The sequence below is a fragment of the Eleutherodactylus coqui genome, chromosome 2 (assembly GCF_035609145.1).
Source record: "Eleutherodactylus coqui strain aEleCoq1 chromosome 2, aEleCoq1.hap1, whole genome shotgun sequence".
Classification (NCBI taxonomy): Eukaryota; Metazoa; Chordata; class Amphibia; order Anura; family Eleutherodactylidae; genus Eleutherodactylus; species Eleutherodactylus coqui.
The window spans coordinates 99,696,712-99,823,157 of NC_089838.1; the positions used below are offsets into that span (position 1 = coordinate 99,696,712).

At 43.8% G+C, this 126,446-nt stretch overlaps 1 protein-coding gene across 1 annotated transcript; it reads right to left on the reverse strand.

The window, feature by feature from the left end:
• Positions 1-10,242: 10,242 nt before the first annotated feature.
• JAKMIP2 (janus kinase and microtubule interacting protein 2) lies at positions 10,243-121,474 on the reverse strand. The gene is made up of 22 exons (XM_066591266.1): positions 121,320-121,474; positions 62,128-62,177; positions 54,287-54,537; positions 52,467-52,964; positions 49,976-50,185; positions 47,382-47,480; positions 45,643-45,789; positions 45,382-45,522; positions 38,624-38,680; positions 37,685-37,804; positions 36,668-36,796; positions 35,384-35,467; positions 35,251-35,313; positions 33,598-33,696; positions 31,473-31,571; positions 31,313-31,366; positions 31,168-31,233; positions 27,621-27,689; positions 25,431-25,508; positions 23,601-23,804; positions 21,508-21,573; positions 10,243-10,963 (listed from the first exon to the last, which is right to left on the reverse strand). The coding sequence occupies exons 3-22, from the start codon at positions 54,413-54,415 to the stop codon at positions 10,943-10,945; spliced, it is 2,433 nt and encodes an 810-aa protein (XP_066447363.1). The 5' UTR covers positions 54,416-54,537; positions 62,128-62,177; positions 121,320-121,474; the 3' UTR covers positions 10,243-10,942.
• Positions 121,475-126,446: the final 4,972 nt, after the last annotated feature.

Sequence of the window (126,446 nt, forward strand, 5' to 3'; positions counted from 1 at the left end):
CGTTTCTCTGCTTCAAAAACAGGACAGAGAAACGGAAATGCAAAACTGAGAAAGTAGGAAGCGTGAAGAAGCCCTAACATGGTTTATACTCTTTTTCTACCAAAAGGATATTCCTACAATCCACTTTTATCCCATGTCCAAAGTATAGATGGAAAAAGTCTTATTGGTACCGCTGAGACCTCTACTGATCCCAAGAATGGGGGTCCCCTTTCCCCTTCATGCACAGTGCAGCTTCATTCATTTCAGTGGGACTGCTGGAGATGGGCAAGAACAAGTGCTTGCCTATCTTCAGCAGTCCCATAAAGTTGAATGGCGCTGCAGCGTATATACGCAGTCACTGCTCCAATTCAAGTTCCTCTTTACTGTGGCCTGCAGCCTGCACAGGTTGTCATGCACTGTGTGCCCGACTTGTGCTGTGAGGAGAGAAAAGCAGATGAAAGTTGCAATGTGATGGGGGCCTGTAGGCCCCCCCAGGCTTAGGGGCTTGGTCACAATTGCAACCCCTGTAGCTACAGCACTGTTTAGCACTATAATTTTTGCTAAATGAAATCAATGAAATGATCCTCAATTACACAAAATTTACATTTTGGCCAACATGATTTCTTTTATGTATGCAGAACTATGATCTGTTCGCTGAGGCTCTGTTCACATCTGCATAAGCTGGATAAAACAGTGTAGCATGCTGTGCTATACTGCAAAATGTTGAGTGGCATGATGGGAACTCAACCGACCCCATTATTGTCAACAGGGTCCATTGAGTGTCATTTGCATCTGTCTTGTGATGGATCCAGCACTTCCGTCATGTTTATTATCCAACTGCTATGAAGGAGATGAACAACGGAAACGAGCACAAATCTAACCCAATTCCAGGCTTTGAACTTATTGTTTCTGGAAATGTCTTTTTTAAGTCTTTAACTAACAACATAAAATATTCCTTAAAGGGGTTGTCCCGCGCCGAAATGTTTTTTTGTTTTTTTTTTCAATAGCCCCCCCGTTCGGCGCGAGACAAACCCGATGCATGTGTTGAAAAAAAAAACCGGATAGTACTTACCCGAATCCCCGCGCTCCGGTGACTTCTTACTTACCTTGCGAAGATGGCCGCCGGGATCTTCACCCTCGGTGGACCGCAGGTCTACTGTGCGGTCCATTGCCGATTCCAGCCTCCTGATTGGCTGGAATCGGCACACGTGACGGGGCGGAGCTACGACGAGCAGCTCTCCAGCACGAGCGGCCCCATTCAGAAAAGAAGAAGACCGGATTGCGCAAGCGCGTCTAATCGGGCGATTAGACGCTGAAAATTAGACGGCACCATGGCGACGGGGACGCTAGCAACGGAACAGGTAAGTGAATAACTTCTGTATGGCTCATAATTAATGCACAATGTACATTACAAAGTGCATTAATATGGCCATACAGAAGTGTATACCCCAACTTTGTTTCGCGGGACAACCCCTTTAAGTAAAGCTTGGTCAGCAGTCAGACCCCAACTGATCAAGATAGGCCAGTATTACAATCCCGGAAACCCCCATAAAGTTTGTTCTTTTCAGTGTTAGTCTTACTCATTATTTGCTATAAAAATGATGCTACAAGTATTAAAGGGGTTGTCCCGCGCCGAAACGGGTTTTTTTTTTTTTTTAACCTCCCCCCCGTTCGGCGCGAGACAACCCCGATGCAGGGGTTAAAAAAACAAACCGCTCAGCGCTTACCTGAATCCCGGCGGTCCGGCGTCTTCATACTTACCTGCTGAAGATGGCTGCCGGGGTCTGCTTCCTCCGTGGACCGCAGCTCTTCTGTGCGGTCCATTGCCGATTCCAGCCTCCTGATTGGCTGGAATCGGCACGTGACGGGGCAGAGCTACACGGAGCCGGCATTCTGCACGAGCGGCTCCATTGAAGAGAGCAGAAGACCCGGACTGCGCAAGCGCGGCTAATTTGGCCATCGGAGGGCGAAAATTAGTCGGCTCCATGGGAACGAGGACGCTAGCAACGGAGCAGGTAAGTAAAAAACTTTTTATAACTTCTGTATGGCTCATAATTAATGCACAATGTACATTACAAAGTGCATTATTATGGCCATACAGAAGTGTATAGACCCACTTGCTGCCGCGGGACAACCCCTTTAAGCTGTAACTATTACTTTAATGTTTCCAAACTCTAGACACACTTCACAGTTGAAAATGGTGGCGATTTGCATGGGACTTGCTGATTTTGTAGATTTCACAAAGAGTGGTATTTGTTCAGGAACATGCTCCAAAAATTATTCTTAAATAGGATGGTGATTCTGGAGTGGTTCATGCACATCAGGTCTGTAATACATCTCCCATAGACTTCTCTCGGTTCATACTGTACTCCTGCATGCCTCTAGGTTTTTCCTTGCATCGTGTCCATCATCTGATGCATCATGTGGGGATTCTCCTCTACAAGTATTGCTTCTAGAGGGAGAATATGTTGCCTTTTGGAGGAACCATACTGGGACACTTGGAGTGTCTACACATCTGTAATGTGCTGTGTAATCAGTGAGACCTGTAATGCCGCCATTCATACAGTATTCCATATACAGTGGTGAATATACCCGGACCCTTTATTTGAAAATCCTGCATTCTTTTGTATGGCTGCTCACATGTAGTTTCTACGCCAGGGTGATGAAGAGTGAAACATACCAGGGCAACAGGAGCAGACAAGTACTAAGGGTACATTGTGTAGACGTGTCTGGGTCCCCTATATTTAATGTAAATAAAGTCTTTTGACCTATTTGACATGCCAGAAATGAGTATATGAGTTAGAGACATTGTAAATGTATGCAGCTCTCTCCATTGTAGTTTAGAGGACTGGCATCCATCAGGACATGGGAGTCCTGGATGTGGGACTTACTTTGATTTATTATAACACTAGCTGACATACCCGGCTTCGCCCGAGTTAATTTGGTACTGGTGTTTATCTGATGTTCACACGGAAAATCTTATGAAGTCGTGGTTACTTTAGAGATACTGAGGAAAAACATATGTTCACCATTTTGCATAGTTCTCTGCGTTACCCAGGAAACACCACGTGGAGGTAACCATGCGACGTTTCCTTCATATAAAATAACATCAGGAAGTGAGAGAATTTGATTACGTACATAAAATTTGGACACTAATTCTTTTGCGCTTAGAATTGAATAATCGAGTTGGGACCCATTAGCTTTTCCTATTTATGACATAATCAATGCTCCTGCCAAATTTCCCGTTTCTATGACACCGGAAAGTGAAAAAATTACATTCTGCACGTAAAATTTGGACGCTAATTCTTTTGCGCATAGAATTGAATAATCGAGTTGAGACCCATTAGCTTTTCCTATTTATGACATAATCAATGCTCCTGCCAAATTTCCCGTTTCTATGACACCGGAAAGTGAAAAAATTACATTCCGCACGTAAAATTTCGACGCCAATTCTTTTGCGCTAGAATTGAATAATCGAGTTGGGACCTACGAACTTTTCCTACTTATGACATAATCAATGCTCGTGCCAAATTTCACGTTTCTATGACACCGGAAAGTGAGATAATTAGATTCCGTACGTAAAATTTGGACGCTAATTCTTTTGCGCATAGAATTGAATAATCATGTTGGGACCCATTAACTTTTCCCATTTATGACATAATCAATGCTCGGGCCAAATTTTAAGTTTCTATGACATTGGAAAGTGACAGATTTAGATTATGTACGTAAAATTTTGATGCCAATTCTTTTGCGCTAGAATTGAATAATCGAGTTGGGACCCAATTACTTTTCCTATTTTGGAGATAATCTATGCGTGTGCCAAATTTCATGTTTCTACAACATCGGGAAGTTGGAGAACTTTTGGCGAGTGAGTCAGTGAGTCAGTGAGGGCTTTCGTCTTTATATATATAGATATACCTAGGAAACACCATAAATGTCTCAGATGGGAACACCGTTGTTGCCCTTGGAGATGGTTCAGTATGGTAATATGGTCCTCAGATCAGAAAATGTTGTGCACCCCTGATGAAGAGGCTCAGTTACAGCAATATGCCACAGGATACCATACAGAACCTGCATGCCTCTATGCCCACCCGTATCACATCTTGTATCCAAGCTAGAGGTGCCCCAACAGGGTACGAGAACCTCCATGCCGCCCATATCACATCTTGTATCCAAGCTAGAGGCGGTACAACAGGGTACTAGAGCCTCCATGCCTGCCCGTATCACATCTTGTATCCAAGCTAGAGGCGGTACAACAGGGTACTAGAGCCTCCATGCCTGCCCATATCATATCTTGCATCCAAGCTAGTGACGACCCAACAGGGTACTAGAGCCTCCATTCCCCAACCGTATCATATCTTGCATCCAATCTAGAGGCGGTACAACAGGGTAATAGAGCTTCCATTCCCCCTGTATCACATCTAGTATCCAGGCTAGAGGTGGTACAACAGGGTATTAGAGCATCCATGCCCGCCTGTACCATATCTTGCATCCAAGCCAGTGATGGCCCAACTGGGTAATATAGCCTCCATGCTCGCCTGTATCACATCTTGTATCCAAGCTAGAGGCAGTAATCAAGTGTTCAGTTTTCCACAATAAATTATCCTTTTGCTCTGAGATTGTAATCACTTATATCAATGATACAATCATACTGAGAAAGTTTCATTCCATTCCGACAACTTCTTCTGGGGATGGATTTTACAATTATATTTGCAAGTATATTTTTGTATATACATACTGTATGTGGATGAATACTTAGTATAGGTGGCTGCAGGGCTGGCCACTTAGATTGGTGGTTCCTTATATGGTACCTTATGTTGATACCCCCCCTTCCATATTGCATGATGCTTTGCCATATAGTGTATGAATAACCATAGTACCAGCATATATAAAACCAGCGCTATATACAGTACTGTGCAAAGGTTTTAGGCAAGTTTGGAAAAAATGCTGCAAAGTAAGAATGCTTTCAAAAATAGAAGTGTTAATATTGTAGTTTATTTTTGCAAATTAACAAAATGCAATGTGAATAAACAAGGGAGAAATCTAAATCAAAATTAATATTTGCTTTTACCTCCAAAACAGCATTAAGTTATGTAAAGAGCATCTCAACGGGTCTCCTGTGGTGTAAAGTAACAAAACAGCTGATACTCACTTCTCATCGCTCCCTGCTCATTCCCCGCCAGCAGATCCGGGTCTCCCTGCTGACATCATCTTTACAGGCAGCAGTCAGCCTGAGCTGTCTCCAAACAAGCTGCCGCAGCCAATGCTGATGCTGACTCTCCGGCTGACTGCAGCCTGTAAACATACAGCACAGCAAAGACTCTGAGCAGCCAGTGGCGGACGAGCAAGGAGAGCTGAGTATCAGCTGCTTTGTTATTTTACACAATGGGAGATCCGTTGAGATGTCTTTTACATAACTTGGTCAACTCGTTTCATTCTTCTAGGTACACTTACAGAAATTCAAGGATTTTGTAGGATTACAGTCAGGTGTATGACTAACTTATTATACCCAACAGGTGATAGTCAACATTTTCATATGTAGGTTGAAACATAGTCATTAACTGAAACAGAAACAGCTGTGTAGGAGACTTAAGACTGAGCAAGGAACAGTCTGACTCTGCTAAAAAGGTGAGATTGTGGAAGACAGTTCCATGTCACAGGTCATACACAATGACAAGACTGAGCATAGCAACAAGACACAAGGTAGTTATACTAGAGCAGCAAGGTGTCTCCCATGCAAAGATATCAAAGCAGGCTGGGGTTTCATGATGTGCTGTTCAAGCTCTTTTAAAGAATCACAAAGAAAAGGCCAATGTTGAGGACCGTAGACACAGTGGTCGGCCAAGGAAACATAGGGCAGCAGATCTAAGACACATCATGCTTACTTCTCTTCAAAACTGAAAAATGCCCAGCAGTGACATCAGCTCAGAACTGGCAGAAACCAGTGGGACCCACGTACACCATCTACTGTTCGGAAATGTCGGACCAGAAGTTGTCTTTAGGAAAGAATTGCAGCCAAAAAGCCATGCCTTCAATGTAGAAACAAGGCCAAGTGACCCAACTATGCATGAAAATATAGAAACTGGGGTGCAGATATATTAGAGTAGCTGTTCTGGACTGAATTAAAATGTGAAATATTTGGCTGTAACAGGCAGCAGTAAGGCATGGGGGAGGGTAGTACAATAAAGAGTGTCTGCAGACAACAGTGACGCATGGTGAAGTTTGCTGGCAACTATGGATTTGCATTTTATCAAATGGATTTGGGAATTGGGTGAGGATTACTGGTGTCCTCATGGCTGAGAAATACAGGCAGATACTTACCCATCATGCGGTACTATCAGAGAGGCATCTGATTGACTCCAGATTTATTCTACAGCAGAACAACAACCCCAAACATACAGCCAATGTTATTAATAAATATACTTAGTATAAAGAAGAACAAGGAGTCCTGGAAGTGATGATATGGCCCCACAGAGCCCTGATCTCAACATCACTTCCCGCCGAGTTCCTTCAAAAACTGTGCTGTTTTTAAGGCAAAGCGTAGTCCCACCAAATGGATGTGATTTAGATTTCTCTTTTGTCCAGTCACTTTGCATTTTGTTAATTGACAAAAATAAACTATTAACACATCTATTTTTAAAAGCATTCCTACTTTCCAGCATTTTTTCAGCACCTGCCTAAAACCTTTGTACAGTACTGTATGCAGTACAGCATTACAATGTCTAAATGATGCCATACAAGTAATAGTGTGACTCACAGTGCTAGCAAACCTTGGGTGCCAAGCTATGTGTGGCATCCGCTCTGTAGGACCAGCTACTGCACACCCCTATGGCCAATCCTGGTGGGAAAGGTAAAATATCTGGGCCCATCTTGGCTCCCATTTTGGTCACATAAAAAAATGTATATAATACTTCAGGTACAAATCCGATAACACAAACCCTCCAATTCAATAAAAGAGTGTGCTGACAATCAGAAGGTTTAGTGTACAAAACGTAAATCATAAAAAGACAGAATATATCATTGTTGTCCGAGTTGTATGGTAGAAAACAAAACTTTACAGTTTAATATGCAGGACAAACCCATTCAGTCATCTCCTTAATAACAGGAAGTACACTTGTATAGGCTACAGTAACGTATCCTACTATATACACCAGTTATAGAACTCTGTACATTCTTATTTTTGTCACAAATACAACATGTGGACCGGCCGGCAGTATAATTACTGTGGTTTCAGTTCTGTGAACATTGACTGGATGCTTGTATAGACTTGAGAGCTTCCATGGATAACGATGTCTACTCATTGGAAAACCCAATGGTCATCGTGGATTGGTTAATGTCCCACAACTATCAATGCTTTACAAATAAAATGTCCAGCTTCCATGAAATCTTCCAGTGGCTTATTATTTTACAAGCTTGCAAATATGGACACCATGGTCCATGAACTATTCATTAGCATTCTACACTTCATGCTTTTTTTCTTCTAGACCCCTTCCTCAGTGAGTACACCGGCATGCTTACTTCACCTTGATTCTTAAGTGGACTTCACTTTCATTGGAAGAGTCACGAGTGCAACAAAAAAAGTGCATGAATGCTTTATATACAGCTTGTACAAGAATGAACGGACTTCCACAAACTTCAGCAGTCCCTTTACAAAATGTTGTTCCCAGCCTCATGGAGGACACAAGAACAGTGATAGGGGATTGTGAGTCTCACTAGACAATCTAGTATTGCACAAAGCATGAATAGCATCAGTCTTTTTTGGGGCCATCACCCCTAATACTGGGCTGGTTGAGTTTACTGGTTTTCTTTTCTGGAAGATTTTGGTTTTTTTTGTAGTTCTAAGTAGAAATTGTGGTCGTCTGTACAAGTTTTGTTCTATAAAATCTAAAAAAAACCTAAAATGTAGTCAAGGTTTGTCTACCCTGAATGGTATGTGACACATCATGGCTGTCATGGACATTTCCGCCAGATGAGTTGTATATTACTTGGTTTGTAGGTTGTGACTGAGTTCATTTTTCATATAATAAATGATATTTTACAAAGTGTAGAATATTTAGCAGTATTAAGTCTACTAAATGTGAAGGTAATGGTATTTCTCGAAGCACATTGATGTTTCCAGGATTTTTCTATATACAGTATGTAAGTTAACTCTAGGAATAGTCAAAGTTTCTGAGCACAGTTTAAATGAATGGCCATTTACAATTAATAACATGTATTGCTATATGTAAGAAGCATTTGCTTTCAGAATTGTCTATGTACAATGCCCCTTCCTAAAGCAAAAGGAACAGGCTCCCCACAATAACCCTCCCTGCTATCAGGACTATGTATGCATTCATGGGTATACATTGCGTGTCTCCAGCACAGTATATGGAGTATACAGTAGGCTCTGAGATTTTAGGCATAAGGCACTGCAAATTGCCATTTCGAACTTACGCTGACCATACACTAAATAGCCGTTGTCTGAAGCATATAACAGCTACCTCCCCGAATTTCCACATAAACATGCATGCTCAGATTAGCAAATGTGCATATTTATTGCCATAGGGAGAGGTGGCAGGTACCTCTGCTGCTGATTACCTCCTGGGGAACAAAGGGTTGGCATGTTAAAATTCAACAGGACCGATCCATGTTTACCCATACAGTAGACATCAAACAACAGTCGGGCTACTCCAATACACCTTCTATTATCATATGATTTGCCAAAATTACTGTATTTTTCGGACTATAAGATGCACCAGAGTATAAGACGCGCCTGGGGGCCTAACAAAGTAGAGGGTTACTGTCATTAAATTTAGTGCTCTAGTATAGAAAAGGGGGTTAACAGTGAAAAGTCAGCTCCTATTGAAATTAGTGTGTCCTTTCAAATAATGGTGCAATCACATGAGTTCACATGATACACACACACAGCACTGCTGCACACCCATTGTACACACATAGCTCTGGGGCATACACACCTCTGCTTCATACACACACACAGCTTTGCAGCATTCACATACAGCTCTGCTTCATACATACACACACACAGCTCTGCTGCATGCACACAAACACACATATATGCAGCTGGCATGTAATGCTGCGTTTAGATGGAACGAATATTGTTCAAAAATTTGTGAGCAAAAGTGAATGATATCATTCAATCCAAACACGAGCAATGACTGAACGACAGATGAAAATTGGTCGCTTCTCGTTCATCGTTCAGTTTCTGCAGGAATAAAAAATCATCATTGGCTCGTCCACTTACCATTTGGTTTAAACAGCAATTGTTCAGGTCCCGTATTGGACCTGAGTGCTATTGAGTAAGTGGTGACATCGCTCGCTCGTTCAAAGAAGAATTGGCTCATCTAAAAGGACCCTTAAACACTGATTTTATTAACACTAAACCCCCATGTACATGACCCCCTCTAGCTGCTTCCTGGTCACAAAGCTCATGGTCACATGGTTATAACATCATCAAAAGTCCTACCACTACTGCAAGATCTTCAATATTTGCTCTTGTCTGCCCCAGTGTTTACAGAAAGTGTTCAAGGGGGTGTAATATCTCTCATTAGGGAGAGCACCAAGAAGGTGAGTGAGGAGACTTGTAAGGCCATCCGTGCTCCTCTGGGTAATATGCAAATAAGGAAGATGGAACAATACCTCTGCAGTGCCACCTATTGGAAGGCAACATTCCTTCAAATCAATGCTTGACCCATTATACACGTCTGTAGAGCAACGATTGGGAATTGAAAACCAAACCAGAATCCATACACAGACAGCTGTTTCGGGGGTTTTGACCCTCATCAGTGTGCAGTAGGATCTTGGCTTGGCTAGTGAGAGGCCTGTGACGTGGGTCGGGGTAAAATAGGGGGACCTGCACCCCTGGGGAGATATGTGAGTGTTATCTGCTGGAGAGGACTGCTCCTGTCCTGATCAGGTAGCAAGAGGAAGGACTGTGCAGCTGCTGTATCAGCGCACTGCCGGATCATTATAGAAGCGGTCAGGGGTCTCTGGAGCTATCAGACCCCCCTGCCCCTGGATGATAAAGCGCAGACACTTTTCAGCAAGTTTTTTTTTAGCTGAAAACTGCATCTTTAAGTCAGAAAAATACGGTAACTTATTTTGATAACTAACTTTACTCAACATGTCAAATTCCAAATGTAGGTTAATTTTTCTACACAGTACCATAAGGCCATATGTACACATTGATCCACCACATGATAATATAGTTGTATCATCACAGATGCATAGTTGATCATTACCATTTGTATACAGTTTGATTTTGTTTTTGACACATCAATACACAGTCATATCACTATGCCTATTGACAAACAATCCAAAGCCTTCAATACAACCTAATATAGATTGCCCACACAATGCTGACAGGTATACGCCTTTGTTCCTTATGCTTAACATGCTGGGATAAAAAAAAGGATGCCCAACAAGTCTTCAGTGTTATACAGGTTAATCCTCCCGCTCACCCTCCGTGCTATAGTTACATTTTACTTGTCACTATTCCTGAGTTGAGACGGACAGCATCCCCGTATTAAGTAAACCAGACGGTAATCAATGAATATTTTATTGTAAATAACCTGGGAGGGATGGGGACACGTCTCCAGCTTTGTCCATTTGCAGCTTATGTTTTCCTAATTCTTTCATTGGATATATGGTGTTACATTAATATAGTTCCCCTGCACAGCAGGGAGTAGATTGTTTCTCATTAGCTTTGGTTCTGTGCCCAAGATGCGTTCTTCTATTGACTTGTTGTTCCTCTTCAGGACATATGTTCTCTTTCAGAATAAGCACTTCCATTTCCACTAAGTGCAGCATGTATACTGTGACGTCACACCGGTCACACCGCAACATAACACGGCGGATAAGGAACAATGGCTTTGAATTCCAAGGCCTTGTGTCTGTCACTGCAGTACAGGTGTAAGCAGCAATCTCATCTCTGCAAATATGGAAGCATTGATCTTTTTGCAAGGGTTCATCCATATTTCCTACAATTCTGAAACCAAAGCAGACAAAGAGATGTATTATTAGCTGTCCATATAGTGTTTAAAAGAAATGGAGCAGTGCAATGCAAAGAAGGCACTAAAACTAAACACTATAAACTAATAGGCATAGCGTTTGTCTGGTGTTAGAGCATGTGCGCTGTATAGGATTCTCTTCAGGATTCCTGTCTGGTCTACTGACAGGTTTCATGATGTATTCCCTCTGGGTTTTCTCCATGCATGCTCGTTCTCATGGGAGGAAAGGGACTTAATGAGTATCTCCAGCAGTCCCATTGAAGATGAATGGAGCAACACTGCGCATGCAAAACTGCTGCTCCATTCAAGCTACTCATCATTGTGAGGGAGGGTGCAGTGAGCTCACAATGAGGAGGAAAGGGGGAGATTAGTGTACCATGTCTCCACAGGAAGTATGGGTGGAAACATGGGTTGACCAGCTTCATTTCTAGGAAATGCCCATGTGATGGCCAAAGCTGGCGATTGGCTGCCGCAGACACACCTTCCCGGCGAAACGTGAAGAGTAGCGGCAGCGGCTTTCCGGTGGGGTACAGCCTCCATCATCCTCCTCATTCATGCCTTCTCCTCGTGGTGTACAGCCTCCATCATGGTCCCAGTGGCAGCAGCAGTTGAGCCCCTGCTGTGTATCACCCAGTGGGCCACAGGAGCGGGGATGCAAGCATGTCTCGCTGAGGAGGAGGCCGGTGGCGAGGACACAACACTACAGGCTGGAGAGGCCGGCATTGGTGCTGACACCAGGGGAACGGATACAGGGGTGACATGGAGGCTGACACCAGGTCCAGCAATGGCTGCAGGGGACGTCAGCTGTGAGATGGATGCTGTGGGTGTCACCTGGAACTCAGGGCCGCCAACCCATGTCTTCACCCATAATTCCGGTGTAGACATAGTACACCAACACCGGAAAGGGGGACAAGGGAACCATGTTCTCAGAATCAGTAGGAGTCTCAGTGGTTAGACCCCTACCGATCAGAGTTATCGCAATCGAGTGAAAAGTCAATTTTGGGATAACCCCTCTAACTGCTACCTCAAGCAGAAAATGTTCCCTAGAGTTTTTTAACTTTTCAAGGGTCTTGAGCCACTAAAATTGAAAAAGCTAATTGAACATATGACCAACTGATATATTGTAGCTATTACTCTGCCAGTGACATGGTTGTTACTTTGATACCAAGCTCTAGTAATGTTATGACATTCCTGGTACCAAAAGTACACAACAGGTTGGGACAAACATGCAGGGGACACAAAGTCACATGTGTCTCAACTTTGTTTAGTTTTAAGTTACATACGTCAATGTTAGCAGCATAAAGAGAATCTGTCAGGTTGAACGTGCGGTTATAGAGCAGAAGAGAACTGAACAGATTTATATATAGTTTTGTAGGAAAAGATTCAGTAAAACTTGTGTTTAAATAATTTAAATCCCTTGTCATTGTGGATTTAGGAGTCCAGTGGGCAATCCATTAAGAGATAATCAGCCTTCCCCACATGGTTCTGCATATACAACTAGTTGACAATCACTGAGTGAGACTGCCCAATGGACTCTTAAGCCCAGAAGGAATTGAAATGTTAGACTGAATCATTTCCTACAAAACTACACTCATTGTCAAAATAAATCCCTCTCCTGGAAGGAGTTGTCAGGATGGAATGAAACTTTCTCTGTGTGATTGTAACATTGATATAGGTAAGCAATTACAATATCAGAGCAAAAGGATAATTTACTATGGAAAATTGAAGATGTGAAGGAAGGCTCTAGTACCCTGTTGTACCACCTTTAGCTTGGATACAAGATGTGATACGGGGGGCATAGAGGCTCTAGTACCCTGTTGTACCATCTCTAGTTTGGATACAAAATGTGATACGGGAGAGCATGGAGTCTCTAATACCCTGTTGTACCGCCTCTAGCTTCAATACAAGATCTGATATGGGCATGCATGGAGGCTCTAGTACCTTGTTGTACCGCCTCTATCTTGGATGCAAGAGGTGATACGGGTGGGCATGGAGGCTCTAGCACCCTGTTGTACTGCCTCTAGCTTGGATACAAGATGTGATACGGGAGGCGTGGAGGCTCTAGTACCCTGTTGTATTGCCTCTAGCTTGGATGCAAGATGTGATACAGGGGGCATGTAGGCATACAGGTTCTGTATGGTATTGTGTGGCATATCACTCCACATTTGTTGTAACTGAGCCTCTAGATTGTGCAAACTTGTAGACTGTTGAAATTAGAGTTCCAGATGGCCCCATACATGTTCTATTGGCAATAAATCTCACAAACGGGCAGCCACGGAAGTGTGAAGACATTCCTATGACACCCTTGTTGTGTGCAGCCGAGCCTTTTCCTCCTGGAAAACGCCTCTTGAAAGCAGCCATAAGAGGAACACATGTGGCTGCAGGATGTCCTGAACACATCACTGAGCTGTCATTGTCCCTTGTACCACTACTACAGTAGGTTATGACTAGAGATGAGCGAACGTACTCGTCCGAGCTTGATACTCGTTCGAGTATTAGCGTGTTCGAGATGCTCGTTACTCATAACGAGTACCACGCGATGTTCGGGTTACTTTCACTTTCATCTCTGAGACGTTAGCGCGCTTTTCTGGCCAATTGAAAGACAGGGAAGGCATTACAACTTCCCCCTGCGACGTTCAAGCCCTATACCACCCCCCTGCAGTGAGTGGCTGGGGAGATCAGGTGTCACCCGAGTATAAAAATCAGCCCCTCCCGCGGCTCGCCACAGATGCGTTCTGACATAGCTCAGGGAAAGTGCTATCTTGTTGGAGCTGCTATAGGGAGAGCGTTAGGAGTATTTTAGGCTTCAAGAACCCCAACGGTCCTTCTTAGGGCCACATCTAACCGTGTGCAGTACTGTGGAGGCTGCTTTTAGGAGTGTTGCACATTTTTTTTTTTTTGGTATATCGGCCGTGCAGAGCATTGCGCCCTGCAGTAATACTCCAGGGCCAGAAGCGCTTAGGCAGGGACAGAAGACATATTATTGATTGAATATAGGCAGTGGGCCTTTGCAAAAAAATTTGTGGAAAAAAGTCTATTTGGGCTGCCTGTGACTGTCCTCAGTGTTCTGGGTCTGTGCTGGGTGTAGTAGTTCTCCAAATTCATACGCAGCCAGCTAAGTGTTACAGCAGGCTTGCGCAAAATTATTTCCTGGCTCTGTCTGGGCTGTGAAATCACCGCTGTATTGCAGTTCACAGTGCAACACTCTGCAGTTCTGTGACATACTCCAGGGCCAGAAGCGCTTAGGCAGGGACAGAAGACATATTGATTGAATATAGGCAGTGGGCCTTTGCAAAAAAATTTGGGGAAAAAAATCTATTTGGGCTGCCTGTGAGTGTCCTCAGTGTTCTGGGTCTGTGCTGGGTGTAGTAGTTCTCCAAATTCATACGCAGCCAGCTAAGTGTTACAGCAGGCTTGCGCAAAATTATTTCCTGGCGTTCCGTAAGCGAAGTCAGCCTCCAACCACAGGCCAATAAGCGGCACATTTAATTACAGCGTTCTGTTTCTGCACTACTGGTAATACACCATGCTGAGGGGTAGGGGTAGGCCTAGAGGACGTGGACGCGGGCTAGGACGCGGAGGCCCAAGTCAGGGTGTGGGAACAGGCCGAGCCAGTGCGGTGGCCAGGGGTAGAGGCAGGGCCAGACCGAATAATCCACCAATTGTTTCCCAAAGCGCCCCCTCGCGCAATGTCACCCTGCAGAGGTCAAGGTGCTCTACTGTGTGGCAGTTTTGCACAGAGACGCCTGACGACCGACGAACAGTGGTGTGCAACCTTTGTCGCGCCAAGATCAGCTGGGGAGGCACCACCACCAGCATGCGCAGGCATATGATGGCCAAGCACCCCACAAGGTGGGACGATGCCCGTTCACCGCCTCCGGTTTGCACCACTGCCTCTCCCCCTGTGCCCCAACCTGCCACTGAGATCCAACCCCCCTCTGAGGACACAGGCACTACCGTCTCCTGGCCTGCACCCACACCCTCATCTCCGCTGTCCTCGGCCCCATCCAGCAATGTCTCTCAGCGCAGCGTCCAGACGTCGTTAGCGCCACTGTTTGAGCGCAAGCGCAAGTACGCCGGCACGCACCCGCACGCTCAAGCGTTAAACGTGCACATTGCCAAATTGATCAGCCTGGAGATGCTGCCGTATAGGCTTGTGGAAACGGAGGCTTTCAAAAGCATGATGGCGGCGGCGGCCCCGCTCTACTCGGTTCCCAGTCGACACTACTTTTCCCGATGTGCCGTCCCAGGCCTGCACGACCACGTCTCCCGCAACATTGTACGCGCCCTCACCAACGCGGTTACTGCCAAGGTCCACTTAACAACCGACACGTGGACAAGCACAGGCGGGCAGGGCCACTATATCTCCCTGACGGCACATTGGGTGAATTTAGTGGAGGCTGGGACAGAGTCAGAGCCTGGGACCGCTCACGTCCTACCCACCCCCCGAATTGCGTGCCCCAGCTCGGTGGTGGTATCTGCGGCAGTGTATGCTTCCTCCACTAAACCACCCTCCTCCTCCTCCTACGCAACCTCTGTCTCGCAATCAAGATGTGTCAGCAGCAGCACGTCGCCAGCAGTCGATGTCGCGCAGCGTGGCAGCACAGCGGTGGGCAAGCGTCAGCAGGCCGTGCTGATACTACTCAGCTTAGGAAAGAAGAGTCAGACGGCCCACGAACTGCTGCAGGGTCTGACAGAGCAGACCGACCGCTGGCTTGCGCCGCTGAGCCTCCAACCGGGCATGGTCGTGTGTGACAACGGCCGTAACCTGGTGGCGGCTCTGCAGCTCGGCAGCCTCACGCACGTGCCATGCCTGGCCCATGTCTTTAATTTGGTGGTTCAGCGCTTTCTGAAAAGCTACCCACACTTGTCATGCCTGCTCGGAAAGGTGCGCCGGGTCAGCGCACATTTCCGCAACTCCAAGACGGACGCTGCCACCCTACGGACCCTGCAACATCGGTTTAATCTGCCAGTGCACCGATTGCTGTGCGACGTGCCCACACAGTGGAACTCTACGCTCCACATGTTGGCCAGGCTTTATGAGCAGCGTAGAGCTATTGCGGAATACCAACTCCAACATGGGCGGCATAGTGGGAGTCAGCCTCCTCAATTATTTACAGAAGAGTGGGCCTGGTTGGCAGCCATCTGCCAGGTCCTTGGAAACTTTGAGGAGTCTACCCAGATGGTGAGCGGCGATGCTGCAATCATTAGCGTCACCATTCCTCTGCTATGCCTCTTGAGAAGTTCCCTGCAAAGCATAAAGGCAGACGCTTTGCACTCGGAAACGGAGGCGGGGGAAGACAGTATGTCGCTGGATAGTCAGAGCACCCTCCTGTCTATATCTCAGCGCGTTGAGGAGGAGGAGCAGGGGGAGGAGCATGAGGAGGAGGGGGAAGAGACAGCTTGGCCCACTGATGAGGATACAGATGCTGCTTGCCTGTCATCCTTTCAGCGTGTATGGCCAGAGGAGGAGGAGGAGGAGGAGGAGGAGGGGGAGGAGCATGAGGAGGAGGGGGAAGAGACAGCTTGGCCCACTGATGAGGGTACAGATGCTGCTTGCCTGTCATCCTTTCAGCGTGTATGGCCAGAGGAGGAGGAGGAGGAGGAGGAGGAGGAGGAGGAGGGGGAGGAGCATGAGGAGGAGGGGGAAGAGACAGCTTGGCCCACTGCTGAGGGTACACATGCTGCTTGCCTGTCATCCTTTCAGCGTGTATGGCCAGAGGAGGAGGAGGAGGATCCTGAAAGTGATCTTCCGAGTGAGGACAGCCATGTGTTGCGTACAGGTACCCTGGCACACATGGCTGACTTCATGTTAGGATGCCTTTCTCGTGACCCTCGCGTTACACGCATTCTGGCCACTACGGATTACTGGGTGTACATACTGCTCGACCCACGGTATAAGGAGAGCCTTTCCACTCTCATTCCCGAAGAGGAAAGGGGTTCGAGAATGATGCTATACCACAGGGCGCTGGTGGACAAACTGATGGTAAACTTCCCATCCGACAGCGCTAGTGGCCGAAGGCGCATTTCCGCGGCCCAGGTAGCAGGGGAGGCGCAGAGATCAGGCAGCATGTACAGCGCAGGCAGGGGACCATTATCCAAGGCCTTTGCCAGCTTTCTGGCTCCCCAGCAAGACTGTGTCACCGGTCCCCAATCAAGGCTGAGTTGGCGGGAGCACTGCAAAAGGATGGTGAGGGAGTACGTAGCCGATCGCACGACCGTCCTCGGTGACGCCTTTGCCCCCTACAACTACTGGGTGTGGAAGCTGGACACGTGGCCTGAACTCGCGCTGTATGCCCTGGAGGTGCTTGCTTGTCCTGCGGCTAGCGTCTTGTCAGAGAGTGTGTTTAGTGTGGCTGGGGGAATCATCACGGATAAGCGTACCCACCTGTCAACCGACAGTGCCGACAGGCTTACACTCATCAAGATGAACAAAGCCTGGATTTCCCCAGACTTCTCTTCTCCACCAGCGGACAGCAGCGATACCTAAACAATACGTAGGCTGCACCCACGGATGGAAGCATCGTTCTCTATCACCATCCAAAACGGGGACCTTTTTGCTTCATCAATCTGTGTATAATATTCCTCCTCCTCCTCCTGCTCCTCCTCCTGAAACCTCACATAATCACGCCGAACGGGCAATTTTTCTTAGGCCCACAAGGCTCAGTCATATAATTTTTCTAAACAATTTTTATACGTTTCAATGCTCATTAAAGCGTTGAAACTTTCACCTCAACCAATTTTTAGTTTTACTGCGTTGCCTCCAGGCCTAGTTACCAATTAAGCCACATTATTACATTAACCAAAGCGATTAATGGGTTTCACCTGCCCTCTTGGTTGGGCATGGGCAATTTTTCTCAGGTACATTAGTACTGTTGGTACACCAATTTTTGGGGGCCCTCGCCTACAGTGTAATCCAATTAATTGTTAGCCCACCTGCATTACAGCTGACGTTACATCAGCTGTGTTGGGCAATGCAATGGGATATATTTATGTACCGCCGGTGGGTTCCAGGGAGCCACCCATGCTGTGGGTCCACAGGGAGTTGTAACTGCATGTGTCCACTTCTAAAGAACCCCAGTCTGACTGGGGCATGCAGTGTGGGCCGAAGCCCACCTGCATTAAACATGACATTACCTCAGCTGTGATGGGCAATGCAATGGGATATATTTATGTACCGCCGGTGGCTTCCTGGCACCCACCCATGCTGTGGGTCCACAGGGAGTTGTAACTACATGTGTCCACTTTTAAAGAACCCCAGTCTGACTAGGGCATGCAGTGTGGGCCGAAGCCTACCTGCATTAAACATGACATTACCTCAGCTGTGATGGGCAATGCAATGGGATATATTTATGTACCGCCGGTGGCTTCCTGGCACCCACCCATGCTGTCGGTCCACAGGGACTTCACAATAGGGAGTTGTACCTGCCTGTGTCTATGAATTAAAAACCCTGGTCAGGTTGGGGCATGCAGTGTGGGCCGAAGCCCACATGCATTTAATCTGACGTTAGCTCTGCTGTCCAGGGCACTGCAATGGGATACATTTATGTACAGCTTGTGGGTTCCAGGGAGCCACCCATGCTGTGGGTGCACACGGAATTCCCATGGCGGAGTTGTACCTGCCTGTGACTATTTATAAAAAACCGCGGTCTGACTGGGGCATGCAGACACCTTGACAGAATGAATAGTGTGTGGCACATAGGTTCCCCATTGCTATGCCCACGTGTGCAGCTCCAGATGGAGGTGGCACAGGATTGGATTTCTCATTGCTTCTGTACAGCATTGTGGACTATCGCCCCGCCCCTTTTAAAGAGGGTCGCTGCCTAGCCGTGCCAACCCTCTGTGGCTGTGTCGTTCCCATCACTTTCTTGAATTGCCCAGATTTTCACAAACGAAAACCTTAGCGAGCATCGGCGATATACAAAAATGCTCGGGTCGCCCATTGACTTCAATGGGGTTCGTTATTCGAAACGAACCCTCAAGCATCGCGAAAAGTTCGTCTCGAGTAACGAGCACCCGAGCATTTTGGTGCTCGCTCATCTCTAGTTATGACTGACTGACATATGCAATGGCCCCCAGACCTTCACACCAGCAGTGGGGGCAGTGTGTCGCTTCACAGCAAAGGCAGGATTGAGGCTCTCACCCCTAGGTCTCGAGACATGAACACAGCTGTTGTTGGTGCCCAAACTAAACCTGGATTTGTCACTGAAGACACCCTGTAACAGTCCAGTTTTGTCTTTCACAACACTATTGAAAGTGAAGGCAACGGTGGGTGTCAGAGGCAGTATACATAATGGGCACCGTTAGACCAAATGTCCTTCAGCCAAGTGCCTGAAAATGGTTCTGACAGACGCAGGGATCTGTAACGATGGTGCCACCTGTCTCTGGATAATGGACAATGAAAGAGTTGGAGTTGTTGGTCTGTCGAGGGTGTCCTGAGCCCGGTCACCACATTGTGTGTGCTGTCAGGCATCCACTGGTCCCAACACCTTCTAACAGTCTGGTCAGAACGGTCCAGGTAAGACATCTAGTTGTAGAGGCGTCTAGTGGTCAACAAGCTCTGCATGAGCGGAAAATGAGGTCCACTACACACAAGGAGCCTTCAAGAGCCTTTTTATAGGTCAAGGGTGGCAAGACCGTTCATCTAAACATGTCACAACTCTAATCATTTGTATGTCTGCCTGAGATGTAACTGCATGCTGAGTTTTGCAGCAAAACGTCAACTCCTTCTAGGGGTGGGATTTCTTTTTTTTTTTTACAAAGAGTGTATATATCATTCTGCTCAACTCCCTCTCTTCTACCAGTATGCTACCTGCAGGGTGGAGTATTGAGTGAGTGTTAGGAAAGACGAAAGAATAGCTCTTACCTGATCAAGAGGTAACATTAATATCAAGGCCAAAGAATGAAGGCGAGAGAAAAGAACAAGAATAGAAAAAGGAACTGCAGAGGAAAAAGCAAAATAGTAAAAATGTGACATAGAAATGAGAATAATTTTAACACATAAGAGTTACTATTCACAAGTCACTGACTAATCCATTGCTACCTGTTAATAAGTTCATTTTGGCAATGTTGTCTAATGTAGATATCTAGAATGCTTAAAAGTATAACACCTACAATACATGAGATGCTGCTGAGAATGTGGCTATATAGGAACCTCCAGGCATGAGAACAAAACAGAGTTGGATCTGTCTAGCAAGTGTAGCTATAGGAGTAGCGGCAGTTGTGGTCGCATTTGGGCTCTGGTGCTTGAGAGGGCCCAAATACCTCTCTACCACATAAGAAGACACCAATAATAACAGAATGCCACGTGGTGGTGTGGGCCCTGTTACAGATTTTGCATTTGGGTCCAGGAGTTTAAAAGGGTTTTCCCACTATCTAAAATTGCTTCACAGCCCCATCTGTCCTTCTTGCTTCCAGCTGAACAGGACATGTGACTGCTGCAGCCAATCACTGACCATAGCTGTGACTTTCTATAGTCAGTCATTGGCTGCAGCAGTCACATGGCCTGGTCAGCTGCAACCAGGAAGTACAGAGTGGGTGTGGAGCAAGTTTAGGTAGTGGGAAAACCCCTTTAAAGTTTTACCTTTGCTGTCTCCTTAGCTATATAAAGAAATACTCTATATGATGGATCATGTGATATCAACCTTTCCTAGTCATGATTTGGTGGGAGCAGGGCAGGAGAATTCCCTTAAATTTCTGCGTCTTTGGATGATCTGCCGGTGATCTGCCTGTTCCTGTGGCTTTACTCGGTTAATTCATTGTACATTGGTAGTCAAATATAGTATACGCTGTTCTGATTGGACGATCTGAAGGAAGCATGCTGTAGCTGATTACCAATGAACAGTGTGGTGGGAATAAGGTGGGAATAAAGAAGGGCACCAAATAATATAACCCCTCTTTGGGTCCCAGGACTAAATTTTATGCTGGGACCAGAGGGTTGCTTTAAGTTTAGTGAATTAAAGGGATTATTTGGTTTAGGAAAACTATAATCAAATATCCTGTTAGAGAATTTAGAGTTAACAGAAGGGGGTTCTACATTCAAGGCCCTCATCTATTAGCCAGGTTGGTGCTGCTACAAAGATCATACACTATCACGCTCTAAAGGACCCAGCAAGTCCTTAGACAGCTCACTGATTTGTTACGAACTATGAAACTGACCACTTGTAATTAGGTTTCTCCATAGATTGTAGCAGATAGATGTGGATCCAAACTATAGTTTATTGTCGAGGGTCCTTGTACATCATCTTCAATCTCATAAATCAGTTTTATGTAGTATATTTTGCTGTGATTTGGAGTTGGGTTTATTATTATTCTACAAGTTCAACCACCAATTGGCATGCTATGTTGATGACTGGTGGCAGGTCCTGCGTACAGCCTTGCTCATCAAGCATTGTTTTAGACTTCATGCTTCTTTATGTTTAGAGCCCTGACCCTATAAGCTCCTTAGTCATAACCACAAGTATCCTTAAGGGTAAGAAAAATAATTTTATTGAGAACAAAGATATAAAATTTTACAACCAACCTTTTCCTCTAAGTCTTTAATCTGTCTCTTCTGAATATCTGTCTTACTCTCCAGGTCTCGTATTCTCTGAAATCAAAGGGAAAATCGGAATTCAATGCAGCTATATATAGCTTACCAACCCTTTGAAGGCTTGACCTTATATGTACTTACTGGTTTTGCATTGACTAAATATGAGAGAAAACCATGTGTGCGTGCTTTTATTTCTGTTGCTTTCAATAATACAATATCTCTTCATAGAGGGAAACTGTCACCTTCTATAAGCACCATAAACTAAGTTATAGTGCTTATAGAACAGTTCTTGCTGAGTGCAGGGGCGATAACATGTAATTTTGCAATATAATGTTAGAACTTTTCTGCAGAGCTGCAGAGATCTTACTTTACCGGTGGTATCTCAGGGACTTTATCTTGTATTTTGGGAAGACTGATTTGAAAATTGAACTGGTCATGGGAAAACCACTTTAACATATTAAATACAGCATAGCAGCCAAGGGTGGACATAATGTGTGTACAGCCGGTTCAGCTGCACAGGGGCTCAGAAGGATGCCCCCCCACCACAGTAGATGCCATGACGGTTGCCCCCAGGCCTAAACTTCTGACCGACAAATCTAACTTCCTCATCATTAATGCTACTGCCTAAGAGTCATATCACACAACACCATGTGGAGTGTAGCCCATCTTGATCTGACTGCCCGCTAGAAGTTTGAAGGCAGGGGCCCAGGGGTCTATTACTATACAGTGGTACAGAGAGGTCTCTATCACTATAAGAGGGTACAGGAGGCTTCTACTACTGTAAGGGAGCATGAAGGGACTTTATAAAGGGGCACGGAATGGGCTCTTGTATTATTAAGGGACACAAAGGGGACTTTATTACAATTTATTACTGTATTGCTACAAGGGGAGGTTCAATAACTATAAGGGGGCACAGAGGGGGTTCTATTACTTTGTGAAGCCACAGAGAGGGAAATACTACTTTTACAGTACATTCACACATTGCTGATTTGCTGCAGATTTTGTTGCGAATTTTGGCGTAGATCTGCAGCAGATTCCACCCTTTCAAATTGAATCCAATTAAAAGGATGAAATCTGCAGCAAAACCTGTGATAAAATCTGCAGCAAATCCTCAACACTTGAATGCACCTTAAAGGAGTAATCTGAGGTGCAAAAAATCTCACAAATGGCAGAATATTTTAAAATATTGTTACATAAATTCTATTAGAAAATTGCAGAACTTCTTATGTTACAGTGAATAGGCTTTATTTGCTGAAATTAATAATACACCTTTAACCCTTTGCAATCCAATTTTGGATTCAGGTGTCCTAGGGGGCTTTCTCTTTCTGCCATTATACAATGGTGCCATCTGCTGGCTAGAGCCAGTACTGTGGTATGGGACATGCTGGAGTGGCCCCCGACAACAGAGCGGCCAGTAATATACAGTAAGAATACCCTGCCGGATGTCTCCTGACATCGGAGCTGTACAGCCTTCAATCATAATGTCTTCAGACGTCAGACAGTGGATTGGAAAGGGTTAATATTATTAATATCCAATATATTTAGATAATTGTAGCCCTCGGTCTGTGTTTGACAAGTCTGCATTCACACAACATTTTAGAGAACGTTCACAGAGTTTTCTTTGTCATTTTTTTACTGTTTTTCTTAAGGCTAAAGAGTTGGGACCAGATGTTCCTTTGAAGTCCTTACCAAGAAAGTCTAACTGGCTCTAGTCGCTTTCATCTTTTTTCTTGGAAGACACAATTGCATAGTTGACTATAGAAACTAACAGAACCCCGGTCAACTGGATTGCAAAGTTAACATCTCCGTATACGTCATCAAACTGAATGATTCTGCTGCGGGTTCTGTTTGAAAGATGCTTTTGGGTATTCAAACAATTTCCTGCCAGAAATCTCAATTTAGAGCAAAAGACTATGTGAACTGAGCCTATCACACATCTGGCACATGGGATATGTATGATGGGAATGAGGGGCAGGACTATAATCTCTATCAATGTTTGTGTGGCATTGGTCACAGAAGGACACTTGGGTCCGAACCTCAGAATGTTTCCGTTATAAACTATACCACTTTCTGCCCTTATTCACCTGGTGAGCTTGTTGGAGAAGCTCCATCCTCTCCTGCAGGATCTGACAGTCGAATTCCCTGCTTTTCCGTAACATTTGCCGCCTCAGTTTTTCCACAGCCATTCTGAGTTCATCCTGTTGTTTGTCATTAAGTAACTCTCCAAATTTAATGACCGATTCCTGCTGCAATGCATTATACAGAGTGGCCTCCAACTCTTGGATTCGCTGTTCAGTCAATGGTCAATGGGAAAAGAGAATATGAAGATCACTTGTAGACTTCCATTATTAGCCTTTAGTCCTGCTTACTTTACTGCATACAGTAAAATGATCACAATGGAGGTAACAATCATTTTAGTACTTTTTGTTTTGGCAAAATCTCTTTCCACACAACATATTCGATGTATTTGCAGTAGAGAGCCACTGCAAATAGTGGTTAGTACCCTGAAGGACCTGGGTAGTCCATTTACATCTATTGATTTAAATGACAGGCATGGAGGTGCGGTTACAGAAGACAGGTATGTATCACCTAGGTTTCTGCCATATGTGGAGTAGCAGGGAGTGTCTCAGTGCTAGGTAACTTATCTTGTGGATGGGTTTTTAAGAACATCCAGAAGAGCACTATCTCTGAGGAACACAGGTCTGTGTGAGCTACTGTTGTGTGTCGGGAACGGTGTCTTCTCTCCTTAAGGAGAGCACCTAGAAGGTGAGTGAGGAGACTTCTAGGAGGTGAGTGAGGAGACTTGTTAGGCCATGCACGCTCCCCTGGGAAATATGCAAATAAGGGAGATGGAACAATACCTCTGCAGCGCCACCTATTGGAAGGCAGCACTCCTGCAAATCAACATCAGAGTCTTTATATAAGTCTTTATAACAATGGCTGAGAATTGAAAACAGGTGGCACTGCAGAGGTATTATTCCATCTTCATTATCTACTGTTGTATTGAATAGTTGCAAAGTCTGTTTGGTTTGCAGCTGGTAGACAGGGTTCTACTATGCATTAGGCTGCCTGCAAACGGGCGGATTTGCATTGCGGAATCTGGAGTGGGTGTCTGCATCTGGGATTCCGCAGCAAATACCGCTCATTGGCAGAAGGCGATTTCATCTACACGAGTGGAAATTGATTGCGAATTTCTGGAGAAATTGGAAGTCAATGGAAGCCATCCGACCTGCGGCCCTTCCACAATTATCATTGCAGAAAGGTCGCGAGATCTGCGTCATTGCCTAGCGATGTCGCAGCATAATCTGCACTGCGCATGTGCACCGACGCGACGGCTGGGCCACCCGCAGTACAGATTAGAAGACCATCGGACAAGTATGCTGGGGTTGCCAGACAGGCACAGGTGGCCTTAGTTAGTGCCCAACAGGCAAGATGTTTGTTTTATGTTATACCTGTGCTAATAATTCTGGCCACGTGTCAGTTTAAAAATCTACTGCTGATCCCATGTTTGCTGGAAGATGTGGACTTTGACCCAGCAAAGGCGATCCTGAGCTAATCAGCTCACACATTATATAGTGTTTAATTTCTCCAGCAGCGGCACTAAGGGCTCATCTACATGGGCGTAGCGTATTTTGCAGTATATTATGCTTGTATTCATGGGCTGAACATCACCTATTTTCTCTTATTTCAGCCATTCTGTCTTTTTTTGTGCACGTAATGTATGCTTGCAGAAACTGAATGCCGAACTATGTGCAAACAAATTATTGTTCCTTGTTCAGTCGCTGACAGTGTTTACACTGAACTATTATCAGAATCCCACAATCCAGCAATAATCATTATGTGTAGAAGGGCCCTTAGCCTTTAATATACACTGCATTGATGACTGAAGTAATATGCTGTCACTAAATACAAACCACATATGCTTGGTCCAGGGCTTGCTTTCTGTAATCCAGCTCTTCTTCCAAATACCCCTTCAACTTACAGAACTGCTCCTATGGGAATGAAATATGACGCTTGATTCATGGTCAGTCGGCTGAACAAAATATTAACTAACATTATTCTAATCATTATATACTGAAAAACCTCATGCTAATCCAAAAGGTTGTCAAGATACCACTTAATAGCAAACTAGACCACTTAATAGCAAACTAGACCAGTCACAATGTATAGAGGAGAGAATACAAGTGTGGGACATTGGTAATTATTAGAGTTGAGCGAACATACTCTGCCGAGCTTGATGCTCGTTCGAATATTAGCATACTCGATGGTGCTCGTTACTCGAATGAGCATCACGCCGTGTTCGACCCCGCCCCAATTTTTGGCTCCTCCCTGCTGTGACGTGCCTGTTTTGGGCCCACGTGCGTCAATGGCAAATTTTTGGGGAGAGAGAGAGAGAACACATGAATCAAGTAAAAAAAAAAAAAAAGCTCGGGATCCGGCGTCCCACATACAAAAATGCTCGAGTCTCCCATTGTAGCCAATGGGGTTCGTTACTCGAGTAGAGCTCTCGAATTTTACGAAAAGCTCGACTCGAATAACATGGACTCGAGTATTTGGGTGCACGCTCATCTCTAATAATTATCCGTTTTCAAATCTACTATTGACAATATTATATTCCTCTTGGAAATGAATAAATAATTGACAACTGTTTTTCTTCACTCCTCAGGGCATGTCCCTATATACTCACACTGACTGGACAGTGTCTGGGTGTGCGGGACCACGTCTCACTGGCAAGGGGAATAGTAACACCTAATTATACATTTATTTATACATTGACTTGAGGAATAAAAGTTGGGCGGCACAAAGTAAAGTAAAAAAAAACCCTCCTTAACAGTTTTTATGTGTAGAATGCAAACCTTTCCTTAGGCTGACTTCACACGGGTGAGAAAATCACGCCAGATTTATGCGCTGCAAAGTGGACAAATCTTGCACAAAAATGAACCCCATTCTTTTGAATAGGGTCATACACATGAGCGATGTTTTCCTGCATGGCACCGTGATCGATGCAGAAAACAAATCAGCATGTTCTATCTTTCTGCGTTCTCTTGCATCACATTCTTTTCAATGGGGCCAGTGGCAGCATCACACTACGTGCTAAGTGCATACGATGCGATGTGAGGCCTCCCACTGAAAACAATGGGAGAAACTTAGCGATTCTCCGTCTCTGTTTTGATATAAAAATGCCTTTCATCTGTGGGGTATTCACATGGATGGCGAGCGCAATATCGGGCTATGATTCAAGAGCCCATATTGCAAATGATCGTGTGAAGTTAGCCTTAAACAGACAAATCAGGAGAGCAGACATCTCCTCCTCAGGGTGGTTTCACATGGGCTATAAAATCGAAGAATTTCCACACGATGCGAGAGCGAGTAAAAATGCAGAATTATGAGACACATGTTTTTCAATGTTTTTCTTCACATTTGCGATGTTTTCACTCATTCGATGTTGAGGGGAAAAAAATCGTGACATGCCCTATCTTTCTGCGTTTTGCGTTTTTGTTTTATCTCCCATGTTTCACTATGGAGCCTCCTATTTATTGCACCACAAAGCACAAACTTGCGATTTTTTTGTGATGCGATGCGTTTTTAACATTAGAAAGACCTATTGACTTTCGCACTAAAAAAATTGCGAGAAAATCGAGAGTGGCAGTGATGTTTAAAAAAAAAAAAAAAAGAAGCGTTGACGCTCAAACACTGCGAGGAAAAAAAAACACGATTTTGCCGCAATTTTTTTACGGAATAAATCATGATCGCCTGTGTGGAACTAGCCTTAGGTCACTTTCACACAACTGTAAAAAACACGCGAGATTTGTGCATTGCGAGATGCACAAATATGAGCGGCATTGATTTGAATGGGGTCACATACATAAGCGTTTTGGTTTTTTTTTTCCTCGCACCATGCAGGAAAAAAATGCGTCATGTCCTATCTTTGACCAATTGTTTTCAATCAGACAGGAAAACACATCGCACGCCGTGCGATGCGAGTTTCCCATTGAAAACAATAGGAAACACTTGCCGATCCTCCGATGCGGTTGAAAGTCGTACCAGAGGATCGTAAGTAGATCATAATAGTAATTAATTGTCCTCATTTGAGATCTGCTCACCATGTCGCTCTCCAACTCCATCATCTTCCGATGAAGTGCGGCTTCAGCTCCTTCAATCTGTTGTATCCACTGTTAAGATGCACAAGAAGAATTGCACCAAATTACAAAAACTCGTTTAGGCAAACACAAATACAGTAGTTATAAGTAAGTTTCTTGCTTTAATTGACAAAGTTCTTTGTTATGACCCCTGTTGAGTAAATTGCTCTTCAGCCACAAGGTGGCAGGCTTCCATTTGTAAAGTTTCACAAGTAACCAAATACTATGGAATATAGTGAAGGGGTCTTCTACGTTCCTAGGATGGGATATACTCCTGGTTTTTGGCAAGAAACATACAAACCTAATAAGAACTAAAGAAGCATTGCTCTCAATGACTCAACATGAATTTAATGTGATCATAAAGGAGACTGCAGGGCTGCAATTTTGTGAAGTGACTGTATTCTCCACTTTTGCATGAATGCCTATAGCTATATGTATACTTTACGGCTTTTTAATTACTTATTTTATTTATTAATGATAATGTTATCTATTTAGTTTGTGCTATGTGTAGTATGATTAAATATTATGAACATGTGATACCATATACTGAAAAGGCATATTTATAAATACCTGCCATAGTATAATGTATTATAATGTTATTAGAAAAACAACTTAGTAAATATCTGTATCCAAGCGAGTTATCATAATAAATCCATGTGCTACAGATTGCTTGAGCACTGAAAGATCACATTCCTATGAATTAAGATGACTGCATGCATTGTGAAGGACGACTACTACTACTATTATAAATGGTGAGGAGTGGAAGCCATGATCAAATACAGAAAATCTAATTGTCTATCTACTGTACTACTCCTGACACTTAAAACATCCATATACTTGCAAGTGCCTCAACACAGATTGACTTTAATGTCTTTTTGAAAGACCCTATTCGCCATTGTATACAAAGCAAAATAATAGTAAGTATATTAGTAACATTAGGCATAGAAAATGAAATGCCCTCAAATTCCCCAGGAACCATTGTCACTGCTTCTCATAACAGTAATTCAGGTTATAAATGATAAACCTATATAGTTTGTAGATGATTAAACCATAATGACAGTAAAGTTCTCTGAACTCCACTCATTGACAAAAATGCACCCAGATAGAAATGTTGGATTGCTGTAAAACTCAGCATGCAGTTATTTTTTGGGCAGATATGTAAATGAGTACAGATGTGTTCTGATTAGACAATGTATCTTACCAAGAGAGGTCATAAAAGTACTTTCCCCATTGCCTTATAAAAAGGCTCTCAGGGGCTATTTTGCACAGTGCACCTCTTCTTGAAAGGTCATTGACTGCTGGACATGTCTCTGCAACACACTTAAAGACATTTTTCCCAATTAACAAGCTTTGAGAGGAGGCGCATCATTGGAATGAGAGAAGCAGGATGGGCATTTCAGCAAATTTTCCACCATTTAGGTTGTTCTGACCAAGCTGTTAAGAGGTGTTGGGAGCAGTGGTTATGTGAGGGCATGCACCTGACAAATAGGCTCTGGGCAGCACATGGCATATTCATCATTGCATTACAAGCATGTTTGGAGTGTGGTAAACATAGAAACCAGGACTGTAGTCCACATAAGCCCACACAAAATGCATACTGAACACTAAGGTAGGACTGCGAACTGCTCTCGTGGGCAGAGATAACATATCCCTACTCTAACGGGACAACCACCACGTGAAAACTTGCCTGCAAGCAGGGCAATTGTCCCAATAAGGATGACCCCATGCTGGAATTTAGGGACCTACCTATCCCTGGATGGCAAACGATCCACAGCAGGACAGGACACAGCTCACACCAACTCACAGAACAGGACTGTTCACACCTGATGTCTGGAAACCTACACAGACACTGAACATGTCGCTGTTCACACCAATACCCCAGGGATTTGCACACAAGATAGAACTGGACTGTTGATAGAGCTTGTCTGGCACCTGCACAGACCCAATAAACACAACACTATTCACACACGTCTGGACATCTGCACAGATACGCACCACACATCATGCATAAATGCAAAGCTGTAGGGTGACAGAGAACCCCAACACAGAAACCCCACTCAGAGCTCACATGCATACAGATAAACCATAGCTAGCGCCAGTGTCCTCACACCAAGGGGAGAGAGTCAGACACTGTACTGACATACAGGGAACAATGTCAGGCATCAGGCACTGTAGCAGAGCAGATGGATTGGCTGCCTTGAGAATACCACACCCAGCCAGCTCAATTAACCCCCACCTGTAAAGGTGTGCTCCTGGAAACCTATAAAACTAGAGGTTCCAGCCACACAACCTAACAGTAGTACCGGGCAGTGACTGCTGTCGGCTCTATCCCTCCCACTCCCGGCTGGCTGCGTTCTGCCTCTCCCTAGTCCCGGTTTCTATGTTTTCCACACTATGAGCATGCTCTGAATATGCCTCCAGACAGACCACCAGTAGAGAGAATCCTTTGATCCCCCAAGAAGCACAAGTAGATCCAACAGTTTCATTTTCCCCCATCCAGATGTAGATGGCATCTTTATTACAGAACCCTTTCTCTGTCTAGACCATTTTCAGGCATTTAGCAGAAGGAAATTTAATGTCCTGTCATTAACACTCCACCACAACTAAAGGCGACCGTGTTGATGTTGTGGACTAGAAACATGGACTGCTGCAGACTGGAACCATCTTGTCTTTAGTGACAAATCCAGGTTCTGTTTGGGAGCCGACAACAGCCATGTTCATGTCTGGAGACCTAGAGGTGAGTTCCTCAGTCCTGCTTTTGCTGTGAAGTGATTCTTTGTTTCAACTGCTGGTGTGATGATCTGGGAGGGTGGCCATAGCATATGACAGTCGGCCACCCCTAGTAGTGTTACAAGGGACACTAAGAGCGATATGTTCTGGAAATCCGGCAGCTGCACATGTGGCCTCTAATGACAGGGCTTCCATTGTTCATCAGGATAATGCTTGTCTACACATATCAAGGGTTTCCCAGGAATGCCTCCATCTGGTTATCACACCTTCTTGGCCTCGTAATCAGCATATTTATCGTCTATCAAGCATTTAGGAGACCAGCTGGGACACCAGCTTTGGCAGCCTATGCCCCAGCATGTTTCATTATGTTGGTACTAGAGCCTTCTTTGAATTGTACCATTTTCTCCAATAAATCATCCTTTCACTCTAATATTGTAATCATTTACATTCAAACATATAAAGTTTTGCTCCATTCCGACAACTTCTTCTTGGTGCATTATTTTTTTCAGCAATTAGTGTATTTCACATTGAGGGTTCTTGCCACTCACTAACTAAAGTCATAATTTAAGAGAGTTGGTTCAAGGAGGCCCTTAACATTCTCTGCTGTCATATAAGAAATATCATCCAAGCAATGTTGTATACTGTATATTCTTAAGTGCCGTAGGTAGTTATAAATAATGTATGAGAACTCATTAGGACTATATACCTTCTAAGCATTACTAAACTCTAATTAGTACGAGCCTCAGAAGACCACCAGAACTGATTAATATTTTAACATTACCTTCTCAGCCAACGACAGCACAGTGCTCGCCTGAATAATGGCCACTTGTTCCTCATTTCTTAGATTCTGACATGAAAAAATAAGTGAGTTTAGTGTGGGAGATTGTTCATGGGCATCAAGTAAAGATAACTAATGAACTACTCACCCCATTGTCTCCCAGAATATCTAGCTGTTTGATGAGATCTGGTATGTTGACATCCTTAAAAAAAGAACAGTAATGTAAAATAGAAGAAGTGTTGCTTAAATATGTTTTGATCTATACTTTTTAATAAATATGACATGTCTATACAATGATCATCCTATACCTTGACACCTTCCTTCATGCAGTAAATCTGTAGGGCACTAACTCCATCAGAAAATGGGTGAATCTGTAAATTGAATGGAGGTGACCTTCGTTCTCGTTCCTGTAAAAAGAAAAAAAAAAATCACAAAACAAAAGTCCCTCATAAACTGAATCAATGTTTCTTGATTCCTATTATAGTTCATATATATCATTAGTTCCTATTACCTATTATATAGGTAAGTCACCCATTTGAAGAATTTGAGCGTTAATATGGGCCAAGGTTAGATTTGAGTTTGAGTGTGGTATGTGGTGCCGTCCTTGTCAAGGCATTGCTCTGCACAATATGCCAATACTAGGGGTGAGCTTGAATTGATTGGCCAGGAAATGAAGGCTATGTACTGATGTAGCACATAACAACTTGACATTTACCGCATTACGCTGTCTTAACTACAATGTACTACTATGGTGTAAATAAAGCTAACACAATGCACCATTCATATTAACTAATTTGTGGCAGCGTAGGTGCCACTACCCTGCAACAATTCTATTAACATCCAGATGCCCCAAGCTCCATTAACTTGAAAAGACATAACCCTTGTCTAGATTTTCATTCCAGTTAATATCAGTGACCCTGCAAGTCCATATTTATTTGAATGAACATGGTATAATACATTTTTTAGCTATTATTAAAATGTATCTTTTAATTCAGACTTAAACGTAATACTGAGTCCTATTTAAGTAACCCATGTACTGTATGTTCTCTGCTACAATTGGCAGCTTCTAAAAGCAGACAATGATACATTTACGTTGGGGCGTTCCGCCAATTGAAATACATTTGAGCTCTATAAACTACTGACCAAAAGTAAGATAGGATTTTCATATAAAATAACTCCACTATTGACAATACCGGGTCACAAGAGCAGATATAAAACAGGGAGCATTAGGCATGCACTGATCACAGCCAGATTGCCATCATCAATAGTAATGAGAAAACATTTGAAAAGTTCAGTTCAACCATTTAGCTGAACTTTTGCAAAAAGGTTTTGTTTGGTATGCATTTGTTAAACCGAGCTAAAAGTTTACCAAAATCCCTAGCACTGTCTCTAAAACCAGTGTTGAGTAGAGATGAGCGAGCATACTCACTAAGGACAATTACTCGATTGAGCATTGTCCTTAGCGAGTACCTGCCCACTCGGAAGAAAAGGTTCGGCTGCCGGCGCGGGTGACAGGTGAGTTGCGGCAGTGAGCAGGGGGAGCGGGGGGGGGGGGAGAGAGGGAGAGAGAGATCTCCCCTCTGTTCCTCCCCGCTCTCCCCCGCCGCTCCCTGCCCGCCACCGGCAGCCAAATCTTTTCTTCCAAGCGGGCAGGTACTCGCTAAGGGCAATGCTCGATCGAGTAATTGCCCTTAGCGAGTTGACAAAGGCTATTGTAGCCGAAACGCATTCAGCTTTTTATTTAATAAAGAATGAAATTGTTTTAACGGTAGCAGCTCCTCTCCACTTCTATTTTTCTTCATATGGAATTTAGCCGTCTGCCGTCAGCTGCTTGAGGACGGAGCTCCCGTTGAAATTCAGATTTTCCTGCTATATTGGAAGATACTGCTGGTAAGGTGAGCCCATATTTCTTTTTTGGCTTATTCCTTAGCGAGTATGCTCGCTCATCTCTAGTGTTGAGTGAACTGAACTAGTAAACCCTGTTAAAGGAAACACTTTGCTAAAAGCACGGTTCGGGTTCATGCCAAACTAAACCTTTAGCAAAGGTCAACCTGAAAAAGGGTTCTACAAGTTCGGTTCGCTCAACACTGCATATCAAGATGAACTCAATCTTTCATATACAGAAATGGACATTATTCACCTGACTTGCAGTTGCCCTACGTTACATAGAAATTGGGAAAGTGCTCATGATATATGAAAAACAATGGTCTATGGGCGACATATGCCTCCATATGACTATATAGTTAGACAGTGGAATACATAAAAAACATGCCTCGGAGGTGTAGATTGGGAAATCATCCTTACTGTAAATACTCTTCTATTGAAATAACGTATATGGACTATATTTTTCTGCATGCTTTTAATTTAATAATGTCACAAATTTTTTAGAAAAACGGAGTGAAAATAAAAGATCTTCTCATGAATCAGTCTTACTTCTAACTCCAGGTTACGGAATTCCAACAACTCATTCTGGTCTCTAGCGTCTTGTAGTTCTTGTTGTAGACGATTATTTTCAGATTCCAGTTTCTCAATCTGAAAATGTTCATAATCACATACACAAAGTAAGCCTAAGGAAATTCTGTTAGCTTGACAATCAGATATTAAGTCATACAAGACATAGCAATCTTGCAATCATTTACCAAAATACTACTGTGTCTACATATTGCTGTTATATAGCTGTTGTCGCACCGCAGGCTGTTCTTTTGATTCCAGCTAATTCCAGTGCTGGTGGTCCCACATCTCCACACCATATGGAACCTCTGGTGCTCAAGCAGGGAGGTGATACCCTGTATTGTGTAGGCTGGACAATAAGAATCGGTGTACAAGACTTGGCTTGTATCTACCAGCATTGGACACATTAAGAGCATTATTTAAACAGCAATTTAAAAAAATAGACCCCAGCAGTGAGACCAGAACCAATCCCATATTGACGGCATGTCCTGAAGACATGTCATCAATCAGTATTAATATACAGTAATTACCCCCTTTAACACCCCCTTCCTTTCCTCATTTTCATGTTTTGAGGCACATTATATACATTTGCTAAAAGTCTTGCACAGTATACAGCTGTTACCAGTATACCAAATGTGGGTAGTAGAGATGAGTGAACGTGCTTGTTTAGGGCGATTTCGCAATTGAGCACCGCTTTTTTCGAGTAACTGACTACTCGGGCGAAAAGATTCAGGGGGCCGGGGGGCGGCGTGATGGAGCGGGGCGTAGCAGTGGGGAACAGGGCGGAGCTCTCTCCCCCCCCACTCCCCTCTGCAACCCCCCGCTCACCCCCGGTGCCCCCCGAATCTTTTCGCCCGAGTAGTCAGTTACTCGAAAAAAGCGGTGCTCGATTGCGAAATCGCCCTAAACGAGTACGTTCACTCATCTCTAGTGCGTAGCTAATGATTCTAATGATAAAGATGTTTGGAACAACCTCGCTGTCGAGTTCCTTCAAAAACTCTTTGCAAGTATATCTAGAAGAATTGATGCTGCTTTGAAGGTATAGGGTGGTCACACTAGATATTGATGGGATTTGCACTTCTCTTTCGTTCATTCACTTTGCATTTTGTTAATTGACAAAAACAAACTATTAGCACTTCTATTTCTGAAGGCATTCTTACTTTCCAGCATTTTTGTCATACTCGCCTAATACTTTTGCACACTGCCATATGTTTAAAGTGGTTGCCTACCACTGATGACCTATCCTCGGGATAGGTAATCAATAGTTAACAGGTGGAGATTAGCTACTCGGAATCCCCACCAATCAGCTATTTGCCAGACTGCTGAGAATGTGCATAGAACAGGAAGCAGGCAGCTCCGTATACATTGCAGCAGCCTGGGTTGGTAATGTAGGCACTGTTCCCATTGAACTCAACTACTGAAGATAGGTCATCAATAGTTAAGTGGTGAACAGCCCCTTTAACATGCAACAAATAAATGGTGTGTTTTTTTTAATTATTGTTATATAAAAAATCCTGAATCTTCAAAAAAATCGATTATTTTTTAAAAATTTTACATAGGTTTCATTGTTCCTAAGTTGCGATTAAGGTATTGTGAAATGAACTGACAAAGTGTCCCAAACAGATCCATACTTACCTTTTCTATTAATTCCTGGTTTCGTTTCATGAAAAGTTGCTTTTCTTCAACCCAGTGGGAATCCTATGGAGAACAGGAAATAATTAGGTACTCATATTAACTTTAGATACAAGTTATTAGCCAGTTTACTAACCTGTCCCCTTTCAGACATCGCCTTTTCAAGATCTTCAATTTTGGCTTTATAGCGTAGGGTATCTGTGTGCATCTGTTCCTGAATCTGGCAAATGTTATAAATATGGTGTCAGCTCATGTCCAGTCATTTGTGTCCGCCATAGCATTTTAATCAAGAGTAGTAAAAATATACTGAGATCATAAAAAGTTTACCAAGTTACCGGATGTTAAAAGTGACTTAACAAGGCTGACAAATACATATAAGTGCAAATGAAGATCCACTTTGAAATAACTTTAATGTGAATGCCGTGCCTCCCCCTAGCATCGTACAATGTCCTGCAGCTGCCATTAAGGGATCAGCCATGTATATTCGCTCAAGTGAATAAAGCCTAGGGCCTCATGTCCACGAGCGGGTCGGGTTTTGTGGATGGGAGCCCCGCCGCAGAATTCCACCCTGCCCGCGGCATCAGGACATTACTTACCAGTCTGGAAGCGTGCAGGTTGTCCGTCTTCTACTCTGTGTATGTGGGCAGGGGCACCGGCATGTGGGCATGCCCGCCCCTGCACATTCGCAGTGGAGATTTTTTTTAAAAATCTCCTGCTTTCCCGCAGAATCCGCGGAACACCTGGAGTGACAGCTGCAAGTGTGCCGCAGATCGGACGCCCTCCATTGACTTCAATGGAAGCTGTCCCTGGGGATCCGTGGCAAAATGGAGCATGCTGCAATTTGTTTTCAGGACCAGAAGGTCCACAGAACAAATCTGCATGCTTTAATTAAGCTGCAGACGCCCATGACTTTCTATGGGCAGCTTGAACTCCAGATCATCCACGCGGGTGCCCCACGCGGATCCCGGAATTCAAACCCGCCCATGGACATAAGCCCTAATCAGAGGCGTAACTTGAAGCTCCCGGGCCCCAATGCAAAACCAGTAGCAGGGCTCCCTAAATGGAGAAGAGAGGCCTTATGGGCCCCCTAAGGCTCCTGGGCCCAGGTACAACCGCATCCCCTGCACCCTCTATAGTTACGCCCCTGGCCCTAATGGTGGTTTCACATCTGTGTCGGGGGTTCCACTTCCCTGCGTCGTTCAAGGAGCAGAAAAGGGAAATCTCCTCGGCCAATGGCTTTGCCTTATGACACAACAGAAGAATGCTGAATGGACCCCATTGACTATAATAGGGTCCATTTGCTTTCCGCTCAGCTGCCAGGCCTTTTCTTCCAGTATTTTGTGCCAAATCTGCGATGGAACCTCCACCTTTACTTACCTAACATCAGACTATAGTAAAATAATCCTCCATGCTTGCTTACCTTTGCCTCTTTCTCTGCATCTATTATACTGCCTGTATGTTCTTGGAGCAGAGCGTAAGCCCTCTGCAATGCCTGGTACTCCTTTGTCAACTGGCGAAACCTTAGCTCAGACTCTTCCGCTGCTAAACTCTATGAAGGGACACAAGTTATTCATTTTAATGACATTTCTCCATTTAAGAAAAGATTTTTTTTCGGGGTAAAACATTATAAAGTGAAGAAAACTAGGAGGCAGCACATTACCGTGTTTCCCCAAAAATAAGACAGTGTCTTATATTAATTTTTGTTCAAAACGTTTTTACATGTATAGCTGCCTGGACACTATTTTAATTGACTTTTTTAATTAACTGTTAGCAGGGCTTAATCTTGGAGTAGGGCTTATATTTCAAACATCCTCAAAAAGCTTGAAAAATCATTTTGCATCCTCAAAAATTCTGGAAAATCATGCTATGTGTTATTTTCAGGGTATGTCTTATTTTCAGGGAAACAGGGTATTATCATTACACAATGTATTATATTATCTACATCTATTTGCTATTGCATATATGTAGTTGCAGCATCTGGATATTACTGTCCATAGATATATTCATCCATATGAACACAGGCCGATGCCAAAATGGTCTTTTGTGAATCATATGCAGGAAAGCAGCTGTTAGCCAGGATCAGGTAATGCTTGCACAGCTTATTATATTGTCAGATCCACATCAGATTTTTGCATTGTGGAGCTGATACTGAATCTGCAGCAAAAATCCAAGTTCAGCCATAGATTTGCATGGGGGGCACACAGACTTAGCCCACATCAATTATTTTTTCAGTGATGCAGATTTCAGTATCCGTGCATGGAAAGATCTCTACCATAAAACTACAGAGCAGATCTCCATAGCATTCAACACACCATGTGCACGGGGTCTTGGAATAAATTGAGTTAGGGTATGCTGCTAACAAAACATGTCCATGTCAAAGCTCTAATAAGAACATTGTAAGAATGTATCTCCGTGTTCACAATGAAATATTGCTTACATCATCCAAGTCATCATCCGGTGTGGCTGGCGTCCTGTCTGTTCGATACGAAGCTACTGAGGAGGTTTCAGAATCCATGGAGTCATCATCATATCCAAATACAGTGTCCACCAGGTGTCTCTGTAGCAGATATGGAAATATACATAGCTGAGACGGAAAGGTTGCACTCCTTGCAAGGGCATACTGTAACATTATGTGGGTCCAATGGTTAAAACCTACTGTTAGTAGTAGATATCTCAACTCATAATTGCGCTGTGTGCTTCAGTACAAGAGATGCTCTTTGTAGTGGCTGTATGCTCCAACTAAATGAAGGGAGCGTCCTTTGTGATATTAATATTCCCTTATAGGACTGGGGTCTCCTGATGGTGCAACCCTTTCCAATCCAATTTTGGATTCAGAGTTTCCTAAAAGGCTTTCACTTTTTGCTGTTATGCAACGGTGCCATCTGCTGGCTAAAGCCAGTGTGTGTGCGCCAGAGAGGCTCCGACAAAGGAATGGCTGGCAATAGATGGTAAGAATACCCTGTTGGACATCTTCTGACATTGTAGCTGTACAAGCTTTAATCAGAAAGTAGGAAGACGTCAGACAGTGGATTGGAAAGGGTTAATCTCCATCGTTTTTCCCACACTCTGAGTTTACAAAGGGGCCCACATTCTTCTGTCAATTGCCAATAACCTCCCACTATTCCATGCTCTGTTTACTAGGACTCAACTGAGTATACTATATATAAAGACTATAGTACCCCCTTACGTTCTCCTTCTTTTTATGTACACAGAGGGGTATCAGATGGATGTTGAAAGAAGAATGGTGAGGGCCAAAAGGCCCTAACCATTTAACTACATGGGATGCATATCTTCCAAAGGTCAGACCACACTAGTAGTTATGTTTTTCATTACAATTTCATATATATATTTCATTAGAGATTGTCATAGAGCTTACCTTTATAGGCTTAGAACTTCTTTTATGTTTCTTTCGTCTAATCAGTTTTTCCCGATCCTGGAAAAGTAGTAGTTTTTAGAAACACAGATTTCATTTTTGATCCTAAGTCATTCTGATTTTAGCAGTCCAGTAGGCGCTCCCACTCAGGACGATGGCAAGCTCTATATACATACTCTGTCAATCATGGGTAGGACCGCCCATTGGACTAAGATCAGAATGAAATGAATGAAATACAAGTTATGCTGAATGTTTTCCGTCAACACTATATATCAATCCGCTCCGCTCCTCCTGCTTTATAACATGAGACATGAAGACCAGACAGGATATAGAATGTGACAGGTTACCTTTAAATGTTATATGAAATATAAAAATAAGAAAAACTAACTAAAACAAATTCAGGCATACTAAATGTAAATACTCTACAAATAAATCCCACTCATCATATGTTACAGCGAGAAAACAAAGTGCTGCTGTAAAAAAAGTTTTTATTGTTTTGTTTAAATCTTATTTTACAAGAACTGATATGGTGCGGGCCAAAATGAGAAACTCAAAGTATACAGCTTAATCAATATATAGGCTCCACACAGTATAGACAGTATATGGATATGAGCATCCACAGAGGAAGTACAAGAGGAACTACTGCATTTATTGTCTTCCCTCACTAGCTTTGATATACCTAATGATTATTCATGCAGTAATTCCGTCAAATAGAATTTGCAGCAGAAATCCAAGGTTGAGCCCCAAAGTTCAGCCACAGATTTGCATGGAGATCAAACTTGGCCCTGCATCAATTACTTTTTCAGTGATACAGATTTCAGAATCCGAGCATGGAAAAAGAAGACTGGTTATCTACAAGTATGACTATGCCGTTGGCCAACTGACATTTCAATGAAGTGTTAATGCTCAGTATATCTAAGGCTGGTGTCAGGCAAGAGTATTCTGGACGCATTTATGCATCAGTAATATGGATGTGTTTCCCGGACGGACCGTGGGTATCCTGACCCAAGCTACAAGTATCATAGATTTTTCTGATGTTCTGAGTTCGGATCAGGAGATTCGCAGTCAGGCTATGACATTCGTATGTATTATGGATGTATACATTTGGTGGGAATATGCTCGTCTGTTATCAGCCTTATACAGTGAATCATTTATGACAAAATAGAACCTGCCTTAAATTTTTACATAGCAAACGTATATGATTGAATTTAACTTTCGAACCTAACTAGTAATATACAGGATGTTATATAGATGTGAACAACAGGACACTATATAAATAACCCACTGTGCAGTGATACCAGCCACTTAATAATGTGATGTCTTTTCATCTTCTAAATACATTTTCAGCCTTTTTTGGTCCCTAAATTATATGATATCTCCTGAGACTTGGGACACCTGCTCACAATTGATACTGCAGAGTCTGAGGAGCCGGCCCTCAGCCTAGGAGACAGTGGGGTAGAGTTTGGGCCTTGTCACGGGGCTCTACTGTCTTCCACCCTGAGGTTAGCACGGGACCCGTCCAAGTAACCGAGGGCAGGCCTTTCACTGGGGCTAACCCAATCTGTGGTTCACCTTAAGTCTCTGTCATTCGTGATGCCATCGTTCCGTCCTCTGCTGTAAATCCATGAGATGACAATCAAGAGTCCACACACACAGAGTTAACGTTTCAGAGCAAAACCGGGAACAGTCGGTAGAGCTCGTGTTTACTTGAAGTTTAAATTACAGTCCAAGAAACAAATTACATCCACCATCAGGACACTGGTGCAGGCAAACTAGTGGTGTGACAAGGAGGCTCTCTTGGGTACACACAAGGCAATCGCTCAGCCTCTTCCATCCTTGCCCGCACAGAACCAAAGGTCTTTGTGTAGCTCGCTTGCAGAACTCCACTCCTCTCTCTAGCAAGGCCAGAACAGATGACCACCAACAACACTTGCACATACCTCGCAATCACAAATATATTACATGGTCACATGACACACAGCAAGATACATTTTCCAGACATGACCTAGACATTAACCCATTCAGTGCTGTAGAGGTGCAATACACATCAAATTCACTCACATAGAAGACAATGACAATACATGGATATAAGACCAATGCATGCATACTTATGAAGGGGCCCTGTTACTCTGGGCCTCTAAAATATCTCCACACAGCAAGGTGTTTGTATTATTGGAGTATACCTAATGATGTGGTATTCTGTCAGGGCTTCTGCTTTCATGCCAGCACTGTTACCACTTACAACCCAGCCATATAGGAGTCATCCCTACATGCCAATCTCAAGACTTAAAGGGGTTCTTTCACTAAAAAAGAAAAATTCTATACTTGCCTATTCCTCCCCCATCAGTCTACTTACCAGATCTTCACCTCCCTTATCTTCTCCTGTCTCCTGCAGTCTGGGGTGTCACATCACCTCCAATTGCCTGATTCTGCTCCTTCCTGTGAGGTTACTACATTAGGTTGGCAGTCTGCCAATGTACATTACATCACAGCTCACAGGCCAGCAGGGGGACTGCCTATCTTCTTCAGAGATTGCTCATGTGAGCTGTCTCTGAAATAGATTACAATTCCTTCCTAGGCAGTGAAGCTACAGCACAGGGACCTGACCTTCACTGACGCAGCAGGAAGGAGTTTGTGATAAAGCAGCCTTCATAACAAGCCGGGCCCAGCCTGCAGTGAGCTGACCAGGGGCACTGGAGAAGCTCAACCAGGAGAAGATGTGATAAGGAGACAGACAGGGCAGGAATAGGTAAGTTTAGATAATTTTTTTTTTTAATGACAAAACCCCTTTAATAAATGGAGAAGGTTAGGGAAAGACTTGGCAACCTACCCTATAAAAACTTTGCCTTGGAAACTCTATGAAAGAGCCCTTAAATAATTTAAATATGGTTTCTGGTGGCAGGCCCCCCTAGGCCAACGGATTCTCTAAATGCGACTGCGGAAGAGCAAACTCTGAGTACGTGTAGTCAGGGTTTTCCTCATGACGCAATTTGGAGAAAGCCTGCAGGAAGCCCAGGTGCTGATGCACCTCATGATGAAAGGAAAGGACTGCACTGTACCAAAACGCTCATACTAGAAACATGGAATGTGCATGGCATGAGTCTAGGGAAATTGGACATTGTGAAATGCAAAATGACAAGACTTAACAATGATATTCTTGTAATTAGCAAATTGCACTGAATGGGTAATGGATATATTAAGTCCGATGACTTCACATTGCACTATGCCGGACATGAGGAAATCAAGAGGAATGGAGTAGCCCTTGTTACGAACAAGTGACCTGAAGCATTAACAAAGGCACCTCATTAAGAAAATTTGACACCTCTAAAATCCCTCTATCATACACTATTGAGGTAGCAAATAGATTCAACTGCTTGCCACATCAGAAAAGCATCCAGACAAACTACGACACTGAAACAACCAGTAAGCACCTCACCTATAAGAAGCAGGAAAAACAATGCTATTGGTTGTCCGAGCAAACCCTCAGAATAGTCGATAAAAGAAGAGCAGCAAAGGCGGCCGGCAACATAGACAAAGGCTGAAAACTAAATGCTGATTTTCAGTGAGCGGCAAGGAAAGATAAGGAAAAGGACGGGAATGAGCGTTGCAAACAACTAGAAGCAGCAGCCATGAAATTCTCACAGGTCAATATGGCCCGAAAACCTTTCATGGCACGCAATGGCACAATCAAAGGCAAAAATGGGAAGGAACTGAATGACCAACTGAGTATTAAAGGCAGGGGGAGGGAAGACACATAGGAACTTTATGTCTGCAACCATGTACTTGGAACATTGCGTGAGGTGGAGCCTGTGTATATTGGGCCCTCCATTATGGAGTCAGAAGTGACTATGGCAATGAAACAACTAGCCAAAAATAAAGCACCAGGCATAGATAACATACCGGCAGAGGTATTGCTGCCAGTACCAGTGAAAACCATCACCACACTGTGCCAGGCAGTATGGGCATCCACACAATGGCCACAGGACTGAAAAAGATCTATCTTCATCCCTCTACCAAAGAAAGGTGACTCCCAGAATTGCTCCAACTACCGAACAATAGCCCTCATTCCTCATGCAAGCAAGATCCTTCTCAAAACCATACAGGAAAGACTGAGATCAGTAATCTAAGCGGCACTCTCTGATGCGCAGGCAGGATTCCAGCGAGGACGCGGCACCCGTAACCATATTGCAAACCTGCGGTGGAAAATGCTTGAGAATATCGACATGCGCGTCATCAACTACATCAAGGTCTTTGACTGCGTCAACCATGACAAGCTGTGGCACGCCCTACAAGAGCTGGGTGTATCTAGCTAAACTGATAAAATCTCTTCATACCAATCAGGAAGCCACCGTGGGATCACAGAATGGGGTCACAGATTGGTTTGGAATTGGCAACAGCATCCGACTCGGCTGCATCCTCTCACCCCTCTTGTTTAACCTATATACGGAAGTGATCATGGGGAAAATAGACTTGGACGAATTGGAAACAGGGATGAAAATAGATGGCAGAACATCAACTATCTCCGTTACGCAGATGACACAACTCTGCTTGCAGAAACAGAAGCTGGTCTGAAGCAGCTTATATGGAAGATTAAAACTGTAAGGGAAAAAATGGGCCTCCACCTGAATTTAAGCAAGATAAAAATTATGACGACTGCAAAAAATGGCTAAATTCAAATCAGAATTGACAACAAGGCCGTAGAATGCGTGCGAGACTTCATCTTTCTTGGTTCAAAATTTGACCAGGCTGGAGAATCTATGTCAGAGATAAAACAGAGGATAGCATTGGGGCGATATTGTGACCCGATATATCACTGGAGGCTAAAATGTCCGGTCACAGACTCACATATTTTGGCCATGTAATGCGAGCAGAAAAATCTGTAATGTTTGGACAGATCAGTGGCAAAAGAAGACCCAGGCGCGAAAGGACACGATGGCTGATACTGTCAGTGCTGATACTGGCATGGATATCATACAGCTGAAAGAAGCCGTCCAAAACCAAAAAACATGGAGGGAGCTTGCCTTTAGGGTCGCCAAGAGCAGTGAATGACTAACAATAATAATAAATCTACCATGATCCAGGGTCAATTAGGGGAATGTTACTTATTCCTTGTAAACAGTCCTCTATGTGATTGTAGCATCGTAGTACTTTTTAATGTAACTGCTTGCATTGCTTTGCTTTATGTGTTTTGTAATAAAATTGTCATTCTGGTATATGTATATTTATTACTGGTGCTGACATTGCATACATCACACACCATCTGGCTTCTGTTAGTTATATGTGTTGTATAGCATGTGTGGCATGGTCCGATACTTATCAACAGGGGTGCAAGCCTTTCTTGATATGATGCTAATATTATACAATATGTAGCTACGCCATACAGTGGTTAGTAGGCTGATATTATCTATAGGTGTATTTGTCATAATAAAGACGAATAAGATTATATCTGCTGATAGAGTAATATCTATAGGTTCACTTTGAGAAAGGGTACTTTTACACGGGCCGATAGTCGTCTAAGTAATTGCTTAAACGGATGTGATTCATTACATTCTCTGATTCTCTTCTTTATCTCTTCTATGTCCTCTCTCTACCTAAAACTAAACCTCTCTAAAACTGACCTGCTGGTGTTTCCACCCTCTACTAACCGACCTGCTCCTGACATCTCCATCTCAGTGTGTGGTGCCACCATAACTCCTAGACAACATGCCCGCTGCCTTGGGGTCATATTCGACTCCGATCTCTCATTTACCCCCTACATCTAATCTCTTGCCCGAACATGTCAGCTGTACCTCAAGAACATCGCAAGAATCCGCACTATTCTCACTGTGGACACGTTAAAAACGCTTACTGTTGCCCTCATCCACTCCCGGCTCGATTATTGCAACTCGTTGCTGATCGGCCTCCCCTGCACCAGACTCTACCCTCTCCAATCTGTTCTAAATGCGGCAGACAGGCTCATCTTTCTGTCCAGCCGCTACTCGGACGCCTCTACCCTGTGCCAGTCACTGCACTGGCTGCCGGGTAAATACAGAATTCATTTTAAACTCGCTACCTTCATCCACAAAGCCCTCCACAGCGCAGCGCCCCCCTATATCGCCTCCCTCATCTCAATCCATCAACCAGCCCGGGCTCTCCGCTCTGCTAACAAAACCAGACTGAGCGCCCCTTTAATTCGAACTTCTCATTCCCGCCTCCAAGACTTCTCCAGAGCAGCACCGGTCCTCTGGAACGCACTACCAAAGGCTACCCGAGCAATCCAGGACTTGCAGAACTTCAGGCGTGCTCTAAAAACGCACCTCTTCAGGGAGGCATACCGCATTCCCTAAACAAACCCCTCTGTACTCCGCCTGATAACATGCTCCCTGACCTACTGACTGCAATCCCTGCTAGCCATCATAAACCGCTCCTGCAGTCACACTGTATCTGCCGTCACATGGCTAAATGTCTGACCATTGTCTGTGTATAACATCGCTCACTCTCCACCTCCCCATACAGTGCACATCTCCAGCCCCTGTACCTTCTTTATCACCCCACTATTCGTAGTATGTAAGCTTGTTGGAGCAGGACCCGCACCCCTATTGTTTCCATCAACTGATTACTATGTAACCGTGGTTCTGTAATGTTTGTACTTTTGTCTTTCTGTATCCCCCCTGTCTATGTAAGGGCTGCGGAATATGTTGGCGCTATACAAATAAAATTTATTATTATTATTATTTATCTCTACAGTTAATGTGAGATCTGTACAATTAGGTTCTACTTACCCTTGTTAAATCATCAATGATGTTCTGTTGTTCTACTACTTGTAACTTCAAGAACTCAACCTCTTGCTCCTCTCCCGCTTGATCAAGATCATTGAGCGATCTTAACTTCTTCAGTGGTGGGTGAGATATGATTTTCTCCCGCTGGGTATGAAAGTGTTTTTTAAACAGGATAAAAAACAGTTTAATAGGGCACGTCGACTGGGGAATGTTCTGTGGCATGTGAACATGGTCTAACTTAATAATACACTATGTAATGCATACCATTTCTGCATTCTCCTTAGAAAGAGCTTTCAACTTTTCTTCCATGCGTTGCAAAGATTGCATTAATTCATCATTTCTTCTAGAGAGGCACTTGTTCTTTTCCAGGAGAGGTTTGCATTGTTTTTCTGCTTCTCGGACTCTCCGTAGCTGAAAACACCAAATTCGTATATTATTTTTTAGTTTTCCCATGCATTTTAGATAATGGTAGGTCATTCAGTTGACAGCTGCACAACTGTACAAAAGTTTTAGGCAGGTGTGAAAAAAATGCTGTAACAAGAAGTCATCTTATTGGCTCCAAATTTATCCTCCAGCAGGACAACCACCCCAAACACACAGCCAATGTCATTAGGAGCTATCTTCACCATAAAGAAGAACATGGAGTCCTGGAAGTGATGATATGGCCCCACTGAGCCCTGATCTCAATATCATTGAGTCTATGTGGGATTACATGAAGAGACAGAAGGATTTGAGCAAGCCGACATCCACAGAAGATCTTTGGTGAGTTCTCCAAGAAGTTTGTAACAACCTCCCTGCGGAGTTGCTTCAAAAACCTTGTGGAAGTGTAGCTAGAAGAACTGATGGATTCACTTTGCATTTTATTAATTGAGAAAAACAAACTATTAACACTTCTATTTTTGAAAGTATTCTTACTTTGTAACATTTTTTCTACACCTGCCTACAACTTTTGCACAGTACTGTATGCCACCTAACACCCTATACATGTGCACCCTTAACTCAGGTGAGCATGGCTGTGTTGTGAATGTAGAGTGAGGAGGAACCACTGGCAGCGTTGCATCTCCGGAGAGTAAAAGGATTAGGCAGTTGAAATTCAGCTGCCTGATCTTTATCGCCCCTGATATCTGCCATCAAGGCGAGTCAGGACACTGCTTACATATTAGATGATTGGCTGGACTAGACTAAATGTGTATGGCCTCTTTCTGTCATAGCAATAATATATTAGACATAAATCTGAGCCCAAAGCTGATTATAAAACAGGGGCCCTGAAGCATTACATGTCATTTAAGTACTGCCATTCTGTTATGTAGTAGAAGCCTATTGGAGGCACTCAGATATTAGTTGCAACTCCAACTTTTTCCCTTCTATTGTTATACCCATGGCATTATAATTTACCTCTGGGTGCTATGTCTCAGCCTGTACCTCATCACTGTCAACTACTATACACTGCATTCATGAGAATGTGATCTGAGGAGATTGGACATGGGAGAGAATTAAGAAGTCTCTATCTTGAGTTCAAGGAGACAAAACCGATGAAGCGAACTTTTTGTAAGCCATATTCAGTCTATTGGGAGATGATTGTGACTCAATTGTATTTTAATTGGGCCCTCCATTTGACCGTAGGACAAGAACGTTCCTTTATATCTCTTGGTCCTGGTAGATGGCAGTATTATTCAATAAGCAAGTCCTGTAGTGTTTATTGACTTCCGAGTGCTAACTCTTGCCCAATTTAATCTGTCACCAACCTTATCGACAGCATAATATACTTATAGTTTAAGGAACAGGAGGGCAAACCTAGAGCTGTGTTGGCTGGACTCTCTAGTCCCCGCAGTCTACAACCAGAAAGAACCCTACCATCATACAGGGAGAGGAATGAGTGCAAAAGGAACCTCAACCATAATGAGAGTCTCAGGACACAAGTATATTATATTGAGAGTATCTTCACATCTATCAAAATGGTTAATTCACCAATAAATAAACCATAACACAGGGAGAAACATTACCAGCTCATTTCTCTCATCCACAAGCAATGTATTTCTATCCTCCAGTTTACGGATTGTAGCATTTAACTCCGCCATTCTTTTTTGATTCCTTCGCAAGTCCTACAAATAGACCATTTCATTAGCATATTACTCATTTTTATATTTTTATTTACTTCACCAGTGTGCAATATATATATATATGTATATAAAATCCACCAGACGTTTGGAAACACCTCATGTTTCGAATAGCAAATGACTAGTGAGAATCACCTATGAGAAGTCTTCTAAGAATGGAAATGTATTTCAATAGAAAAAGATGATCCATCACATACTGGTAGTATGCAACACTGTTAGGCAATGGGTAACTATTTCCAAAATTTGAAGTTATTTCCACATTCCAAGATTCAGTTGGAAGATTGAGCTATTTTTGTTTTGTTTTTTTAGTTCATTTACATCCCAAAACATCAATATTTATGGCTGTTGTTCCTAATTTTACATTTTTATGAGGTGTTTCCAAACCTCTGCATGGTACTTGCTTTACATTATTTGATCTATCACCAGTGTCATAGAATATACTCTTATACATTGTAACATTACAAATGTGTTAAGGGTTAAACTGTCTTTTATAATCAAAAATTGTATTTATATTTAAATCTCCTACTGTTTATCCTAAGTCTGTTCGTTCAAAGGGTTGTAACTAGAGATGAGCGAGCGTACTCGCTAAGGCAAACTACTTGAGCGAGTAGTGCCTTATGCGAGTACCTGCCCGCTCGTCTCAAAAGATTCGGATGCTGGCGGGGGAGAGCGGTGAGTTGCGGGAGTGAGCAGGGGGTAGCGGGGGGGGGGGGGGAGAGAGTGAGAGAGAGATCTCCCCCCCCCCCCCGTTCCTCCCCGCTCTCCCCCGCCGCTCCCCGCCCCCTGCCGGCACCCAAATCTTTTGAGACAAGCGGGCAGTTACTCGCATAAGGCACCACTCGCTCGAGTAGTTTGCCTTTTCGAGTACGCTTGCTCATCTCTAGTAACTCCAGTTTCATCAGGTTTTATCCAGAATCTTGGTGTTAAAATAACAGCAAAGGCTTAACTACTGTAGAACCAAAGCATCAGAGCTACAGATGTTTGAAGTGGGACTGAATTTATATTTGTCACTTCAGTCTGTCTGCACAGCAAAGGGGGTCAGGCAGTGAGGGATGAGCAGGTAACAGAGAATGGTCAGTGATTCTCTTGTCTGTCCCCCTGTCTCAGGGGAGGGGTAATATGCACTTCTTCAAGTTACCACTCCCCCTTCCTATTAATCAGAGAGCATATTTGCTCTCTGATTGTCACATATGGGGGTCTTTTTTCCCTGCAAATTAGTGAGACCATGAACACTTGCTCATCTAATCACTTTTCTACATCGTTTAACTCCACAGATACTGCAGTCATTGCTGACAGTCATCTAAGTGGTATTAAAGAAAAATGTAAAAAAAAAGATTTTTCTCTTACACTCCTTTAAATAAATATTTAAAAAATACTAAACAAAAACTACACATAATTGATATCGACACATTTATTTTTATCTAGCACAATAAATTTTATCTGAAAAAAGCTTTGAAAAAATGCCAAAGTAGTCTTTTTCTGTTCATCTCACTTCCTCAAAATAGGAAAAAGTCTCATTTCACACCAACTCCCTTTAGGCTCTCCATCTCTCTGTTCTGATTTTGGAGCAGAGAGATGGAATTCATACAGAATGAAACAGTTCAGTTTCTCACTACTGATGTCAATAAGGTTTTTAAAAATGAAAAGCAAGCAGAAAACTTTTCATTTGATGCCATTCTGTTAGGTTTCCTTATTTTCTGATTCAAAAGCATTTTATTGTCAGGAAGCGGACAATGCATAAAATACAAAAACCTAGGCAAAATTACAGCATATAAATGGTTCACATACAAAACAGAGGGCAGAATGTGAATAAACCATACAGACATTTAAGATTTCAGTTTGTAAAATGGGAACAAATAGCATTACAGTCTGCGCTTATAATACACTGCAGTACTTCAGTATTGCAGTGTATTACACATGTCTATTAGAGCCTGCCTCTTTAAGAGCCTAATGTAGATGCCAGAACTGGATGCCATTGTTACGCCTCCAGGCAGCATAACAACCCACTGGCACACCATGATCAGGTCACAAGGAGCCCAGTTATTGTGTAAACCACTTAAATGTTGCAGTCACCATTGACATCTACGTGGCATCTAAGGGCTTATACGTCCAGGATCCAAGCTAATTTTGATCCCGGCTATTAAAGCAGAAACCTGGCCGTCATCAGACAGCTGAGTTGCTGCTATACCCTGTACAGGACACCCATGTCAGGTTTCCAATGCAATGGTGAAAAAAGTACATCAAAAGAAAGCCTGTCAGTAATCACGATAAACATTTGTATTGGCAGTCACTAATGGGTTAAGTACATGAAAAGATGATTGTAAACCATTATAAATATTGCTTTCTTTGGTCAACTCTGTGATTAATGCTTTGAGTACTCTTGCATTAGGCTTAAATAGAAAAGCAAAACATGATTTCTAAGGAATTGTAATGCAATCATTAACCCATAAAAGATGTGGTAATTTAGTCATCCATCTCACCGGACTTCCACAGTGCTCTGATCCATCTCCTGCTCTTCCTGGTATTTCACGTTTGGGACTTCCTATATTACACTCCGCTTCTTTCACTAGAAATAATTGCTCATCCAAAGCTTCCTTCTGCAGCAGGAGTTTCTGAAGAGAACTTGTTTGTGTCTCCAATTCTTTTTCTAGTGAGAATATTATCCTGTCTTTTGCTTTAATTTCATCCATCTGAAGAACAATATAAAGGGAATTATTAATATGGTCTTCAGGTAGTTCTGTCATTATAATAACACTACTTCCTACACAACAATTTATTGATTTAATGTTTAAGAACACACAATGGAATGTATTAGTCGGCGTTTGTTACAGTCGCCCACCGGCAACGTAAAAAAGCGTGAATGGGTGCACAAATCTGACGTTTGTGCTCCTGTTCAGACGGTTCTGGCCTGGCGCATATAAGCCAAGCCCGAAATGCCGCTTTGCTAAACTGTCTTCCTCTTCCTTCCCCCTTACTGTCTCTTGGCAAATGGGAGGAGGCAGTCTGCTAAGCTCCCCCCCACCCTACCCCTTGTCGCAGCCAGCATTGGGAGGGGCGGAGCTGGAGCTTAGCAACTAGCTCCTTCCCGCCCTGCCCCCTCCAATTGCAAACAGCCGGCAAGGGGCGGAGAGAAGAAGGGAAGGGGGTGGGAGTTTAGTAGTCACGCTGCTAAACCCCCTCCCACCTCCCTTCTGTGGCAGCTGCACTATCTTGGCCAGTCAGGCACCTTTACGCTGCGGAAATACGCCCATGTGAACTTATGCATTGTAAACCAATGCATCAGAGGGGCATGAAAATGCAGTCATTATATGCTCATGTGAATCCAGCCTTAGGCTTATTCACACGAGCGTATTTCCGCTGCTGTTTTCACAAACAGACAATATATGCAGTGATCTGATGCATTGGATTCTAATGCATCAAAACACATGGCCGTATTCCTGTGGCATAAAAGCGCCCGTCCGGCCAATATAGCACCTGGTGCTTTTACGCTGGGCCAGAAAGATAGTCCTGGAACTATCTTTCCGGACAGAATATGTCAGCCGCTGCATGGGCTCCTATGGGAGCCTATGACAGTGGCCAGAGAAGTGAGGTGGGAGGGAGTTTAGCATTCACACTGTCTTCCCCTTCTCTCCTCCCCTCTGGCTGTTTGCAATGGAAGGGGGCAGGATGAGGGAGGGGCTAAGTTCTGCCTCATCCTGCCCCATTCCATTGCTGGCTGCAGACAAGGGGCGGGGAGGGGGTGGGAGCTTAGCTCAGCCCCCGTCATGACCCCTCCCATTGCAAACAGCTGGAGGAAAGGAGAGAGGAGGGGAGCCAGTGAGGGAAGGAGGAGATAGTTATGCTGTCTCCCCATGCCCAATAGCATTGAGGCCTCGGCGTATATGAGCCGGGGCTGTGCTGTCTAAACGGGTGCACAAACTTTTTATTTGTGCGCCCGTTCCTGCATTTTTACGGCGCCGGTGGGTGCATGTAAAAACGCCTACAGCTGTATGAATGGGCACTTATCCATAGGATAGGTGATAAAAGCCTAATGGTGAGGGTTTCACCTGTGAGCCCCCTGCCAATCCCAAGAATGGTAGTTCCATGTGCTCTTCTCTTCCTCACTGTGGGTTCGTTGCACCCATCTTCAGTGATGTCAGATTAAAAGCAGTAGCGGTCACATATGCACGACACTGCTCTGTCCATTTCAATGGGGCTGATGGAGATAGCCAAGTACAAATGCTCAACTATTTCTGGCAGCTCTATTGAAAATGAATGGAGCAGAACCACAAATGCATAACTACTGCTCTGTTCAATCTCCTCCTCATTGCAGGAAGTGTTATGGTACCACAGTAAGGAGTAGATGACGGGACCCCTATTCTCATGATTGGCAGAGCTTTGATCGGTGAGTCTGCCACTGATAAGACTTTTAGCACCCATCCTATGGATAGGTGAATGAAGTCTATTGTGGTACAACCCTTTTAAGCTCTGCTGATCTTGTTCAGAGTCCCAAAATGGCATTTAAGAAAAAATTGAATCATAAATATCCAGTGTCTAAATCAATGGATGCAAATCAATTAGAAAGGCTGAAGATTAATAGGCATAAACCCAATCGAAATAAAACTAAGGTCAAAAACAAGTCAAAAGCCAAATCAGCAAGACACTATTGCTATGTATCTATTAGATCAGTGGGTTTACCCATAGCATTAACCTACCTTTGTGTAAACAAGCATTTTGAATACAATGTAACAATTTTACAATAAAATCTTCATAATTCGCTACTTTCGGACTGCTGACTGCAAGAGTTGTCTCAACAAAGACTAAATTGTAAAATCCTTGGTTACTTTTAAAATAGAACAAAGAAGAGGTAAAGAGCTGCCCACATTGGTCATTTAATTAGTTTCTTACATTTTTGAGATTTTTTTTGGCCCCTTTGGACAACACTGCTAACGTTATTTGCACTGATGTTTCTACATTCCCACTACTTCTTACCAGTCTACGGATGTCCCTCTCGGTCTCCCATTTGATTTTAGCGACAGCCTCCTGGTGGGACTGGTGCTCACTCCTCAGATCTCCAGCTTTGATTTTGTCAGCTTGTATTATATTGTTGAGGGCCTCATCCACCTGTTTCTTAGCAGACTTCAGTTCTGTGATCTCCTGTAAGAGCTTGAGGCGCTCGGAGTCGAACACTTTCCTGGCCTCCTCACGCGCTTCTGTAGTCAGAGCTGTCCTTACTTTGTCGCTGCTGCCATCTCGGAGAGCATTCACAGCAGACTTAAGCCGCAGGATCTCGGCCTCCTTTAGTTTAACCATCCGAGACATCTCCTGCTCATGCTGTTTGATCAGGTTCTCCCTTACTGCCTGGAGCTCCTTCATCTTGTCTTCGTGCAGCTTGGCCTTGAGCTCGGAGACCGTAGCTGTGTGTCTGTGCTGCTCCTGCTCCTTTATTCTCTTGCTTTCCTGGATCTTTTCCCTCTCGAGTCTTGTCGCCTGAAGATTACAGACAGAAATAGTTACAGAGTATAGTGGAAGTGACACCCAACCACTTATGGAGTCATCGGAGCACGGAGTCAGTCATTCAAGCGAACACAATATTCCGTTTCCATTGTACAATAGGCAACTATGAGAAAGCAGCCGTGAACGACCAAAGTTAAGCCGGCTGCACACAACCGGATTTGAATTGCGGAATCCGTGATTGTCCCTCACGTGGACGGTCCGCGGTATTCTGCACACATTAAAAACATAGAACATTCGCATGTCCGCCCAGATAAGTGGATACCAACTGCGTTTTCTGCGAGCGGATTTAAAATCACAGCAAGTTCTATTTTTGCGCGGATTCCACACGGACGGTTTCTATTGAAGTCTGAAAGCCGTCTGACCCGCAGGCCATCCGCAATGGACATTGTGGATAGGCTGCGGGTAACCATGTCATCACCTAGCGATGGTGTGGGAGATACAAATATTTTTTTTTTAAAACTAATGACCGCAGACGCTTGCCGTTGCATAACCTACGGTGATTGTCCGTGATCATCCGCAATATAGAAAAGTGAAGGTACGCAGGGTCAGACTTGTATTGTGCTGTGGCTCCCGCATGTGGAATCCAGATCCCCCGTGTGTCGGCTCTCTCACCTCAAACAACTGGATTTCTACTACGGAATCTGCGTCCACACGGAGGATCTCACACTTGCAGAGACGAATTGCAATTTTCATGAGCGGAGGAAGAATCGCAGCATGTTCTAGTTTGCTGTGGATTCCGCGCGGACGACCTCCCTTGACTTCAATTGAGGCCGTCTGACCCACAGCATATCCGCAATCGACATTGTAGATAGGCGACGGGTACCCGTGTAGCAACGACATCGGAAATACAAAAACCTGTACAGCGCATGACCCACGGCAAGCTTCCGCAGTCATCCGCAGTACAGGAAAAGATGGTACGCGGGGTTAGAGACGGATTCTGCTGCGGCTCCAGCATGCAGAATCCGGATCGCCCATGTGAAACTAGCTTAAAATGGCCAAACATCTGACATAAGTTCTATTTCATTAGGCTGTCTTCACAGGTTGCTGTAATTTGTCGCGGATTTTGCTGCAGATCTGCAGCGGATTTCTACCCTTCAATTTGAATTCAACTAAAAGGGAGAAATCTGCTGCAGATCCAGACCATAATGTACATCAAATCAGCAACCTGTGAACGCATTCTTTTAGTAAAAGCCTTATGTTCAGGCAGAGGCTGTTACTACAATGCTGGAGGGCTGAATCAGATGAGTTCTGGATCATAGAAATCATCCACCTGTTATTGTTATACGCGATCATACCTTTGACTTTTCCTGATGAAGTTCAATTTGAATATCTGTTAGTTTAGTCCTGAGGTCTTCATTTGCAGCTTGCAGAGCAAGTATAAGGGCTTCGGGTTTTTCGCCCTTGTTACGCCCCTTTTTCGACATGGTTGTGCCTTGCTGTAAGTGTCTTTGACTACACTTCTCTCAGTAAGCCATCCCCAGTGGACGCTGGAGCTCCTGGTTTGTTAGGATCCCAGGAAGGAAAATATTCTTCTCTTGTGGAAGTCCTTTGACAGAAATATTAAGCAGAGTTACATCATTGAAGAGCATATAGATTGCGTTATGTGCATAAGAGGAAAACTCTTTGGATAGGCTATCCTTAATTCATACCAACTTTTTGGGAAGGAGCATTCTGCATCTATCCCTTCAATTCATAACCCGATACTTAGAGGTATTCAATACACACTCATAGCTTAAAACATCCTTGTCTTCACACTTGGCATCAGTTAACACTTATTCTTTAATCGTGTTGTTTAACCCCTTCCCAACACTCGCCATACATGTACGGCGCAGCAGGTCAGTAGTATTTGAATCGCGCCATACATGTATGCCGCTAATTACCAGGGGGCTCAGAAGCTGAGCCACCAGTAATTAAAGCTGGAAAACTGCAATCACCGGGATGAAATTTAGCTCGGATTCCGGCGATTTAACCGTTTAGATGCCGCTGTCTATGTAGCAGCATCTAGAAGGTTTCGAGAGGGCTCCCTTCTTTTCCAATTTGACACTTCTGCAATGAAATCACGGAGTACCCACGGTTGTCATGGCAACCGGAGGTCAGATCAGGACATCCGAGTGTGTCGTGTACAATGGCCTATGAAACAGGCCGTTCTGTCAGTGATGAACTAACAATGTCAAATAATGCACTGTACTGCATTAGTAATACAGTGTATTATCTAACCAATCAAAGGATTGCATCTTCAAGTTCCAAACCAATATGGTAAAAAAAATATATATATATTTACATGCAATGGGGTGATTTATGGGGATTAGTTGCCTGCAGACTTAACTGGAGCAATCAATGCCAGTCAGCTGCTGCAAAAGCTAATAAAGTCTTGGGGTGCATTAAAAGAGGTATAGGGGCGAAGGACGAGAACATTATCCTTCCATTATATAAGGCATTAGTCAGGCCTCACATGGAATACTGCGTACAGTTCTGGTCACCGGTGCTCAGGAAAGTTGGTGCAGTGCTTGAGGGCGTTCAAAGAAGGGCAACTAAACTAATACATGGAATGAAGGGACTGGAATACCCAGAGAGGCTATCAAAATTGGGATTATTTACTCTAGAAAAAAGACAGCTAAGGGGCGACCAAATAACTATGTATAAATACATGAGGGGACAATACAAGGATCTCTCCCATGATCTGTTTATACCCAGGACTGCAATGGTAACGAGAGGGCATCTGCTACATCTAGAAGAAAGCAGGTTTCATCACCAATGCAGAAGGGTTTTTTTTTACTGTAAGAGCAGTGAGACTGTGGAACTCTCTGCCTGAGGAAGTGGTGATGGTGAAATCGCTAGAGTAGTTTAAGAGGGGACTAGATGTCTTTCTAGAGTGCTACAATATTACAGGATATAGACATTCAATAATCAGCGGGTTGTTGATCCGGGTCTTGGAGTCAGGTAGGAACTTTCAAAGGTTGATCCAGGGATTATTCTGACTGCCATTATAGAGTTGGGAAGGAATTTTTTTCCCCCAAATGGACTAATTGGCTTCTGCCTCATTGGAGTTTTTTTGCTTTCCTCTGGATCAACAAGGGGGTTGGAAACAGAGTGAACTGGACAGACATTGTCTCCCTTCAGCCTAAGATATTATGTTGCTATGATTTCTACGATGTAGACATCTCAAAGTCACCTCAGAACTAAAATTTAGATTTTGGATATTTTTGTAAAGATTAGAAAAAACTACCCCTATAATTACACACTTTGGGCTCAGTCACACGGGCGCATCTGCAGGTAGCAGACAGCCGTACCTGAAGACAGACGTCTCTCTGCAGCGCCGGAGGAAAGAACATGTGACCGGCTTTATTCAACGGCTCAGTCACACGGGTGCATCGGCGCCGGTGTACGGGTGCCGATGCGCCCGTGTGCCGATGCGCCCGTGTGACTGAGCCCTTTCTGACATCCAAAGTAAATAAAAGGACATTTTCAAAACGTTACCAACACACAGTGCACATGGTAACAGCTATTTTGCATGGTAGGATTATCTGTCTTATAAGCAGAAAAATTCAAAGTTTGAAAATGGCAGATTTTTCAGCATTTTCTGTAAATGTACGATTTTTTGTATAAATAAACGAAAAATGTATCGCCCAAAATTCACCACTGCCATAAAGTACTTGTCACCGAAAGGACCAAAAATAATAAAACTTAGCTTTTATTGATTTTTAAATAATAAAAAGGCGTCCTTATATTTTCTCATATGTGCTAGAAGTCACACAATAATTAAAAACAGTAGGGCTTAGATATATAGATGAACACTGCTCTGTCCCAACAATCTAGGTGCATTAGCCGGGAATCGAACCCGGGCCTCCCGCGTGGCAGGCAAGAATTCTACCACTTCTACCACTTTTGTATTCCCTGATGTCTTTTTCTATCCAGGGTTACTCAGATTTCTATTTGTCAATGACTTGCACCACCAGATGTTTATTAAAGTGTGGTGAAGCACTCACTGTCAATGACCTTGAACACTTTTAATTCTCTATCACAGGGTAGGCCTGATGTCCTCTGATTAGTCACGGTACAGTGATGTCTGTTAATTTACAGTCAGTAATATTGTACCTGACACACATTTACTAGTACTGTCGTCCCATTTATAACAGTTGCTCATTAATATTGCTTGGGTCGTATTTGTTCTTATTATTTCTAGAACAATATCGCGGTGATTGATTTATATAGAAAAAACTGATGATATTGACAATAGAATAAACCTCATCGTCTATAAAGCATGCGTCCTTGCATATATGAGACATTGATTCCCATTATTACCCCCTATGGATGAAGCAAACACTCTGATCTTGAGAGAGAATCAGCTGTCTGGTCACAGAATGCGAGATTCATAATATCAAAAACAGAGAAAATGTTTTTGCCACATATATAATCAGGCGGTGGATTACTAACGTCTTGTAGTGTTCATGAATAATTATGCTGCAGTCTAAAATATGCTAATTACTTATAACGGATATATCACTTGAGGTGTACAACCGAAGTGACACACAATTTCGGTGAGATAATCGCTAGGTGCGGTAAAGATACCAATCTTCCGCGCGTTGTATGACTGGGTGACTACCAGTCTGAGGAATATGTCCAACTATGTGTCACAGGTTTAGGCGAATGAACGATTAAAATGTTCGCTGCGATCCCTAAGAGTCTCCTGTGAGACAGCTGGTTGAATATTTAATACCATCTGTAACTTACAGGAGCAGGGGACTGGATGATCAGGCCAATAGACGCTCCGAGCATCATTATGTCACGTGATCGGAGTGCTAGGCCAGCGGAACACACCCCCCCGCGCGTCACGGCATCACATGATCGTGCCTTCGGTCTGACACGCCCATCTGTAACTTACAGGAGCAGGGGACCGGATGATCAGGCCAATAGACATTCCGAACGTCATGATGTCACGTGATCGGAGTGCCAGGCCAGCCGACACACCCCCCGCACGTCACGGCATCACATGATCGTGCCTTCGGTCTGACACGCCCCCCGCACGTCATGACATCACGTGATCGGACAGTCAAACAGAGCAGCCTACGCTGCGGTCCATGACATGTTCCTGGATTACGTGATTACGTTGCGAGGAGGAGCCAAGTGTAATACTCGAATAAGCGCATATAAATGAGCGCAAGGGAAATGTGAGACATATTGGACTGCAGCCTGATTCACTCCTACAATACAAGCCCCGCCCTGAAGTAGGCGGAGCCTTGGGTATAAGAACCCTTGGGATAGCAACACTTACCATCTCTGCTCATTTTACATCCTGACAGCCTGAGAGGCTGGTCATGTTAGGTTAGCTCCATCCTGAGGAAGCAACCATCTCCAAGGTTGTGGAAACGCGTAGATGGAGAGGGAGGGATAGGTTCCATGGGCCGATTCTCTCCATAAGAACTAATCTATGTGGGGGTTGTATGTTCATCATAATGCAACCCACGTAGACATATACAACTACAACTATAACAGACAGAGTCTATCATTATCACTCTAGTCAGCAGCTGTTGGTGCATCACAACAGACTGCATATACAGAGACAGAGATTTATCCAAAAGGGCATTGGATATAGGTGATAGCCTAGAATTCATTCTGGGCTACCACCAAACTATCTATGTGCATTTTATTGCAGCTATTTAAATCCTGAAGGATGAGTAGCTCATAGATGAATACTGCAGCTGTTCCATTTAATGCAGCCACTGTCTTTATTCATCTTATATACGTTCTACCTGTAATAATCACTTATACAAGTGGGAGCATCATCTCTCCGGAATAGAGCCTATGTATAAGTAGGAGAGAGAACATATTGAAAACACACTATTATTTGGAACAACCTATCTCTATCCTTGATAATCACTGAAACTGTCGTCTGGTTGCAATTAACCTTGGTATATAATCACATGAGCCATAAGAAATGAATGGCTCATGCGATCAGTCATAGGCATAAGAAAATACCATAGAGTATCAAGCCAATATAAGCTTGGGTCTGCGTTATACAAAAACATACTCCGGACTTAACACCTAATGGTGACATATCGGGGTGATTTCTATATAAATCAATCACCGCGATATTGTTCTAGGAATAATAAGAACAAATACGACCCAAGCAATATTAATGAGCAACTGTTATAAATGGGACGACAGTACTAGTAAATGTGTGTCAGGTACAATATTACTGACTGTAAATTAACAGACATCACTGTACCGTGACTAATCAGAGGACATCAGGCCTACCCTGTGATAGAGAATTAAAAGTGTTCAAGGTCATTGACAGTGAGTGCTTCACCACACTTTAATAAACATCTGGTGGTGCAAGTCATTGACAAATAGAAATCTGAGTAACCCTGGATAGAAAAAGACATCAGGGAATACAAAAGTGGTAGAAGTGGTAGAATTCTTGCCTGCCACGCGGGAGGCCCGGGTTCGATTCCCGGCTAATGCACCTAGATTGTTGGGACAGAGCAGTGTTCATCTATATATCTAAGCCCTACTGTTTTTAATTATTGTGTGACTTCTAGCACATATGAGAAAATATAAGGACGCCTTTTTATTATTTAAAAATCAATAAAAGCTAAGTTTTATTATTTTTGGTCCTTTCGGTGACAAGTTTCATTAAAGTTGAAAAAGGATTTCATTGCTACGGTGACAACTGCCATAAAGTACAATGTGTTACGAAAAAAATGTCAGATTAGAAGAAAGGGCCTTGGTCAGGAAGGCCAAAACTGGCTGCAGGGGAAAGGGGTTAAGGACATGCGTACTGCACATACATCAGTTTGCAAGAACTCTCGGGAACTATGGGTTAACCTGGTATCCATGTATTTCCAGTTTAAACACTTAAAACATGTAAGATATTTCTAACCTACGCAGAGCCTCTTTCACAAGTAAGAGGAAAGCTTTATCTGGGAACAGCAGACAAAATGCCTATAAAATGCCCCATTGGATCATTTCATAGAAATATCATGTAGCGTCATCCATGTTTTATAAGTTCACTGCAGGCAAAGGCAGGATAGCCCACCATAGAAGGGTGTTGGTGAAGTCTACTCTCAACTCCTAGGGTTGACGAACATCGATGTGACAGCCCCCCTAGACTGATTTGTTATAATTGGATGCTAAGTATAATATTGTTGTGCTTTTCCATATCCTGCTGATATATCTGTTTGTATATTTAGTTTTTTATGTCTGTTTTGATTATATCCTTCTTGATATCGCGGATGTTTTTGATATTTTGCACGTATATCCACTGTTCATCACTTTAACCCCTTAAAGACCAGGCTGTTTTGTAACTTAGGAACCAGATACTTTTTAGGGATTTTACCCATGTGCTGGTTTAACTGCCCTATTTTTTTTCCTTCAGCTACCAAAATTATTTTTGCTGAGTTTTCTTTTTCTCGTGACGTATAGCGCTAATTTTTTAATTTATGTTTTTTTCCGTTTTTTCGTTTTATTAGGGTAAAATGCTAAAAAAATTATTTTTTTTAATTAGTATAATTGCACTAAAATAAAGTATGGGAATGGGTTCCGCATTTTGTTTCTGATATTTTGATATATAATATGTATGGTTTTGGATTACAGGGCGCATACGGCGATGGTTTTGGTTGGTGTCGGCTTTGGGTTATTTTCTTTTTTATGTATATAGTTTTTATTTTATTCTGTCATTTTGTTTTACTTATGTATGTAATTATGTTTTTTACCATCTATGTCCCTCATGACGTCATATAAGACTTCTGGGGGACAGTCACATCTTTTTTGTTCTTTTTTATTTGACACTTTTCCACTGCAGCTGGGGCATCCATAAGAGCCTCAGTTACAGGGAAAACATCCCCTGTAGTGACAGTAAAGAAAATGGTAGAGAGCGCCACAGGTAAGTAAAATCCACGGTTGATGGGATGTGTGGAAGCAATCACGATGAATCTTTTCCTCAGTACTCCAATCCTCTGAGTCAAAGGAGAGCTGCAGATACAAGCCGGGGGGTCTGGAACCAGAACTCCCCCGGATATAACAGAAAGTGGGACGTCAGAAAAAAATCCGCGCTCAATTTGGAGTGAACTGAGGACAGCTTCACATATAAGAAATGGTTTGGTATAACACTTACTTGGAAGGAGGGGGGTATGATGCACAAATGCCCCCTCCTCAGAGTGTTTTCCACAGGATATAGGACTATGTTCCAGGGTACATAGTACTGAACAGGATACATGGCTTGAGAAAGGTGCTTTGCTTTGCACCGAAACGCGTTGCCTGATTAAAGTATCGCCTGATTAAAGTATCCTGTTCAGTACTATGTACCCTGGAACATAGTTCTATATCCTGTGGAAGACACTCTGAGGAGGGGGCATTTGTGCATCATACCCCCCTCCTTCCAAGTAAGTGTTATACCAAACCATTTCTTATATGTGAAGCTGTCCTCAGTTCACTCCAAATTGAGTGCGGATTTTTTTCTGACGTCCCACTTTCTGTAGTGACAGTAGTCACTGGCAGAGCTGATCAGGGTCCGCTAAGACCCTGCAGCTGTGCTGTAGCAGGGGATCCCAGCGGTAGTGGAAGAAACACTTCCACTTTCACTTCTTAGTGCATAGCACTGTGTACTAGAGAAAAGAGAAGACAGAAGGGGATAAAAATCACTTCTGCCTTCTCCTTCAGGTTCTCAGCTGTGCTTATTATCACCATAAGATACCAACATGAACACCAAGTCAAGGATTAAGTTGATTAAGCATCTGACCCCATTGCCCAAGGAAAAGGAGGCATGTTGATATGAACAAGCACTGGAAGAAGAGTCACATCTCCATTTTTGTTATGGGGTCCCCTCATTTCATGGATGCTTTGTATGTAAAGAGGTAATATATTTACAACTCATCTGTTAGAGCATCACAGCAACACAGGTGCCAATCATTGGGAACAGATTGGTTGCTATGAGCATGTCACTTTTGTAATGTGTAGGAAGAAATATAATTGAAAAAGGAGACAAAATGTGGGATAATACAAATTGGTTAAGCAGATAAGTGAGACAACACACAGTGCTGTAAAGCAGTGATCCATATGGCAACGTTACAGGCTACATGTCAATTATGTATGGACAAAAAGTGTACTTAGGACTATGTAGATAGCATTAAAATCTCACCTTTGACTTCAACCATCTACATCCATTGTCTCCAGCTCTCCAGTCCATATCTGTGCAAAAGAGAAAAATAATATATATAGTAAATCATTTCAGATGATACTTATACCTACAAGTGGGAAAACTAATGTCACCATTACAAGGGACCTAGTAGATAGTAAATGGGACTGTAAAAGAGAATGAGAGAAAGCATGTCGCTCCAGCACTTTCAATGGCAGAAATCGCATGGCATGCAAGGGTGATGCGATTTTTGCCTCCCATGGGAAATAATGGGCAGTATCAACCCAAAATAGGACATTTTGCACTTTTTCCATCTTGCAGCAAGATTACGAGAGAAAAATTGCACATATAAATAGACCCATTGCAAATAATGAGTTTTATTTCCTTGTGAGTTCTATACATCCACATATAATCACCCACGTAAATACAGCCTAAATCAGGGATTATGTTATTAAAATACTAATAATAGGGTACGCATGCAGCGTACGGCGCATTTCAATCTGATATGAGGATCTTCATCAGGTGGGTCATAAAGCACATCAAACACATTTAAAGGCATAGTGAGTGAGCATAGAAAAGCTCCACCTCTAATTAAAAAGACAGGTGTATACAGTCCCAGTATATACGACAACATCAATAGTTAATCCTGTAAGGGCACTGCCTAATTTGGTACTTAGGGTTGTCCCATTGAAAACTATTGATGGCCTATCTGCAGGATGGGTCATCAATACTAGATCGGCAGGGTTTTCTGTCCAGAACCCTCAATGCTGTCCAGATCAGCTGTTTGCAGGGCCAGTGAACTGATTTCTGCAGGAATCAGACAGCTCCATTTCCACAGCAGTGGCCAGGCTTGGTATTACAAGCAAAGATCTCATTCACTTCAATAGGAACTATGCCTGTAATACCAAATCAGGCCACTGCAATGGGAACAGAGCTGTTTGCTTCCTGCAGAAATCACTTCACTGCATGAGTGCACCAGCCTGGTAAACAGCAGATCACGAGGATCCCAAATGGCAGACCTTTGCCAATCTACTATTGAGAGCTTCTCCTAAGAATAGGCCAGCAATAGTTTACAACCGGACAATCTCTCTAAGGATGCTACAATTTTTGGGGACTTTAATCTCCGTTTTTCCAAAAGCCATAACGTTTTTATTTTTCTGTCATCATAGGTGTATGAGGGCTTGTTCACTGCATGACGAGCTGTAGCTTTTTATTGATACTATTTTGGCATTCATATAATGTATTGTATCAATTTTATTAACCCCTTGGTGACATTCAGAGCTGCCATTTATTTCTGCTTATTAAGACAAGCCTTTACACAACTGCATCGATAGGCCGCCTGCAGACGAGCGGGTCGGATCCGGCAGCGAGAATTCTCGCCGCGGGACCCGACCCGAGCGCCTGTAGAGACGAGCGCGTACTCACCCGCGCCTGGCGGCATATTAGCACTAACTGCTTAGGTTAAGCAGCGCTGCTGATTAGAGCCACCTGATTGGCTCTTCGGCACCACGTGACTACACAGCGTGCACGCGCATTGCCTTCAGCAGCCGTGCACTACACACTACAGTTAAGCAGACGTGCACTACACACTACACTAAAGCAGCACGGGGTTAGGTTTAGGGTTAGGTTTAGGGTTAGGGTTAGCTAAACCTAAGCCTAAACACTAACCCTAAACCTAACCCTAAACACTAACCCTAAACCTAACCCTAAACACTAACCCTAAACCTAACCCTAAACCCTCAAACTAACCCTACACCTAACCCTAAACCGTAGCCCTAAACCTAACCCCGTGCTGCTTAAGTGTAGTGTGTAGTGCACGGCTGCTTAACTGTAGTGTGTACTGCACGGCTGCTGAAGGCAATGCGCGTGCACGCTGTGTAGTCACGTGGTGCCGAAGAGCCAATCAGGTGGTTCTAATCAGCAGCGCTGCTTAACCTAAGCAGTTAGTGCTAATATGCCGCCCGGTGGCCCCGGCTCTTTCATGTGCCGCCACATGCGCAGACCGGAACCGGCGGCAGGGTGAGTGACGTTTCTGTGCGAGGCTCTGCGAGCCCCGCACAAAAATAGGACATGCCGCGGTTTGTTTGCCGCGCAAGATTTCGCGCGGCCAAACCGCGGCCGTCTACATAGGAGTGCGTATTGTAATGCACTCCTATGCAAACTTTCAGTGGCGGAAATCCCGCGGGAAATCCGCCCGTGTGCAGGCGGCCATAGACAAATAAAAAAGTTATGGTGGTGTTGGCGACAGAATTTTTTTTTTTAAGTTTCAATTTTTTTTAAGTAGTTCAACAAAAAGCACTATGTAAATTCGTTAGCATCGTAATTAGAGTTGAGCGAACATATTCTGCTGAGCCTAATGCTCGTTCGAGTATTAGCATACTCGATGGTGCTTGTTACTCGAACGAGCATCAAACCGTGTTCAACCCGCCCCAGTTTTTGGCTCCTCCCCGCTGTGATGGGCCTGTTTTGGCCCCTCCCCACTGCGACGCAGCGTGCGTCAATGGCAATTTTTTAATGTCTGGTAGGCAGGGGAGAGAGAGAGAGAGAGAAGCGAACCTAGAAGAAAAAAAAAGCTCAAGTCTCCCGTTGTAGTCAATGGGGTTCGTTATTACTCGAGTAGAGCTCTCGAACTTCACGAAAAGCTCGACTCGAATAACGCGGACCCGAGCATTTGGGTGCTCGCTCAGCTCTAATCATGACCCATGCAATTAAGTCAGGGGTCCCCAACCACCGGGCCGCGGACCGGGATCGGGCCGTTGGGTGTTTAGCGCCGGTCCACGGCACTGCCGGGAACTTTTGCTCTAAACACAAGGCCGGCGGGCCGAATCCGGCCCGCTGCCTTGTGTTTTGTGGCCCGCGGCATGCGGACGCCGCTCACCACTGAAGCGATTACCAGTGGGGGCGCCGCAGCTCCGCGCTGGTAATCGCGCTGATCCCGCCACAGTGTGCAGCCAGGATTCTCCTCCCCGAGTCCCCTGCTCATTAGTTCCGCAGGAGAGGACTCGGAGGAAGCGTTCCGGGCTGCACACTGACGTCAGGGCAAGCAGACAGAGAGCGACAGCAGGGAGGAGGTAAGTATATAGGTTGGGGGGCTGCTTACTACTGGGGGGGGCTGCCTAATACTGGGGGGGCTGCTTACTACTGTGGGGGCTGCCTATTACGGGGGGGGTGCTGCATACTATGGGGGGTGGCTGCTTATTACTGGGGGGGGGGGCTACCTATTACAGGGGAAGGGGCTGCCTATTACTAAGGGGGCTGCCTATTACTAGGGGGGCTGTCTATTACTGGGGGGCTGGTTATTACTGAAGAAGGGGGCACTTATTACAGGGGAAGGGTCTGCCTATTACGTGGGGCTGCCTATTACTGGGGGCTGGTTATTACTGGGGGGAGGGCGTGGGGGCTATTTACTACTGGGGGGCTGCCTACTACTGGGGGGGGACCTGCTTATTACTGGGGGGGTTGTTTACGGGGGGGGGCTGCTTATTACTGGGGGGGTGGGGGCTACTTATTACAGGGGAAGGGCTGCTTACTACTGGGGGGGCTGCGTATTACTGGGGGCCTACTTATTACAGGGGAAGGGGCTGCCTATTACTGGAGGGGCTGCCTATTATGGGGGGGCTGCCTATTACTGGGGGGGGCTGGTTATTACTGGGGGGGTGGGGGATACTTATTACAGGGGAAGGGGCTGCCTATTACTGGGGGGGGGGGCTGCCTATTACAGGGGGGGCTGCCTATTACGCGGGGCTGCCTATTACTGGGGGGGCTGGTTATTACTGGGGGGGGCTACTTACTACTGGGGGGGCTGCTTATTACTGGGGGGGCTGCCTATTACTGGGGGGGACTTCTTATTATTGGGGGGTTGCTTACTGGGGGGGTTGCTTATTACTGGGGGGAGGGATACTTATTACCGGGGAAGGGGCTGCTTATTACTTGGGGGGCTGCCTATTACTGGGGGGGAGGGGCTGTCTATTACTGGGGGGGACCTGCCTATTACTGGGGGGGAACCTGCTTATTACAGGGGGGTGGACCTGCTTATTACAGGGGGGGGGGGAGGACCTGCTTATTACTGGGGGGACCTGCTTATTACTGGGGGGGGGGATGGTTATTACTGGGGGTGGCTACTTATTACTGGGGGCAGAGCTAATTATTACAGGGGGAGGGGCTGCTAATTACTGAGAGGCGGGGGGCTGTCTATTACTGGGGGGGGGGAGATAAATTATATGCTGCCCTATGTGTGTGCTAGGGGGGGATAGATTATATACTGCCCTATGTGTGTACTGCTAGGACATTCTAAATGTCATAATATAATAAGAATGCACTAAACTCCAACCCCCTTCATAACCCTGCCCCATATAACCAAAGCCCCGCCCATGTCCCGCCCAACCTTGCCGGGCCTTGTAAAAATGGTCATGCTTGAAGCCGGTCCCTGGTGCCAAAAAGGTTGGGGACCACTGAATTAAGTAACCAGGACTTTTTGTTTTCTGCGCTGTGTATGATGTAAAGACAAGACCCCCCAAAATGGTACTGTTGTTTTTTTATTTCCATTTCACATTTCTTAGAAAATTTTAAGTTTTTTCAGTACATTATATGATACAATAAATAGTACAGCTAAAAAATACAACCCGTTCAGCAAAAGACAAACCCTCAGACAGCTACCTCAACGGAAATATGCCAAAATACTGTGCACATCACTTTCTATTATAACAAATACGGGAAGGGCAAATATAATTGGAAAATGTGCTTATTTACAAAAGCCAAGGGAAAAGAGTAAGTAGCCTTTGCCAAGAAAAGCAGCAAATGGCCAGAAGAGACGAAAGCGAGGGAGGATTCTTGTACCGTGTGCGATTTCTGTCCGCCGAGCAGATGCTGACACAGCGCTATAACATACTGAGGGCCGGGCCGGGAGCATCTGTGCTATCTAGATGAATAAAGTCTACAATATGTCATATTCTTAGGTATTACGTACAATCCTTTAAATGAATCCGTAGGCCAGAAGATACTGAAGCGATTGTGTAAGGAAGTCTTTAGATAGTTCCTGAAACGGGAAGAGCAAAACCTGGTAGCGGACTGCTTCACAGTTTTTAATGCTGCAATGGGTACATAGAGTGGGAGTCAGTTTTTTGAGACGCCTCATAGGGGAAGGTATTAAAAATGTTGTTAATGATTAGAGGGATAAATAGGAAAAAAAGTTCTTAAAACAGTTGATGTTTAAAATCAACATTTTTCCCAGCACTGCGGGTTTCCACAACTCCATGAATTTTAATGGGGAGACATGATATAGTGTTCCAAAGTCAAATCCCTAAGTCAGTGGAGCTAATATATAATATAATGGTGGGAAGATTCCTGTGATGGAGTTCCCAGTGCTAAGTAATGTGGCAAAAGTTTTTCTTTTTTTGGGCGCACGGCCAAAAATCACAAACAGTCATTATTTTGCAATTAAATTGTAAAACGTATAATAGGTTTTATATGTAATGTATGCCATCAGGTTGACACTGAACATTTCTGGATTGACATAGGAGGAGGTCAATGTTGATATCCCAAGTAACACTATGTATATGTGACTATTTCATAAGATACCCTTATAAAGGTATGTGCCTTACAGCCGTCCCACAAGTTACTGCCTGACTATCGCTCCTGATCTTCACTCAGGAGTAATAGTTGTTCAATGAATAGAGGCAGAGCAGGTGGGGATACTTCTGGTCAGGGGCGTAACTAAAAGCTCAGGAGCCCTGATGCAAAAGGTGAGCTGGGGCTCCCCTTCTATCTGTATCTGTACCCGTACCCATACCTAAACCATGCTGCACAGAGGCATAACTTGAAGCTTCTGGACCCCAATACAAAACCTGTAACAGGGCCCCCAACTATAATGTTTTATTCATGGTACTGGGCCCTCTATATGGAGAAGAGAGGCCTTATGGGCCCCCTAAGGCTTCTGGGCCCGGGTGCAACCGCATCCCCTGCACCCTCTATAGTTACGCCCCTGCTTCTGGTAGTCTACCTCCATTCACAGAGTCACTCAAATGCTAAGTGGTTCCTGTTTACATGGCCCAATAGTAGTGGAGGTACTGCAACTGTGCTACCCCTGCATTCACTTCAATGACAGCACCCGAGATTACAGAGTTCGAGCCCTTCGGCAATCTCCAGCACCTTCATTCAACTGAATGGGGCAGCGGCACGCCTGTGGGACTTCTGCTCCATTCACTCAGGGACCAACTGGACCCCCGTTCTTGGGATTAGTGGGAGGCCCAGCGGTCAGTCCCCCACTGATCAGAAAATCTTTCCCTATCCACAGGATAGGGAATAACTTTATAACTTGGCACAACTCCTTTCAATGAGAAACATAGCACCGAAAAATTCTCCGGATATCTACATTGATCACTACTTGGCTTGCACACTTCTTTCATCTAAATCTGATGGCGGGATTGCACTACCTTTCGGCCCAAACACCAGCTACTGTTGTGCTCTGCTATTTCTTTCCATAGAAGAGGTGTTCTGTTTCCTTGGCAACGAGCAGTAAACAACCAGAGGTCAAAGGAATCAATATCTGGAGAACGGAGCATTTTGGAAATAAGCATCTTATGAGTGAATGCATTGTTTTGCAATTTCAGACACATTGACATTGGATTCCCAAGGTGAGAATACCCCTTTAAGTTTCAGTTAGAATTGCTGCAGTCTTAAAATAGAGGTACACACTTTACCAAATACTGTGAAATACTAAAGATTTTGTCCTTTATGCAGTATTTGGGATAATATCTCTCCTACTGTACATTATAAGTGGCTACAGAAGTGCTCCGTGACCATATGAAAAGCAAAGGCTGCAGATGGACTGCATTCATAAAGGTCACAAAACTCCAATGTGATTGCTGATACGCTTATGTTACAGTAGGGAGACATTATTCCTAATGGTCCATTCAGACCAACGTTGTCTCCAACTGTGTGCTGTCCATGTATGTCACAGATCGCACACGGCCCCACTACAGACGACTACTTCTGGGCCGTGTGAAAGCACCCTCACATGTGTATTTATGCAGGAAGAAATGTAGTGCCACACATCTTGGTATAAGGGCTGCTTCAGACAGGAGCAGGCGCAAATACGCTCTTTGCTGCACATATTTGCGCATGAACCTGTCAAAAGTATTTTTTTTTTTAACATTCAAACTTCGCGCCATTGTGCGTGAAAATAAAAAATACAAAAATCTGAAAGATAGGTCCTCCTGTCCTATCTTTTCTCTGAAGTATAAAAACTATGTGCAAGAAAGATAGGACAAGGCCGATTTTTTCTTGCGTATATTAAAATCAAGCGAGAAAGTGAAAACGAAGCCATTGAAATCAATGGCTTTGCTTTGTCACATTTTCAGGGCATTATTATCACGCCTGCAAATGAAACATGGTCATCTCTTTAAGCCCTAAGGCCGGCTTCACACCGACATATTTGCGCACGTACGTGTGTGCGGAAGACACAGTGTATTGAACTTTGGATTTCAATGGGTTCGTTCACATGTGCGTATTTTTCCTGCGCGTTTCGGTCATGCAAAAAAAAAAAAGCAGCACGCTCTATTCTCTCGTGTATTTGCACACCAAAAGTCCATACAGAAGTCAATGAGGAAGAGCAAATCCGCGCGCAGAACACTATGGGATTCGTGAAACTGTGCAATTGTGTCTTGAACTCATTAGACTAATTAGGGCTGGAAGCATCGTGTGTATTTTATTGCGTCCACAATATATGCGCGCAAAAAGGATAGTAAAATGCACATGCAAAGAAGCTACGAGCATAAGCGCAAATATGCGTACGCTCGTGTGAATCCGGCTTATAGTGCATAAGAGTCAGGCTTTTACATCACAATGTCAAGTTTATACAAATATATTTGCAAACATGAATTAATTCCCTTTGATTTGCATTAAAACAGCGTTCTAATAATGATAACTGCTTTCACTCGGCAACCAGTTTCCAGGTATTCCAGCCCCTCTAGGTGCTATTAAGCAGCTCGTAGACAAGAGATGGAAATTGTCTATCAGAATTTAAAAAAATTAAACTGAATGGATAGATGAGGTGATGAAGAATGTCTTTTCCAGAATGAGAGCGCTCCGACTGCTCACAATGCAGCATCTTGCCAGTTCTCCTTTGTGCGGCTTCTTCTTGGTACGACTGCAGTGCAGAATATAAATGAGGCACTCATAGCTGGGTGCAAAACTAGCACAGCTGTCATCCGAGGTAGCAAGAAAATGACTATCGACATGCCACATAGTAATAATTTCTTCAATAATGCAGCGTTTACAAACACAATAACTCCTGCATCCTCAATCAATGCTGGATACTGCAGAAAGGATATATAACAGTCACCTGGGTGAAACAAAGACCATACTGTGATATACTTATCTATAGGTGACAGATGAGTATATAGTATAGTAGTACACACAATAAGGCCTCCACATATCATTGTGATAGAGAAATAGAACATAGCTATAAGTAGCACAATGTCTAGTATGAACTTACGAAACAGACCTAACACTAGAGCCACTATAGGGTTTATATACATATACTGCTTAGAGTTTTAACACTATGGTTTTGCTGGGCAAGGGTTTGGTTTCTTAGTATCATGTTTCTCAGTATCATAGCTATAGGGGCTGCAGTGATAACAATCTCAACAGGATTGTATCTTTTTAGGAGGTCTATAATATACCCAGCCATATACATAAGTAGAATTAATGAGATTTTCCAGGAAAATACTATTGATTACCTACACTCAGGTTATCAATAGTTGATCAGCAGGGGTCCATCGCTTGGAAGCTGCTGCTCCAACCCCGATGTAGTGGCAAGTTCTCATTGATTTTGAAGAGACCCCAGCCTGCAGTTACAAGTGCCGGCCACTATACCAGGGTTGGATCAGCAGCTTCGGCTCTGACCCCTGCGTTGTGGTGCTGACAATGGATGCCAATCAGCCGGGGTCTGAGCTGCGGACCCCAGTCGATCAACTATTGATAACCTATACTCATCAATACCTCATCAATAGTATTTTCCTGGAAACCCCTTTTAAGATTTCTTCTAATATCACAATAGCAATCATTCTAGAGAAAGCTATCTCCAAATGCAAGTAAAAGTATTTAAAAATGAACAGCAAGACTTCTCCAAAAGTCCACCTACTTAAGAAAGCCAACCAAGATGTAGAACAGCTTTTCTGTGATTGACTTTCAGTTCCCTTTATAGCCTTTGCACAGTGAAACCTCTTATAGACCACCATCCAGGATTACAGTGAGAAATAGTCTTCTGGATCGGTGGTCTTCTCAAGGAAGAGGGCCAATTTGTACTTGATACATAAGAAATAAACATCTAATCTAAGTTCAGTTTAGTGAAGTCTCTTGAGGTTCGAGTGTTACAGATGTAAAATGTCCATGTGAACCAACTTACGGATGGAATAGTAGTGAGGGGCCAGCAAGCTCTACTAGCCCAAATTGAAGGTGACGTGTGATGGCAGAAATGAGAGATGTGGGGGGGGGGAGCTTTTGCTATCTTCTCCCTTTAGGTAAGTAGGGGAAAAGGCTTTTACACAGGCTCACAGTCGCCAAGGAATCGCTCAAGTAAGCGATTATATGCCACTATTGGGCTGTCTAAACATGGACCCGATAGGGCAAATTAGCGAGAATTGTTTAATTGTTGGAGTTGCTCAGTTTTCACCTAAAAACTTAGCGACTAAATTACTGTTGGCGCATGTAAACAAGCAATTGCTCATATGTTGCTTCACTGGCGTGGCCCGTGGGCCCCCTGCCATATGTTGTTTCACAGCCACGTGCCGGCTGTGGGTAGCACTGTAGGAGGGGAGGGCGGTTACTGAAGAGCCGGCAGCCAATAACAGGCTGCAAACTCCCCGAGCGCACACTCCTCCCTTTCACTGATAGACTGCAATTGGGATTGGTCACGACTCACAACTGAAGTATATCAATGCACTGCCGGCCGCGTGATTGGTCCGGTCAGCAGTGTACTGATACTATCTTGAGGGCGGAGGTGGAGACTGGAGAAGCAGTACACATTCTGGTGAGTACTCTATGTATTGTATGTACTCCAATATGTATATCTGGTATACCTTATAATATATACATATAATTATATACAGGAGATCTCCAGGTTACACCAGCATGCTCCATATCACTATATACAGGGGATTGTACATCTGCTATATATAGTTATATGGATCATGCTGGTATAAGGCTAAGTTCACACAGGCGAGTGAATCACGGCCCAATATCGCCCTTGACAACATGTGATTTCCCCGTGGATATGAGGCGTTTTTATATCAAAACCGCCTTGCATTACTTTGGGAAAGTAGCAATCCTCCACTGTTGCTGTCAGATGCAGCGGAGGATCACAGAGTTTCTCCCATTGCTTTCACTGGGGAAATGTCACACCATGTGCACCGAGCACGTGGCGTGATTCTGTCACCGGCCCCATTAAAAACAATCGGAGATGCAAGGGCATACCCAAAGATATGACGTGCCACGATTTGTTTCCCGCATCGCAGTGGGATTCAAGAAAAGATCGGTCATGCAGGTAACCCCATTCAAAAAATAGGACTCATATTCGTGAATGATTTGTGCATCTCACAACGCAAAAATGTCGGGCGATTTTCTCAGCTGTGTGAAAATAGCCTAACCTGGTTTTTCCTGTATATAATTATATGCTCAGCTGGCATAAGTTATACATCTCTCTGTATATTGTGATATCAACCATGCTGGTATACCCAGACCCAGGTTATACCAGCATGGTCTACATCACTATACGCAGGATGTATAGCTTATACAATTATATACAGGAAATACCCAGGTTAGGGCAGTTTCACACCGGCACTAGGGGATTCTGCTTTTCTGCAATGTTCGGGGAGCAGAAAAGAGGAATCCCTGCAGCTAAACGTCTCTGTCTCTGGACAGAACCGAACAGTGCTGGGCGGACTCCATTGATTATAATGGGGTGTGCCTGGCTGCCCAGCTCTTGAATGGAGGAAAAAGCGCTCTGCGGCTGAATGTATCTTTCCTACTGTGTCATGTGGTACAAGTGAGGTTATACATGTGAGTGTCTGAGAGCAGGAGTGGTGGTTGATGATCATCTATCTACTGATGCTGTTAGGGGACCCACACTGATGCAGGGAAGCACCTTAAGCTTCCTTCAATTGAAAATGGAGAAGAATTCTCTCCCTATAGAGAAACTGAGGATCTTACCTCTTCCCCGATCAGCTGGAGAAACTGCAGGGGTGCAGGGAGACATCTCTGGTTTCCCTGTGTCTTATATGGAGGAGACAGAAAGACAGCCTTACCGCCTTTGAAATGCACGAGAGAACAAGTGAGTCACTAAATCCCCAGAGCGAGAGCAACCCCCAGGTAATTCTGTATAGAGAGACCTATCGTACCAGGTACCCAGTACAAGCATTTATTTTTCCTATGTGGGCATCTGCCAATAGGATCACCACACAGAGGTACATGATTGTGACACCCATGCGGAGAATGTGTGGGGTGCTTCTAGGCTAAGCCGTCTTCTAAGTGTTTCTTGCCAGAGAGTATGTGGAGAGGTTCTTGTCTTTTTGCCTGCTCCGGAGTATACTTAATTTCCAGGACCGGTGACATATAGATATTGTGGACTATAGGGTCATATTGTTCCTGTGTATTTTTTCCTCTGAACCTCTGAGCTTTTGCCTGTAAATACTGCTGTGAATGTTACCTGTAATTGTCTGCTTGCAAAGTTTATTCAAGTAAAGTTTTACTGGGTCTCAACCATTCCTGAGGTCCCGAGGTACTATATACATGTCTAGTGTTTATTACTCCGTCGCATAGAATAACGGTGTGGAAACAGTGGCGTCACGACGTGATATATATATACTTCCACAAACACTCACCATTCGGCGACCTAACTGTGGTTCATAAGTGCAGAAAAAAACATGAACACAGCCTAAGGTCTCCTTCACACTGGCGAGGGAGATATCAGGCTGTGATTCATGGCCCAATATCCCTCTCGCCATCCATGTGACAGCCCCGTGGATGCGAAGCGTTTTCATGTGAAAACAGTCTCCCATAACTCCTGGGATGAAGGCAATCTCCTACCATGGCTGTTACAGCCACGGCAGAGGATCTCAGAGTTCTCCCATTGCTTTTAATGGGGCTGACGCCGGTTCAATTTAAAACAATGGGGCAGAACTGTGAGATCTTGCAGCCAGATAGAGCATTCGTTTCTGGCATAGATTCACATCTGGGTGCTATACTGGAAACAAAAAATCGCTAATGTGTATGAACCTATTCAAAAGATTGGGGTTCATATTTGTGCAAGATTTGAGAATCTTGCAAAGCACAAATCTCGCATGATTCTCTGGCCAGTGTGAAGATGGCCTCAGGGGCTACAAACGAATTTTCAAATAGTGCAGGAAAGAAGTAATATTTGGAAAGATTATGCCAAGGGGCTAGATCATGTACCTAAATTCATTTTGCAGCTGTATGCAGTGCGGTTTAGTTATGGGTATGGGTACAGATAGAGTGGGGGGCCCCAGCTGAACTTTTGCACCTCCTGAGCCTTTAGTTATGCCCCTGCAGGCAGCCACGATTTGCTGAGCGATCATTGCCCCCCTGTGAAAGTACCCTGAAGCCGCTCTCACACAGGTGTATTGTGATTGTGCGACATGCGCTGCCAATAACTCACTGGCTTCTGTTGGCCACTCACACCAGCATTTCTTTTCATGCGCATACGGTACTACTCTCGTGAAAAAAATCCCAGCATACGCTATCTTGGTGTGTATTACGCATGCATACATGCCAAGATAGTGATGGGGATTGGTGGCCCGCAGGTAATACTCATGCCATTGTTAACATCAGATATTAACAAGATGATGGATCTCTTTGTACAGCTATGTTAGTGATCATATTGTAGCACTCAAGGGCCATTAGTATTTTCTGTCACAACCAGTGAAGCACCTCTGTGTCCATCTCTTCTCCTCCACCACCATCCAGCACTGGGAGACCATACTTCTCACATTGAATCTAATATGGCAGAATTGTCAATGGCTGACAATAAGTTAGTGGATATGAATAATGCCCTGGAGGAGGAGGTAGGAACTGTGAAATTGGAAGTGACAGATTTGGAAGATTTGTCTTGCTGTAACAACATGCGATTCTGTGGCACCCCTGAAACAGTTAAAGCAGAGCAGCTTGTAGAATGTCCTACAGATTTCCTTGTTGCGGCCCTTCCAGATACACCTCAAATTGATCAGGTAATAGACAGAGTGCATTGAATACCAAAACCTAAATCTCTGCCTGCATCAACTCCAAGAGATGTTATTGCCTGTGTTAGAATCATAGAATGGTAGAGTTGGAAGGAACCTCCAGGGTCATCAGGTCCAACCCCCTGCTCAGTGCAGGATCACTCAATCCAGCTTTTGTTTGAAGACTTGCATTATAGAGTGTTCACATTTCTTTGTTTACATTTCTACCACTGTAAAGATAAACTGATGCTAGTGGCTAGACAGAGAAGTTGCAAATTTGCTGCTGCCACAAAACTTCTGCATGCCAACAATATCCTCTACAAATAGGAGTTTCTTGTGAAATTATTGGTAATAAGAGAGGAGAAGAAACTAGTTTAGGTCTCTTCTGCCAAGGAAACAGAGCTGCTCCAGGACTGGGGACTCACTACTGTTCCAAATTCACCTAGAGTAAGCAAACTATGAGACTAGACAATGAATTGGTGATGAAATCAGCCCCTTAAAGATGTAAATTATAACATTTAGGTACCATACATCTTCTCCCATTTGTGTGAGTTGAAGGTCATACATAACTATGTCTTACCTTACAATGTTAAATTTTTTTATGTAGTCTTCCACATAATCTTGTTCAATGTAGAAGAACTTACCAGTCCTTCTGAAAGGTCTCTACTTTGGAAAGAGGCTTAAAGCTTGAATGCAGATATCTTGTACATACAAGAATCACACCTTAATCAGGCATACATTTTCCAGTTAAGACACATTTCCCATATATTCTTGCTGCTCCAGCAATTACAGAAAAAGGAGGAGGAGTAATTGCAGTAAAAAATATTTTAGCAATTCAGGCAATTCAGGCCTTTATCGACCCAATAGGAAGATTTATAATTTTGCTTTGTAAAATAACATAAATTATACCATAGAAGTCATTTATGCCTCAAACAAAAAACAAACTAAATTTTATTGTGCTTTTTTCAAGAAAATCAATCATTATAAGAATGGGTCTGTTCTGATTGCAGGAGATTTTAACAGAGTTATGTGGCAATCTCTACACTCATCTACTTCTATTTTAACAGATAAACCCACTGATTTATATGAATTGACACAAAAAGAACATTTTCTAGATGTATGGAGGTTGTAACACCTTCCTGAAAAAGATTACACCCCCCCCCCCCCACACACACACACACATACAATAGACCTACACTCACATAGACAGGTTCTTCACTGATAATATGTTGTTTCAACATGTAGTATTTTCTAACGTTGGTAAAATTACTTGGTCCAATCACGTGACAATCTCTCTAATTATTTCTGAAAGATATAATAACCCCCTTAAAATTCCTTGGAAATTGAACAATTGCTATTTACATTCCTCTTAATACTTGACTAAAACGTCCTCATTATTCTCTGATTTTTTTCATAACAACAGTACGCCTGAACTACAACCAACCACACTATGGTGTGCTCATAAAGCTTATATAAGGGGACACTTTATAAGTTTAATAACTGCTGATGAAAGAGAATAACGAGTTAAGATTACATCTCTCAAATAATATTATTCACTTGGGTCAATTAAACAAAGCAAAATACTGCCCAGCTGGATCAGACATGAAATGTAACCTCGAAGATCACTTACATCAACTAGATTTATAGGAATATCAAGAAGCACTGTGGAAAATTAAAGCCAGTCCATTATTAGCATCATGTCTCCAATCTAGAGCTGCTAACTCTAAAATATTTTAGATTTTTAACACACAAAATGAAAAAAAAATATTCAACCCTAAAACTATAGCGAATACTATAGCTGATTATTATGCTTCACTTTATAATCTTGAAGACGACCCATCAACTCCCCAACTCACTACTGTGGAGATATATCTAACTTTTTAAATTCCATTTCGCTCCCTAGGGTGTCAGCACAGCAGTAGGAAAAATTATCTGCCCCTTTAGCAGAAATCAATAGTGCTATGAAGTCACTTAAACCCTATAACACTCCTGGCCCTGATTGTTTAACAAACGATTACTATAAAGTGTTTCAGTCTGCCTTATCCCCTCATATTCTCTCTTTGTCTAACAATATTTAAACATTGGGTAGAATCCTCAAAGACATGTTGTTTGCCCCGATTATTACTCGCCCAAAACCTGGGAAAATCCCAGATAGACCAGGAAACTTCTGTCCTTTATCATTACTTAACACAGTCTTAAAAATATATTCAAAGATTTTAGCCAGTAGGTTGGTGGGTATTTTACCCACTATGGCATTACATTATACTGCAAGAGCAATTAAACAATTACAAGTTCCTGTTCACTACGGGGACTATACAAAATGTAAAGATGATTAAAAAAACGTTTTATTCTGAAAAAAATAAAAGTAAAAAAGAAACAACTTTTTCTTATATTTAAAAGAAAACCAAAACATATGTAGATATCTCTACAGGCGTAGAAGACTGGAATAAAACGTTATATCAGCAAGCTCGCTTTCAAATCTACATCTCATTTAGAGTTGAGAAGAAAGATTCTCCATTCTTGGTATTTCACTCTTACACGCCTTGCTGCTGTTTATCCTACAAGTTCAGATAAATGCCGGAGATGCTCCTGTGGCAAAGGAACCTTGAAACACATTTTTTGGGGATTGCCCAACTATTAACTGATTTTGGAACTAAACTAAGTTCCTTCTTGAAAATACGTTTTTTCAGAATTTAGGTCATGCTCCTTTTTTAAGAAAGTCAGAAAAACAGTCCAAAAGTTGGAATGTGGCGAAAGTATGTATGCATAATGTGTACCAGAAAACTGTCATATTCGAATAGTAAATAAGCCCCAGAGTGTGATCATAGTCTTGGAGGTACTTCTAATTTATTTGTGAAAGAGTTGTTTGGCTTAGGAAAATTGAGAAACACTGCTCTCAGCAATATGAGTACTACAATATGCGATAAGTCTTCTCAATCCCCCGTCCATGAATATCTCAGTAAACATACGCCCACAGTGTCAGATGGAATATTTAAATAACTGACCAATGAACTTAAAGTGGGTACTTAAGAATGACTGGTCAACTTGAATAGAAAAATCTCAAGTGCCTTTAGTGCTGCTTCCGAGAATCACTCATCCGTGTTGAGGAAGTCAAAAAACATGTGAAAAATGTCTGGGGAGGATATCAAGAAGAACAAATGTAGACATCTCATTTCATGTAGTTATTTTTTATTGAATCTGTCATTGTCACTTATTATGGTAGGTTACAGGAGGACTTCAATAAAAGCAATAAATGAATGAGTTTGGAATATTGCTAAACGCAGTTAATAGGTACTGTATATACATTAATTTATTATTTCTTATGTATAAAAAAATGATGCCTACCCCTTGATAAAGGATGTAGATGAAAGCCTGCCTCAGATGCCATTTTAATGCTTAATTAGTATGCTAATTTCATCCCTTTTGGCCCATAAGCAGCTCAGTGGGATACATAAGAAGGAAAACATAAGAAGTATTGCAAAGGAAGGTAGAATGTGAGCCCACACCACACAAATTAACAGTGGTGGGCAATCGGTGTCCAAGGCAAAATTGAATGAGATATTCACAGATATGTCTGCAACAAATCTTCTATATGTGAATAACCCTTACAAAAGTATAGTGAGAGCATTTCTGTAAATACCTTTAGTTATGTAGGGCAGCAACACTACAGTCAAACTTTTAAAGCAGTTAGAAAACTTACAACATATTTTAAGATAAAAGGCATTGTGAAGAGTTCCATGGTGTAATGAAGAAAGCTTGGTACCATTCTAGTCAGTAGAGCAAAATGTGATTGTTTCCAGCAAGAGAAACCAAGTAATCTTGTAGATATGATACCTTATAATGGCTAACAAAAATACATGATATTTATGCGAGCTTTCGAACCAACGCAGGGTTCTGCTTCAGGATTAAATGAAATAGATCTGAAGAGGCATGCATATTTATACACATAGTTATGACAAGGCACATACAAGGATGTGAATAATTTGCACTTAAAAAATATTACAACAGAAATACAAACATCTTTAAATAGTCACTGATAAGGGAGTGAAGGCTTTATGGTCCCTGAATTAGTGTTGGGGGGTCAGCAGCCCAGCAGTGTTATCTATGGTATAGCTTTCTCATATTTCCCAGTCACGCATGAATCCTCATGCAGACTTTAGCCTTCTATTGAAAGTGTCAAAAGTTGTTATAAATTTATATTCCCAAATTCTTCTATGGCTTTGTGACTTGAAATTGCCTTTCAGTATCATAACTTTCATATCTTCTATGTTGTGTCTGTGACTAGAAAAGTGCTCAGCCGCAGGGAATTCTGTCCTTCTCTGTTTAATTGTTACGATGAGACTTCATCCTCGCTTTAAGTTTTTGTTTTGCTTCTCCAACATAAAGGCCCCCAACAGGACATTTACTGCACAGGATAAGGTACACAACATAAGTCATGGAACATGTGAATGTTCCCGGGATCTTATTGTCCTGCAGTGTGTTGGGGATCTGTATTCTGACCGCAGTCAGTACATGTGAGCAGGTCTTACAGCTCCTTACATTACAGAGATTAGTTCCTTTTTGCATGCAAGAGGGCAATGCACTTCTGACTATAAAGTTACTTGAGTTCCTTGGTAATAATTAGATAAATGGCTCCCCACAATCTCTGAACTATAAAAGACATTGTGACAATTTATGAAAATATAACAGCGCATATAAAGAGCTAAAACTGTGTTATATTTATTATATACAGCATAGTGTCAGACAGTGGAAGAAGGCCCACTGTATGTCAAACTGATTTTGCTTTCGACTAATTTTGGGGGCATTATCTGAGGTTTCTTGTATTCAATCTTTAAACTCACCAACTGGGATCTGGTCTTTGCTGCTACAGTCTGAGCCCTAAAAGTAGTTTTGATATTATGCCAGCTGATGCAAACTGGTCAGTGTAACCATATAGCCATAATGGAACAGCAGGCAGAGACTTGATTGTACAACAAAGCCAAGGTCAGGACAGATGGAGTTCTTTGTAATGATTTAGCAAGTCAACGGACACAGCAGACAGCAGACAAAGATAGCATGGTCCAGAAACAAGCCAAGTTCAGGAGAGAAGATGGGAAACCTGGGTAGAACAAGCACAGGTCAAACCAGGAACTGGTAAGAATGAGTGTACACCTTTGTATACCAAACTGGACTAATTGCTCACAGACATGCTCAGATTTGTCGGCCATGGAAAAGCTGTGTGTGTCTGTGCTGGCCCTTTAAGACGTGGGTCAACTGTACGCACATACCCTATGGGGACCAGGTTACTGACAGTAGATGTGTCATCTGCCACAAACAACACAAGAGACATGGGGAATACATTCGCATACCAAACTGGACTAACTGCTTAGGCACCTACAAGAGGGGATGGGTGAGTAAAATACCCACAGACTGGTTGAGCACGGAAAAGCTGTGTGTGTGTGCTGGCTCCTTTAAGAGGCGGGCTGGTCATGCGTGCGCACCCTATGGGGACCAGAGTACTGATAAGATATGCGGAGGCTGCTACATAGAACACAAGGGACATAGCATTTGCCACGACTGATAGAAGGCGGAGGTGGGGAACGCTGTTGGCCTTCACCAGTAGCTGTAATTTATATATAAAACAATTTTCAATTAGTATTGTGAGGATTATTTTTGAAGCTAACTCATTTTATATTTAAACCATCTCCTATACATAAAATAATCAGCTGTAAACACTTTCAACAATATGGCTTTCTTTGAGGAGGCTTCAGACAAATGTGACATTCCTGCTGCAACCTCCCCAGGACATTAATCCACAATCTCTCCATAGATAATTAAACTGTGGCCTGAATAGTGAGGATGCCAGTGTTGGTATTCACTCATGCCCTCTAGGAGAAGTTTTATTTCTTGTAAGTATGTAAGTCATCACAAGGCATTAACTAATTTAGTGTTGAATGCTGAAGGAATATCATGCTGACTCTACTTGGCTGGGAAAGAGCACAACTGCTGTTCATAGCCAAGTGGAATGACATCCACAGTCCAAAATGCAGTCATATTACATCTATGTGAAACAGGCTTACACTAGTATAAATCCGTTAGTGTGTCGCATTCTGTTTGATAGGCAGGAAGTCATATTTTAAACTTTAGAATTTGTAGATTCAAGCTCATAGAGGGACCTTCATGAAAACTTTTACGCCAGTTTCGGCATTTTCACAAAAATGTGCATTTTTTTTAGTTTTTTTCATTGCCTTCGCTACTTTTGTACAAAGTATCAGAGGAGGGAGGGGTGGCCACTCTGGATCAACATAATTATGTTTAATTTTCTCCAGAAACTGCTGTCAATTTTGCCAAATATCTACATCAGATCAGACCTGGTGTACATTTCTACATAGGTACATCAAAATTCCAAGATGCGCCATATATATTAAGAGGTATACGCCTCTTCATGTATTATGCGCATTGTACACTGGAAAAATCCGATTAAGACCCATTGTGTTTAGTATAAACATAGCTCAACAATAGTCCAATAATGAGTGGGTGAATAGTAATTAGAACACTTACTTTGAGGCCAATTATACATTATCATGGCCCATATTTCATATAGGTCATACAGACTTTGGTCTAGAAGTGACACTTTGCTCACTTTTTACACAATGGATTATACTTCTCTGTAAAGGCTAAATTCCAAACTGTAGCAGTTTCAATAGCACCCCCAAACCACCAATACAGGGGAGGTGTCATGTGATGCACACTGAGGAAAAGGATCAGGACTCTTGATCCAGGCCCAATAGTCTTCAATGAAGAATAATCCAAGGCAGCATCCGTAAGTGCAGTTTAAAACATATCCATCCTAGAAGGACTTTTTATTGCACACTACAAAAGCAGTAATGTTTCGACCCCAACGACACAGGGTCCTTGCCAAGCTCTGTAAAGGTTGATTTATATGCCAGGATTATCACTCAAAATTCGTTCAAACGATGGCTATTGAGCGATAATCGTAAATGCTCCCATCGTTTGCTTTTCTGCTGAACGATGGATTTCATGCTAACATGAAATCCATCATTCGTGATAGCAGGGACCGCATGCTGAGTTCTCCAAGGGAGCTCTGATAACATTGTTTTCAGCTGCAGTCCCGCAGCAGAACAAAGGGTTGTATGCAGATAACAGACTGACTGCTGTTATCTGCATACAGCGAAGGGAGCCTCATTTACATGCAAATGACACTAAGAAGCTCCTAATGGGCATTAGTGCCCATTAGTAGCTTATGCAAAATGATCGCTCAAACTGTCAATCAAACAATTTTTTGAACGCTTAAGTCATCAATTTATTAACAGGAGCTCAATGACTTTAAAGGGGGTTTCCCAAAATCAAAATTTTTCACCTTTCTACGGGATAGGTGTTAAGTGTTTGGCTAAAAATGGTCTGACTACTGGGACCCTCACCAATTACAAAAACTGGGATCCCATGTCCCTTGCTTGAATGGAGTATCGGTTTAATGCTCTGCCACTTAATTCAAAATCTGGGACTGTTGTGGAGCAGCTGAGTACAGTGCTTGGCTATCTGTGCATAGGTGAAAAGTTTTGATTATTGGAAGACTCTTTTCTGTCCCTGAGGTATAGAAGATTTTTGGTCCACAACGTACAACTCCAATTCCTCAAAAGTTGGACTGCTGTTTAAAATGTAAATTAATGTACAGATAAATAGAATGCAGCGATTTGGAAATGTTATATGACCATATTGTATTCACAATAGAACATTGAACACATACTGAGCGCATATTAGAGAGGCAGAGCAAAGATTGTCAGGGGTTCACCAATCTGTGAAAAACTGCATCTAAAAATTGTGGAACAATTTCAGAAAAATGTTCATCAATGTCGCATTTCCAAGACTTTGAATACTGGATCGGGAAAATCCTTAAAGCTGCTATTTAATATTTTTTAAACTGTAGGTTTAAAGTGAATTGACAGACTGAAAAGTGCAGCATCTTTGTTCGGCTAGTTCACATTATGTTAGTGAACAAATCTATGGTTTCCTTTCAGGGTTCCATGGTTAACTACACTATTCTGTCTTGCTAAAATGCCTAAAATATACGGAAACTGGTTGAAATAGGGACCAAAAAATTGCAGCTTTAGGCTGGATTCACATGAACGTATATCGGCTCGGTTTTCACGCCGAGCCGATATATGGTGTCCTCATCTGCAGGGGGCGGAGGATGGAAGAGCCAAGAGCAGTGCTCTGAGCTCCCGCCCCCTCTCTGCCTCCTCTCCACCCCCTCTCCGCCCCTCTGCACCATTTGCAATGAAAAGAGGTGGGATGGGGCGGGGCTAAGTATTGAGAATTAGCCCCACCCCCATCCCGCCTCTCCCCATTGCAAATAGTGCAGAGGGGTGGAGAGGAGGCAGAGAGGGGGCTGGAGCTCAGTTCCTGCTCCTGGCTCTTCCAGCCCCCCCCTCTGCAGATGAGGACGACGATATCGGCTCGGCATGAAAACCGAGCCGATATACGTTCGTGTGAATCCAGCCTTAGTCACTGATTCATTAATGACAGCCTTTGGCTGTGTCCAGAGTTCTGTCTAAATTGCTGTTTTTGGCATTTTGTATGGACCCGCTGGACAGAAACCATAGACTACTTTACTAACACAATGTAAACCAAATATACTACCAGCTATAAGAACTGATTTATTAGCTAATTCTTTCTAATTCAATTATCAATAAAACAAAACTGGAAAAACTGATCCCATGCAGATTAGCATTATTATGTTTTCCAAATTGTGCCCATTTTTATTAAAAAATATTCTGAAGAGCAAGTTTTTCTTTTTACAAAGACAATTCTAGATGATTTATCAGGGATATGCCCTCTACTGTACTACTGGTATGTATCTGGCCTCTTGTTTCCGACAGATGGTGGCATTTGGCATGTGTTGAGGTATGTCAGTTGTACTGACTACTTCAAGCTGAGATGTAATCACATACAATTACATATGCCAGTGTGGCACAATCCATAACATGCCAACAAGTGCTGGATAATGCTTCTTAAATCAAGGTTGTTACACCAATGTAAGTTTTTCAAATCTAAGATTACATCTTTTCTACTTGATTAATTCAAATAGTTAAGTGCCATTTTAATTTTTTTAGTTTGAGTACCAGTTCACTTTTTCTAACCCCTTCCCTCCATAGGGCATAACTGGGCATCCTGACAGGGAGGTACTTAGCACAACAAGGCGTACAGTTACGCCCTGGGAATAGCGCCCTGGGGACAGTGGGAGCCGGCTGTCACTGATAGTCGGACACCCCCTGCAATAGGAGGGGTGCATCGGAGCAACGACCCCCACTGTTAACCCCTTCCCTGCCGCGATCTATGTAGATCGCTGCATGAGAAGGGTTCATAGAGGGAGTGCGCTCCCTCTGAGACGTCATTGGACTCTCGCAATATAATTGCAGAGAGCCCGACAAGTTACCATGGCAACAGGATGCTAGATACAGGCGTCTTGTATTGCCATTGCCTGTGATCACTGTAACAAGTGATAAGGCATTGCAGGAATTCTGTCCTGCAATGCCTTATCATAGCGATAGCTTCATGCGTGCAATAACTGCAAATTAATGTATATTCTCTCTGACAATGTTCAAACCACACTACCAGCAACCCCCTGTAGTACAAGGAGAAAATAAACAAAGGAGAGAAACTTTCCCTAAGGGGAGCTAGAGGGTGACAACCCTTGCCTACTAATGAATGGCCTGCCCTGATAAGAACGCATCCACCCTTGTGCCTGTGACACTCACCAGCCCTGATAAATGACAAAAACCACCATAAGAGTAAAGCAAAACCTCAAAGAATAAACCTCAGTAATAAATCTCTGTATCTGAAGAGCCGCTGAAAGAACTACGGAAATAAGATCCATAGATGTCCTCATTCCACAGCAGAAGGAAATGGCACGAAGGTGACTAAAAACCCTCCCTAATTGCCCCCAGGTGTACACCACCAGCTGACATACCCATCAGAGTCAAAGAAGCCCAAATGCACAGTCAGGCTCATACGGACACAACACTCTCCCAAATATAAGAATGAAAACAGCAGGGCAACAGAAAAATGGGGAAGACCACACTAAAATCAGAATTTAAAGACATGAAACAGGGTGAAAACAGCAGCAAATGAGGGGGTAAGGAGAACTTGGTGTATTTTAGAAAACTTATTGAAAACTCAGGTACTCTTCAATATAAATAGGCCAGAGTTCTGTGCTGATTACATTCTAATATATAATTATAATCACTGAAGTTCTAAATCTCCTCACATAGTTAAACTGTAAAGTTCTAGCCTCCTGCCAGCACCATTAGAGGACACTTTGAAGCTTACTATATACTATGTGTATACTGAACTCAGTAATACATCAGCTTAAGCTTCTCCTAGTGATGCCTGCAGGTAGATAGCATTTTTTTATTTAAAGAGTTACTGCACTTTTAAGAAACTTTTGATATGGCATAGGCTGGGCTCACATGTCCGTGAGATGGCATAGGCCGGGCTCACATGTTCGTGAGATGGCATAGGCCGGGCTCACATGTCCGTGAGATGGCATAGGCCGGGCTCACATGTCCGTGAGATGGCATAGGCCGGGCTCACATGTCCGTGAGATGGCATAGGCCGGGCTCACATGTCCGTGAGATGGCATAGGCCGGGCTCACATGTCCGTCAGCACCTTACAGCTCTGCTGCCACCTGTGACCCGGCATAGTGTCACATATGGCGGCAAAATTGTACTGCGCATGACAATGGGCTCTATTTCACGTATAAATGCAGCAAAATGCTGTGTTCTTTTTTTGCACTCACATATTATGCTATTACGACACGCTAATGCTATTGGAACTTTTTAACGCAATGTAATTGATTGCCTGCGAGTTATCTCATATTACACGAACATACAGCGCCCGCATAATACGCGGTAATCGTACGCCCGTGTGAGCCCGGCCATAGTAACATGTCAAGAGTATGATCCGAGGGGATCCGGGTGCTGAGACTGCCACTGATTGCTGAAATTAAAGGACAGAAGCACCCAGCTGAGCGCTGTACCCCTTCTGATGTCATCATTCCTTGTTAGCATTCCTTGGCAGCTGAAGATGGATGCATAGACTTCTATGGACATCTATTCATCTGTCGTTAGCTACTGAGTAGAGCCGACAAGAAACAATGTCAGCAGAAAGGGCACAACACTTGTGTGAGCACTACGGCCCCTTCATTTCAGCGATCAACGGGGGTCTCAGCACTCGGACACCCACTGATCAAAGCTTTTGACAAGTCGCTCTTATATAAAGTTAAGGTGCATTAACTGTTTAACTCTATGGGGGGAATTTAATAAAGACATACGCCATTCTTAAACAGCAATGCGCTGGAAAAGATGTATCTAATTTATTAAGAGGATCACACCTCTAAATATGTTTGGTGCTCTGTGACTGTTCGTGTGCCAGAAATTTAAAGCTATGCCAGCTATGAGCCAGCACCAATTTGTGCTATAATTGACAACTGTTTCTGTCATTATAGTAAATCTGTCAGACTATAAGGTTTAAAAGTGAAAACTGTAAGATTCTGCACATGGGCAGAGGAAATACATGTCAGCATTACACAACAAATTGGAAACCACTGGGTAACAGGGACATGGAAAAGGACTTGGGAGTTTTAGTTAACTGTAAGCTTAAATGGAGCAACCAGTGTCAGGCAGCTGCTGCCAAGGTAAATAGGATCATGGGGCGCATCAAAAGAGATCTAGGGGCGCATGACGAGAACATTGGTCTTCCTCTTAATAAGTCTCTGGTCAGACAACACATGTAATATTGTGTACAGTTTTGGGCACCGGTACTCAAGAAGGACATATCAAAACTTAAACGGGTATAAAGGCGGGCACCTAAAGTAACAAATGGAATGGGGGGACTACAATACCCAGAGAGGTCATAAAAATTGGGGTTTTCTAGTTTAGTATTAAGACGGCTGAGGGGCGACCTAATAACTACATATAACTATATGAGGGGAACAATACAGAGATCTCTCCCATCATCTATTTATAACCAGGACTGTGACTGTAACAAGGGGGCGCCCTCTATGTCTAGAGAAAAGAAGAATGCTTCTACACCGACACAGAAGGGGATTCTTTACTGTAAGAGCAGTGAGACTGTGGAGCTCTCTGCCTGAAGACGTGGTGATGGCACTAAAAGAGGGGCCTGTACACCTTTCTTAGTGTAATAATATTACATGTTAGGGTTACTGATTACTTCAGAAGGGTCGGTGATTCAGGGATTATTCCAAGTGCCAGATTGGAGTCGGAAAGAAACCTCTTTTCTTAAAATGAGGAAATTGACTTCTACCTCATTGGGTCCTTTTGCCTTTCTCTGAATCAACATTGGGGGATAATAGGCTGGATGGACATAAGTCTTTTTATAGCCTTACACACTATGTTACTATGTAAGAGATGCAGCCTTCTCTTGCTACGTTTGACCAATTTTCTTGCCACTTAGGAGTGCAAGCATTCACAAATATAGTGTGCCATAGCCTGTAGTTTTTTAATGCCACACTTATGGCACACCACCCTTGATGAAATTCCTTCCGATCAGGGAATTAGGATCAGAAAAATTGCACTCCAATCACACCTATCTATTTTACTCATTTCTATAGTGCAGACATACTCCGCAGTGCAGTATACAGATCACCCACATGAAGCTATACTGTGAAATGATCCGGCACAGAATGCTGAACATGATAGATGACATGATGATAGAGGTGGGTAAGCCAAGTACTGTAGACTACAGGGGATCTTCACTGGAGACATTAATGTGTGCTAGTATTAGTCGCCTGCATTGTGAGCTAATTGTTATTTCCTGATGATAAAGGAAGCCTGCAAAAGCACTTTCTCTGGATCAATCCTTACAATTCAGCATAACGACCCAGGACAGGTTTATTTTTATCATTGCCGCTGGCTGTATAATGCATGGAATGCAAGACATGAGGCTGAATGTGAGAGGCAATATTGAGATAATGCTGCAGTGCTCTCCAGGGTTCGTCTTCAAATAAAAGCTTTCATGTCAAAGGTATTGTTCTGTTTCTTAGAGATCATCCTTTGTAAGGCTGAGCATTTCAGGGGATTTCATTCTTCTCAGCTTGTTCAGCTGGTATGAGTTGTTGGCAGCTGAGGTTTTCACAATGTGTAGTATTAACCTATTCTAAGTGTTATCATATAACGTAAGAAACTGAACTCAGGAGTGAATAGGGACAACAAGGGACACCTTTGCCCAAAATAACACAAAGCTCTCCTCCACATATGTGTCCACACATCTCAGAGCAAGAAGGCCCAGTGTCAAATTATTACGACCACCTTCTATTTTCGACACCGGTAGCACCTAGCCTATGAAGGAAGTGAAGTGTCGTGGGCTGGCTTGGTGGATATATAAGGTGCGTGATAGATATGTGAGCAGACAGCCACTCATTATTGTCATGGGTAAAAGTATTTCTCAAACAGCGCAGTTTGTGGACTGTCCGCGTGCTGCTGTAGTGAAAGTGTATCCTGAGGGGGCAAATGATACCATTGGGAATAACCAACGTGGAGACTGCAGAGCACCACGTGCCATTGATGTGAGATGGGAACATCGGCTACAAAGGTGTGCAAGGGCTGACCGATACGCTACAATAGAGCAGCTCACCATGAAAATGAACCAGGGAAGCTATTAGACATGTGTCTAAAAGAACAGATCAGCGAACTCTACCACACATGGGGTTCCAAAGTGGCCGAATGGTTGCTGTACCTATGATAACAAAGGGGCATCAGAAGAAAAGTCTTTAATTTGCACAGCAGTACCAGAATTGTACCACCGCTGACTACCAAAGGGTAGTCTTCTCTGATGAGTCACGGTTTCTGCTTCATTGAATGGATGGACATTGGAGTGTCAAGCGAGAAACATCAGAGAAAAAAAAACACACTACAACCCTTGTTGGAAGAACACAAGCTGGTGGCGGCAGTGTTGTGGTCTGCAGAAATTTTGGGGGCATTCTCTAGGCCTGGTCATCCATGTGAAAGGCATTTTGAACCAGCTTGGTTATGAATCTATCCTTGCAGATCACGTACACCCTTACATGCTGTTTGTCTTCCTTGGGGCAGAAGAGAACTTCCAGCAAGACAATGCAACATGTCACACGGCTAGAAATAACCATCAGTGGTTGGAAGAGCACAACCAAAACTTCTAAGTACTTGCCTGGCCCCCTAATTCCCCAGAACCCAATTAAGCATCTGTGGGACCAGTTCAATCTTCGTATTACTCTATGGATCCCCCACGCACCCTCCAGCAACTACAGGATGCACTGCAGTCAGCATGGTTCCATATATAAAGGACAACCTACCAGCACCTTATTAAGTCACCTTAATAACCAGAGTAACCGCCCTGTGCCACACAATCAGCAGCCCTTCTAGGTTACTCTGGTTATTAGCTAATGGTCATAATAATATGACTCGACGCTTATGTCCAACAGTATTCAGTTTGGAGGGCAATGTTCAATTTGTTGTGAATGTGCTCCTAATTTTTTAAAGGTATGCAACATGTGCCTTCAAATAATGAAATATCTCTCCATCATACCTTTATCATAAATGTTGGTGTCATCACATGAAGTGTTTTGGGGATTTTCTTGAAATACTATAAGGATATGCTCATAGGGAGTCATTTCACTAAGTTTCTGATGTACATCCTATACCTCAAAGCGCATGAAAAATACATATTATCCTCTTCCCATTATTTACAATGAGAATCCATGGCATAGTTCATATATTTTCTGTACTCTGGGTCACGGGGAAAAAAAGTGCTATTAAGTGGTATATCACTTATTGAGATGGATTCTGCTCAGAAATATTAATCCATGTAGCCATGCACGGATTAACCTCATTGAATGGGGCTAGACCGTCTGTAAATCAGCATTTTCTCAAGCTGCAAATTCATTTCAGAAATCCAAGGGTCATCCTCAGATATCTGCCATGGTCTCTGCTGCAAGTATATTACATGTCATATGCTGTATGAAGATATGTAGCCTAGAATCGCTAATCGTGGAGCATTAGCAAAATCTGAGTGCCGTGGCTATCAACACTGTATTGTGGCATATCCCTACTATCAAGCACTCGTGTGGTGCAGAGTGTTAAGGCAGCAGTATGCAGTCCTAAGATCTTGCTCATGACCTGAAGGTTGAGAGTTCAATCATGATTCAGGTAGCTGGCTCAACGCTGACTCATCCTTCCAACGTCGGTAAAATGAGTACCGGCTTGGGGTAATAAATAAATTACCTGAAAGTGCTGTGGAATAAGTTGGCACTATACAAATAACAAGTCCCCTTTCCCCCCTATTCCAGGTGGGGCTAATTCATATGGTTGTATTTTTGTGCCAAGTGCTGTCCACGGATTCCATGGGCAGTACAAAGCCCCATTATAGTATATGAGGCTATTCACATGAATGCCTTTTCATGGAGATCGCTGCATGGCCTATTGTGATCCATGTTCACAAAGGAGAATAGAACATGCAGCATGCAATGTTTGTGATGGGTGTCCGTGTGCAGTCCAATGTGAGTTCCATCCGAGTTTGTTGGGCACAACTTCAATAAGGCCATATGCATCCAGCTTTTGACCAAGTATACACAAGCAAAAATTCACATGTGACATTACCATAAATATGATAACCTTTCTGTTACATTTTATGTTCTAGGGATTATGTTCTAAAATCTAGTACTGCATCAAACTTGCTTACGAACATTCGACAATCTAGTGAATTTGGTAGATGTTAATACATTTTGCTAAATTTTTATTGATAAAAAATGTTGACACAAAGATCAGTTTTATACTTTTTCCTTTTTTTTATAACACATCATCCCTGTATATCACAAATAGATTCCAGAAACCCCAAATAACTGTAATAGCAAGGCCATAATTCAGCAAAACGTAGGGTTATGAAAGGACGCAGACTCGAACATACGGTCAATGTTAAGTGAATCAATGTGGCACCACTGCAATTGCATAGCATCAGTCAGATAAGTGATTCTACAAGTAAAAGCCACATATGACAAGCAAACATTTAGATGGCATCCCAGAAGAGCCAGGGCAGGAATACGGGAATTATATCACTTTGTTTGATTGGAGGTATAGTGCTGACACAAGCAACTGATGGATATTCAGAGGTGAATCTGCATTAGCTGTATGGCATCCAAAGAGAGAATATTAGAGGGTGGAGGAGAATATCAGCTCCTTATCACCGTCAGTAAGACTCCGTATTCTCTTGTATATAACACTGTATAATAAAGAACCCAAACATATATTGTGCTGTACTACTTCACAGTTCAAACACGAGCTAGAAACACTCCTTATAGCTACTCTCGGCCCTGGCATGAACCAATGGGACCCCGTTTATTAAAAGTGAATTCCCTAATAGCATATTTGAAAATAAGATTTTCTAAACCAGACATGTAAGAAGTGCCACAACATATTAAATAATGCATTACAGGAAATTCTAATATTATTTGTCATCTGAATAGCTCCATTTAGATTATAGAAGGGATGACAGAGGCAGCTGCCCTGGGCCCAAGGTTCCATGGGAGCCCACGGACGTCCAAATTGCCCCTAATATTAATGAGCTTGTTTTTTTACAAGACGACCAATGGTTTTTATTGCTACCATTTTGAAGTTCATTTTTGATAGTTTATTACATTTTTTCTTGGAGACACGGTGACCAAAAAGCACAATTCTGGTACTATGTATATTTTCATTCTGATCAAGTTCATCAGTAAGGATAAATAATGCATTACTTTGATAGATCAGACGTTTACAGATACAGCAATACCAAATATGTTTTTATTTTTCTTGTTTTGACTTTTTATTATAAAATACAGGAAAGGGTTTTTGTTTTTTTTAATATCCCTTATTTTTTGCAACAATAAAAAATTTCACTTACCTTTACTCTTTTTTAGTTATGGGTGGTATTTTTATTACCTTGGGCATTATGACTGGGGAGATTGTGTAGAGGTTTGGAAAACTAAGCCAGATGGCTGGAAAATTGAGGAGTCAAAGATGTCTATGTGTCAAATTCTGCAGAGACAAGTTACGACTGGGAGAAGTTGCCATAGTTATCTGGGCCGGCTGGAGAAGCAAAGGGAAAGTGAACAACTTCAGTAAGAGAGGAAGTCACTGGATGTATATGGCACTGTAATCACACAGTTTGCAGAGCATCTGCATAGAGCTGCTATCTACTGGCATATGGTCACTCTGTAGGAGGTAATATTGCTTCTTTAAATAGTGTTTTTTCATTTTGGATTTTGATATAGATTTGCACAAAATTTCACAACTACAATTAAAGGAGATGAAGTCTGCTGAAGATCCATATTAAAATCTGAATCAAAATCTGCCATGTGGTAACGCACCCTAACAATATATAATAAAGCAAAAACTTTACTGCCTTTTAGATGACCCTCTAGTGCACTGTCACCACTCCAGTCCCAGAAGCTCCTTCAGCATTCATGGGCGGGTTCATCGTTTATATGATCACTGAAGGCAATCAATATTAGTGGTCATGTGCCATTCATGTAGACATGATCGCTGAGGCCAGTGATTGGCTTAAGTGGTCAAGTAAATTGTGAACTGGTCTGCGAACAATACAGAAACTTCTGGCACTGACAACATTTTAACAGGGGTGGGGGGGTGGTAGTGTAATAAAACATTGTGTGTTTGTATGTGAGAGGCCCAAGTTGTCTGATTTTAAACCTCAAAGTTTGCTCTGCTTCACTTGGGACAAAAACTCACTTTGCCAAGGGCAAGTGGCTTGTTAGGGCCCCCCTCTGGCACTTAGCACCCAGGGCAAATGTCCCATCAGCCCTTTCCTACCTGTACGCCAGACTCTAGGCACCACTAACAAAATGAATGGAACTTTAATGACTGTACCAACTCTGTCAATGAAGTGCTCGGAGTCTCAGAGAAGCAGTCAAGTTGTCTTCAGCACATTTGTTTTGTGGCCCTGTGATACTGATACATGTCCCAGAGGAAAAAATGAGTGAAATGAGAGATATATATAAAAAACCATTTGGTGCCATTGAATACACATTTGTGTACCTCCACCCCATTTTCATAATACATTTGATAATTAGTAAGAACACCAGAATAATAGTCCTTTTACATGAGACGATTATCTTTGTCGTTCAGTGTAAACAGCAGTTGTTCCCTTTTTGATTGACTGTCTGCTTACTGTGAATGGAGGCGGATGGGGAAGGGGGTAGAACGTTCCCAGCTTACTCTGCCTCCATTTCAGCAGTGCTGTGAGCGATACCAGCGATACTCACTCCTGTGTAATAGTGTAGGAGCAAGCTTCACTGGGACGAGTGTTGGGTATCATTTGCCTGACAGCTCGTCCCATGTAAAAGGACCTTTAAACTAGGTTACAGGGTATAGATGGGCAACAATAAACTGCCAAACTAAAAATCTGTGCTACTCCACCTAATCTCATCATGAAGCCTCTTTCACATGGGCATTCGACCACCCGCATCGTGGATGAAAATCGCATCAACAGGTGAAAGCCGCGACCAAGTTGCGGCTACATCTTCCATTTTCTCACCCGTTCACGTGGCGTATATTCGCCACAGCCCGGAATTCCATAGGCCAGGCGGAGAGACCTTAGCGCTTTCCCCCTCTCTTTGCCGGCTGATAGCGGCAATAGAAGCTCCCATAAAAGCCTATAAGAGCTGTCGGCAAGGGAATGGGGAAGGACTTTATCAGCACTTGCCAAGCTAAATTCCCTCCCCAGCCTATGGGAGCTGCCGGCAAGGGCAGGAGGGGGAACTTTAGCAATGCGAGCCGCTGCTAAGCTCCCTTCCCCTACCCTTTTCTGACGGCTTTCATAGGCTCCCATAGGAGTCTATGGGAACGGCTGGCGTATTTCAGAAAATCGCCCATCTGAACAAATGCATTGGAATCCAATGCTTGAGATGGTCGCAATTTTCGGCCAGCGTTTTAGCATTTAAAATAGCCACGATTAAAAAAAACACTCATGTGAAAGAGGCCTGATAGTGATAAAACCCTGCAGCAAGTGGTCTTCTGTAATGTGAGCTTGTTGGCTCTAGTACACTTCCTGGTATCAGCCAATAAACTAAGCCCACCAAATAATCTTCTACTGGAACAGTTTTTTCCTGCATCCATTAGTCAGATCCACAGAAATCCATCTTTTAAGACAATGCATTTCACTTATTAAATATCATCCTTAATTACAGTTAATCCACACTGTGCAAGAGCAAAGAATAGCATGCAAAGTAATCTTGCATTCACGAATACGGTAGCACTGCAAGACTCCAACACTGCAGCTTTTGGCTGTACCCTGCACACATGTAAAGGGCGTTGTGTTGCATTTTCAAAGAAATTAGGATGACTATGTTGTTTATAATATTTTGCAACATTTAAGTTCTGTGTCCTCCATGTGCTGAAAGAAGGTTACCTGGGGACCAGGAAGCAGCCCGGGGAGGCGCACAGACTTTGGCCGATTTTTATTTTTTTTGACTATTGTGGGAGGAGAGCTCGGTAGAGTGCAGGTGGGCGGCAGTCAAAGGCGGAAACCAGTGGATAAAGTCCAAGAGTAGGCGTGACCTGCGTTTATTTCAGTCCAGAATAGTTAACACAAATGCAGCCTTAGCTTCAGGCACAAAAAATAGCAGTCCAGCAATAACAATAGGCAGTCCCTGCCTGACCAGGTCACGCTACACAGGTGCATCACACAGCAGGGTTTCCAGCTCTAGCTGGTATCACAGGCTGCCAGGGTCCAGCAGCCATCTCATTCCCCCCTGTGTCCGTGCACACTGCTATTTATATCTACCCCCTAGCTTGGCTCAGCCTCAGCAGCTGTGCTGATTGACCTCGCCTATAACCTGGAGTGGAGGAAGTGGAATGGATGGCCCCACTACCAACCTGACATCCATTCCAAAAAAACCCGCCCAGATACTTTTGAAGAATAAACCTCCAGCAAGTACTTGCTGGAGATTACATTGCACTCCTGGCTTTTCATGTCTCAAACAGCGGGACATGCACTTCCTCCAGCCCTACTAGGTATAATAGCAGAACCTAGGGGCGATGTAGCGACCATCCACTATCACGCCCCTCAGTACCTCACACTATTTATACTCCACGTTATTGATGGAGATTGGGCAAGTCCTATCTGTTCTCGTGTGTGGTATTAACGTGAGAGAATCCCGATAGTGAAAACGAAACCATTGAAAGCAATAGTTTCAATTCATCTAGTTTTGTGGCTGTGATTTTCGGCACAAGTACACACCTATGTGTTTAAGCCCTTACTCCGGCTGTCAGGAGACCGGAGCGAGAACCAGCAGATAAACAGCCGGAATGTTTGACATAGATGGAGTCACTGGCAGTATCAGGTAGCCCAGGTCAAGACTCTGCCAACCAGGACCCCCAGCCAGCTGTCGCTGACGCCTTGACTTCCAGCTTGCATTCTCTTTCACACATATAAGACGAAACAAAAGAAGCAAATTAATGCATGAAAAGCATTTCTAGGAAGCGTACGATCTGAGGATAAGGCCCCATGGCTTCCCTTACTGTACACGACTTAATTACATCTGCTCCGTCCAACTTACTGTCAAATGGCAGAGGATTTCCATAGCTTATAGACTTCACCGGGGAAGTGCTGAGAAGATGCGATAAATTCAGAAAATGTCTTTCATTAAACTGAGAAGAAATTTTAAAAGACAATCTGCATTTTCCTGCCTTGGGATATAGAAGGAGCAGCGTGCAGCTCGCGCTCTGCTATTGTTAGGAAGTGATACAGTAAATTCATTGTTACACTTTCTAGCATTCTAAAAAAGGAACGCAGTAAGAGACTGTGTGGTGGAAATTCCATCATATGCCACATGTTTGTGCTCTCATTAACACTATATACAATGTGCATACACTAGATGAGAGCTACCCTAGTTCTCTGTTACCTTCAGGCACATGTAGGGGGGTGGGGGTGGAAATGTACTATCCTACCAAAAGTATTTTGACACCTCTATATGTACAATAGATTGTCTCTTTTTAGCAGATCTTATGTGCTAAACCATGCTACATAAGATGCAGATGCTTAGAGGTGTCAGCCATAGTATGTGATGGGAACTGCATGCTATTGTCTATATGGGTTATGCCATTGTATAGAATCTGTCCATCACAAAGCACGATACATTGGCCTGTCTACAATGGTGCAAGGTGCGTTATCATTGGGCAGTTGAGCAATGGAAGAACATTCTATGGAGTGATGAATCGTGATGCTCCATCTTCATATCAGATGGGGGTATCTGGGTGTGGAGGATCCCTAGGGAACGCCTTTTGCCTGAGTGTGTTGTGCCAACAGTTAAGTACCTGGAGGTTCCTTTTTAGTCTGGAAATGTTTTATGTTGCATGGTCTCATTCCGTTGGTTGTAGTGACAAAAACCATGAACAAAGAGGTGTGCCTTGTCATTCTAGCCAATCACGTGTTGCTGACAATGTTGCAATACTCTGGAAATGGTAAGCAGTACTTCCAACAAGACAATGCCCCTTGTCACAAATCCAACACTGCTTTACCTTAGTTAGAAGAGATGAATGTCCCACGATTGAACTGGCCTGAACACTACTGAACATTTTTGGCACAAATGGGAGTGTCGGGTCTGGAAGTATAAACATCCTCCATCTTCTTTGAGAGAACTCATCAGACGATTGCAGGATGAATGGAGGGAACTGACAGCTGAAGTGTATCAGATGTCAGTAGAAAGTGCCATGGAGAGTATGTGATGTCATTAGGGCCGAAAGAGCTCCACTTAAAATTAAAATATGTCAATAAATATTACTTTTGATTCTTGCTCAGGTCTCCAATTACTTTTGGTAGGATGGTGGAATTACACTAATGTCAGCCTGAGTGGTTGGGGACTAGTGTGTGACTTTTATGCAGCTGACTTGCTGTGAAAATGTAATGTATAATATATTGTAGTTCAAGTACATAAAGTTTATTATGTAAAATTGACAGATTAAATGTGTTGTCCCATTATAGACAGTTATGGCACATTCACAGGACATGCTATAGCCATAAGTATCTGATATATGATAAAGTTTACTATACATAGGCACTTAGTATACAAATTTTGGATTTCAGTCCTTAGAAATGCTGCTCTTACAATAACTAGAAAATACTATCCGAGACTTGCCGTGACAAGACAACCTAATCGCGGTCTTGATAAAAAAAGAAAACTAGCTAATAAGAATAGGGACTGCCCGTTCAGTGCTTTACCATATCGCTGACCTGGAAATTGTTATTAGCATTAATTACCACTACACAGATAAGCCCAAGGAACATGACTAGCAGCATGCAGCGGAATGCAACACAGATTCCATTCCCAAATAATTAATTTTCAGTAATGCTATTACATGGGCTGCCTTGGGTGATGAATTTTAATGGCGAGAAACCCTATGAGTACAAACAATGGTTTTCAAGAATTAATTATGTTAAGAGGCTAACAACAATGTACTGTGTGCAGGGAACAAAATTGTGTCTGTGTGTATATATATATATATATATCAGAGGGAATGATGAGCCAATGTGCCTGGATATACATTGAAGTGACAGGAGCCCTTTCGTCCTAACTGACAGAGGTACCTGGAGTCTTAAAGAGCCACTTCAGCTAAAACATATATTTCCATCCCTCACCTGATGCCCCTAATATCTTTTGCCCCTAATTGTGATCACATATTTCAAGCATTTTCCTATACTGAGGAAGGAGTTTGAGTCTTCCATTTATATCCCTGGGAAATAAGGAAAATCAGTACCCTCATATGAGTGATTTACCTAATGGGTGCTTATTTTTCTCAGGCATCCTGCAATTTGGATTTTTAACTTTTAGTAAGTGAATTTAAATTTATGGGCTTCTGCCCACTAACGTTTTTTTTTTTTGTACGCTGCGATATCGCTGCGTTTTTTTCAATGGGACTTTCTAATGTTAAAATCTCATTCGTTCAAAAATCGCAACAGCACAAACTTGCGATTTTTGTGCGATGCGATATTAGAAAGTCCCATTGAAAAAAAATGCAGCAATATCGCAGTGTTAAAAAAAAATGCTAGTGGGTAAAAGCCCTAAATCTAATAAAAATTATATATTTTAGGGAACTTGGTGTAGAGGTTTATGCCTTTGACATTTGCTTTCACTTTCAATCATTTGTGACCCCTGCTGAACCTCTAAGCCACTTTTTTCGAATCAGTTGATACCTCAGAGAGACAGTCTGAGAAAGATGGCAATTGAATGTCTTTGGACAGCTTAAAGGGGTTGTCCCGCGGCAGCAAGTGGGTCTATACACTTCTGTATGGCCATATTAATGCACTTTGTAATGTACATTGTGCATTAATTATGAGCCATACAGAAGTTATAAAAAGTTTTTCACTTACCTGCTCCGTTGCTAGCGTCCTCGTTTCCATGGAGCCGACTAATTTTCGCCGTCTAATGGCCAAATTAGCCGCACTTGCGCAGTCCCGGTCTTCTTCTTTTTTCAATGGGGCTGCTCGTGCTGGATGCCGTCTCCGTGTAGCTCCGCCCCGTCACGTGCCGATTCCAGCCAATCAGGAGGCTGGAATCGGCAATGGACCGCACAGAAGCCCTGCGGTCCACCGAGTGAGAAGATCCCCGCGGCCATCTTCATCAGGTAAGTAAGAAGTCACCGGAGCGCGGGGATTCAGGTAAGCGCTCTCCGGTGTTCTTTTTTAACCCCTGCATCGGGGTTGTCTCGCAGCGAACGGGGGGGGGGTTGAAAAAAAAAAAAACCGTTTCGGCGCGGGACAACCCCTTTAAGACATAAGTCACTCGCTATGTAGATGTATATAACTGCTTACTCGTGACTTTCTAGTTTCACCGAGAATCTAAATTATCGATTATTGATTGTCAGCAAAGAATCATAAACAATTAATCAGGAATGGGGAACACCATGGGCATGCAATCTAATACTTCCTGTAAGATGTTTGTCAGTTGCAGAAAACCCAACGCTGCCACTGCTAGTAAAACTCTCTAGAGATACCAGATTTCTACTTTCCAGCTTCATTACCATAGCAACAATTAGAAATCTTCATGGAGCAATGTGCTTGTATTCAGCTTCCAACATAAGCTGTGCCTTGAGGTTAAAAAAGATCATATAACAGTGACCTTATTCCGTTAACATGGTTTAACTAAGCCAGCAGGTGTGAAGAAGAAGGGATGTGGCACAGAGAAAAGAGAATTGGAAGGTAAATTAGGGGAAGCTATTTGAATACATTCATTTGATCTCCAATGAAAGGTGTTCTTCATACTGAAATCATAAGTAATCATCACCATTTTATATGAATCCATCCTGAGTTGTTTCTTACAACTCCAACCAACCAGACAGAGACATGGTGCAAAGTACCTAGGCTGATAAAATTCAGTACTGAGGCCCCCAAATGTCACTTACAGCTAAAAATATGCCCGATCCTATATTTAGCAGACCTTCTATTTATCTAGATCTTCTAATGTGGCCCATACACAAGGGATAAAAGTTGCTTCAAAGTTTGGCCATTTTTGGCAACCATCATAGGAAAAAAATGTTACTACGTTCGATGGCAAACTACTGTCTGCCAAAAATGTGATGGTCCAGGTTGGAAAATTTCTTACATATTTCCTTTTTCAGTAGGGAAGTGTGAGCCGAACATATTTAATCTGCAGATATTTCAGTGCTTGCAGACAGTAGGAGTCCTGCACGTAGTGTCCATGATGTAAAGAGAATGAATCCAATCTGAGTCCCATAGAAGCTGTAGGAACTATCTCTATGGTATGTACATCTATGTGAACTATTCATACTCTCTTCTAAGGAATAGGTCTAGGAAGTGCAAACAATGCAGATGAGCACCCAGACTAACTGATAGTTATGGTGATTCAGTCAAAGAAATACATATATAAAAGGCACCTATTGCAGTCTGAATGTGCTCTAGGAGGTACTTTCGATCAAAACTATCCATAGGAAAAGTCCATGAAAGTAAAGTAAGGGGGCAAGGTTTATTGCTGTTCAATGATAGCATCATGTTCTTTTTTTTGTAATGCTCCTGTCTTTTTAGGAGGGGGTAGGAATGGAGGAACACAGTTGATCAGGAAGAAGAGGCAAGAAGTTGTTGAGAGTGGTGCTTGGTGCAGGACAGAGGTTGAAGCTGGAGTCTCTCCAGGTGTACTGCAATGCTGCGGAGACAGTCCTTAGGATGGTTCCCTCTGGGAGAAAGAGATACAGCCATCGAGAAGCTTGCAGAGTATGCAGGGAGCCGTTAAGCTGCGGACAGAGGAAAAAGGGAGTCTTTCCTGCTTTGTCCTATGGGCAGTTTTCCTCTAATGAAGAGGAAAGTGAGTGCCGAATAGAAAAGTCAGTGCAAAGTGGTCCTTCCATCTCCTCCCCTCCTTCAATGCTGAACCTGTACCAGCAGGTCTGAAAGTGTTCTTCAGTGACCCGGGCATATAATTGTTACAGGTATCTCACATTAACGGACCTAAAGACTGTTCTGTAAGACAATTATCGTTAACTGCTGATCTGGGTCAACCGGACTAGGACTCTGATTAACATCCATTGATACGGACTCTTGAACCTTATTGACAGACTGAGCTACCCCAGATCACCAGGTCATAAATTACCGTTTTCCTGTTTTACAGTTAATAAAGTATCATTTGTCAGCAATAGCGACTCCTGCACCCTATGTCCTGCACCTGACATTGACCCGAAAAACTGGGAAAGCCCCGAACCCACTATCCCTTTTCAGTAGAACATTAAATCAGTACTGTACATTGTAATTTGAGGACATGAGTATCGTCTAATATTCCTAGATGAAAATTCTGCCTAATTTGATGGGAATTGATTTTGCTTATTATAATTTCGGATTATACAGTTGATTCGGTTTAGGAACTCTACTAGCCTTCTTCCTGCCAGGAGCTACGGCTACCACAGGCTGAGAAACAGCAGCATTTATCATGTAATGGTTTATTAGGTGTGACCGGACAATCAGAAAAGCTTAGGGTATCTGCAGGGTGTCTAGGCTTATCTGTAAGAAGTAATATATGGAAGAGATGAAAGGCATATCCGCTCTAATGCTTGCCGGGAGAAGTGGGGGAATTCATTTTACATATTAGAACTATTTAGCCTGCTAAGTTTTGTCTGTTAAGCAAGACCTTGGTGAGAGATCAATGCACCATGAAGGTCATAACGATTTAATAAGTATTCCGCTTGGGAAACTCGTAGGAAGCATTAGGCCTGTACTCGGAAGCGAATACAATTTTATCAAACTGAAAAACATAGTAAGACACTACTGTAGTTCCAACGACAAAAAAATAAGTATGTAGTAAAATTCGTCTTTGTCAATGTGTTGTCTGTGGATTGTGTTTCCACATTGTGTTCATACTGTGCCTATAATAGTATTTGACGTATACACTGGTAAAATATTTTGGCCTTTCCATTGAATTTATGGCTTGCACATGTACAACTATATGCCATACAGCAACAAGAGTTGCTCTTTGACTCCCACCTGCTGTAAAACACAAAAATATGCCGGACAATATAATTTTTTGCGGCATGCCATAAATAGAGTAGATGATTAAAAATACAGTTAAAAAAGGGTACAATACGCCGTCAAGTGCACCTCAGACGTATGCTGTCTATAGACATGTGGATACAACTTGTGTATGCTGTAAAGTGGAGGCTAGAGATGAGCGAGCACCCAAATGCTCAGGTCCATGTTATTCGAGTCGAGCTTTTCGTAAAATTCGAGAGCTCTACTCAAGTAACGAACCCCATTGACTACAATGGGAGACTCGAGCATTTTTGTATGTGGGATGCCGGGTGCCGAGCTTTTTTTTTTTTTCTAGGTTCGTCTGTCTCTCTCTCTGCGTCGCGGCGGGGAGGGGCCAAAACAGGCACGTCACAGCAGGAAGGAGACAAAAACTGGGGCGGGGTCGAACACGGCTTGATGCTCATTTGAGTAACGAGCACCATCGAGTATGCTAATACTCCAATGAGCATCAAGCTGGGCAGAGTATGTTCGCTCAACTCTAGTGGAGGCATATCTTTAGAGTCAAGTCGTCTAGCTGTTGGCATCAGAGCAGTATACCGAATAATTAGAAAGAGCTTCTTAAAGTTCAAAGCAAAGGACCAGTTTAGAAATTAATTAATTTTATGTTAGGGACTAATGTTGAGAGCAGTTCCTTATATATCGTTATTGTTCAGAATCTCTCCCTTTGTAAACCTGACTGATTGAAATGTCACCGGCAAAATATAGGAGTTGTCGCATTGCTTAATATCACACTTTCATTCCTAGAATTTCATGGCTCCCGTAGAGCAACGGCAGGTAATTTAGATATGTACTGTATCAATAGTGACGTTTACTAAAATAGGGAACGTTATTTTAGCACATAGATAAAGAAGGGAAAGGTTCTTTAGGAGGGCATGGAAAACAATGGCAAATAGAGATGAGCGAGCACCAAAATGCTCGGGTGCTCGTTACTCGGGACGAAATTTTCGCGATGCTCGAGGGTTCGTTTCGAGTAACGAACCCCATTGAAGTCAATGGGCGACCCGAGCATTTTTGTATATCGCCGATGCTCGCTAAGGTTTCCATTTGTGAAAATCTGGGCAATTCAAGAAAGTGATGGGAACGACACAGCAACGGATAGGGCAGGCGAGGGGCTACATGTTGGGCTGCATCTCAAGTTCCCAGGTCCCACTATTAAGCCACAATAGCGGCAAGAGTGCCCCCCCCAACAACTTTTACTTCTGAAAAGCCCTCATTAGCAATGCATACCTTAGCTAAGCACCACACTACCTCCAACAAAGCACAATCATTGCCTGCATGACACTCTGCTGCCACTTCTCCTGGGTTACATGCTGCCCCCCCCCCCTCACACGACCCAGTGTCCACAGCGCACACCAAACTGTCCCTGCGCAGCCTTCAGCTGCACTCATGCCACACGCTGGCCTCATAGCCACACCACCCTCATGTCTTTTTATAAGTGCGTCTGCCATGAGGAGGAACCGCAGGCACACACTGCAGAGGGTTGGCACGGCTAGGCAGCGACCCTCTTTAAAAGGGGCGGGGCGATAGCCCACAATGCTGTACAGAAGCAATGAGAAATATAATCCTGTGCCACCGCCATCAGGAGCTGCACACGTGGGCATAGCAATGGGGAACCTATGTGCCACACACTATTCATTCTGTCAAGGTGTCTGCATGCCCCAGGCAGACCGCGTTTTTTTATAAATAGTCACAGGCAGGTACAACTCCGCAATGGGAATCCCGTGTGCACCCACAGCATGGGTGGCTCCCTGGAACCCACCGGCTGTACATAAATGTATCCCATTGCAGTGCCCATTACAGCTGAGGTAACGTCCGATTAAATGCAGGTGGGCTTCGGCCTACACTGCATGCCCCAGTCAGACTGGGGTTCTTTAGAAGTCGACACATGCAGTTACAACTCCGTGTGGATCGACAGCATGGGTGGGTGCCAGGAAGCCACCGGCGGTACATAAATATATCCCATTGCATTGCCCATCACAGCTGAGGTAATGTCATGTTTAATGCAGGTGGGCTTCGGCCCACACTGCATGCCCCAGTCAGACTGGGGTTCTTTAGAAGTGGACACATGCAGTTACAACTCCGTGTGGACCGACAGCATCGGTGGGTGCCAGGAAGCCACCGGCGGTACATAAATATATCCCATTGCATTCCCCTCACAGCTGAGGTAATGTCATGTTTAATGCAGGTGGGCTTCGGCCCACACTACATGCCCCAGTCAGACTGGGGTTCTTTAGAAGTGGATACATGCAGTTACAACTCCGTGTGGACCGACAGCATGGGTGGCTCCCAGGAACCCACCGGCTGTACATAAATGTATCCCATTGCAGTGCCCATCACAGCTGATGTAACGTCAGCTTTAATGCAGGTGGGCAAAAAATTAATTGGATTACACTGTAGGCGAGGGCCCCAAAAAATTGGTGTACCAACAGTACTAATGTACGTCAGAAAAATTGCCCATGCCCAACCAAGAGGGCAGGTGAAACCCATTAATCGCTTTGGTTAATGTGGCTTAATTTGTAACTAGGCCTGGAGGCAGCCCAGTTAAAATAAAAATTGGCTCAGGTGCAAGTTTCAACGCTTTAATGAGCATTGAAACGTATAAAAATTGTTTACAAAAATTATATGACTGAGCCTTGTGGGCCTAAGAAAAATTGCCCGTTCGGCGTGATTACGTGACGTTTCAGGAGGAGGAGCAGGAGGAGGAGGATGAATATTATACACAGATTGATGAAGCTAAAAGGTCCACGTTTTTGATGGTGATAGAGAACAATGCTTCCATCCGCGGGTGCAGCCTACGTATTGTTTAGGTATCGCTGCTGTCCGCTGGTGGAGAAGAGAAGTCTGGGGAAATCCAGGCTTTGTTCATCTTGATGAGTGTAAGCCTGTCGGCACTGTCGGTTGACAGGCGGGTACGCTTATCTGTGATGATTCCCCCAGCCGCACTAAACACCCTCTCTGACAAGACGCTAGCCACAGGACAAGCAAGCACCTCCAGGGCATACAGCGCGAGTTCAGGCCACGTGTCCAGCTTCGACACCCAGTAGTTGTAGGGGGCAGAGGCGTCACGGAGGACGATCGTGCGATCGGCTACGTACTCCCTCACCATCCTTTTACAGTTCTCCCGCCGACTCAGCCTTGACTGGGGAGCGGTGACACAGTCTTGCTGGGGAGCCAGAAAGCTGTCAAAGGCCTTAGAGAGTGTTCCCCTGCCTGTGCTGTACATGCTGCCTGATTTCTGCGCCTCCCCTGCTACCTGGCCCTCAGAACTGCGCCTTCGGCCACTAGCGCTGTCGGATGGGAATTTTACCATCAGCTTGTCCGCCAGGGTCCTGTGGTATAGCATAACTCTCGAACCCCTTTCTTCTTCAGGTATCAGAGTGGAAAGGTTCTCCTTATACCGTGGGTCGAGCAGTGTGTACACCCAGTAATCCGTAGTGGCCAGAATGCGTGTAACGCGAGGGTCACGAGAAAGGCATCCTAACATGAAGTCAGCCATGTGTGCCAGGGTACCTGTACGCAACACATGGCTGTCCTCACTAGGAAGATCACTTTCAGGATTCTCCTCCTCCTCAGGCCATACACGCTGAAAGGATGACAGGCAAGCAGCATGGGTACCCTCAGCAGTGGGCCAAGCTGTCTCTTCCCCCTCCTCCTCCTCCTCCTCAACGCGCTGAGATATAGACAGGAGGGTGCTCTGACTATCCAGCGACATACTGTCTTCCCCCGCCTCTGTTTCCGTGCGCAAAGCGTCTGCCTTTATGCTTTGCAGGGAACTTCTCAAGAGGCATAGCAGAGGAATGGTGACGCTAATGATTGCAGCATCGCCGCTCACCATCTGGGTAGACTCCTCAAAGTTTCCAAGGACCTGGCAGATGTCTGCCAACCAGGCCCACTCTTCTGTAAAGAATTGAGGAGGCTGTCTCCCACTGCGCCGCCCATGTTGGAGTTGGTATTCCACTATAGCTCTATGCTGCTCATAGAGCCTGGCCAACATGTGGAGCGTAGAGTTCCACCGTGTGGGCACGTCGCACAGCAGTCGGTGCACTGGCAGATGAAACCGATGTTGCAGGGTGCGCAGGGTGGCAGCGTCCGTGTGGGACTTGCGGAAATGTGCGCAGAGCCGGCGCACCTTTACGAGCAGGTCTGACAAGCGTGGGTAGCTTTTCAGAAAGCGCTGAACCAACAAATTAAAGACGTGGGCCAGGCATGGCACGTGCGTGAGGCTGCCGAGCTGCAGAGCCGCCACCAGGTTACGGCCGTTGTCACACACGACCATGCCCGGTTGGAGGCTCAGCGGCGCAAGCCAGCGGTCGGTCTGCTCTGTCAGACCCTGCAGCAGTTCGTGGGCCATGTACCTCTTCTCTCCTAAGCTGAGTAGTTTCAGCACGGCCTGCTGACGCTTGCCCACCGCAGTGCTGCCACGACGCGCGACACCGACTGCTGGCGACGTGCTGCTGCTGACACATCTTGATTGGGAGACAGAGGTTGCGTAGGAGGAGGAGGAGGGTGATTTAGTGGAGGAAGCATACACCGCCGCAGATACCAGCACCGAGCTGGGGCCCGCAATTCTGGGGGTGGGTAGGACGTGAGCGGTCCCAGGCTCTGACTCTGTCCCAGCCTCCACTAAATTCACCCAATGTGCCGTCAGGGAGATATAGTGGCCCTGCCCGCCTGTGCTTGTCCACGTGTCCGTTGTTAAGTGGACCTTGCCAGTAACCGCGTTGGTGAGGGCGCGTACAATGTTGCGGGAGACGTGGTCGTGCAGGGCTCGGACGGCACATCGGGAAAAGTAGTGGCGACTAGGAACTGAGTAGCGCGGGGCCGCGGCCACCATCATACCTTTGAAAGCCTCCGTTTCCACAAGCCTATACGGCAGCATCTCCAGGCTGATAAATTTGGCTATGTGCACATTTAACGCTTGAGCGTGCGGGTGCGTGGCGGCGTACTTGCGCTCCAACACTTGCGCTAGCGACGGCTGGATGGTGCGCTGAGAGACATTGGTGGATGGGGCCGAGCACAGCGGAGGTGAGGGTGTGGGTGCAGGCCAGGAGACGGTAATGCCTGTGTCCTGAGAGGGGGGTTGGATCTCAGTGGCAGGTTGGGGCACAGGGGGAGAGGCAGCGGTGCAAACCGGAGGCGGTAAACGGCCTTCGTCCCACCTTGTGGGGTGCTTGGCCATCATATGTCTGCGCATGCTGGTGGTGGTGAGGCTAGTGGTGGTGGCTCCCTGGCTGATCTTGGCGCGACAAAGGTTGCACACCACTGTTCGTCGGTCGTCTGCACTCTCAGTGAAAAACTGCCAGACCTTTGAGCACCTCGGCCTCTGCAGGGTGGCATCGCACGAGGGGGCGCTTTGGGAAACAGTTGGTGGATTATTCGGTCTGGCCCTGCCTCTACCCCTGGCCACCGCACTGCCTCTTCCAACCTGCCCTGCTGCTGCACTTGCCTCCCCCACTGAAGACCTGTCCTCAGTAGGCGTAGCAAACCAGGTGGGGTCAGTCACCTCATCGTCCTGCTGCTCTTCCTCCGAATCCTCTGTGCGCTCCTCCCTTGGACTTACTCCAATTACTACTACCTGAGTGATAGACAACTGTGTCTCATCGTCATCGTCCTCCTCACCCACTGAAAGCTCTTGAGACAGTTGCCGGAAGTCCCCAGCCTCATCCCCCGGACCCCGGGAACTTTCCAAGGGTTGGGCATCGGTCACGACAAACTCCTCCAGTGGGAGAGGATTCGGAACCATTGCTGCCCATTCTGGGCAGGGGCCCGAGAACAGTTCCTGGGAGTCTGCCTGCTCCTCAGAATGTGTCATTGTAATGGAGTGAGGAGGCTGGGAGGAAGGAGGAGCAGCAGCCAGAGGATTCAGAGTTGCAGCAGTGGACGGCGCAGAATTCTGGGTGGTCGATAGATTGCTGGATGCACTTTCTGCCATCCACGACAGGACCTGCTCACACTGCTCATTTTCTAATAAAGGTCTACCGCGTGGACCCATTAATTGTGAGATGAATGTGGGGACGCCAGAAACGTGCCTCTCTCCTAATCCCACAGCAGTCGGCTGCGATACACCTGGATCAGGAGCTCGGCCTGTGCCCACACCCTGACTTGGGCCTCCGCGTCCTCGCCCGCGTCCACGTCCTCTAGGCCTACCCCTACCCCTCAGCATGGTGTGTTACCAGTAGTGCAGAAACAGAACGCTGTAATTAAATGTGCCGCTTATTGGCCTGTGGTTGGAGGCTGACTTCCCTTACGGAACGCACAGCAGATCCAGGAAACAATTTTGCGCAAGCCTGCTAGAACGCTTAGCTGCGTATTAATTAGGACTACTACCCCCAGCAGATTGATACTGTAGGCAGCGTATAATATTATGTATACTGTTTCCCTCTGGCGGGATAACGGCGCTGATGTAACAGAGACAGCAGATCCAGGAAACAATTTTGCGCAAGCCTGCTGTAACGCTTAGCTGCGTATTAATTAGGACTACTACCCCCAGCAGATAGATACTGTAGGCAGCATATAATATTATGTATACTGTTTCCCTCTGGCGGGATGACGGCGCTTATGTAACAGAGACAGCAGATCCAGGAAACAATTTTGCGCAAGCCTGCTGTAACGCTTAGCTGCGTATTAATTAGGACTACTACCCCCAGCAGATAGATACTGTAGGCAGCGTATAATATTATGTATACTGTTTCCCTCTGGCGGGATGACGGCGCTGATGTAACAGAGACAGCAGATCCAGGAAACAATTTTGCGCAAGCCTGCTGTAACGCTTAGCTGCGTATTAATTAGGACTACTACCCCCAGCAGATAGATACTGTAGGCAGCGTATAATATTATGTATACTGTTTCCCTCTGGCGGGATGACGGCGCTGATGTAACAGAGACAGCAGATCCAGGAAACAATTTTGCGCAAGCCTGCTGTAACGCTTAGCTGCGTATTAATTAGGACTACTACCCCCAGCAGATAGATACTGTAGGCAGTGTATAATATTATGTATACTGTTTCCCTCTGGCGGGATGACGGCGCTGATGTAACAGAGACAGCAGATCCAGGAAACAATTTTGCGCAAGCCTGCTGTAACGCTTAGCTGCGTATTAATTAGGACTACTACCCCCAGCAGATAGATACTGTAGGCAGCGTATAATATTATGTATACTGTTTCCCTCTGGCGGGATGACGGCGCTGATGTAACAGAGACAGCAGATCCAGGAAACGATTTTGCGCAAGCCTGCTGTAACGCTTAGCTGCGTATTAATTAGGACTACTACCCCCAGCAGATAGATACTGTAGGCAGCGTATAATATTATGTATACTGTTTCCCTCTGGCGGGATGACGGCGCTGATGTAACAGAGACAGCAGATCCAGGAAACAATTTTGCGCAAGCCTGCTGTAACGCTTAGCTGCATATTAATTAGGACTACTACTCCCGGCAGATAGATACTGTAGGCAGCGTATACTATTATGTATACTGTTTCCCTCTGGCGGGATGACGGCGCTGATGTAACAGACAGCAGATCCAGGAAACAATTTTGCGCAAGCCTGCTGTAACGCTTAGCTGCGTATTAATTAGGACTACTACCCCCAGCAGATAGATACTGTAGGCAGCGTATAATATTATGTATACTGTTTCCCTCTGGCAGGATGACGGCGATCATGTAACAGAGACAGCAGATCCAGGAAACAATTTTGCGCAAGCCTGCTGTAACGCTTAGCTGCGTATTAATTAGGACTACTACCCCCAGCAGACACGCAGTAAACTGAAGACGGTCACAGGCAGCCCAAATATAGTATTTTTCCCTAATTTTTTGGAAAAAGCCCACTGCCTATATAGCCTGAATATCTCTTTCCCTGCCTCACCAGTACTGGCCCTATACTCTGTACAATGACTGCAGACTGAGGACGCAATGCTCTGCATGGCCGATATACAAAAAAAAAAAAAAAAAAAGTGCAACACTGCAAAAAGCAGCCTCAACAGTACTGCACACGGTCAGATGTGGCCCTAAGAAGGACCGTTGGGGTTCTTGAAGCCAGAAATCACTCCTAACGCTCTCCCTATAGCAGCTCCGGCATCAGCAGCACTTTCCCTGATCTCTGTCAGAATGCATCTGAGGCGAGCCGCGGGAGGGGCCGATTTTTATACTCGGGTGACACCTGATCTCGCCAGCCACTCACTGCAGGGGGGTGGTATAGGGCTTGAACGTCGCAGGGGGAAGTTGTAATGCCTTCCCTGTCTTTCTATTGGCCAGAAAAGCGCGCTAACGTCTCAGAGATGAAAGTGAAAGTAACTCGAACATCGCGTGGTACTCGTCACGAGTAACGAGCATCTCGAACACGCTAATACTCGAACGAGTATCAAGCTCGGACGAGTACGTTCGCTCATCTCTAATGGCAAACGAAGGCAAACTTTTATTTGCAGCACATGAAAAACTATACTGTACAAATATAAATGTCTACACTTGTCAACATTGTTTCATAAAGAGTTCCCCTATAATAGGACTGATGGCCACAAGAATTAGCATATGTACCGCTGTGTCACTACAAGATGGTAACAAAGAATGTTACTATGTCAGCAGCACTTCCTCTATCCATATATATGGCGAGGCAATATCAATGCATGGCTTGAGAAAGACCCTTAAGGGCTGAAATGTCGGCGTGTGCATTATGGAGGAATACAGAGGAATTTTGCTGTTTTTTCACACCCCCTATGCTGCCAGGTAGGTTTTCTGTTTACAAGATAGTAATGGTTATTAGACAAACCTAGTCTCTCGGTGGACCCCCTGATATAGGGCTGATGGTCTTCATAGGGTGGTTGCTCTGAACACTTCCTCTACGGGGTCCCACTGTGCTCTAGCACATTGTAGGGAGGCTCTTGCCCACCCCTGCCTGGCGACACTCACTGCAAGCATCCTGAGCCATGGAAGCCCCAGACAAACTACCATACAACTAGCTGATCAAGCAGACTTTTATCATCACAGAACCCAGCTTTGTACTTGCCCCAGAGATCGTTCACATCCTGGCCATCTTTAGTTCTGTTTATCTACAGGGTTATTCAAAAAGGAGCAGACTTGGGGATTTAATTACAAATAAACTATATAAGACAAGTACACAATCCTCACATCATGTGAGCGGACATACAAATGTTCTATTAATGCTAATGGATGTGGAATGCCGCAGATCCTCTGCCCGGGTGACGATCGCGGATTCCACAATCCAAATCCACATCAAGGTGATGTTTTTACTGGTGATGCAGCGTCTAACAACCAATGTGGGTAATAGCAGTACTACTGATGCTCAACTGGAAAAACAAGACAGTAGTACCAACATCACAGGTATGGGGGCTTTGAAAATTGGAATGGTAGTGACACTTGTCTCTTTAGGAGCTCTTTCACTCCATAATTGTCTTTGTAAGAAACTAGTGACGGATAATATTCTATAGATGTCCATACATGCTATATCACTGTACCCATTACTAGCTAGCCTGTACAAAATAGCAACCTGGAGCAATATAGCCATATAGGAAGTCAACAACCAGAATATAAACTATATTCTTCATAGGCTGGTCCATACATTAATCAATACCTTTGATATTAGCAAACAGTCAAAGATACATTTGAGACACTGACTCTAACAAAAACTAATTATTAGTTCTGAAACCCCCTAAAATATGAATGCAAAGTAAGAAAAAAAAATTAGGATTAAGACGATAACTAATACATATAAAGCAAGTCCTTATATATAAAAGTCAGAAAAAGGTATAGGAAGCTGTATATCACTTTATGTGCTGAAGACATGACCGTCTACGGTACTGATGCATCTGGTCTCCACCGGAACTAGGGGTGGAGAAATGGGTTGGCCTGGCTCAGTGACAGGGAAGGGGCAGGTGTTGCCCTCAGCAGTGGATTGGCTGCTCCCTACACACCATGTCAGGTCCCGAAAGCTTCAAGTTGCTCTGGTGCTTGCTTGTGCTGGCCGGCTATGGCGAGGACCCGACTGAAGGACCCGACTGACAGACAGCTGCAAGCTGCTGTGGCGCTTCTGCTGGGTGGCTATACCAAAGACCCGACTTGCAGCTGTTCTCCACTCTGGCGCTGTGGATGGCCAGCTATGCGAAGGACCACATTGACACAGTTGGTGGCTCTGCCAAAGACCAGACTGACAGGTGGCACTCCGCTCCACTGCTGTGCTGTTCGCTTATGCCAGAGACTGGAGTTCTAGCTGTTCTTGGACACATGCTGTGGTGCTGGGCTGGGCGCCTCTGCCCAGGACTGACAGCAGTTGCTATTGTTGTTCCCCTGTTTGGGACGCTAGTCCCGGCAACCATCCAATATCTTTGCAGCGGTAATCCTTGTGGGTGCTATGGGCCAGTCAATCAGAAGTTGGGGACATACACTTTGCTTCCACCCATTTTGGTGCTTAGCCAATCCCAAGTTGTGGGCATAGATGTAGGCGTGCAGTTTGTCTCCACCCATTCTGCTGGTGGAGACAAGATGCACCAGTACCACCATCTACAAGGTCCTCCAAATTACAGACACTATGGCTACAATAAAATGTAGCTACCCTCATCTGGTGCCCAAAGTAGCGGCTCATTTTGGCACAGATAGAGAGCAGTTTAGTACATGTAGTACAGGTAGAATGTAGTACAAAACATGTAGTACTGTACTGCAGACAGGTGCTACTACCGGTAGACAACTATGCACTTTAGTACTACAGCTAACTGTTCACTTGGGTCAATTGCAAGTAGTTGCTTACTGCCTCTTTCTTTTAGTTAATTGCATGTACCACATATTGGTAAATACGGTTGAATGTTGTTTCAAGTTATCGTGAAACAAAAACGTCCATTGCAACTTAAAAAAACAGTATGGAACTTTTACTGTTCCAAATATACCAGAATTCTGTCTCAATGTCCCCTTTTAAGGAAATACTACATATACAACAATTCTCTATATAATACAGTGCAATCACTGAGAATGCTTCTTTGTAGGAGGAATGTTCTGATAATAACCTGCAGGGAATTCCAGATTCCTTGAGCTTATGCTGCAGAAAAGGAAGCAGATGTAGGCTTTGTATGCCATAATAGTCTATATGTACAGTCCACTACTGGAGAAGGTTCCCAATTCATGGTGCATCTGATTAACTAGTCTGTAGTACAGCATGGTGATACATGTATAGTCTGTATATGAAACGACATCAACTGCAGCTTGTAAACCCAGCCATCAGAAGAATAGGATATGTGGTGCTGGAGCGGGATGGGGGGGGGGGGGGGGTCCAAGACGGTGATTAAAGGTTATTTTATTATTTTTCATAGTTTCTTGCAGTTAAGAAAAATAAATCAACTTGGTAAACCCCTTTAACAAGCATCGAACATAGTCTACTCTGTCTGTGCCACCTATATCTGTCCCTGGCATATCACCTAATTCTGGCTCTGTAAAAAGTATTCCCTCATTTTGAAAAAGTTGGGCTACTCGTGTCTTAGCTTATTTTGGCATCTCACAGTAGGCCAGGGTTTAGAACAATAGTGGCCCAGACCTTTCAAATCTATGGCAAGGCAATTATCCCAGCAGAACAGCCTGGAAGCCTAACATCAAGATCTTGACCCATCTCTGACAAGTTAAAATCGTATGCAGGGGCGTAACTATAGTGGGTGCAGGGGATGCGGTTGCACCCGTGACCAGGACCTTTAGGGGGCCCATAAGGCCTCTCTTCTCCATGTAGGGAGCCCAATACTATTAATAAAACATTATAATTAGGGGCCCTGCTACACATTTTGCATTGGGGCCCAGGAGCTTTAAGTTACGCCTCTGATCGTATGTGTATCTTTCAACATTGTCTGACACATTATTACAATTATCAGTTTTCAGTAATCGGTCCTTAAAGAGAATCTGTCACCATCTTTTTGCAGTCCTCACTGGGAGCACCATGAGTTAGTGCTTGTCAGACTGATTGCAGTGATATGTCTGCTGTGTAGATCTGTGCAGTAGTTTTGGAGAAATTGCAATTAATCTGTAGTAGCCAGACACAGAACTAGTCCTGGATATTCATGAGCTGTAGCCTAGCCACACCCACCCCGCCCTCCAGCCAATGATTGGCAGCTCTCTCTATATGCACAGTAATAGGCAGACAGCAGTCAATCAGTTGCTCGAGGGTGGGTGTAGCTAGCCTGCAGCTCATGAATATCCAGGACTACGATAAGTTGTCCTCAATGCATGTGCTGCTACTGAAAAAAGGCTAGTTTCTACAAAATAACTGCACAGATCCACCTAGCAGACATGTCACTGTAGTCAGTGTAATTGTCACTACCTTGTGCTGACCTGAGGATGACATGATTTTGGGGTTGCATAGCGGAACGAGCACTTCCGCTTTCACTTTTTAGTACATAGCACTTATTGGAGCTATGTAGCCTGAAAAGGAGACTGCAGAAACTGTTAAAACTGCTTATACCTTCTCCTCCGAGTTCTCAGCTGTGTCTGACAGCTGAGGACCCAACTTGTTCCTGTTTGATTGCAGGAGCAGAGGCTTTAATCCCACACCATATTTTTACCATTGGCCGGGATTAAAGATCAGAAGCAAGCACAGTAAATGTATTCTGCTTGGTCCTTAAGGGGTTTAAAAAAAATACTATTAAAAGTCTCATATCCATTGGTCAAGTATTAGACAGAAAATATGTTGCTCATGTATCAAGCTTTCTCTTCCAGTAAAAGGGTGTAACCATGTCAGAAAATGCAGCATTTGAAATATGCAGTAGATTTAGATTTTTCAATCAAATACCATCAGCTCCATTAGTTTTCTTCTTTCAATTAAAGGCTCAGCTAGGCTGCTTTCACGTCTTTTTGGGGGGAAGGGGGAATGCTCCATTTTCCTGCTCCATTATAAGAGCAGGAAAGGGGAATCCCCTGGCTGAACAGGTCCATTTTTGACGGAACCAAACAGTGCTGAACCTACCAATTGACTATAATGGAGTCCGTTTGGTTTCCACTCAGCTGTCCGGCATTTTACCAAAAGAAAAAGTGCTGCATGCCGCGCCATTTTTTCCTGTATTTTTAGCCAGATCTGCGATGGAAACTCTGAACGAGCGCAGATGTGAACCCGGCCTTAGGCAGTCTCAATACTGCTAAATATTTATCATAAAATGATGCCAATTAAGTCTGCCAAGAAATAGAGCACATGTATGACAGGCCTGTCACAGAGCTTCCACACCAGTACAAATTGTTCGATAAGTATGAATGGCCATATTAAGCGTAAAAGATCTCTACTGGATGCAAGCATTTTAATTGGGACTGAGACGGAAAAGAAAATTCTACAAATTACACTTTTTTGATGAGTGCCAAGTTTATATTGTAAGGCACAAAATGATCCCTGAAAAGATTCTGATCAGCGAAAATATAATAGTGATGTAGTGTACAGAAGTTGAGGTTCAGAACTTGCTAGACGTTTCTGAATGATCTATTTGTCTTGTGCCTATGTGTTGTCAGTGTCTTCCATGTGAGTGAATATGATGTATATTGCGTAACTGAATGGGTTATGTCTGGAAATGTATCCTTTGTTTGTCATGTGACCTTGTTTTATATAGGTGATTGCAAGGTGCATGAGTGGAGTCTTTTCCATCAATCTTCAGCTTCTTCTGGCCTCTATGCTGAACACCAAGGGAAACCGCAAGCCTGTGGGAGTCTACCGTGCAGCGCTGAGTGCATTTTCTAAACCGTGAGTGTGTACAGGTCGAGAGTTCTGAGTAAGAAGAAGAGTGGCTGGGAACAGATCCCCGCAGATAACTAGCCTGTGGATTCATCTGCTCTTCCATGTTTTTCCTCCCTGTCGCACCACAATCCTCCTGCACCAGTAACCCGGTGGTGGCTGTAAACTGTTTCGGACTGTTTCCAATTTGTACAAGTTTATTTCTCAAGTAAACCGCTTTACCGACTGTCCCCGTTTCAGCCTTTTAAAACTAACCTCTGTGTGTGTGGACTCATTATTCCATCTTCTGGAATTCACCGCAAAGGATGGAACGGTGGCGTCACACACGACCAGAAACTAAGGTAAACCGCAGTTGGATTACCCCCTTTTAATAGCCTGCCCTCGGCCCCTTGGACGTGTCCCTGATTACTCCCCAGGTGGGAGACAGCAGAGCCCCATGACAAGGCCCAAACTTTGTCCTGCTGTCTCCTAGGCTGTGTCTCGCTCCACGGATGCTGGGCCAGTACACCATAGAAATCTAATAGAGATGAGCGAGCACCAAAATGCTCGAGTGCTCGTTACTGGAGTCGAACTTCCCGCGATGCTCGAGGGTTCGTTTCGAGTAACGAACCCCATTAAAGTCAATGGGCGACTCGAGCATTTTTGTATATCGCCGATGCTCGCTAAGGTTTTCATTTGTGAAAATCTGGGAAATTCACAAAAGTGATGGGAACGACACAGAAATGGATAGGGCAGGCGAGGGGCTACATGTTGGGCTGAATCTCAAGTTCCCAGGTCCCACTATTAAGCCACAATAGCGGCAAGAGCGCCCCCCCCCCCCCCCGCACTGTCAGCATAAAGATCGTTCTCCTCTGCCACAGCTGTAACAGCTGTGGCAGAGAAGAACGATATTAGCCCATTGAATTCAATGGAGCCGGCAATACAGCCGGCTCCATTGAAAGCAATGCGCTGTGGGCGATCGCGGGAAGAATTTTCGGGATGGGCTTAAATATATAAGCCCTTCCCTGCAATTCATCCAGAAATGTGTCAAAATAAAAAAATATATATATACTCACCCGGTCCCGGCAGCCGGAGTTCAGCGGCGGCCGGCGGCAGTTCTCTGAACTGCTCTCTGTAGTATTCAGCAGCCGGGGATTTAAAATCAGATTGGTCCCTGCGCTGAGCCAATGAGAGGCAGCAGTCACTCACCCATTCATGAATGGGTGTGTGAGTGAGATCTGCCTCTGATTGGTCAGGCTGTGACCAATTAGAGGCAGCTCATTCAGCAGGCGGGGATTTTAAAGCCCCGGCTGCTGAATAGTATAGAGAAGCAGTTCAGGAGAACTGCCGGCGGCCGCAGCTGAACTCCGGCTGCAGTGGAAAGGTGAGTATATATATATATTTTTTATTTTTACACATTTCAGGATGAATTGCAGGGAAGGGCTTATATATTTAACCCCTTCCCGACAATTCCTCCCGCGATCGCCCGCAGCGCATTGCTTTCAATGGAGCCGGCTGTATTGCCGGCTCCATTAAATTCAATGGGCTAACATCGTTCTTCTCTGCCACAGCTGTCACAGCTATGGCAGAGGAGAATGATCTTTATGCTGACATATTTTTATTTTTTTATTTTTACACATTTTAGGATGATTTTCAGGTAAGGGCTTATATTTTTAAGCCCTTCCCGAAAATTCATCCTGAGATCGCCGGCAGCCTATTGCTTTCAATGGAGCCGGCTGTATTGCCGGCTCCATTGAATTCAATGGTCAGTGCTCGTTTAATCAAGACGAGTACCGCGTGGTGCTCGTCTCGAGTAACGAGCATCTCGAGCACCCTAATACTCGGATGAGTATGCTCGCTCATCTCTAAAAACTAACCTTTTTTTAAAGATGGTTGAGTATTGTAACCTTTATTATATCAATATACTCATATACTCCCTATGATGGTCTGGGGTAGAGCATTCCAAAGAGCTGGAACAGCTTTGGAAAAGTCTTGGAGATGGAATTGTCAGGTCTGGCTATGATAGAACTTAGTCGACAATTATTAGCAGAATGAAGAGAACGGTTAGGATAGTTGGTCTGTCCTGCTGAACCTAGGATGCCTGGGAGGTGACTAGCTTTGAAACAAAATTTCATTATGTGATACTTTGTTGAGAGATATACATTATAAATGGGGCCACCCAGTGATTATGATGTGGATTGCAGTCCGTTGAGTATATTGCTAGCATGTTATGATATTCTATTGAATTTATAGCAGGCGAAATTGGAATCCTTGACAAAATTCATGGAGAAGTTAAGAATGTGTAAGGAGTTAAATGCCCTTGTGTATATGCATATGAATATTACTGTTTTACATTGTTTTATGATCCCGCCAGGACCTTCAAGAGACAGATCACATGACTGTTCACTCTAATTGTTTGGGACTATGAACTAACAAGACCTGAGTTGTACACTGATTAACTGAAATGCTGGGTATAAAAGAAAAGTCCTGTTCCTGGGCTTTGGTGTGACTCAGCAGTTTCAAGGGGATACAGGGAAGAGAGAGACTCAGCTAGTGGAAGATGCAGCAGAGCTGACCTGCAGCTGGACTTTCTGAGTACCAGAGATGGAAATAGCAAGTAAAGGATCCAGCATCCATAGCATCACAGCTTTATTGAGACATATTAAAATCCCAACAGGAACGACATATAATTGTGCAACAATCTGTTGTGTTTCAAGCTGTCACGGCAGCTTTTAGTCATGGGAGTCTCAATATAGCTGTGGTTTAATGCTGGATCATTTTCTTACTGTCTTCTGCAGTTGATTCTGGTTAAGTCTGTGCATCCTGCTGATGAGTTGGTTCATTTTCTCTGTACCAGGGTGGGAGAGCCTTGGGTGAGCTGCAGCAGAGCTGACCTGTAGCTGGACTTGTGTACCCGTGAGGGAGATCCTCAGGTGATCAGCTTAGCATTCCTGAACTGCACAGAAGAAACAGGAGATGGTAAGAATTAGCTGTACCTAATATGCTGTGGATTGGTCCGGACTGCATCTTTGGGGAACATGCTTCATCACCAGAGAAAGAGAGAACAAGGCCAATTTAGGTGCGACAACTGCTGTGGAAACTGAATTAATCAACTGAGGAAACATCCAGACAAGAACCTCGTTGATGCTTATTTGTGAGTAATATTGCACTGCAAGACCCCAAATTTCTTAGACATAGATGGACTATTTCTAAGTGAGACAGCCTATTCCTGCTCACAAATACGAAATCACTATACCCATCATCAGTTAAGTGTGTACCAGAGCTGGAAAGTATATTGATACTTGTCTCAAAGGGGTTCTCCAACTTTATTCAGTGGATTACTGTCCCTGGTCAAGGTGGACAATACAATTGCTTGTGATTACTACATGGTGTTCGAGACAATGAAAATATGTTGTTCTTCATCACACACAGTAAACACTGTAAAAATAGTTTTAAAAGTAATGCCAGAATTGCTACTTTTCTTTTGTTCGCCTCCTCAAAAATACAATAAAAAGCAATCAAAAAGTCACACGTAGCTCAAAATGGTTACAATAAAAACTACAACTCTTCCCGCAAAAAAGAAGCCCTCATATAGCTCCGTTGTTGGGAAAATTAAAATGCTATAAGTCTTAGGCTAGGTTCACATGACAGGTTCAGATTACGCATGCGGAAGGCCCGCAATGGATTTCAGCTATGATACTAGCCGGTGTCCCTGCGTATTGCGAGTAATTGTATTGCATATGTCTGCGAAGGCTCACTGGCAGCCATGCACAGTACTGCTATTTTTCTTGGTTTGTATTTCCCACACTGTCCTTTAGCGATGATGTGGGTAACCGCATCCCATATGCAACGTAATTGCGTATGGTTTGCAGGTATATCCACAATCATAGAGCTATGGTTGCGGATTCTGTGGTCAATTAGAGCATGCTGCAATTTTTCTTCTGAATACGCAATTCATACCCGCAGGTGGGAAGGAAAATTCAAAACTACATGTCTTTCAATTCCCACGCGGATGGCGATTGTGGAGTCCGTAATTCAAATCTGGTCGTTTGAGACTAGCCTTAGAATGTGGCGATGTAGATTTAGTTGTTTTTCTTTTAAAATGTGTTTTCATTGTACAAAAGTAGTAAAAAAATAAATAAAAAAATATCTATATAAACTTGTTATTGCAGTAATTGGGATCCAGATAAGAAAGTTATCATGTTATTGTTACTGAATAGTAAATGTCATAAAGATTTCCGGGGTGATTTCTAATCCCCCCCTCCCCCCCACCTTCCTCCAAAAAAATATAATAAAAATTATACAACACATCAAATGTACCCCAGAGTGGTGGCGATAAAAAATACAACTTGTCCCCCCCTCAAAAAAAACAATGAGTTCCAACTATGAGAAACACTTGCTCCGTAAGGCAAAAAATTGGCTCGTCACTAAGGGTTAATGTCTGTGGGCATTTATTTCTTTCCAAAGTCAACTCCAATTTTCAATCTTAACCAGAGAGTAGAAATTTGTCATACATTTGGCCTACCAGAGATAGGTGATAGTCAAGGTGATTTCTGTTCAGGTCAGTCACAATACAAAATGTTATCGGATGACCATGTGACCTGGTAGCAAAGTGTAAAACCACGTTAGTTGGTAGGTATGTACAAGTAGGAACAAATATGAGTCCTAGGACTAGTATTAAAGTGATGAACAAACACTAACTGTATAGAGGCCTCCAGTCAATGGAGACGATATTCTGTCAAAATGTAGCATTACTTATTGCAGATGAAACTATTAAATGAACACGACAAAAATAAAATAACACCAGGGCTAATAGTAAAATATGATAAATCCTACAAAATGCAAGATTTCTTCCTATAGAAGGCATTAGACCAAGCAGTAAGAACCAAGGCCTTCGAAAACTCAACCCAACATATAGTCATACGGCAAAAATATAGAGACTCGACATTCACTACACAGTGCTTAACCAGTACTATTAGTCAAAATCAATAGACTACGGTAAGAGCTATACCTTATAACCCCCCATTCACAAACCATACATTGACTACCCATGAACATTACTGGATGTATTAGAATCTGACCTCCTGGAATCCCACAATCCATGGATCACTCTGCTAGTGCTACAATATACAATGATGGCCTCTCATGCGTAGAAATATCACGTGACATTTCGGTGTATGTATGAACCTGGCCCACCGTGTTCTCTATGGCAATCAAAGGACGATATTGTAGCAAGAGAAAACATGACGCCTCCTCAACGTCTCATCATACACTTAGATTTCATTGTATCATATTAAATAGCAGATATGCCTATAAGACATCCAATAATCACTTGTAACATTTCTCTTAGATACCAATGCTAGGATAGCACTGAATACAATAGATAGAAATTGTTGCATATGTGGATTGCTACATTAATATCAATTCCCGGGGGATGTTGTGTCTTCCAGATGGAAATGAAGGTGAGGCCCAGCCTGATTACTACGATCGCTGCCATCATTACCCTTGAAATGATTATACCGCTGCTGATATGGATAGTAAATGGCTGCAAGGTTGATCTTTGTATGGAAATGCTCTTATTGCAGCAAGCTGTCAGAATATCCCAGCATCCTCCATCCGTCATTCTTGTACATGCCCACCACGCCGCTTCCCAATGATGACAATGACAACGCAGCCTTACACCCATAAGAAAAGATGATGAGCTACATTGGGACTCACCATGTTGAGGTCTGGCAGAGAGGAAGGCTGAGCTGTCTCAATCCCGAATCCATTTTGCTCCTGCTGCTGACTGTATAAGCCACACATCAGCAGCTGGGGCTGTGATGATGCTGAGGATGGCCGGATGGGTAGGCAGCCGCCCCTCCCTCCTTCTTCTAGGGAGGCAGACGGAGAATGAGCTCATGGAGCCTGGAACTGCAATCTCCCTCCCTCAGTTCCTATGGAAACTAGGAACTGCTATCACAATGGAGGATTGCTGCTGTGTAGGTGCTTCGAGTCTCATTCACAGCTCAAACGGCACGTTGTGATTGTGGCTCGGAGCTCTCCAATAACAAGTCATGTGCCTGCTCTGTTGTAATTGGGCACACATTGTTTCGGAGAAGAAGGAATCCCAAAATGAGGGTCTGCAAAAGAAAGAATTAAGTCACCTTCAGGTGACCGCTGCTACGTAGCAAACAGGTGACAAGTAAATAAGGAACATTCTAAGAACTCGCCGAAGAGTAATATGTAAATTCTAAGGTAAAATCATCAGTAGCAATTTATAACCCAGGAAATAGTTGTACGTCTGCCAATAAATCATTGTCACCCAGCTTTTCACAGACCCTGCATGTCATTTAAATCTGTATTGTTATGCAAGGTTAATTACTTTTCCATCTCTGTTGTTGCATTTTCAAGGTAAGTCTTGTAGTTTTGTTATTCTATTCAAGAACAAGGATGATCAAGAGTGAACGGAGCTCAATGTGCATTTCCGTAAAAACGTAGAAGATTGCCAGCAGAAAAAGACCATCTAGTCTGCCTTACAGTATTTCCTTTCTATTTGTATCATAGGACAGACATATGCTAATCACCAAAATGCATTTATTGTTGATTGTTGATTTTCCAACCACATCTGCTGGAAGTTTATTCCAAACATCCACTACTCTTTCAGTAAAATATTTCCTGATGTTGCTTCTCATCTTCCTCTTTCAAATTGTGCCCCCTTGTTCTAGTGCAGTAGTTCCCAAAGTAGTCTATATGGACCCACAGGGGTTGATTTTGACTTGCTGCCGGTCCATGTCAGCAAGAAAAAAATCTGGGGGTGCACGAGATGTAAATGGGGGTCCACATGAGCGATTCCATTTAGGCAGGTCAACATCAACATTTAGGCATTCTATAAATGACATAATCCCCCTTACACATATTGTGTACATAATACTTATAATAGACATAGAAATTACTTACCTCTGTGATATTTCATAAAATTGTTTCTGTAGAGTTTGCGCAAAACTTCTTGGGCTCTGGCGATAGACAATCAGACCTGCGCAGTAGATAATTTACCTATAAAGCTTCTACTGCGCATCAGTTTCACATGATCCGCAAGAGCCCAAGAGGTTTTGCACAAACTATACCTATCTGCTTGGCGGTGTGCTATGTTCATGTGTAAGTTTTTACAAGTTTTCATACCAGCAGCCACGCATTGCGCACATCTCAGTTGCTTATCCTGCATTATGGACTTTCACAAGAAAGGTTTTGATAACTCTTATATCTTCATACCTTGTGGTAAAGGGTTTTAGCGCGGTCACAAATCTCCTTACAAAAAAAAGAAATTGATTGCAAATCACCAGATGTGGAGATTGGAGACTATATCTCACTAATGTGAAGCCAAATATTGAACAATTGCTGTCACAGCTTCCGGCTCATCCCTCCCATTAACAGCATTATTTGTGTATTACTTTTATGTAAGAATTTTACCAGGTTCTGGTTTGTTTTGTCCCAAATCCAAATATTTATTTGCATTTTGTAATAATAATCTTTATTTATATAGCGCCAACATATTCCGCAGCGCTTATAAGACAGGGGAAATAAAACAAGACCACGGTGAAGTACACATGTAGTAATCAGTTGATAGAAACAATAGGGGTATGGGTCCTGCTCCAACGAGCTTACATACAACAAATAGTGGGGTGATACAGAAGGTAAAGGGGCTGGAGATGTGCACTGTATGGAGAGGTGGAGAGTGAGGGATGCTATAAACACAGACAATAGTATGAGGCAGAATAAAGAGGGTTTGGAGATATGGTATGCCTACCTGAAGAGGTGTATTTTAACCCTTTCCAATCCAATGTCAGGCCTGCCCCGACATCATCATTTCCCTCCACAGCTCCGATGTCAGGACAGGCCCGACACTGCAGTGCAGGGGTGCATCTGCACCTGATCATCAGACACATCGGGTGCAGATACACTCCTGCACTGGTCCTCATCGAGGACCCCCGAGGAGAAGGCAGAAAGGGTTTTTAACCCTTTACACATTACATAGTGTTCAATTAGCGCTATGTAATGCACGGAGATTCCGGCCGGCGATCATGTGACCGCCGGTGTCACCTGACCCCCAGCGGTCACATGAACGCCGAGCCGGGAGCCTGCACCGTGGAGGGGCCTGCTTACCTGTCCGGCGTCTTCCGCATTCTCCCTTCTGTCTCCCGACTCGGTGATCATGTGACCGCTGGGTGCAACCTGACCCCAGCGGTCACATGATCGCCGAGCAGGGAGGCAGAGAGAGAATGCGGAAGATGCCAGACAGGTAAGCAGACCCCCCCCCCCCCACGGTGCAGTGAGCACCTGCACCCTCCTGAACTCTGTCAGGTCAGGAGGGTGCAGGGAAATGTATTTTTTCTCATCTATTCTCACCAGCTCCAATTTATTTGGAGCTGGGGAGAATAGATGAGAAAAAATAATTGGATTGGAAAGGGTTAAGAGCACCCCTGAAGTTGTGTGTCAGGGATTGCCCAGATAGTTTTGGGTAGCACATTCCAGAGGACTGGTGCTGCTCTGGAGATGTCTTGGAGGCGGGAATGAGAGGTTCGAATTAAAGGGGCACTTAGTCTGACTTCCTTAGCAGAGCGGAGAGCCTGAGCTGGGTGGTAGACTGAGATGAGGAAAGCAATGTAGGGTGGCACGGTGTTATGGAGGGCTTTGTGGATGAGGGTGGTGAGTTTAAATTGAATTCTACATTTGACGGGCAGCCACTGCAGTGACTGGCACAGAGCAGAGGCATCCCAGTAGCGGCTGGGCAGAAAGATGAGCCTGACTGCTGCATTCAGGATGGATTGGAGGGGGGATAGTCTGGTGCGGGATAGGCCAATTAGCAATGAGTTGCAGTAATCAAGCCGAGACAGGATGAGGGCAACAATAGGCATTTTTAGTGTGTCCAGGGTGAGAAAAGCACGGATTCTAGTGATATTCTTGACATGTTCAGGCCAGAGATTGAATATAGGGGTAAAGGAGAGATCAGAGTCAAATATCACCATAAGGCAGCGGGCGTGATGTCTGGGTGTTATGGTGGTGCCACACACTGAGATGGAGATGTCAGGATGAGGTCGGTTAGTGGAGGGTGGAAACATAAGTAGGTCATTTTTTGAGAGGTTCAGTTTTAGGTAGAGAGAGGACATAGTGTAAGAGACAGCGGACAGACAGTCAGTGGTGTTCTGGAGGAATGTTGCTGTGATGTCACGGGAGGAGGTGTATAACTGGGTGTTATCAGCATAGAGATGGTACTGAAAGCCCAAACTCCTGATGGTTTATCCAATAGGGGCTGTGTAGATGGAGAAGAGGAGGGGGCCGAGGACCGAGCCCTATGGGACCCCCAAAAGCAAGGGGAAGAGGGTAGGAGGTTGAGTCTGCAAAGGATATGCTGAAGGATACAGTAGGTAGGAGGAGAACCAGGAGAGAGCAGTGTCCTTTAGGCCAATGGAGCGAAGCATACTGAGGAGGAGTTTGTGATTAACAGTATCAAATGCTGCGGAGAGGTCCAAGAGGATTTTGTATCTTTTCAATAAAGATCTGAATAAAAATTGTACGTTTTACTTTTTTTTTTACAATTGTTCACTCTACAAAAAACCCTATCTAAGTGAGCAGCACCGTGTCAGCTGTGAAAAACCCATTTACCTTTAACCCCTTAAGGACTAGGCTGTTTTGTACCTGTGTTTTTCTGTGACATATAGGTCTATTTTTTTAAATATCTTTTTCACTGACTTTTTTTCTGGTTTTTAGTTTTATTGGGGGTAAAAAGCTTTTTTAATATTTATGGTTATTGTTTTTTTTAATTAATATATTTACTTTAAAATAAAGTATGGGAACGGGTTCCTCATTTTGTTTTGGACGCTTTGATATATAATATGTATGGTTTTGGATTACAGGGTGCATACGGTGATGGTTTTGGTTGGCGTCAGCTATGGGTTATTTTCTTTTTTATGTATATATTTTTATTTTATTCTGTAATTTTGTTTTACTTATTCATGTAGTTATTTTTTTTTACATCTATGTCCCCCATGTCATGTAAGACCTCTAGGGGACATTCACATGTTTTTTTTTATTTGATACTTTTCTTTTGTAGCTAGGGAATCCGTAGGAGCCCCAGTTACAGGGAAAACATCCTCTGTAGTGACAATAGTCACTGGCAGAGCTGATCAGTTATACTTCCACTTTCACTTCTTAGTACATATCGCTCATTGAGCACTGTTTACTAGAGAAAGAAGAAGGCAGAACGGATTAAAAACCACTCCTGCTTTCTCCCTCGGGTTCTTAGCTGTGTCTAACCTGTTTTGGATTGATTGCAGAAGTTTTAATCCCTTGCCATATTATTACTATTGGCTGGGATTAGGGTCTCCTTCGCACGTGCAACAAAGTTGAGTGATTTTCTCGCGTTGCGACAATGCTACAAATCACATGTACGTGAAGCCTATGCTTTTTTATGGGTTCCTTCCCATTTACAATGTTTTGTAGCATGCAACATTGCAAGTCAAAAACCTTGCAGGTTTCGCGATATGCCCGCGATCCGTGAGGTTTTGTAGCCCATGTTTCCCTATGGAGCCTTCCTCTCTGTTGCATCACACGATTCGCAATTTTCGTGCCGTGCAATGCAATCTTGAGAGGAAATCCTACTGTCAAAGCCCTAAGCTAAGCCTTAGCTGCAGCTTAAAAAAAAAAGAATACATGACTGTAGAAGCGCTGTTAGCTTCCTCCCGGTCACTGGCCAGAGGAGAAGATGAAGAGCAGTGCCTAGGGCTAGGGAGAAGATAGAGCGGATCCAGACAGCGCTTCTAAGGTGATGTATCCCTTTTTTAAATTTTTTATGCAGCTAGGACTTAT

Coding starts and splice junctions, on each gene's coding strand:
- JAKMIP2 (XM_066591266.1), bottom strand. CDS start 54,415: ATGTCGAAAAAGGGGCGTAACAAGGGCGAAAAACCCGAAGCCCTTATA. Junction 52,965..54,286: donor TTCATCAGGAAAAGTCAAAG/GTATGATCGCGT, acceptor TGTAATCTTCAG/GCGACAAGACTCGAGAGGGA. Junction 10,964..21,507: donor TTAAAGACTTAGAGGAAAAG/GTTGGTTGTAAA, acceptor CTTTGGTTTCAG/AATTGTAGGAAATATGGATG.